This window comes from Mastigoproctus giganteus, chromosome 14, assembly GCF_048544385.1.
Source record: "Mastigoproctus giganteus isolate SK-2022 chromosome 14, ASM4854438v1, whole genome shotgun sequence".
NCBI lineage: Eukaryota > Metazoa > Arthropoda > Arachnida > Uropygi > Thelyphonidae > Mastigoproctus > Mastigoproctus giganteus.
Genome location: NC_143588.1, coordinates 92626804 through 92770982, shown reverse-complemented (window position 1 = coordinate 92770982; position 144179 = coordinate 92626804). Strand labels below are relative to the sequence as shown.

General features: G+C 36.0%; 4 protein-coding genes across 4 annotated transcripts in view; 2 read left to right on the top strand and 2 right to left on the bottom strand.

The window, feature by feature from the left end:
* Window positions 1-32052: 32052 nt before the first annotated feature.
* Window positions 32053-104447, bottom strand: Arp5 (Actin-related protein 5). The gene is made up of 19 exons (XM_090388266.1): window positions 104321-104447; window positions 94676-94789; window positions 94175-94263; window positions 91304-91408; window positions 90692-90803; window positions 88157-88258; window positions 85993-86183; window positions 81325-81441; window positions 71356-71460; window positions 69189-69269; window positions 63509-63637; window positions 60209-60304; window positions 57735-57822; window positions 57010-57047; window positions 53125-53219; window positions 46905-46988; window positions 43365-43482; window positions 40488-40599; window positions 32053-32285 (listed from the first exon to the last, which is right to left on the bottom strand). Exons 1-19 carry the CDS (start codon window positions 104337-104339, stop codon window positions 32119-32121), a joined length of 1962 nt encoding a protein of 653 aa, XP_090244392.1. The 5' UTR covers window positions 104340-104447; the 3' UTR covers window positions 32053-32118.
* Window positions 104448-127925: 23478 nt separating this feature from the next.
* LOC150075367 (uncharacterized) lies at window positions 127926-128429 on the top strand. The gene has a single exon (XM_090388463.1). It carries the CDS (start codon window positions 127926-127928, stop codon window positions 128427-128429), a length of 504 nt encoding a protein of 167 aa, XP_090244589.1.
* A 5354-nt stretch (window positions 128430-133783) lies between these two features.
* On the top strand, window positions 133784-138715 carry LOC150075366 (heme-binding protein 1-like). The gene is made up of 5 exons (XM_090388462.1): window positions 133784-133798; window positions 137554-137628; window positions 137850-137979; window positions 138154-138334; window positions 138496-138715. The coding sequence occupies exons 1-5, from the start codon at window positions 133784-133786 to the stop codon at window positions 138713-138715; spliced, it is 621 nt and encodes a 206-aa protein (XP_090244588.1).
* Window positions 138716-138970: 255 nt separating this feature from the next.
* LOC150075365 (uncharacterized) overlaps window positions 138971-144179 on the bottom strand; it is a 9280-nt gene continuing 4071 nt past the window's right edge. Inside the window, exons 3-5 of the mRNA XM_090388286.1 lie at window positions 143019-143203; window positions 139523-139553; window positions 138971-139181 (exon numbers count right to left, since the gene is read on the bottom strand). Coding sequence (XP_090244412.1) covers window positions 139524-139553; window positions 143019-143203 — 215 coding nt within the window. The 3' untranslated portion in view covers window positions 138971-139181; window position 139523. The remainder of the gene's footprint in view (window positions 139182-139522; window positions 139554-143018; window positions 143204-144179) is intronic.

The following is a 144179-nucleotide window of genomic DNA, read 5'->3' as shown; positions in this document are numbered from 1 at the left end:
TCGCCTGGTGAGATCGGCAAAAGGGCGTCCTTATGAAGAAAGACTTCGAATATGTGGGTTGCAGAGATTGGAAACTAGTCACCTTAGAGGAGATTTGATTGAGGTGTTTAAGGCTCTGAGAGGCATCAGTAAAATGAATGAGGAGGAAATTTTCAAGATTATAAATGATGCTAGAACTACGAGACATAAATTCAAGTTACGGGGGGAAATGTTTAGATTGGACTGCAGGAAGTTTTATTTTAGCCAGCGAGTTATAAATTACTGGAATAAGTTGCCTTCATGGGTGGTGGAGGCCGACAGTTTGGGGAAATTCAAAGGTCATCTGGATAGTACGTTCGGGTAAGGGAAGCGCATAGGATGATAGGATTAATTTCCTTTTTATTTCATTTTATTATTTATTTTTTATTTCATTTTATTATTATTATTTTTTATTTATTAATTATTATTATTTAGTTATTTATTTTATTTATTTTTTGTTTTTATCATTGTTTTGTTCGGATTTTTTGTTTTTTTTTTTTTTTTTTGGCTGGTGCAGCATAAGCCATAGGCTTTCTTGCACCATACGGCCGTTACTAATACTAAATACTAATACTAAACACTAAATACTAAATACTAGAATGACCACCGCATATCCCCGGGGCAATAATTAAAGAAGTACAAACTGCAATTCTACGATCCGAAGGAGAAATGGCAGACCACGATCAGGTCGACTGCACGTAACAAAGGAAGCGCAAGAAAAGAGCAGAACACTGATTTATGTGAGATGATCAAGTGGATAAAACTTTTTTCCCAAATTATTTAGTGCCTACAGTCAAACCCGGTAGTGGTGGTTCCATCATGATTTGGGGTTACTTCTGTTTTTCTGTATTGGGTGACATTAGAATTGTAGGATGTTTAAGAAAAGGATATAAATATATTCTTGAACATAATGCAATATCCTCTTGACTTCCACTTTCTGGAAGAAACTTTACATTACAAAAAGGCAGTGATCCACCAGGTGTGTTGGACCGTGTCAGCCAATCCATGGTGTGTCGGTGTCACGCATCCATCTCGTCTCATGGTGGAATCTTCGAGCATCTGTTGTAACATCATTCGAGCATCCATCTCGTACTCAATTGTTAATATTATGTGAAATAAATGTTTGCCACTAATTACTGTCTCGTGTCATTTCTGCTTCTTGTGCCTCTGCTACTACTTTCCCGTAACGTTCCCAGTTATGGGTTCACATTCCTTTATATGTTACCTGCCTCCTCTAAACGTTTCAACCAATATTTTTTTTTTTTTTTTTTGCCGACCGGGCTAGCCGGGTGGGTAAAGTGCCTGCCTGGCAACCCAAAGGTCGCGGTTTGGAATCCTGCCTCAGGGTTGGATCAAAGTATTGCAAAAACCTTGAGAGGTTCATTATGGCCACAGAAGCCGATGCGCCACCAACTGACAAAAAAAAAAAATATATATAAAATAAATAAATAAATAAAAATAAATAAATAAATAAATAATATTTTTGAGACACACTGTATATCTTTGTATATGTAAAATGGAAATTAATAATTTAATAAACTTTTAAAATTAGTTTTAGAAACATTCGGCAGATATATAACATTTTAAAGAGTATTATTTACTTCCATTATCCAGTACCGCTAAAACTCATTTAAAATTTTACACATTTGTATCGTGTTTATTATACAATCCTTTATGCTCATAACAGGACAACTTTTTCTGCACAACGAGTTGCATAGGTATTGAACTACTTCCAAAAGAATGGTCTCGCAATCAGTCTTTGCAAAACAGTCAAAAGCGGACATTTTCAACATTTATTATATTTTTTTTCTAATTGATGATTATCATTACAATTTTCTGGAATTTTTTTTGGAATCTCCTGCCTCATCTTTAAGATCACCAAAGTAGGGGTGCTTAAGGACAACTGATCTTTCTTTACAAGCAGTATGTTAAATTTAAAATAAATCAGACAAAGAGATCGTACAGTGTTATTCGGGGAGATTAATTCAACCACTGAAAAAACATCACAGAGACAGGGGATGGGTGAAGAATAAGATGGGGTTGGATTTGCATCAATTCATCCCTAACAAAGAGCCAAACTTCGTCATCTCTCCCTGCGCCAAAGGTCAAAAACGCCACTAACATAACGAAGAAAACTTTAGCGAATAAAGCCAAGAAGGTAGTTAAGAAAAAGGTTATAAAGAAGAAGGTAACCACAGGAAAAAAAGCTAAGAAAACTAAAGCGGGAAAGAAAAATATAAAAAAGAACTCAGTTAAGAAAGGAAGAAAACCCGCAAAGAAACGCAGAAAATAGATAATTACTTTGTAAGGAAAGAGTCCGGAATTCTGTTCGTTATATATGCGCTGTTTTCTCTAATTTCTTAGACTTTTGGCCAAGCTTGAAATCCGTACTTCAGAATCAAGAATAATCAAGAGTAAATTAAAATAATGTTTTCGTTTCAAAATTTTTTTTCACATATGTGTATTTTCATATGTTATTTTTCATATGTGTGTTTTCATATGTGCATATGAAATATGCACATATGAAAATATTTGTAATATTTGTAATATTTATTATTTGTAAAATTATTTGTAATATTTGTAAAATAATAAGAGGAGTTTAGCTCGCTGTAGTACGTAGAACACTTTCGTATGATACACTCCAAAAAATCGACAACTTACCGTTATATTAGAGTAAAATATAAATAATTAAATAATTAAAAACCAATTTAACGCAATATAAATCAATTTAAAACAATTAAAAATAAATTTAACGCCATTAAAAAGAATCTAACCAAAATTTTCGTTCCTGTGAACACGACATACGGTCGAAAAGCATTGTCAGCTTCAGGAAGGAAAATCGTTTTGAATATTTTCGTTAGATTCTTTTTAATTGCGTTAAATTGATACTCGCATCATTATTTATTATTTTTTTCATTTAATATTTAGAGAACAGTTTTCAAATATTTTAAAAATATTCTTTAGACATTGTACAATGGGAGTCATTTTGTTTTACCTAAATCGTGTGTATCAACGGCGGAGGCGCTTTAACTGAAATGAAATCATATCCGTTAGCTTCGAATGAAGTCGGTTAACGAACTTTAAATAAACATTATAATATACAGAACTACGTATTGGGTGCATTATAATCTTTATTTTTTTTTATAAAAGTTAAAAGAAAATCAAAAGACCCTTGCCAAATTTTTCAGGATTCGCTATCGAACACAGAGGTGGGTAGCCAATTCTGAAAAATCTAGTTGATAAGCTAACTTTCACAGCTACAGTTATTAATATATAATGTTGTTGAGGTTGTCGGATCAAATACAAATAAATAAAACAAACACACACTTAAAAAAAAAAAAAATCAGTGACAGTCTTTTATAATTGAAGCAAAAAGAGATGATATTCACTACGCTTGCAAAATAGTGTGTAGGCCGAGATACGGAGAACTGAATTTATGGGAATCTCTCAGTCAATATGCAATACTTCCATTAATAGAAAAGATTAAGCTGCCCAGGTCATGTATTTTTCTAACTCGATTGATGATCGAAACCCTCAGAGATAGAGTTGAAAATAAGAAATTCAGGAAATTGCCATTCTAAAAGACCACTCTTATCTTCAGAACGTTCTCCATGGAATAAACTACCTACATGAGAATGAATTCTGTCATTGTGATGTGAAGATGGACAATATTCTGCTAGATTTGATGATAATGCCGTATTAGCACATCCTTGGATAAAGACCGTTGGATAAAGATCATTTTTTACAAGTAGGTAAGGTAAACGAAAAATACTGTATATAAAGAATCTTTAAATTTAAATTTATTTATTATAAATGTGTTAATTTTTAAAATTATTTAATTAAATTATTAAGTTTTTAGATAACATATAATTCTTCAAATATAAAAATAATAATATATTTTTCAATTATTAAAATATGAAATTTAAATATACATTAACTAATTGTAAACAGTTCTTCTTCAGCCTTTGTTAGCCCTCATGGAGTACAGTTAGTAGAATCGCGTCCACCTCTCAACGGGAGAAAAAGAACTGAATTCGGGATCCGTCGAGGATGTGAAGAATTCTTATGAGCCTTTTTCAAAACGTGGCTCAGTTAGTCGGTCTCAGGAGTTGGCAGCATGGTTTTTTCTCCCGAAAACTCGGATTTTTCATTGAGAAAATTGGCCTCAGAACACATAATTTACAGACAATATACAATCTTCCTTGATCAATGATGCTCCTAAAATCCTACTACAAAAACAACACCAAAGCCTTTGTTGTTATGCTCATTTCTGGTGTTTTACTTTAAATAAACAGTAAAACTCGAATCTTCTCTAAATATACTATTCTGACCATTTAATTCGCGGAATGGCAGCCTCACCGTACAACTATTCGAGTTTCAGTGAAGTGCCGTTAAGGGGCAGGACAGTGCATATCCAAGAATTAGCTTACGCTGACACTGCAGTTTATAGCATGTCGTCTGCTAGTGCAATATCGACCTCAAAATGTTTTTTGTGTTCTTGGAATTTGAAATCTATTTTTGAATGTGAGACTGCCTAAAAGTGGGGCATTCTTAGTTAACACGGAACAATTTTCAAAAAATAAAATCAAACGAAACTTGCAAAGAATCTGAGAAAGCTTCTGTCTTGAATTGAGGACAATTGAGAACAGTGCAGATTTAATTTCTCGGACTTAAATGAAAGAGGCCATTGGATATAGCTAGGCTCATAATGTGACTCTTCTTATATACTTTTTATATATATAAATTTATGTTTACACGTTCCCTATGTTTCTGGCTATGATCCTGTTTGTGACATATAACTTCATTAAAGTAATACAACATCATTTTGCCTCTAAGCTTTCAAATAGAAAAATTAAATTGCACTAATACATCCTACTACCATTTTTCTCATCTCTCTCTTATTCATTCGCATAATAATATCCATTTAACCATATTACTACTTTATTTCTCCATTCTTCATTATTTCCATTAAATGAAATACAAACTTACTCTGTTTTTGCCACATGCAGTGTTGACGTCACAACAATAGCGTTCCATATGCCACTATGACAGTGTGCTGCTGCAACAGGTTCTAGGAAAGTTAGGCAAATGGGCTGAGAACTGGCAACTGAAGTTTAACATTGACAAATTCAAAGCACTTCATGTGGGTAGAAGTAACCCCAGAGAAACGTACCAACTGGGTTCTACTACACCTAGAGTGGTAGAAAATGAAAAAGACCTTCGAGTAATTGTGCAGTGAGATATGAAAGTTTTCTCAGCAGTGCAGACAGGCTGCCAGAGCAGCTCAAGGGATCTTGTTAATGATAGCGGGGAAAAGGAGTGATTATCCCTTTGTATAAGGCAATGGTCAGGCCACATCTTCAGTACTGCGTACAGGTCTGGAGGGCTCATTTTAGGAAGCATGTAAATTGGTTGAGTGTGTACAGAGAAGGGCAACAAGATTGGTGAGGGGAATGAAGGGATCCTCTTACCAAGAGAGGCTTGAGTTCTGCAAATTGCAGTGGCTGGAGACTAGGCACCTGCGCGGTGATCTGATTGAGGTGTATAAGGCCTTGAATGGGTTGAGCACGCTGAATTCAAATTACGAAAGGACAGATGTAGAATAGATGTGCGGAAATTTGCCTTTAGCCAGCGGGTGGTTAATTGCTGGAACAAACTTCCATCTGTCGTTGTGGAAGTTGATAGGTTGAATAAATTTAAGGAGGAACTGGACAGGCATTTGGAGGGAATGGTGTGATTTTTTTTTTTGTTTTTTTGGTTGATGTTGCATAAGCTCATACATTTGCTTTCTTGCATCACGTGACACTACTACTACAATTCGATAAATACTGGAGTAAAATAGCGCACGCCCGTGCAATAGAAAGTGAATAACGTGCCTCACTCTCACTTCATTGTATTTAAATCAGTTTAAAAAAAGACAGTTTCAGTGTAATTGCAGTTTTATTAATTAAAGAACTAGAGGCGTAGTCCGCCTTATTGTTAATGATTTTTTGAGATGGAGTCGTCCGATTCCTCAGAAGTGAATTATGGGAAAAAGATGTCATTACGTATACTGCGCCTGTAAAATAGTCTGTAGAGCTAGATACTGAGAAATGAATCTCTCAGTCGTTATGGAATACCTGGAAAGAAGCTATCGGAGATCATTTTTTCAAAGTAGGTAAGGTAAACGACAAATACTGTATATAAACAATCTCTAAATTTAAATTTATTTATTATAAATGTGTTACTTTGTAAAATTATTTAATTAAATTATTAAGTTTTTAAATTTATTTATTATAAACGTGTTAATTTTTAAAATTATTTAATTAAATTATTAAGTTTTTAGATAACACGTAATTTTTCAAATATAAAAATAATAATAAATTTTTCAATTATTAAATTTAAATATACATTAACTAATTGTGAAGAGTTCTTCTTCAGCCTCATGGAGTACACTTAGTAGAATCAGGTCCACCTCTCAACGGGTTTGAAAACGACCTGAATTCGAATCCCGACGGGGATGTGAAGAATTTTTATGACCCTTTTTCAAAACGTGGCTGAGTTAGTCGGTCTCAGGAGTTGGCAGCATAGTTTTTTTTCTCCAGAAACTCGGATTTTTCATTCAGAAAATCGGCCTCAGAACACGTAATTTACAGACAATATACAATCTCCCTTACTCACGATGTCCTAAAATCCTACTACAAGAACAACACCAAAGCCTTTGTTGTTATACTCATGGGAGTAATTCTGCAGTGAGATATGAAGTTTTCTGAGCAGTGCAGACAGGCTGCCAGAGCAGCTCAATGGATCTTGTTAATGATAGCAGGGAAAAGGAGTGATAATCCCTTTCTATAACGCAATGGTCAGGCCACATCTTCGGTACTGCGTACAGGTCTGGAGGCCTCATTTTAGGAAGGATGTAAATTGGTTGAGCGTGTACAGAGAAGGGCAACAAGATTGGTGAGGGGGAACGAAGGGATCCTCTTACCAAGAGAGGCTAAAGTTGTGCAAATTGCAGTGGCAGGACACTAGGCACCTGCGCGGTGATCTGATTGAGGTGTATAAGGCCTTGAATGGGTTCAACACGCTGAATTCTGATGGGATCCTTTCACTTGTTCAGATTACGAACCTAAGGGGGCTTAAATTCAAATTAAGAAAAGACAGATGTAGAACAGATATGCGGGAATTCTCCTTTAGCCAGCGGATGGTTAATTGCTGGAACAAACTTAAATCTGTCGTTGTGGAAGTTGATAGGTTAAATAAATTTAAGGAGGAAGTGGGCAAACTTTTAGAGGGAATGGATGTCTGAAAATTTTTTTTTTTTTGGTTGATGCTGCTTAAGCTTGCTTTCTTGCATCAAATGCCTCTACTAATACTAATGTTAAGTTGTTCAATACCAGTGCAACTCGTTGTGTGGGCAAAGTTGTCCTATTATAAGAATAATAAACAAAATACAAATATGCTAAATTTTAAATGAGCTTTAGGGGTACTGGATAATGTAAGTAAATAATACTACCTTAAATGTTATATATCCGTTGAGTGTTTCTAAAACAAATTGTAAACATTTATAAAGTTATTAATTTCCATTGTACATATACGAAGATTTATAGGGTGTCTCAAAAATATTGGTACAAACGTTTAGGGGAGGTAGGTAACATCTAAAGGAATGTGAATAGCATAGGAACCCATAACCGGAAACGTCACGGGAAAGTAGTAGCAGAGGCACAAGAAGCAGAAATGACACAAGACAGTAATTAGTGGTAAACATTTATTTGACAAAATATTAACAATAGAGTACGAGATGGATGCTCGAATGATGTTACAACAGATGCTCGAAGGTTCCACCATGAGACGCGATGCACGTGTGACACCGACGCAGCATGGATTGGCGGACACGATCGAACACACCTGGAGTTTTTTCACAGTAGCAGCAGCGCAGACGAGTCTCCCACGAGATCCATTTCCGCCTGCACAGACGATTCATACACGATAAACTGAGGGCTCCCCACAGAAAGAAATCAAGCCTCGATAAATCAGGTGACCGTGGGGCCAGGCAACGGGTCCACCACAACCAATCCATTGATGCCCAACACGCCTGTTCAAATGGTCACGAACACACCTTCCATAATGGGCAGGCGCCCCGTCATGTCGAAACCAAATGTTGCGTCTCACATTTGCTGGAACATCGTCAAGCAACCCTGGTAGAACTTGTTCAAGAAAGATCCGATATTTAGCGGAGTTCATGCGTGATGGTAACAGGTATGGGCCGACTAAGCAGTCACCGACCATACCTGCCCACACATTTATTGCCAAGCGAAGTTCTGCCGCTTGGGGGCCCACACTGTGTGGGTCCTATGCTAATCCATACACTAGATGCATGTCTGCCCAGCTCACAGTTTGTATATCGATGCATGCTCTTCGTGCGGCGATTACTGCTTGAATGAGTAAACCAGAAATTTTCCGTCTCCCGAACTGATGAACAGCGCCGTGTACCGACATACGGTGACGTTTCCGGTTATGGGTTCACATTTCTTTAGATGTTGCTTACCTCCCCTACACGTCTGTACCAATATTTTTGAGACACCCTGTTGTGTCAGTCTCCGAACTTTTTTATCACACTCCGTATTTTGAAAACAGTTAAACCGTAGTTTATCACGAAAATAAAGAAATTTTAACAAACTAACTTAAAATATTAAGAGATTTTACTTCGTGACGTTGCTAAACAAAAGCAAGTTCAGCCTTAGTGGTTTTAAGTTAAATTTCTTTTATTCAAATATTTAAACTTTTATAAAAGAAACTTATTTGTGTGTAGTTGACGTATTGTGGTTTCTTCAGTAACTCGGATAATCGATATTTCGGATAAGTGAAGTCCCGCTATAATTTTTTTCTTATGATCATCGGTATATTGAAGTGTTGGTGTGATCGCCGTCCTCCACACTCCGGGTGGAAAAGACGTGGGTTCGAATCCCGTCGATGATTTTTATGGGCCTTTTTCACAACACGGCTGAGTTAGTTGGTCTCGGGCGAGGGTGGAATGGGTTTTTCTCCTTGAAACTCTGGGTTATCCGTCTACAGGAATGTGGCCTTACTTGCCGATGCTCATAAAACGAATAACAAGAGAATTGTCCAACACAACTACGTGCGAACGACCTACGATACGTAATATTGTTAAAAGGAAGCAGTTATGTAGATCAGTTGGTACGGGTTCGTGATCCTAGTTGCTTTGACATGTTCATGGAACTTATGAAACCTTGTACGTTAAAATAGTCTTTCATAGCCTATTTAAAAAAATAAATAAATAAAATAATTCGGTATTACTGTATCCTGCAGGTAACATATTGAATATGTTGTACATTTAAGAGTCATCGGCAGGTGTTAAAAACGTTTCAATTTTCAGATGTTAATAAAATAAAATAATTTATTTTATTAATAATAATTACATATAGCTTACTGAAAGTATTGGTCTTTGATGACTAAAGTGGGATACGTAGGAAGACCGTGCGATGCACAGATTAGTAGCCGGCTGTGCGAACAAATCTAATTCTGACATTGTCATCTGCATCATTGAAGATGTCCTGATATTTTTGGCGTTTGTCTCCGTTCTGACTGCGTACTTTAAGCTCTGAATTAGCATTAAGACTACACTTATGGTCAATAAATTTACCGAATTTTCGTAAACCTCTGTGTTCCTGGGTGAAAGTTCTTTTAGCAAAGTTGCAAACTCAGCCCAGCCTTCGGAAATATTGTTCCAGGAATTAGGAACGTGGATTTCTGCCAACGCAACCTCCCCCTTACCACTCAGAGCTGTAGAATCGGGCAAGACAACAGTAAAATTAGAGTGTGTATTGTGGGGATGGAAATCCACGCTCGCGTTACTTTGTAGGGTGAAGAAGAACATCTTTAGCTGGAACCCAACAGTTGTAGGACGCTGGATATCCTAACCACTTAACACGTAATTGACGCTCTCCTCCTACACGTCACGCCTTGAGTTCTTTTTCAATTAAACAGACGTGGGCAGGCAACGTGTCATGGACATTAACACGTTGTAGCTGTTTGTAATCCAGTGAAACTTCCCACGACACGAGGATCATTGTAATATTCTAACATTTTTTTTTTTTTTGTTCTTTTCCAGACGAAGATGCTTTACTTACAGGACGCTCAGGAATACTGGTGGCGTTTATAATGATTTTTCTCTGCGCCCTCTGTGAGCTGCTGGTGCTCCAGTTAGAAGAAGAGGGGTTGACAATCGACGTTGAAGGCTTTGTTGTTGGGGTAAATAACAGAATAACCCCCACATTATAATTTTGTGTGTGTGTATATAAATATACATTTTTTTTGTCAAGAAAAATATATTTATTTGTAAATATTGTCTCTCTTTTTTTTCTTTGATACTAGAAAAAATAAATTTTAATTTTCCCATTGATCAATAATCTTAAACTTTGGGAAGTTACTTTTAGAAATGTAAAAGGCGTTAAATTTCAAATATAGAGTAAAATTGAAGTTGCACATTTGACCAATAGATGGAGCCATCATTCACAGTGGACGCCAGCAATTTTTTATGTTTTTTTTTTGCTTTTTTTTTTCAAACCGTACCTGAGTTATTTGGTGTCAGCCGTGTTTGTTTTTCCTCGCGGAAAGTCAGGTAGTTCTTCGATTGAAGTTGGTGATGCCTCTAATTTCTAAAAGTTCAGTATCGAGGAAGTTTGAACTACAACACGTTGACCAGTTTTCACGGAGCGCATCCTACCGACACCGGTTGAAAAAGACCTCAGTTCGAGTCTCATCGATGAAGGGATGAATTTTTATGGGCCTTTTTTCCAACGTGGCCGAGTTAGTCGTTCGCAGGCGATGGTCACGTGGTTTTTTCTCCCGGAAATTCTCGTTTTTCGTCCAGCAAAACAGAAAATCGACTTCAGAACACGCCCAATTTACAGACAATATACACAGAGCAATACACACCACATAGCCTTGGTCGCTATTGCTCCTAAGCTCCAACAACATTAAAATTAAATCAGTGTGAAATTTCTAGCAGCTCCCAAAATTTTGATTTAAGGATATTTCGAGCATTTTGTTTGGGGAAGGCATTTATTTACAAGTTATTGATAAGGTGCTGGTCACCTAACAGGTTTCTATTATAGATTTTTTGATGGCTGCTAATAAAATATTTTTAACAAATAATATTGCATTGTCGGTGTATTTGATACACGTGAAAATTTTAGAAAAAGCTCAAATTGATCCAGATTCAAAAACTGGTGACTTGACTGAACAAATATCGGGCCAAACACATCTACCATCTGTATATTAAAAACATAAGATAATAGGTTATTAATAACAAAAAAAAAAAATAAATAAAAATAAACAAAAAACCCTTGTATTATGACGTTTATGGTCTAAAACCTTCAGATAACATACCGGCTGATAATATTGCATAGAGGACACATCAAGAACAAAACAACCCAGGTGTGCAAATTAAGGTCCATCACTATTTCTAAAGGTTACAACCACAAAAATTTTACTTCAGGTATTCTTTAATGATGAGAGTAGATTCATTCTCAGCAGCGATTCTGGACTTCAGCTAATCTGGCGAGAGGTTGGCACACGGTATCACCCCGCAAACATCACAGAAAGGGATCGATATAGCGGTCGAGGTGTTCTCGTCTGGGGAAGCGTTATCTTGGATGGACGTACACAACTGCAGATACTGGTTTTATATGTTAGCTGAGGTAATCTTTAACCGTGTGCGTGTATTCCGAGGTGCCTTTGGCCCCGAGTTCGTGTTTATGGACGATAACGCCACACCCCATCGCACTGCAGCTGTGAATATGCTTTCTGAATGTGAGGACATTGTTCGTATGAATTGGCCCGCCCGTTCCACCGGTCTAAACCCTATCGAACACATATGGAACGCTCTGGGGAGACACCTAGGGGCACGTTCACACCCACCAGAAAATATACCGTTTTGTTTCCGTTGTTGTGTCGGTGTTGATTCCTTCATCATTTCTGTACCTCAGGAGGTTCCTTTGGTATGCTTTTCCCATGTCCAGGCCATTCCTATGAGAAGCTAGAAGTAAAAACCTGACTGGTTCTTAAATTTTTGCGCACCAGTGTAGAAATAATACAGTATTCAGGCAGTCTGGGGACCTGGAGCACATATTTTACTGATTAACGTTAACTTCGATATTGGGGACCTCCATAATTTTGGAGCCCCGGGCCAACTGACCAACCGCGTCTTGGTAAATCCGGCCTTGGTTAGAAAATGACACAGAGAGAGAGAGAGACGTTATAAACGTTTTTACTTTCTTTATTGCAAAAAAAATTGTAACGAAAAAGCATCGTTCGAACAGCGTTACGAAAATTTCTTTCAGTTTAATTTTTCTTTCAGTGGGCTAAATTGAATGAAATAATGCACGCAGCTTCATCTTAGTTCTATACTAGAGGAAAAAGTTTCAAATCTCTAAAAATTGCAGTAGCTTTTCCAGGATAGTGGAAAATATGAACGTGTGATCGAGGAAATTTTCTCACCTAATAAACGGGATAACGTGGACGTATCGTTGGAAAGCTAACGAATTTAGAAAGAGAAATATTAAGATAGGAAAAACACTTTCGGAAACAGAAATGTGTTCATTTGAAAATTCGCATCTGGTTTCAAGTTATTAGCCGTATGGTGCAAAGAAGCATGAGCTTAAGCTGCACCAGCCAAAAATAAAAAAGATAATTGAGTACCTTAAGACAGAAATAAAACGGGATTCACTAAAAAAAGGGAATGATGATTATGTCCAGCTGAGGAACATGGGCGCACCAAGTCCATAGTCACAGATGTGAGCCCCTGGGGTTGTTGTATTAAAAATTATATATCCTACTTTAGTCATCAAAGACCAATACTTTCAATAACCGATATATAATTATTATTAATAAAATAAAATAAAAATATCGTTATATTATTATCCATGAATTTTATTAATATCTGAAAATTGAAACGTTTTTAACACCTGCCGATGACTCTTAAATGTACAACAGGTTAAATACGTTACCTGCAGGATACATTAATACAGAATTATTTTAATTTTTTTTATTTTTTTGAAATAGGCTATGAAAGACTATTTTAACGTACAAGGATTCATAAGTTCCATGAACATGTTAAAGCAACTAGGATCACGAACCCGTACCAATTGATCCACATAACTGCTTCCTTTTACGAGAATATTACGTATCGTAGGTCGTTCGCACGTAGTTGTGTTGGACAATTCTCTTGTTATTGGTGTTATGAGCATCGGCAAGTAAGGCCACATTCCTGTAGACGGTTAACTCCGAGTTTCAGGGAGAAAAAACCATTCCACCCTCGCCCGAGACCAACTAACTCAGCCGTGTTGGGAAAAAGGCCCATAAAAATCATCGACGGGATTCGAACCCACGTCTTTTCCACCAGGAGTGTGGAGTACGGCATTCTTACCAACACTTCAATATACGATGATCATAATAAAAAAACATAGCGGGAATTCACTTATCCGAAACGTCGATTATCCGAGTTAGTGAAGAAACCACAATACATCAGCTACACGCTCACACAAATAAGTTTGTTTTATGAAAGTTTAAATATTTTAATAAAAGCAATTTAACTTAAAACTACTAAGGCTGAACTTGCTTTTGTTTAGCAACGTCACGAGATAAAATCTCTTTATATTTTAAGTTAAAATTTCTTTATTTTCGTGATAAACTACGGTTTAACTGTTTTCAAAATACGGAGTGTGATAAAAATGTTCGGAGACTGACACAACAGAGTGTCTTAAAAATATTGGTACAAACGTGTAGGGGAGGTAAGCAACATCTAAAGGAATATGAATAGCATCGTGACCCATAACCGGAAACGTCACCGTATGTCGGTACACGGCGCTGTTCATCAGTTCGCGAGACGGAAAATTTCTGATTTACTCATTCAAGCAGTAGTCGCCGCACGAAGAGCATGCATCGATGTACAAACTGTGAGCTGGGCAGACATGCACCTAGTGTATGGATTAGCAGAGGACCCACACGGTGTGCGCCTCCGAGCGGCAGAACATCGCTTGGCAATAAATGTGTGGGCAGGTATGGTCGGTGACTGCTTAGTCGGCCCATACCTGTTACCATCACTCATGAACTCCGCTAAATATCAGATCTTTCTTGAACAAGTTCTACTAGGGTTGCTTGACATTGTTCCAGCAAATGTGAAACGCAACATTTGGTTTCGTCATGACGGGGCGCCTGCCCATTATGGAAGGTGTGTTCGTGACCATTTGAACAGGCGTTTTGGGCTTTGAGGGATTGGTCGTCTTGGACCCGTTGCCTGGCCGCCACGGTCACCTCATTTATCCACCCTTGATTTCTTTCTGTGGGGGGCCCTCAGTCTATCGTGTATGAATCGTCTGTGCAGGCGGAAAACAATGTCGTGGCGAGACTCGTCTGCGCTGCTGCCATTGTCAAAAAACTCCAGGTATGTTCGACCGTGTCCGCCAATTCATCCTGCCTCGATATCATCGCGTCTCATGGTGGGACCTTCGAGCATCTGTTGTAACATCATTCGAGCATCCATCTCGTACTCCATTGTTAATATTATGTCAAATAAATGTTTGGAACTAATTACTGTCTTGTGTCATTTCTGCTTCTTGTGCCTCTGCTACTACTTTCCCGTGACGTTACCGGTTATATGTTCCTATGCGATTCACATTCCTTTAGATGTTACCTACCTCCCCTAAACGTTTGTACCAATATTTTTGAGACACCCTGTAAATCTTCGTATATGTACAATGGAAATTAATAACTTTATAAATGTTTACAATTAGTTTTAGAAACACTCAACGGATATATAACATTTAAGGTAGTATTATTTACTTACGTTATCCAGTACCCCTAAAACTCATTTAAAACCAAAATTTGTATTTTGTTTATTATTCAATCCTTTATTCTCATAACAGGACAACTTTGCCCACACAACGAGTTGCACTGGTATTGAACAACTTAACATTAGCATTAGTAGACGCATTTGATGCAAGAAAGCAAGCTTATGGAGCATCAACCAAAACAAAATTTAAAAAAAATGTTCACACATCCATTCTCTCTAAAAGTTTGTCCACTTCCTCCTTGAATTTGTTTAACCTATCAACTTCCACAACGACAGATGGAAGTTTGTTCCAGCAATTAACCACCCGTTGGCTAAAGGCAAATTTCCGCACATCTATTCTACATCTGTCCTTACTCAATTTCAATTTATCCCCCCCCCTTTAGGTTCGTAATCTGAACAAGTGCAGAGCAGTTTGCAGAGCAATCGGGTACGGGACATGATACTGCCAAGGGGGATGGATGTCTTTGTGTGTGTGCGCGATGCAAGGAGTGTATCGATATCAGGCAACAACTCGGCGTTCTTGTGGGCCTATATGAGAGCTTGAATGACATTGTGGATGCCCTTGAAGAAACTAAATTGAGGGGCTCATCAAGCACTCAGCTGCCCACATCAACGCCAGAGCTTGCACTTGGGCATCGCGTAACACAGAGACAACCCCCAAAACAGAATGCGCTGGTCCCGAAGGAACTAGTAGTTGTTGGTGACTCTATTGTCAGGGAAACGGGGAACATGCTTTGTAAAAAGGATAGGTGGAACAGGACCAGGGTATGGCTGCCAGGGACAAAGGTTGATGACGTTGTAGAGCGGATATCATCTTTTAAGGGCACAAAAGGTGATATAGTTGTACACGTTGGCACTAATAATATTATCAGTCGGAGACCGGCAGAATTACTTAACAAGTACAGGTCACTGTTGAACAAAAGCCGAGAATTAGGGTTGAATTTGAAAGTGTCTGCAATTCTGCCCAGACACGATAGGAGGGAGTATATGATGAGAGCCTTGTCGATCAATTCGGCCCTGGAAAGATTGTGCAAGGCTCAAGGGGTAGAATTTTTTTCAGCCTGGACTGTACTTGTTAACAGGAGAGATTGCTTCTACAGGGATGGGATACACTTAAATAGAAAGGGTGCAAGAATTTTTGCTGATGCTGTCGAGGCAGTGTTAGGTGGGTCGGAAAACTGCTAGCTTGGGGGGAGACAAAGACCAATGGATTGACAGTAACCACTGGCAGAGGTGAAAGAGATTCTTGCACTGCTTCTATTAGAATGAGCAGAAGCCTGAAAAACAAGAGGCATGGTATTTCAGAGACTGCTGGGAGCCATTGCGGTACAAGTAAACACATGGGTTGTGTTAGGGTAGCTAAGAATAGAAATAGGTGCATGTATACTTGCGTGTACACTAATGCTAGGAGTTTAGTAAATAAATTTGATGAATTTGAGGTATTGCTCAAAACATCAAAGGCAGATATTGTGTGGATTTCAGAGACGTGGTGTCACACAGAAATAAGCAATGCAGAACTGGAATTTGGGGAGTACAACGTCTACAGAAAGGATAGACAGGATAGGAAGGGAGGAGGGGTTATGCTATTAGTTAAGAAATACATAAAAACCAAGGAAGTGAAGCCAGTCGACATCGCTGGACAGTGCAGTGTCGAGTCAGATTGGTGTGACATAAGCATTGGGAGATCAAAATTGAGAGTAGGAGTGTGCTATAGGCCTAATGACTCTGATGAGTATAATAAGAAACTGTACGGAGAAATAGAGTGGGCCAGTAAATCAGAGAGTCTTATAATGGGGTATTTTAATTTCCCAGATATTGACTGGAATTTGGGGGCTGGTTACTCACACACTAGCAGGGCTTTTGTGGATTTATTGGATGATTGTTTTCTACATCAGCATGTTCGGGAGGCAACTAGAGGGAGTAATACTCTTGATTTGATTATCAGCAGTGATTCTTCATGCATTAAGAATCTGCAGATAAATGAACCACTAGGTGGCAGTGATCACAGTGTACTGAAGTGGGATTTACTCAAAGAGGTAACTACCATTAGGGGTAAAGGGAAGGGTTATTGCTTCCGTAAAGGCGACTACGATGGACTGAGACAGTATTTAAATTCTATACAGTGGGACCAACTGATGATGTTATCAACAGCAAATTCAAAATGGGAAGCATTCAAAGAACTTATCTTGGAATGCTACCAGGCTTTACATACCAACTAAGAAATATTGTTCAAGGTTTAGGCCAAAATGGATGTCAGATGAACTAATGAGGCATATGGCAGAGAAGAAAAATGCATGGGATACATACAAATCAACACGTGACACAGAAGCCTATGATAGATACAAGTTGATCTGTAAGCAAGTTACAAAGGAGGTTAGGCAGGCAAAGGCAGATTAAGAGATATCTTTGGCAAGGGATGTAAAGAAAAACAGCAAAGAGTTCTTTACTTATGTAAACTCTAGAAGGAAGGGGATGAATCAGATTGTTCCACTTGATATCGATGGGTGAACTGTTGATGATCCTGCACAGGCAGCTAACAAACTAAATGAATATTTTGCATCGACATTCACACATGAGGAGTTATTCAGCGAGGGGAATGCCAGAGGTGTATTCAACTCTAGCAGTAAGCTACAGAATCTTGAAATAACTTGGAGTAAATTGGAGGAGAAACTGTTGAAGATAAACATAAGAAAGGCACCCGGGGTGGATGGGATCTATCCAGTTATATTAAAGGAGGCAGCAAAGGAAGTAAGCAAACCCTTAGCCATAATTATGAGAGCTTCCTTGGACTCGGGGGAGTTACCCATAGACTGGAAATGTGCAAATGTCACCCCAATTCACAAAGGAGGATCAAAGGCTGACACAAGTAATTATAGACTTGTGAGCTTAACTTCTGTTCCAGGAAAATTAATGGAGGCACTGGTTAAAGAAGCACTGCAGGATCATTTAGACAAGACTTCAGTTATAGTCTGGACACAGCATGGTTTTGTTAAGGGGAAGTCTTGCCTGACCAATTTGATTGGATACTATGATGCAGTCACAAAAGAACTGGATGCTGGGAATAGCTTTGATATTATATACTTGGATCTTAGAAAGGCTTTTGATACTGTTGCACATGGAAGACTGCTACACAAATTGGAGCAGTGTGGCATTGGAAGCAAATTGCTGCTATGGATAAAGGGGTGGTTGAGGGGGAGAAGACAGAGAGTGGTAATCAATGGACACTGCTCATCGTGGACTAATGTTATTAGTGGAGTCCCTTAGGGCTCAGTGTTGGGTCCATTACTGTTTTCTGTATTTATAAATGATATTGATGATGGTATATCAAGCTTAATGTCCAAGTTTGCAGACGATACAAAGGTTGGCAGGGTTGTCAAGGACACTACTGACACTATGCTACTGCAACAGGATCTGGAAAGGTTGAGCAGATGGGCTGAGAGGTGGCAAATGAAGTTTAACATTTACAAATGTAAAGTACTACACATGGGAAACAGCAATCCCAGAGCAACGTATCAACTCTGTGGTACTACACTGACAGTGGTAGAGAATGAAAGGGACTTGGGGGTGATTGTGCAGGCAGATATGAAGTTCTGTGAGCAGTGCAGACGGGCTGCAAGAGTAGCTCATGGTGTATTGTCAATGATATACAGGAATTTTTACAGCAGGGATAAGGAAGTGATTATTCCCTTGTATAAGGGAATGGTCAAGCCACACCTAGAGTACTGTATGCAGATCTGGAGGCCTCATTTCAAGAAGGATGTAGAGCTGCTGGAACGAGTACAGAGAAGGGCAACAAGATTAGTGAATGGAACAAAGGGGTGCTCTTACGAAGAAAGGCTTAAGTTTTGCAAATTACAGTGTCTGGAGACTAGGCACCAGCGAGGTGATCTGATAGAGGTGTAAGCCTTGAATGGTTTGAGCATGTTCAATGCTGATGGGATTCTTCCTCTAGCTCAGAAAAATCACCTGAGAGGGCATAAATTCAAATTGAAGAAAGACAGATGTAGGATAGACGTGCGGAAGTTTGCCTTTAGCCAGCGGGTGGTTGGTTGGTGGAACAGACTTCCAACCCTTGTAGTGGAGGTTGATAGCCTAAATAAGTTTAAGGCTCAGCTGGACAGGTATTTTGAACGAACAGTGGGGTGAAGTGCAAGTGGAGTTTTTTTTTTTTTTTGGCTGATGCTGCATAAGCTTGCTTTCTTGCATCAAATGCCTCTACTAATGCTAATGCTAACTTAACTATATTACATTATGCCACCTTGTACCCAACTGACCTTAAATACATGATGCACTAACTCCCAGAAATTCGTTCAGGGTCCTAACTATTGGAACGGGTTTGCAACCCCGAAGCACCCTAGACCAACTACATATTTCTACCATAATCATCTTTCTACTTTACTAGCCTCTACATCTTATATCCTGTGAGCCATTAGTTTACCGAATGCAAAATCAGGGCTCTATTTTTCTAACTTTACCCAATCTATTTTTCACCTTAACAAAGTTTAGCTGCCTTCTATTGTTACTTTGTCAGCTATTATATTTCTTAACTATCCTGGGCAGTTTGAGCATCATGTACTTAACCTAGCGTAGCTTCACCGCCCACGTTATTTCAAAAAACACACACCTGATTTGTCTAATGCTAGGCGCCGCTAGCATACCCATGCATAAATACACTGGTAACCTACTGACACAGTCTTTTCTGTCAGTCCGGCCTGTAGCGGTAAGTTCTTGTCATTCGGATTTTCCTTGCCTTTGTCTTTGCTTTTTCTACTCTCATAGCATTCTGCTTACTTCTGTAAGGTCATCCATGTTCTGTATGCAATACCTTTTTAACACATTATGTAATTGTAAACTTGGTATAATGTTATTCATATTTTATTCAAAATTTAAAATTGATATTACCACGTGGACTTTCGCACGTGTACTTTGACATACAGAACATGTCGGAAACAGAAGTAAGAGCATTGCTGTCTTTTTCATGATTTTGGTGGATGACCTCTGATGATGACACAAAAATTATGAAAGACTCTGCAATGCTATCTCCACCTAGGTCGTCTCTTCAAAAAATTAATTTGGTTTACTTTTCTATAGTTACAATTATTTTTCCGGTTCCTTTCTTCCCCCTTTATTCACAACGTATATCGCTCCCAGGGTACACTGTATTTTCATTAGTTCATTTCTGTGCATAAACATCTACTTAGTGCATTTTATACTAATAATATTTTATATATACATTATGGCTGTAGGGTACTTTTGCGATAGCAGTGACCCTGATCCATAATTCATGTTATTGTAATTCAGTCTTATCTAATCTAATTCTTAATTTTCTTCTCCCCTATAGCATATAACTTCTCTATTGTATTATTCTTGATGATTATATATATATATATATAAATTAGTATATACACCACTCCTCTTCATAAAATGTGAAAGTTGCAGTGCACCTTTTATTAAACTCGGTGAGGAAACTGCAGACTACTGTATAATTGCCTGCCAGTGTTTAGGTAATTCCATTATGTTTGTTCATATGTTGAAAACTCATTACTTTTTATTCTTAATCCATTTTAATAAACCAAAATAGATAATACACTGTAAAATCTTAAAATTTGTCATAGTATGTGTTCAAAGGTGATTTTGTTTTAAATTTTAATAAAAAATCTGCATATTAGCTAAAATGTATATACAGTAATTTTAAATACTCAGTATGTAACATCAATTCTGAAATAGCTTAAAAATGAATTTTTTTAAAAATTGTATTTTCATTTTGTTTCATGTTTAAATACATTTTGTGTTTAGTGTTTTAAATACTCATCTTTAAGAAAGTGTTCAAAGCATTGTTTTTTGACTTTTTTTATACATCATTTGTATATTTTAGATTTTGTGCAGTTTTTATTTTTCGAAGTCAAAGTGCTTTATTGTTAAAAATAAACAATGCCTAGTCAGAAATGGCAGAATTAATCATATAAATTTTAGAAACTGACTTACAGAGAATAATTTTGTTATCATTTTAATAAAAATAAAATACAGAATAGAGCTTTGAAAAGTATTTTTTTCCTCTCTTTTATCAGATTGTCAAGTTGATTCGCTTAAAACCAACAAAACCTTTAGCATTTCCTTTATTTATTTAGTGTAGTCAGAGTTCTAGTTTAGGATTAACTGAAATATATCTGGATTGAGAGGTGAAGATTTAAAAATTTTTCCATTTTAGTGAGGTATACCTAGTGGTTGAGCAGTTTTAGAAGAGCACAAACAAGTAACTTATTTGCATCTCTAAACATTTATAAAGATTATCTTGTCATTCATCTATTTGTGGGCAAGCAGGATTTAATTCCCATAGTGGAACAAACTTGCCTTTGTGAAGAGTTGTCCTAATAATGCAACAGACAGCTGTAGCTATATTACAACTTTGAAAACTAATTTTGTATACTGCATGGCAGTATACAATGCCAGTATAAAATGTATACATGGCAGTATACAAAATGTATACAAAATGTTGTAATGTTGTTCACATTGAACAACATTACAACCATTTTTGTCTAGTATTGTCACTGGACCCCCTTACTATCTAATGAGATACCAGTTAGACATGAAACAGGCTGTCATACCAGTCTCATCTTTTAAACAAATGCCCAGTTAACCTATTGGCAATGCCATCTGTTTGAAAGTAGTGCTATACCAGGGAAACTTGTTGCAAAAAGGAAAATTTTTTTTTTTTTTTTTTGTTTTTTTTGTAAGAATTAAGACCATAGCATTATGGTCTAAATGTGCAATTTAAATCTACCATCTGAAAAAATAAACTAAACGACAAGATTAATCACACAAGTACCTTATAAAGACATATGTCACATTTTTTTTTTTTTAGATGGAATCTTAAAAAAAAAAAAGTAAAATGCTGGATTTTACAGAGTTTACTGTCTTTTTAAATTATCACTAACATAGAACAAGGCTTATTTTTTTTGGGGGGGGGGGGGGGGGTGAATAACCATCAGCAATTACAAACCTGTTAGCTTAACATTGTTCCAGTGAAAATAATGGAATCACTTGCTAAAGAAGTAATGCAGGCCATTTGGACGGGCATGTAGTTATACTGCAATCCAGAATGGATTTTTCAAGGGGTGGTCTTGTCTAACCGATCTGATAGGTTACTACGATGCAGTGATCAAGGAACTGGATGCAAAAAATAATTTTGACAACATATATTTGAATATCAGTAAGGCTTTTGATATTGTTGCAAATAAAAGACTGCTGTACAAACAGGAGCAATGTGGCATTAAGGGCAAGTTACTGCTTTGAATAAAGGGAAGGTTAAGTGGAAGAATAGTGGTTATCAATGGGGACTGTTTCTATGTGGACTAATGTTATTAGTGGAGTTCCCCAGGTTTCAGTGCTGGGCCAATTGTTGTTTTCAATATTTATCAATGATACTAATGAAGGTATATCAGGCTTAATATCTAGGTTGGCTAGATATTAAGCCAACCTAGATATTAAGATATCGTAGGTTGGCTTAATATATTATATTAAGCCAACCTACGATATAATATATATAGGTTGGCTAAGATATCACGATATCTAGGTTATATCGTTAATCACGATATAACCTAGATATCGTGATTAACGACAATCATCAGGGTGAGTTACTGCAACCAGATCTAGGAAAATTTGGTCGATGGGCTGAGAAACGGCAGTTGAAGTTTAACATTGACAAATGCAATTTACTGCCCATTTTCTTCCACAGGAGTGCCATTGGGATTCCTGTGGAAGAAAATCACTTGTTGATGAGATGTCAGAGGAGGATGGCTAGAATTGTTCAAGCAAACAGAGGGACCACAGTGTTGCACATCACATCAGAATATAACCTTGATGTGCAGAACAAAATATCGTAATGGACTAGTCGCACTTTGTCACGAATGGGCTACAACAGCAGCAGATGGCCACGTTGCGCACCTTTGTTATCAATGAAGAACAAGAGAGCATGCTTCCTGTGGGCACAGCAATACCAGCACTGGATTATCGAGGATTGGAAAATAGTTTCTCGGTCTGACGAATTGAAATTCCTGGTGGATCGTGGTGATGGAAAGCTCAGGATTTGGCGAAAACAACCCATCATGTCTGACGACTACTGTTCAAGGTGGTGGGGCAGTGTTATGGTGTGGGTAATGTTTTCTTGGCACATGTTGGGTCCATTGATACCCATAGTTTCACGTTTGAATGCCACATCGTACCTAAACAGCGTTGCTGACCAAGTGCATCTGTTCATGTTGATAGTATATCCTCAGTCAGATGGTTATTTCCAGCAGGATAATGCACCGGTGCACAAAGCCCGAATCACTATGGAATGGTTCCAGGAACATGACAATGACTTTTCTTGGCGGCAGTGGCCAGCTGAATTAACAAATTTACAAAAAAAAGGGGAGAGGGGAATTTAACTGATTTCTAGATAAATGCCAAGAACTGGTATTATTCCTGCTGAAAAAGGGAATTATTATAAAGCTTAGAATTTGTGCATACGAAAAGAGTGTACCTGTCATACACAACTTGTTTGTAAAATTAATCTTTATTATCAATGGCAATAATGTATAAACCCCTGGCTGAAACCTTTAAATTAAACATGTTGAAATTATATTTGTGTCTATGTCAGTTATTTCACTTTACTCTAGTTTAACTTAAGATCCCTGGACATCTATACCCAGTCAGTGGCCCAAAGTAACATAAAGTTAACCTATGTAAATTACAGTAATATATATACTATATATTTCATATATATATTTTTAAAATATATTTAAAAATAAATAATAATATATTATTTATAATATAAATAACAGGGTTGCATACCTGTATACTGCACCAGTGTACTAACTTAAAATTCCATTTAAACCATACCATTTAAACTTCATTCGCATGGGATGTCTTATTAGATATTTTTAAAAATAATTTTTATAAAATGTGGTTGCATTCTTAATATTCTTGATTATTTATTGTATATTTCTTTTGCTAATTATGTTTTTATTCAATAAATACATATATTTTAAGCTACCATTCTATTTCCAATAAAAGAAGCTGACGAAGAAATGAGGAATATGTCAGTATATTCCCATCATGAATTCTTATCAGTGGGAATCATACAATTTAAACTCGGAAAAGTTCATTCGCAGTTTATAAGTTAATGGGATGTCTTATTAGAAATTTTTAACAATAATTTTTATAAAATATCATTGCATTCTTAATATTCTTGATTAATAAATTCTTTTGTTAATTTTGTATTTATTCAAGAAATAGGTATATTTTAAGATACCATTTCATTTTCAATAAAAGAAGATAATAAAAATAAAGATTAAGAAGTTATGAGTATCCAAATGTCATTTCCATTTGACATACTTTTCGATTCTGAATTTTGGACAAAACTTAGTGAATTAAGAGAAATCCTTACAAGAATGTATAAGTTGATGAAGTGGATGAAAAGAAGAATTAGGGAACGGAGATTAGAAGACTTGTGGAATTATTCAATAAATACTAGCTGAATTTGTTTCTGGAATGATTTGTTATTTTATGAAATAAAAATGTTATTTTGTGTATAAACATAAAAGAAAATATATAAAAAAATCTGAAAAAAAAAAAAAAAGAAGTATTTATGGAATTTTGTAATTTTTGACAACCTTATCAATTGCTAGTTATTATTATTATTATGGTGCAAAGAAGCCTGGGGCTTATGCAGGTGTTGGAGGCACCTAACGATGGAATGAAACGAAAATGCGAGACGAAAAATGAAATTGTTGCAATCATACTTTTTCCAGTAGTAACTTCAAGAAGCATGATTGTGACGTCATACTATTCACAAATTCTAAAAAGTTACAACTCCGAACACAGTTGTATCCAGTTATCATCGTAAGGTGAGGAATGATGACCAGGTTTTTAAGTTTTTTTTTTTTTAGATAGACCTAGGAACATTTTACAGATTCACTTATACACATGGTTAAGGGGACAATAAGCATACGCCCCTGACTTGAGATTCAAAGTATTTTACTATTTTCTGCTGGGTCCAGCATTTCCCCTATCCACCACTGAAGAGTAACTGTACATTATTTACAATTTGTGGTTTTGCAAAACATCTTGATCCACCAACTTCGCAGGAATGATTACAACCAATAAGTCTCTTGCTCTTCAGTTATTACAATGTGTTGAAGGCACAATTTTCTACATTAACCTTCACAACTTATACTGACAGTTAAAACCTACCGGTTCGGTTACAATGAGGTCATCTTACAATTTATGCACCTTATTAGAGGCCAAAGTCCCAGGACACCGCCCACCCAACAGTGAACCTGGCACATCGACTTATATATACTAAACACTAATATTGTCATCTGGCAATAAACACAAATAAATTTCATCAGAGGTCCTGTAACAATGCGATTAATACCAAGGCAGTATACAAGGAAAGGACTTGCTGACTGAGAATAATTATTACTTAATTATTCTCGGTCAGCAAGTCCTTTCCTTCTGCTGAAAGCCTTGTCTGCGAAGTTAGCCAGTGCCTGATAATTTTCTTTACATTCTAAAAACTTGGTAAAGTTATTTACATCATAAACTTCCATCAATGTTTGAAGTTTAAATTGACATTCTAAGATTACATATTGGACTGTCTCCTCTGAGCCATATTTACATAGAGGAGACACAACCAAAACCACAGTTAGTAACTTTGAGTTTAGGTGAAGACATGGGTTAAACCAGGGCCAATGTTTTTTGTCAAATTTGGCAACCTGAGGTATAAAAAGGGTAGTCATTCTTCCAGTGTTGGCATTAGTCCATTCATTTTGCCATTCCTGGATTCTTAATCTAGTGTTGTGTTCTTTCACTGGCACGCCAGGTTAATAGAAAATTGGTTGAACTGCTGCAATAACCTTCCTTCTACAATACTGAAAGTAATTGTACAGTACTGGTTATTTATTTGGCAGTTTGCCGTTGATTACCTGTAGTGCTGATGTTGAAATCGTGCAATACGCTCTTGAAGTTGCAATCGGGAAGAAGCCCTTAGCTTGAGTTAAGATTTTTTCCACCATGACTCTGCGTATACTAGGGCCCCAAGCACCCGCAGCATAGCAGACAATGGGAATAAATATGCATTTGTAGTACAGCTTGAGAAGGATTTATGTTTGGGAACAGTAATAGTTAATTTATGTGTACTACACCACTCATCTAGGTCTGATAGGACCTCATTAGCACAGATTTCAAGTTGTAGTCTGGAGTTTCCAGAAACAAGGATAATTAAATCGTCTGTGTAAGCGACCTTAGTAGTGCAACTATGTTCAGTTGCCAGCCACCGATCAAGGACCATGTTCCAGTATACTGGTCCGAGAACTGATCTCTGAGGGCAATCGCGAGTCACAGGTCTCGCAACATAGCAGGATCCACCGGAGACCTCAAGTGAACCATTCTGGAAATAATCCGTAATGAAACGATAAATAGGCACGGAGAGGCCGATCTCTCGGAACCTCTCCAGGCCACTTGGCCACCAAACAATGTCAAAGGCCCCTTTGAAGTCCACAAGGAATCCGAGAACACATACTTTTCATTGGAGGCTGAAACATTAATAACTAGGTTAATGGCATCCACTGTCGACATCCCAGCAGTGAAGCCAAACTGATATCTGTAATTTAGGTTTCTTTCTTTATAGTGCTTTTGGAATCTCGCTACAATCAGCTTCTCTAGTATTTTTCCGAAGAAGACTGGAAGTAAAGTGATTGGGCGGTATGAATTGCCTGATTTGCTGTTTTGTTGGGATTCTTAATGAGTAATTTAAGATTTGCTTTTTTCCAAGGAGAGGGGAAGGATCCATATTGTAAGCAGGCATTAAAGAGGTTCATCATCAGTTGGGGGCAGGTGCTCCAGATTCTTTTAACAATAGTAACTTCTAATAGGTCCAGTCCATTTGCCATCACACAAAGTTGCAACAGCAAGACCTACCTCGTCCCTGTCAAAATCACCTTCATGGCTTTGGCCTACGTAGGAAAGATGTTCTAAACGAATGCCTGTTTGTACTGGACTTTCTGGTACAGTTTCATCCTGCATAATCAATTCATCCAAAATTGTTTCCATAGTCATGGCCCATGTCAGAATTTCGGGGTTATCCAGTCTGAATACACAGGAGAATATTTCCCCCGTGTGAATTTTGTCTAGAGTCTATCACTAATATATTTAGTGATTAAAGTGATAATATATACTTAAGGCCTACAATCAAAATTCTGATGTTATCCCTGCCATTTGATCCCTCCAGATGCTTAACCTGCTTAAAATAAACATGTGCCTTAATGCCAAAGTGTGAATTGTTCCTAAATAATGCCAAAGTGTCAGTTGTTTCTATTAATGCTGTGGTGCTGATTTCTGCCTCATCAATCATTTGCTTTTTTATATATATATATATATATATGTATATATAAATCAGTATATACACCACTCCTCTTCATAAAATGTGAAAGTTGCAGTGCACCTTTTATTAAACTCGGTGAGGAATCTGCAGACTACTGTATAATTGCCTACCAGTGTTTAGGTAATTCCATTATGTTTGTTCATATGTTGAAAACTCATTACTTTTTATTCTTAATCCATTTTAATAAACCAAAATAGATAAGACACTGTAAAATCTTAAAATTTGTCATAGTATGTGTTCAAAAGGTGATTTTGTTTTAAATTTTAATAATAAAAAATCTGCATATTAACTAAAATGTATATACAGTTTAAATACTCAGTATGTAACATCAATTCTGAAATAGCCTAAAAATGAATTTTTTTTAAAAATTGTATTTTCATTTTTTTTCATATTTAAATACATTTTGTGGTTTAAATAATCAAGAAAGTGTTCAAAGCATTGTTTTTTGACTTTTTTTATGCATCATTTGTGTATTTTAGATTTTGTGCAGTTTTTATTTTTTGAAGTCAAAGTGCGTTATTGTTAAAAATAAACAATGCATAGTCTGAAATGACAGAATTAAACATATAAATTTTAGCAACTGATTTACAGAGAATAATTTTGTTATCATTTTAATAAAAATAAAATACAGAATTGAGCTTTGAAAAGTAGTTTTTCCTCTCTTTTATCATATTGTCAAGTTGATTCGCTTAAAACCAACAAAACTTCAGCATTTCCTTTATTTATTTAGTGCAGTCAGAGTTCTAGCTTAGGATTAACTGAAATATATCTGGATTGAGAGGTGCCAGATTTTAAAATTTTTCCATTTTAGTGAGGTATACCTTGTGGTTGAGCAGTTTTAGAAGAGCACAAAAAAGTAACTTATTTGCATCTCTAAACATTTATAAAGATTATCTTGTCATTCATCTATTTGTGGGCAAGCAGGATTTAATTCCCATAGTGGAACAAACTTGCCTTTGTGAAGAGTTGCCCTAATAATGCAACAGACAGCTGTAGCTATATTACAACTTTGAAAACTAATTTTGTATCCATTTTTGTCTAGTATTGTCACTAGAGCCCCTTACTATCTAATGAGATACCAGTTAGACTTGAAACAGGCTGTCATACCAGTCTCATCTTTTAAACAAATGCCCAGTTAACCTATTGGCAGGCCATCTGTTTGAAAGTAGTGCTATACCAGGGAAACTTGTTGCAAAAAGGCAATTTTTTTTTTTTGTAAGAATTAAGACCATTCCATTACCATCTGAAAAAAACAAACAAACAAACTAAACGGAAAGATTAATCACACAAGCACCTTATAAAGACATATTTTGCACCTTTTTTTTTTAGATGGAATCTTAAAGTCAAATGCAATCATTTATACGAATGCTGGGTTTCTTTCCTAATATTTCTGGATTGTAAAATGCTGGATTTTACAGAGTTTACTGTCTTTTTAAATTATCACTAATATAGACAAAACTGTATATACAAATATACAGGTTTGTATATACAGTTTATATATATAATGGATTCACTTGCTAAAGAAGTAATGCAGGCCATTTTGGAGAAGCATGTAGTTATACTGCAATCCCAGAATGGATTTGTCAAGGGGTGGTCTTGTCTAACCGATCTGATAGGTTACTATGATGCAGTGATCAAGGAACTGGATGAAAAAATAATTTTGACATCATATATTTGAATTTCAGTAAGGCTTTTGATATTGTTGCACATAAAAGACTGCTGTACAAACAGGAGCAATGTGGCATTAAGGGCAAGTTACTGCTTTGAATAAAGGGAAGGTTAAGTGGAAGAAGACAGAGTGGTTATCAATGGGGACTGTTTCTATGTGGACTAATGTTATTAGTGGAGTTCCCCAGGTTTCAGTGCTGGGCCAATTGTTCTTTTCAATATTTATCAATGATCCTAATGAAGGTATAACAGGCTTAATATCTAGGTTGGCAGGGTGATTAACGGCAATCATCAGGGTGAGTTACTACAACCAGATCTAGGAAAATTTGGTCGATGGGCTGAGAAATGGCAGTTGAAGTTTAACATTGACAAATGCAAGGTACTGCCCATGGGTAGTACGTGCAGAGTAACTTATCAACTTTGTGATACTACACTCAGGGTATTGGAAAATGAAAAAGATCTGTGGGTAACTGTGCAGTCAGACATGCTGCCAGGGCAACTCATGGGGTTTTGTCAATGATATATGGAAACTTTGCTAGCAGGGATAAAGAGATGATTATCCGTTTGTATAAGGCTATGGTTAGGCTACATCTTCAGTACTGTATACAGGTCTGGAGGCCTCACTTTAGGAAGAATGTAGATCTGCTGGGATGGGTGCAGAGAAAGGCAACCACATTGATGAAGGGAGCAAAAGGGTGCTCTTACTAGAAAGGCTTCAGTTCTGCAAGTTGTAGCATTTGGAGACTACACACCTGTGGGTTTTTAAAGCCTTGAAAGAATTGAGTAAGCTGAATATTAATATGTTGTTCTTCCACTTGCTAAGACTACGCACAGGAGGGGGCATAAATCCATGTTGAGGAAGGCTGGTTGCAGGATTGATATGTCAAAGTTTACCTTCAGCCAGCAGGTGGTTGATTGTTGGAACAGGCTTCCACCTGTTGTGGAAGTGGATGGGTTGAATAAATTCAAGGGAGAACTAGACAAATTCTTGGTGGGTATGGATGGGCAAATTTTTTTTTGGCCGATGCTATATAAGCTTGTTTTCTTGCATCATTTGCCACTGCTACTACTATTTGTTAATATGAATCATTTCAACAAAATTTCCCCCACCCTCAATGTGCATACAGGGAAACAAAATTATGCAGATGGTTTGATAACTTCTGTAGGTAGATCTTGTCAGACATGTGGAGCATGATTTGGAAATCACTGATGGTACATAATATTTCAAAGCCTTTTCATTAAAAAATGCAAGACAATTTTAAAAGAGTAATTTTACTAGATGCAGACTTCAGAGGTTTTATTGTATTTTTGTCTAGTTATATGGTAAAGTTGACTAATGCCAACTTTACAACCATTCTGTAGAAAAAGTCCATTTTGAAGGAAGAGACAAGACAATGCTCATGTTAATCATGAACATGGAAAGAATTCTGTAGAAGAGGTTCTTAATATTTGAAGCAATAAATATACATCCTAATTACAGTATAACATGTTTAGAATGAAATGAACTTGCTCTACAATGTTTGTACTGTGCAATTAGGCATGCAAGGAAATGTGGAACACTTGTGCCACATGTAAGTTTTTGTTTATGTTACTATAAAACCATCTGAGAATTGTCTGAGAATTCCTACAAAAACTGCATATCAATCATCCATTTCCAACAGTTAGGGCAAATTTTTATAGTACAGAAAGTGATGGCAAACCTTTTCTCTCCTTCATGTCAAAAAATAAATTGAAACAAAAAGAGTGGTGCTCAAAAAAATTGCAGATAATCTTTTAGAAATAGCTGAAAGAAACAACAATAAAAATATGAAACTATTAACTGCAGAAAAATTTACTTTTATGCCTTATGGGTAAATATACAATGAAGTACTTTTCTCCAAAATAACAGCATATTACTTATATGGTTTATATAATAAAAAAAATTCTATGAAAGCAGTGATTTTTTAAAAAAAAATTACTTTGCATATTATGATGACATGCAGCTATATAACCAAAAAACACAAAATGCACACTAATATTTCGTTGGTCTACCCCTTGCGTTGATGAGTGCTGCACATTGTCATGGCATTGACTGAAGGTTCTGAATGTATTCCTGGGAAATCTCACGGTACCAAACACACATTAATGTCTACCAGCTCTCTCTGTGTTTTTGGTTTCAATTGGATTCAGGTCTGGACTGATCCACTTTTCCTACATAATGATGAGAATTATCAAAAAATCATTTGTTTTGGCCAAACAGATGAACCAGAAATCTGTCCTGCACTGCAGAAAATATTCGTGGACTTCTGTTTAGACTGCCAGTTTCTGATAATTTTCTTAATAAACGTGCCCAGTTCACTGTAACCAGTCAGTAATAAAATTGCTGACTGGTTACAGTGAATCCTGTGTTATTTCCTACATAATGTTAATTGTGAAAACTTAGCCACTGTAATAGCACAGAATACTGAGCTCGTGGCATATGCACTGTATTTATATTGTTGCTAGGGTGATGCAAGCATGCATGGCATGCGACATCATCTAAGACAGCTTGCTACAGATGGATGATGCAGTAGGGTAATGCTATTACAAAACTCATGATATGTTGCCGATTTTTACAGAAATTCAGTGAATTTTACAAGTTATGCAACTTTTTTTGAGCACCAATGTATAGCAATTTTTGTGTGCTACAGAATGCAAAAATGACTAAAATTAGTAAATATTCTTTATTAATATAAAGAAAAGATAACAATACTTGAAAGTTTCTAATAAGGACTTTGTTGCTGTATAATTCTCTATACAAGTACACTTAACTGTTTTTACTGCCTGGTGTGGCTCATAGATAATAAAACAAATTTTTTTTTTTTCAAATAAAAAAAATATACTTTTTTTATAATATAAACACAATGGGTGACCATGTGCCCATATTTTCCTATGCGTGTCATTGGTTCACCATCCTATAGAAGTTCTCATTTTTTAAATTTTGGTTTTAAATAGGTATTATAGACTATTTCACTCTTGATACCTTTGTTTAAGTTTCATCTTAAATGTTCCCATGTTAGATATTTTAGTAATGTAGGTTTGAAGACAATATGGAAATACACGGACAGAATTAAACTGTTTATTAATTTTAAACAATTTAATAAATAACTTAAAAGTTTTCATTAAAAAAAAAAAACTATCTTACTCCACTTTGAAAACTACACCAATTTGAAGCGACATGCTCTTTAAAATAATGGCTTCCTTTTTCTTCATAATCTGTTTTAGAAATCCCATAAGTTGCCAGATTTTCTTCTTGTAATATCCACTGTCTTGCACCATGCCATGCATCAAGCACTGGGTTCTCTACAACATATTACATATTCATAAACACTTATATTTCTGTTATAATGAAAATAACTTTTTAAAAAAATTATTAATTTATCTGTATTTTAAGAAGATTTAATATGTGCCCTTTACTTTCATCTTAAAAAATGTTGCAGTAGAGAGAAAGACAATCTTAAAATTCAATTCTAAGTATGGATATGAAACCTAAGTAAAGAATCAAGAACTAGTGTTATGCCTACATGGCTGTTTAGCAATAAATCAGTTAAAGAAACTTCTGTCTCGGTCTTTGGTCACTATGCATCAGTTATTTATTGATAAGACCATGCAAGATTAGAAGAAACTGTCTGTCTGACATTTATTTCATGAGTAATTCTATATCTAATGTGTATTATGAAAGAGTACAATTTATGAAGATAATTTATTAAAGAACTAGATCTCTCCTGATAACAGAAGATTGAAACCAGGTGCATTTAATTAGTTGTTTTCTAGAACATTTATGAAACACAAGTTTAGCAAGAGCCAAAGAACTGTTGCTAATATTTTATTACATGGTGCACTGTGCATCAGGAGCATCTTTATTTCCAACACATGTAAAGCCAAAATTCAAATAACTGTCATTATACTTTCATTTTGGTCTTTTATTAGTTGGTTCCTGTTTTTTCACTTATGAAATGAAAAAACAGGGATTTCTGGGGAACAAAAGGGTGCGATTGTTCATCCTCACTTTGAAGTGTGACAATATTGTATTCATTTTCATCGAGCAAGTTGCCCTACTAGAAGTACTCTGCTTCTCATTTTAAAGTTCCTTTTTTCAACCACAAATCTATGGTCACATATTTTAGTAATAATATTTCGAAATACTAATAATTATCAAAAAAAATGCATTAGATAGTATGAATCAGAGCTGTAATACTCAATACGTTCTATGTTGATATTAATATTTGTAAAATAATAAGAGGAGTTTATCTCAATATAGTACGTAGAACACTTCTGTATGATACTCTCCAGAAATTAAAACGAAAAAAATCGAAAATTTACATTAGAGTAAAAAATAAATAATTAAAAACCAATTTAAATCAATTTAACACAATTAAAAATCAATTTAATGCAATTAAAAATTAAAAAGAATTTAACGAAAATATTCAAAATGATTTTCCTTTCTGAAGCTGACAACGCTTTTCGACCGTATGTCGTGATCACAGGAATGAAAATTACCAAATAGGGTTGAACCTGAAACTTAAATAGTGATTATTTGTCTTCGCACATTCGTGTAAAGGTCCATACATCGGAGATCAAATACAGCCACCAAACATTAACAGAATTCTCGTGTAATTTAATTTCTACTGTTTCTGCAATTAATAGTCACGTATAATTATGTTGAACATTAAGTATTTTGGCCTCGTTAAATAAAAAAGTATGTTTTTCGTTAATGGCATGAAAGGCTAATTCTGACGCTGCTGAGCGAGAAGCACGAACTGAGGCTTCATGTTGATTTACACAAATATTCAGAGAAAATCGCATCGAACCTTGGTAAGATGAGTCGCAATCACCACAAGAAATGTTGTATACCAGATCATTAATTTGCGTTGCGAACGCGGAAAGAACCAAGCGATTGTTCAGTATAGTATGTAATTTCTATATTGGCCTGGCCACAATTTTAAATTCGGTATCTTTAAAGAATCTATTAAGCTGTTTGTGCCACTGTTCAACATATGGGACAAAAATAAAGTATTTTTTGATATTACTATTGTTGGTTGGTGTAGTATTTTGTATCCTATCCTTAGCCTGTACCCTAATTCGGTTTATTGTGGCAAGGGGATAACCCTTGTTTAAGAACCTGCTAGTTAATATTTGTATTTCTGAGCCCAAAGCAGATTCCGTCGTTGAATATTTATAGGCATTTAGAAATTGATTAAAGATAATCGATCTTTTGTAGGTGAACGGGTGATAGCTATTATAACGTAGAAGCATACCGGTGTTTGTAGGTTTTCGATAGATGCTAAATTGGATTTTATTCGAGTCCCGAGTAAGCGTGAAATTTAGAAAGTTTAATGACTTTGTATCCGTATCCTCCCTTTCCAATGTAAATTTGAGTCTAGAATGAATTTTATTACACGAATGTAAAATGTCTTGGATAGTACTACTATCAGTAATAACTAGAACATCATCTAAATACCTCCCATAGTATGTGATACGGGGTCGAAAAGGTGTCAAATGTATATGCTCAATCATTGAGAGATAGATCTCTGACATTAAGCCGCTCAGGCTCAAACCCATTGGCAATCCAAAAATTTGTTTGTACACCTTGTCTCGAAAGGTGATATAGTTGGCCTCAACTAACAGTTTAATCAAGTGAAAAATTTTCTTAATAAGTAGCTTCGTATAGTTAATCGGTATCGAGTTTTTATTTAACATATTCCAAATAATATCTAATGTGTATTCAATGTTTACATTCATATATAACGAGGTAACATCTAGTAAGAATAAATTGTCATTGTCGCCAAGTCTACAGTCTTTAAGATTATTAAATAATGTATCGTAGTTCTTAATTCCAAATTGTATTACCTATCTAAAGGGTTTTATAATGCTATATACATGTGTGGCTAAGGATGAAAATGCCAAGTTCCTGTAGGAAACAATAGGTCGAATAGGAAATCCAATCTTGTGTAATTTTACCTGACCGAAAAGTGCAGGAATATTGTATGTTCTGGCCTTCAATTCCTTTAATTGGGCCATAGTAATGTAGTCATTTTTTCGATACGTGGTTAACGTTTTATTGCATTGATTGACCAAATTGGTAAACAGTGGTGGGTCTACTAAGTGGAGGTATCTGAAACGACTAAATCTAACTTATTAATATAATCAGGTTTATCTAGTATTACCACTGTATCTCCTTTATCCGCCCTATGTATAATAATGTCCTTATTTCGCCGAAGTTCTCATAAAGCTGAACTGTCATGTGTATTCAATTTAGGAAGCCGCGTTTCTTTTATGTTATTCACTACTTGGTTAACTTGTCGAATAAATAAATCTTTTTGTGGAACATTATGAAGTCCAAATTCAATATCAATTATGCATTGTTTTTTAGATTTGATACTAGAGAGCTATTACGTGCTCGATAATTCCTATATTCTATTATATTATGAAACAACAGAGCTTACCTTTATTTTTTGATATAGGAAGCTTCTTTTCCAACTCTCCTTGTCCAACTCGCTAATAATTCATGGGGAAGGCGATATCAATTTTGCAAAACATTGTCATAAAGTTAGATTTTGGGGGTCTAAACAGGCTAATAATTAAGGATCGATTTTTCTTTTTGATCCTGTGGCTGGAATTTTGAGTTAAATTTAGGGGTCTAATAATTGGGTAAGGGGTGGGGGTTGGGGTTGGGGTTATTCTCTACATTCCTTAAGTTGGACTAGAACTTTTCGGGGTATCATGTTCACAGGAAGAGAGTTACTCACAATTAATCCGAAATTCTTTTTCTTTCCTTATGTTGTAGTATTTGTTCTTCACGCATGCGTATAAGTGACCAATCGTCGGACAATAGGAATGGCCTACGGATATTGATTGAAGTTTCATGTAGTTTCATCTCTAAAGTTTCTGCAATGAGTAGTTTGTAGTAGTTGTGTTGATTATTTATAATTTTTGTTTCAGTAAAGCCGAATGTATGTCGTTCATTTATTGCATGGAACGAAAGTTCCGATGCATTTGAACGACCCGCCCGCACCGAAGCTTCGTGTTGTTTTGCTCGAAGCTGTGCCACTCCCATGGTGGATCCTACGTAGACAGCGTCACAATTTTTGCATGGTATACTGTATACGAGGTCATGCTGTGATTGGAATGTGGTGTTTGAAGGCCGATTTCTGAAGAATGTGTATAGTTTGTTCATGGGTTTTGCTATGATTTTCATGTCGGTTCCCTTGCATATTTGGTTAAGTTTATTGTACCAGTGCTCGATATATGGGATGGTGATGAAATATATTTTTTTGGTCTTGTCGGATTTTTTTGCTATGTTTGTTGCGAGGTTGTTGTTATTTATTTTATCACGGGCTATTGTTTTGACTTTGTTTATATAGGTTAGAGGGTAACCCCTATTTGAGAATCTTCTTGTTAGTTCATTTATTTCAGTGGTTAGAGAAATCTGGGTGGAAGAATATTTATAGGCATTTTGAAATTGGTTCAGCATGACCGATTTTTTGTATGGTTGGGGGTGGTAACTGTGGAAGTGCAGAAGCATCCCTTTATTAGTGGGTTTTCTATATATGCTGAAATTTAGTTTTTAGTCTAATCTGTGTATGGTAAAATTAAGGAAATTTATGGAGTGGGATTCTGCTTCAGTTTCTAATTCAAATTTTAGTCTCTGATGGATGTTATTAAAAACCTGTAGAATATTGTTTATGGTCAAATGGTCTGTGATGATTAGGATGTCGTCCAGGTATCTTCCGTAATATGTGATCTGTGGTATAAATGGATCAAGATGGATCTTTTCTAATTTGTCTAAGTATAGTTCGGCAATGAGTCCACTAATGTTTAGGCCCATTGGGAGGCCAAAAATCTGTCTGTATATTTTTTCTTGGAATAGAATGTAATTTGCATTTACTAATAGTTTTGTTAGTTCGAATATTCTGTCTTTGGGGAGTCTGGTGTTATTAATTTTTGTTTTATCATCGTTTAAGTAGGCCCAGACTATGTCTAATGCGTAGGGTACATTTACGTTAGTGTATAGTGAAGTCACATCGAGTGAATATAACTTCATATCCTCCTTGATATGGAGATCTTTGAGGTTCATGAATAAAGCATCGTAGTTTTTAATATTATATGTTAGGAGTTCTCGGAGTGGTTTTAGAATAGGGTAGATGAACTTGGCTAGGGGGGCAAAAGCTGAATTCTTATATGACACGATAGCCCGTGATAAAATAAATAACAACAACCTCGCAACAAACATAGCAAAAAAATCCGACAAGACCAAAAAAATATATTTCATCACCATCCCATATATCGAGCACTGGTACAATAAACTTAACCAAATATGCAAGGGAACCGACATGAAAATCATAGCAAAACCCATGAACAAACTATACACATTCTTCAGAAATCGGCCTTCAAACACCACATTCCAATCACAGCATGACCTCGTATACAGTATACCATGCAAAAATTGTGACGCTGTCTACGTAGGATCCACCATGGGAGTGGCACAGCTTCGAGCAAAACAACACGAAGCTTCGGTGCGGGCGGGTTGTTCAAATGCATCGGAACTTTCGTTCCATGCAATAAATGAACGACATACATTCGGCTTTACTGAAACAAAAATTATAAATATTCAACACAACTACTACAAACTACTCATTGCAGAAACTTTAGAGATGAAACTACATGAAACTTCAATCAATATCCGTAGGCCATTCCTATTGTCCGACGATTGGTCACTTATACGCATGCGTGAAGAACAAATACTACAACATAAGGAAAGAAAAAGAATTTCGGATTAATTGTGAGTAACTCTCTTCCTGTGAACATGATACCCCGAAAAGTTCTAGTCCAACTTAAGGAATGTAGAGAATAACCCCAACCCCAACCCCCACCCCTTACCCAATTATTAGACCCCTAAATTTAACTCAAAATTCCAGCCACAGGATCAAAAAGAAAAATCGATCCTTAATTATTAGCCTGTTTAGACCCCCAAAATCTAACTTTATGACAATGTTTTGCAAAATTGATATCGCCTTCCCCATGAATTATTAGCGAGTTGGACAAGGAGAGTTGGAAAAGAAGCTTCCTATATCAAAAAATAAAGGTAAGCCCTGTTGTTTCATAATAAAATTGTTTTTTAGGTAGTTTTCGAGGTGGTAAATTATAATTTAGTCCTTTGGATAAAAGTGAAATCTGGAATCTGGTCCTGCGATAGCATACACGAGGAAAGATTTGTAACCTGTTGATATGTCGGTTTGTTGAATACTGGGTGATGGGGTGTTCGTGATCTAGCTGACGTATTCTGTGGTAGTACGTTGTGTGTCTGTGGGGGGGGGGGGTTTGTCACCTAACTCGTATGTACTTTGTCGCAAGCCCACGACAATGTGTTAGAATTCGCATGAACGTGTCTTGACCTATCCGATAATGTTTGCAATTTATTAACGTGTCTGTTTTTTTATTTCTGAGGCCTGTGCTTCCCGTCGCAAATCTATGGAGGTCTTCAACACAGACCAATCATTCGGATGTAGATAATTTTTTAATTTATCGCGAAGCTTCCTAACCTGGAAAAGATATTTTTGTTTATTCGAATATCGAGATTTTAAGGCAAGCTTAACAATATTACGTGATGTAATATTTTGAGGTAAACTCCTCTTATTATTTTACAAAAAAATGTATACAAGGAAGCGAGTTTAGTTATGATATCAGTTTTCTTCCTCCTCTCCTTCAACCCATGTATTCCATGCTAAATTGCATACAAATGGCATATTAGATCACTACAACATTGCTATTTTTTCGTAGGTGTCATTACCTCTATGCAAAGCCTGCCAAAATAAAGTGTTCCGCAGTCTTCTTTTTTTTTTTTTTTTTGATTATGTCTATGCCAGTATATTAACCGAAAAAAAATTATGTTAAATATTATTTTGTTATTTGGTTTTTAGGAGCATTAGCAACTAAGGCCATATTGCTCCGGGGATATGCGGTGGTCATTCCCTGACCTTTCCGCATCCTCCGTATTTGGTGGCTCACGGGCTTGAACCCCGGTCTAATCAAGAAGCGTGTGCTACGCACTGCTGCTCCTGCCCACCTGGCTACGGAGGCGCCATTAAATATTATAATGATACAAAGTGGTGTACACTACAAATATGCAAAATTTATTTATTTTTTTTTTTTTAAATTATTAATTACGATTTTTTTGCAGAACACTTGTTCACATCTCACGGAACACTAGTGTTCCACAGAACACAGTTTGAGAAACTGCTGAACTAAAGGATAGGAAATCTAGCTCATATACTGCACTAATATCATAATACACACATTTTGTCCCTTGTGAATTGTTTCAAGTTTTAGATTTGGAGAAGCAGGAAGAAAATGACTAATGTGCACCACCACCTTGTTTGTAGCCACACTTGCTTCTGTTTTACAACTGTCTGTGAAAAATACAGACAACTGTAAAAATGCCAAAATTTGCGCAATACAGTACATATAATGGGCTATTCCAAATAAGAAATGCTTCTACAGTTATTCTTACTGGGTAAATATGAGTATTTAATGGACAGTTTTTGTAGTTGGTTTGTTGTTGTTATTTGGTTTTTAGGAGCATTAGCAACTAAGGCCATATTGCTCCGGGGATATGCGGTGGTCATTCCCTGACCTTTCCGCATCCTCTGTATTTGGTGGGCACGGGCTCGAACCCCGGTCTAATCAAGACGCATGTGCTACACACTGCTGCTCCTGCCCACCTGGCTACGGAGGTGCCTAGTTGGTTTATACGAAAAAAGATAGTGTTCTGATTAAAAGTTGTTTTCCTAAATTATGGCAATGTGTTTGAAAATAGAGGAAAACTTGTACTTGTTAGCAGCAGTTGTCCAATTTGGGAACAAAAAAAAAAGCCAAAATTAAACAAATTTTGGAATTCTGATCTATAAAAGTTGGTGAAACTGAATCATGTGATACGTAAATAGATGTAGAAGCCATTACTGCTTCAAAAAAATAAAGACACAAAGTGCCACAGAGTCCACAGCCAATGGAAACTCAAAGCTCACTTCTCCATCTGCATTCAGAAAATTTACTGCCGCAGCTCAATGCACATTTTAGAAACCCACCATGAAAGAGTTTATTACTTTAGTACTTAGTAATTCATTTTCTTTGTTGTGCTCCTCCCAAGCTGTAAAGAAGTAAGACAATACCTATGAACAGTACCACTGAAAGATAGTGGGGTTTGGTAGGAGTGCATTTTCACAAACGGTCAATTCTAATAAAGTGGTGTATACTTGGTTTATATTTTGCTAATACAGTTAATAATTTACTATTTTTTTTTTTTTTGCTGTAATTCCATTAAATTTTACCAATCCATGCAGTTTTTTCTTTCTAAATTGCAAAAGATCACAGTATGAAAGGAGTTGCACTGAATGAATCGATGGTACCCGTTTAAAAAACACTGGGTGCCACTGCATAAACAATGTTTTGCAATCATGGAAACTCTCTCACTCCCACATATTTAAGTTAGTATATTATAGAACTCACCTGCCATATAAACATTAAAAACTGATTGGAATGGTCTCATGGCTAATAATTCTGCTTCAATCCTCTCTTTAATTCCAGGAATCTTCATACAGCCTCCAGTTAAGAACACATTCTGAAAGATATTAAATTATAAAGATTCAACAGAAACTAATTATGAAATGGAATGTTATTTGAAACATGTTGTATGGGTTAACATAAGTGCCAAGGGTAGACAATGCAAATTACTAAAAAATGAAAAATACAAGGTGATCTATTAACATACAAGGATAAACCAAAATACAATCATGTGAACACCACATTGAGGACCCCAGAACAGTTTGTGATCATTAAAAGTCAGTACCACATGAGGTGACATGCATCCCTTTGGGTTTTCTTTTGCAGTTTGTAGATTTGGTAGTGATCATGCCAGTACCTTTGTCTTAGTGGAGCTGTTATGGTATTGGGATATATATCTGCTTGTATAGCCTAGGTCTACTTTTCCTTCTCAATAATATGTTTAGTAAATAGTAATAATTTGGGGTATGCTGCTCATACCTAAATTTATCACTACTTTGCTACATGTTCGAAACGGAACACTGCCAGTTTTATGAAGGGTGACCTTTATTTTTTCCCATAATATCCCTTGCTATAATGTGAATGTTGTGAAAAATCATTGTTCTAGAAAAGAATGATTTTTAGTTTGGAGCCACAGCTTCATCCTCAATAAATTGCTCTGAGATGTAATATCAGCTTTGTGCTCGATGACAATAATCACAAAACATTTTAGGTAGAACAATTTTATCATATCTGAACTTTCATGGATCCCAACCCAAAATTATGCTCAGTATAATCAGATATACACCTGATATATAGCAATACAGTAATAAGTGTTTCTGCAAGTTTTGAAATTTCTCTGCAAAACTATTTGCCATCCACTTAGCCACCCTGACAACTTAAATTATCAAACTAGTACACACATCATCTGTTCTGATTGTTTAAGTACTATTGATGCAGTGCACAACAAAACACGTCCTATCTCCTACCTAAATAAATCAGACACCAGTTGGTTTGATTACAAGAAAACAAAATATGATGATATTCCATTAAATTCCAATTTATTCTGGAATACTAGGAAATTAATGAGTCCAGCAAAACAACCAATAAATTGAGTGTAATTGAAATGAATGTTCTTGTTGTCTACCAATGTCATCAAGAAAAGCTTACTATTCTCATTGGAAAAAAAAATTGGCAAAATCATACTAACAAAAAACTTATGGAAATTAAGATTTGACCATCCTTCTGACCTCTCATTACTAGGAGACAAAAAGTGTAGTCCTTGAGGGCACTGGACACACCCATACTACTTATCTTTTCCTTCTGACTTGCAAAGCTCTTCCACAAGTGTACTCACTGCCAGACTTCTTATAATACAACAAATTTTACTTTAAGGAAATAATGCTACACTGTTACATTTTTTTTTTTCATTACTGCCTATGTCATAGTGTCCCTCTCATGACAGTAACAGAGCTTAGATATTGAGTTTTTAATGAATAACCGATTCACCCACTGGGTGATGTAAATTAGATCAAAAACAATATTAGTTACTTTAATTTTACTCATGGACAATCACAAAATAGTCCATGGGCAGTAATGACAGAAAACTGTAACATGGTTTAGCATTATATTTTCAAACTATTTCAGGGCCTGAATTGAAATGGTACCCACATCTTTACTAAATTTCACAAAGATTAGGTAGGTTTTATCCCTCAGAAACCTACAGGAACTTATAACACTGGACCCTTCACCTCTCTAAAGAAGATGCATATATCCTCTCTTTTTTAATTAGAAAGTCCAAGTTTAAAACTGTTTTATGAACAATACCATATAACATTGCCATTATGGCCACTGTAGTCCTCATATTAAAACTTCCTATATTAGCAATAATAACTCCAAGTGTATAATATGTACAGGATTGTAGGGATATTTCAATGTAGTTGAAATCAAATTGAAATTTGTATGCTTTACCCAAGCATGGGGGGGGGGAGGTTTGCCCTAGACAGTACAATTCTATAGTACTATTCTGCGTAGGACAAACATGGCCCAATTTCAAGAATTAAAGGAAACATAATAGTTATGTTTTAAATGGAAGTTTTACTTACATATATTGCTCAGCTGTTCACTTAGACAAAATATATTATTCACAGTTTGGTATATGTTTGCTAATGGAGACCAGCTAGTGAAAAGATAGTATCTTTCGAAACAGCTGTCTGTCAGCATCTCAAATTTTTAGATGCATGGTGAATTCACCTATTCTGGTGATGCTATACGATTTAAAAAGTTATTAGCAACTTAGACAGGACTGCAGATAATGGTATTTGTCTCTAAGCTGAATGTAAGCCTTAGCTCTGGAGACTCTGTGCTCAGTCTTCATGAAAGTAGAAAGTTTCTCACTGAAGATTTTGATATGATCAAAACTGTTTCACTTGAATTATCTTTATATTTATGAAGGTCAAATCAGTGGTGATGGTATTTATGAATCTGTCTAATGTAATAAGAATTCCACACAAAGTTTGTTTGCTCTGTTAATAAAATAACTACAATTTAATTGTATATCCCTGTTTAGAAATGAATAGTTGATGGTTAAATTTCACAAAAGAAAAGGGAGGAATGAAAAGAAATGAAAACCAAGTAAATATAAAGAGGACACATATAAAGTAGAGATATGAGATTAATGTGATTTGACTGAAAACAAAAGCAAAGTATCTTGAATTAAAAAACTCAAGATAATCAAGGTAAAAATCAAAATGGACAATAACATTTTCTGAGTTCACTAGAAATGAATCCAAAAGTAGCTCACAAGTTGATCAACAGATATCAAGGATATTAAAACATACTCACCTTGGCAAGACTGGCCTGTTGATCAACAGGATACCTTGCAAATACTGATTCCAGAGTTTCTGCAAGACCAGCTTGATCTACACCTATCATAGGCGGCTGAAATATTATTTCTGGTACTCTACAAAGTAAAAAAAACACAAAATAAGTAAGACGAAGCTCACAAGCAAAAACAGTTTTTTTTTTTTTGTTGCACAACATATAAGTCCCAACTACCATATATTTTGTATAAATATATAAATTTTAACATCAATAAATAATGTATGGGTGGCACCAGAAAATTCCCACACACAGATATTATGAGTAACATTAAAAAATAGTTGGTCTTTCAAAGTACCACATTATATAACCTTATATGCTTCCATTTCATTTCAGTATGGTATTAAACACATCTTCTTTATTGTAAACTAAAATATAATGTTATGTGTATTTTAGTTTGCAATAAAGAATTGTATTTTAGTACAAAATTGTACTAAAATACAATTCTGTTTAAACTCTTTGATAGGAATTAATGTTTCTAATAGGCATAAAATTAAAATTAACCATAAAATGTAGAGTTTGCATAAAAATTATAAGAAAAATCCATATTATTTTGTACCCAGTAAATTTTACATTATTACTAATAACATAAAATACTTTTTAAAATATGAAAAATAAACAGTTTCTCTTTTAGTTCATTTAAGCATTTTGGCAGTCATGTAAAAATCACACATACAAGGTATCACCATTTTGAGGGTCATTTTAATCCAATTTAATAGAAATTTTTTTAAGTTTTCATCCTTGCGAAGCACTGTGTGAATTAAACCTGAGTGAACAGAATGGTTTCAAGAAAAAAAAAAGGCGGGGGGAGCTCAAAATGATCTTCATATACATAAAAATAACAAACAATTGGTTATACAAGTTTTTAAAGACAATATTATAGCATATTTCAACCAATAGTATTTTTCAAAACTTAATTGAGAAATATTCTGTTGCCATTATACACTTCTAAAGGCTGGGGTTACTATCAAATCCAATACAGTCAATCACTAGTATTATAAAGTAGTCCATGCTGCTGATGAACATATGCTAGACAGAAAACAAGTATCAAAAGTATTTGATTAAAAAAAGTGGCTAATCCTAAAAAAAATCAACCATGATAGTAAAAAAAATATGGTAACAAAATATTTAAAAAAGACAGAACATCAGGGAATAAGTATGACTGTTTTAATGCAAACTTGCTTGTGAGTTATTTGTTGTGAGTGATTTGAAATAAGCAGACAAATACACTTTTATCACATATCATATGAAAAAAAAAAAAAAAAAAATTTATATTTTGTGTATAGTTTATGTCTTACTCTATTGTAATTTTCTCCATGGAACCCTAGAATTCTTGCAGATCACAGTTTAAGAAATATATGAAAACAGAATTAGACATAAAAAAATTTCTCATGCTATAAATAAATTATACTTTAAACAGCAAACATTACTTTATATAATACAGCATTATAAAAACAAATGTTGGTTCAAAATTAGCAATGCAAATCATACTTACTCTACATGAACAGAACATATTTATTACAGGAAATTGCTCACTAATTAAAAAAACAATTATAAAGTACTTAAAAGTCATCCTATAAACTGATATTTTAGAATCTGTGCTATTATCTTTATCTACAGATAAGAAAATGGATGAGTTAAATGAAGTTACATCAACTTAATAGTAACAGGCACGTGCAAACATGAACATTTTTTTTTTTTAATTTGAAACCAAAAGTAGTGAGACTGCTGTGTAAGGAAGTCTTGCAGCTATTTAACTTGCTCTCCAGATTTTTGCTGAACTAGCTAGAACTTTACTCACATACTCTTTAAAAGACTCTTAATGGCTCTTATTCTGGAACAACTTGTATGATTTATAAAAGGATTTACAGCAATCAATGGTTGCTCTGGAATGTGCATTTTATTTGAGATAACTTTATTTAATGCAGCAACAGACACACTGCATGTTCATCACCTAGGTCTCTAATACTGATATTATTTGGGCAGCAGAAAGTCAAACTCTCAGCTACCCAACTCAATGACAGAGCTCACTCCTGGGCATCAGGCAACACAGCGGCAATCTCCAAGGCAGAATGTGCTGGTCCCAAAGGAACTAGTTATTGTTGGTGACTCTATTGTCAGGGAGACAGGGAATATATTGTGTAAAAAGGACAGATGAAATAGGACTAGGGTATGTCTGCCAGGGTCAAAATTGGTTATGAGTTGTGAAGCATATATCATCTTTTAAGGGCACAAAGGGTGATACTGTTGTACATGTTGGCACCAATGACATTAAGAGTAGGAGATTTGCAGATTTACTTAATGAATACAGGCCAATGTTGCAAAAAAGTCATGAGTTAGGGTTAAATTTGAAGTGTCTGCAATTCTGCACAGACACGATAGGAGGGAGAACATGATGAGAACCTTATCAATCAATTCGGCCTTGGAGGGAATGTGCAAGGCTCAAGGGGTAGAATTTTTCTCAGCGTGGCCTGTGCTTGTTAACAGGAGAAACTGCTTCTACAGGGATGGGATACACTTAAATAGAAAGGGTGCAGGAATATTTGCTGATGCTATCGAGGCAGTGTTAGGTGGGTCGGAAAACTGCTAGGTTGGGCGGGATTCACAGACTAAAAGGTTAAAAGTAGCCACAGGCAGAAGTGCAGGTGATTCTTGCACTACTTCTATTAGAATAAGCAGCGGCTTATATAGCGAGGGGTGCTGGGGGTTTCAGGGACTGATGGCAGTCATCGTGAAACAGGTGGGTATATGGGATGTGTTAGGGTAACTAAGAATAAGAATAGGTGCATGTTCACCAATGCTAGAAGCATAGTAAATAAATTTGATGAATTTGAAGTGTTGGTCAAGACATCAAAGGCGGTACTATTGGGATAGCAGAGATGTGGTGTCACACAGATATTATAAATGCAGAATTGGAATTTGGGGAGTACAATGTGTACAGAAAGGATAGACAGGATAGAAAGGGAGGAAGTGCCATCTGTCGTGGAAGTTGATAGGTTAAATAAATTTAAGGAGGAACTGGACAAACATTTAGAGGGAATTGTTTTGTAATTTTTTTTTTTTTGGCTGATGCTGCATAAGCATCAGCCAAATGTCAGTATTAAAGAGCAATCATCTAAATTTTAAGTCAAAGAGTTGATTTTATTGAGCAACATTTGCACAAAAGTCTATTATAATTATAACGAATCTATATATCATTTGCAATGCAGTTATAAAACATAAGGACCAGCTGTGGTCAACTGCACACCCACAAGTAAGGTAGTTGCAAGTTCAAGCCCACATATTACCACAAAAAATGCAGGTCATTTATCACCGTGGTGCTGAAAATCTGGCTGCCATTAATAATTCAGTACATATATGGTCACGTTTCTTTTGTCAAGTCTAGCCTTGGCCATCTAGAGAGTAAATAGAAATTTATTTTTATATATAATATTAGTAAATAAATATATATATATATATTTTTTTTTTTTTTTTTTTCACTAATAAAGTGCAAATAAATTTTACCTAATTCTTTCTACTCCCAAATAGAGCTGATAGTAATCTGCTAAGTTGAAAGTAAAACTGTGTTCTCTGCCCCCGCTAGGTTTCCTGTAGTATTAAAAAATATATATATTGTATATATTTCTGTTTCAAATACAATTATGTGTTGAGTACCAAAGGAAACATATTCAAAACATACTTATAAAACCTATATTAAATAATTTTTCTCTCTTTATTCTGCAAGTTATTTTTAATAACTGGATTACCAAATAATTGGATCACCATATTTATTTGATATCTGCCACAAGTGAATGACAATTCCTCTAAATTTAATATCTACTAAAGAAATTTAAATCCTTAAATGCCTTCTGCACACCTTTTCACGACTACTTTCAGTATCATCACTGGAAATACATTGATCATCATTTGAATTGCAATCCTTCCCCATCTTCTAAATTATGAGCGTTGCTACTATCCACTACATGGGACATGAAACACTTTTTAAAATCTTCACAATATAATGCTTTTCATAAGAGACCACGTAGCATTCCACTGCATAACCTGTGAGTGCCATTTATACATTAAATATTTTATCAGTAACAAAAACTACAATTTGTATTTAAAAGATTGCTATATAAAGCTGTTTTTTTTTTTGTCTACTTTATTTTTCTTTTGTTAACACAGGATACTATTCACATTCTTCATTTGAGCAAATATACATAAATAACTTCTTCATAGGGCTACTGAATAATTTATTTACAAAGGCTGTTTTCTCTTAAAGTGTTTGATAGAATTAGATATTTAAAAGAATTAATTAAATATTAACAATAAAATAATTACATAAAGAACTGTTCCCTTTAATTTAGTATTACACAGGTGCCAATCCAACTGACCTTTCAATTTACCCAAGCTATCAGCCACAATTTGTTAGGCTCATAGAAGCAACCCTGGCTGACTCTAGGGCAGTGGTGAGAATTGACAAGTTGAAGACTCCCTTTGAAATTAATGCTGGTGTCAGACAGGGCGATGCACTCTCTACTGTGCTATTTAAGTTGGTTTTAGAGACGGCTCTCAGAAAATTAGAAGTGACTGGACACAAGCAAAAAACTGTTCAGGTCTGTGCATATGCTGGTGATGTCGCTATTATCAGTAGGACTAAAGGAGCACTGGAGGAAACAGTGGCGAAGCTGGATATGAAGCACAAAGAAGAAGAAGAAGATGGTCCTTGAGGTTGTCACAGACATTCTCTCAGATATGCCAGACAAGCTGTACTTGCTACCTGGGAGTCTAAAACGCTGATGGAACTGATATTCGGGTGACACTCAAGTCAAGTGGACCCAATTTCGGCAAAGTCCGGATGGTCTGTGACAGCCAAATCCTCTGCTTGCACCTTCACGATGGTGGGACTGTTAGTAATCCTGGGTTCAACCTCCATGCACAAGTACATGGTGGGTGACCACCCAGGTGTGAACCAACGTAAGCAGGGGTCGAGGTGTGGCGCCCACACCACATGGAGGAACGCCGCCCCTCTATGTTACCAGGCAGTACTAGGTGGTAGATGACTCTCATCAACCGGTGAAATACCACCACTTTGCTTATTGGAGGCTTGAAGTGGTGGAACCCATGTTTAGTCTCTAGAGCTAAGTTCCGGCCAACCCTTCCCTATCTCTTCCATCATGCAGTATGATTGATGACTTTTGAGGTTATGATGAACGTCGTGGCGAGATCCAATATTCCTTACATTTCGAGGGTACAGCTCTAAAACGGTGTTCGCAGGCTGGCCGCTATTAGTACACCGGACTGAACCTATTGGTAACTCTCTAGGAAGCTTCCGGATCAGCTAGTGTATAATCTTGCTACCTCTGCTCTGCCAGATAGTGACTGGAGGGAGTCCGAGTAGTGTGTATGCGGGGAGCATTGTCGAGGCCACGTTATGTCAAGGATCTGGGTATATTCTTACCACATGTACGCCATATCCAAAAATTTCTGTACTTCATACAGCATGTCCCACCTACTTTTTCTTACTATTGAATACACCATGAATTGTCAAACTAATAGAGCAAGCTTATCTGCGAAAAGATCTAAACCTCCCAAGGACTTCCTAATTCATTTCACAAATATACGTGGTCTCAATTCTAATCTCAAAGATGTCCATTTCCACTTGCAGTCTGCCAAACCCCATGTACTTTTTCTGACAGAATCTCAGTTATCGGTTGATTCATCTACTGCTCATCTCAGATGCCCAAATTATTCTCTGTATGATTCCTTTTGCCTCAAAGGTGGTACTTGTGCATATGTCCGTTCTGATATTCCCTGTCAGAGACTTGGCAATTTGGAATCTCCTCTCTTTGATCTTCTCTGGCTTAAAATCTCTCTACCTCATTGTGTCAAATTCATCTGTTGTCTCTACCATTCTCCCAACTCCACTAATCACTTGGAGCTCTTTGACTTCCTCTCTTTGCAACTTGACTTTCTCCAGTCCAACTTTCCTAACAGTTAAGTAATTTTCCTTGGTGATTTTAATGTTCACAACTCCAGCTGGCTTCCGTTTTCTAGTCACATCGACCCAGCAGGTCGAGATGCTGAGGCTTTTGCAATTACTAATGACCTAGCACAGATTGTTCATTTACCTACAAGAATACCGGACAATCCTAATCATAGAGCCAATACGCTTGATCTTTTTCTCACAAACAACCCTTCTAAGTACACGGTCGAAGTGAGAGGTCCTTTAGGCACTTCTGATCACAACTTGGTGATTGTCTCTTCTCCAATGGAACTTTTATCTCATGGTTATTCCCAACCACGTGTTGTTTGGCATTACAAGAATGCAAAATGGGATGACCTACGAGACTTCTTTTCTTCTTTTCCTTGGTCGGATTACTGTTTCAAAACTTCTGATGTCAACGTTTGCTCAGATCATGTCAGTGAAATTATTCTTGCAGGAATGGAATCCCTTATCTCACACTCCACTTTAAAATCTCGTCCTTTATCTAAACCTTGGTTTTCCAATAAATGTGCTAAGGCTGTTCAAGAGAAGAATGTTGCATATCGTAATTGGCTTGTTTCTAATTCTTCAGTTTCATTTTCTGCCTACACCAAAGCTCGCAACAGTTGTAAAGCAGTTATTAATCAGTCCAAACTAGAGTTTGAACAGACTAAGAGTAGAAAACTTGCTTCTTGCCCTAATGGTAGCAGAGCATTCTGGTCTCTTGCCAAAACTATTGGCCGCAACTTTTGCCCATCTTTGCTCCCACCTCTGTCCAAACCAGATGGTTCTGTTGCCACTTCAGCCAAGGATAAAGCTGACTTGCTAGCATCCCATTTTTCTTCCAGCTCATGTATTAATGATCTTGGTAAAACACCTCCCACCATTCCCAACACACTCCATTCAATGCCTCATGTGGTCTTCCGTCAAAAGGATATCAGAAGGATTTTGATGAATCTTGATGCTAAGAAAGCTCCAGGTCCTGATGGTATTTCTCCACACCTGTGCTCCTGAACTTACTCCTATTCTTTGCCGTCTTTTTTCACTTTCTTATTCCAAAGGTGTTTTTCCTTCTGCTTGGAAATTTGCTCATATCCAGCCAGTTCCTAAAAAGCGTGACAAATCCCTCCCATCCAATTATCGTCCCATTGCAATTACTTCTACTCTTTCTAAAGTAATGGAGAAATCAATTAACCGCCAACTCTTAAACTAACTAGAAACCTTCCGTCTGATCAACGATCACCAGTATGGATTCCGTCAGTGTCGATCCACTGGTGATATTCTGGCTTATGTTACCCATTTATGGAAAGGTTCGGTGAAACACAAGTAGTTGCTCTTGACATCTCAAAGGCTTTTGATCGTGTTTGGCATAAAGGTCTTCTAAACAAGCTTCCATCTTATGGTTTGCCAACTGTTTTTAGTAATTGGTTATCCAGTTTTCTCTCTGATCGCTCACTGAGGGTGATGGTAGATGGCTCTCTGTCTTCTAACTTCTTCACTAATGCCGGTGTCCCCCAAGGTTCAGTTCTTTCCCCCACTCTTTTCCTCTTGTATATCAATGACCTTCTTCCATTGACTGGAAATCCTATCCATAGTTTTGCCGATGATAGCACATTGCATTCAACTTTCCATTTTGAGAAACCTTGTCCTGCTCAATCAGCTTCAACTTCTCGAAAATCTGCTACCAATTCCTTAAATGCCGATCTTCAGGTAATTCTCCAGTGGGGCAAAGACAACTTAGTTGATTTCAACCCTTCTAAAACTCAGTCTTGTCTTATATCTAGCAAAAAGGATTCTTCTGCTCCTATGCTTATCTTTAGTGACACTCCGATTTCTAGGCAAAATGATATATCTCTTTTGGGGATTACCCTGACTTCTAATCTCTCTTGGCACAAGCACATTACAAATATTGCTTCCTCTGCATCTAAAAAACTTGGTTTTCTCTTTCGCTCTCGGCGTTACTTTTCTTCCAAACAGCTGCTCACTCTGTATAAATCGCAAATCCACCCTGCCATGGAATATTGTTCCCACATCTGGGGTGGTGCCCCCAAAACCTCTCTCAGGCTTCTTGATTCCATTCAGAAGAGGGCAGTTAGGTTAATTAATGATTCATCTCTAACAGAGTCTCTTCACTCGCTTTCTCATAGACGCAATGTTTCTGCTGCATGCCTCTTCTACAGATACTTCCATGGGCACTGTTCTTCTGAATTGGCTTCTATAATTCCTGCTCTCTCTTTCAAAACATTCCGAACACATGCCACCACTAGCCAACATCCATTTACTGTCCAACTTCAAACCCACAGAACCAACTTTTCATCTTCCTCATTTATTCATTCAACTGCTGTTTTCTGGAACAACCTTCCTTCATACGTATTTCCTGAAAATTACAATCTACAGAAGTTCAAGTCCAATGTCAACAAATATCTTCTTTCGTCTTCTTAACCTCAAACCCAAGCACGGTACTAAGTACTATAGGTTCTAATACCTCTCGTGTTTGGGGTTCACATATAAAAAAAAAAAAAAAGAAGAGGACTTAGGATAAATGAAGTGAAGACAAAATATATGGAAGTCTGAAGAATGACAGATAACATGGAAAATTTAAGAACCAGCGGCTTCTCACTTAAGTACGTTCAAAATTTCACTTATCTAGGTTCACAGATAAATCAGTCCAACTCTATTACTAATGAATTAAGTCCTGTATCCTGAGTGGAAACAGATGTTTCTATGCACATAAAAGACTAATGAAGTCCAAAGTATTTAACACACATTTAAAATTAAGAATATACAAAAGCCTCATTAGACCAGTTGTTGAGAGTGTTCGAGCGTAGAATTTTACAAAAAGTTTTTGAGCCCCATACAAGACGATGGATTCTGGAGGATCAGAATGAACAGTGAACATCTTATTCAGGGTGTGGACATTTTTGTCAGATTTGTGAAGACTTGCCTGGTTGGGACATGTTATGAAAATGGATGACAGCAGAACAACTAAAAGTATAATAAAATGGACACCTATTGGTAGGAGGGCAAGAAGAAGAAGACTGTGGAAAAGATGGAGAGATGACATAGAAGAGGACTTAAAGATCAAAAGAATAAGAAATTGGAGAAGTTTGACTTCTGGGAGGGCTTATTGGTGGAACATCGTTGAGAAGACTAAGACACAGCCTGGGTTATAATGCCAGAAGAAGAAGTCAGCCACAACTACCAATGGAAGTAACTTATTCCAGTAATTAACATATGCTGGCTAAAAGAAAACTTTCTACAATCCAGACTAAATTTGAATTTATGGCAGAGGTCTCAACTTAAATTAGAATGAAAATCATAAATGATTAAACTTCAAAATGTAAAAACAGATTCCACATATATTTACAAATTAAATTATTTGTCAATTGTTATCCAGATCTGGAAAAGTGGATTTCTTCCTACACAAAGACATATTTGAGTAACTAAACAAAATTGCACCAGATGTCAATATTTTGGATCCATTTTGGGATTCCCTTCTTAAGACAAGATGATAAAAACAGAAAAAGGGAACGTATCTTGAGATTTTAAACAGGTTTCTATAATTCCTTTCAAGTTTTAAATTAATAATACGCTATTTTTAAAAATATTACGAAATTAACAATTAATTCTGGTTGCCAATTATCTACATTATCTTGCATAAGTTTAAATTTGATAAAAAAACAATGTATAAAGAGTAAGTAAAGATTAAGAAATATATTGAAATGCAAACTGTTTTATAAAAACAAATAATTCACAAACCTATTAATTTCCCTTTCATATTCTCTTATAATTTCATGAAGAATATCCATATATTCTTGTATATCTCTTGTCTCTTCTATTATTTCCATTAAATCCTAGAAAACGTTAGTTAAGCCAAGCAAGAAATATATAAATGATATATTTTATCATTTAGTTCTACATCATAGCATTTTCTGAATCTAATTTAACAGTTATACTAAAATACACTGAATATCATTAAAATTGCCCCACCCAGAAGTTTTATATTTAGCTCAACTCCTACACAACAAGCATCCATACAAGGAAGAAATTATTACATTAGCACGACAAAATGAATTCATATACTTTCTCATACTAACATCAATATTGCATACAGCTCACTATACGCTGTGGTAGTAATTCATAATTGCTGTACTTATACCATGAGCTGGCTAAGGTAAAGAGAAGTATATACTTTATCAAGTCCCGGGCACGCTCGAGCAGAGGAAGACAGAGAGAAAGAAACTGGAGTACTTTGTTGACCAAGGAGGCATGTAAATATCACTCAGACTGTCAGGATATCAGTGCGATATGTGGGCAGGCACTGTGTTGTTGGAATATGTGCACCAGAACAGTGCACCAGATCATATGGTATGTTATTTATATGTCTTTTTCTTATATTATGTCTGCCCAGGTGTGTGTTCATGAATGAACCAATTTGAGACAGATGCCTCAGATACAACAGCTTCATCACTGTGTCATGCACAGTGAAATTCGTTCTGAAATCTGAAAAACATTTATACAAGACAGGTACATGTTTGTCAGGTTACAACACAAGTTGACTACCCAGCTTCAGCCAAATCAATAATCCAGTCCTGCTTAACCTGTTGGCAGCCACGTGTGGATTATTTTGATCTTGCTCCCCTCCCCACCTTTTCTTTTATTATTGTGCTGTGACTTGACTGGGAAACCATTCTGTTCTCAGGAGCGATCAGTGTTAGGTAATTTTTTGACATTTTTAATGGTTTCTCTATTAAAAATTCTAAGTCTCTGTTAGATAGGGTGAAAATGTGTGAGAAAGCCGAACAAATCTTGTAAATGATCTCTTGCAACCGCTAGTAGAACCGTTCAGGTGTATAATATCTCCAAATAAATGAAAAAAAAAAGCATTACACTCTCTTAAAAAGACAAGCACTTCATCCTTTCTACACATCACTGCTCAAACATATTTAAAAAATAATAAACATGTCAACCACACAAACAAGATTACTGGCCAAATGGCTCAAGTGTCATTGCATCGACATCTTGAAAAACTACACAAATTTTTAACAGATTCATCTACTGCTTTTATATGAGTTAATTTTAATAATTAGAAGCACATATATTCACTGAAATGACTCATGAATTTCAAGATGCTTTATCAATCAGCCTAGAAAAATTTACTTTAAAACCAATAAAATTTTTGATAAACATACAGCTCTGTCATAGTTACAAAGTAACAGATTTTTCATTTTTTCCCGAGTTATCACTTTAATATTTAAAACCCATTCAACCTGTGACACAAAAGTTGACTTAAAGTAAATACAATATATTTACTTGCAGGGCTTTCTGCTTTACATAATTTTCCTATAATAAATCTGTCACTCTTTTGATATTTAAGATCCTGTGTTACCCAACCTTCATTCTCTCTGGACACACTCAACCCCACCATTGCTTTCACCACCTTTGAAATTCTGCACAGTAAATAACATTTATAGTCTGTGCTGTTCTACTGTAATTTATTTATGTAATGGGAGGGTGTTTCTTGAAATTTGGCATTCTCTTTGCTTAAAACTCATGCTATAATGAGAAATCCTGTTCTTTTGGAACTTCTTTTTGAATAATGTATTCTGCATCATGAACAGCTTAGTTTATATCCTTGTTCAGTTTGTTTTCAATGTCTTTACAAATATATTTTAAGTGTGGTTCCCCCCTACAGTAGTGTGTTATTTATACTTCTAGTTCACTTTATTTGGTCATATTATTTACTGTGCCACAAAAATAACTACAAAATGTAAATGAATAATACTAATCACCAATGAAAAAATTACAAAAAGATGCTAATATTACAAGTCTGGTGAATGCATATGGGGAAATGAACAAACAATTATGGGCATTAAAAAAGAGGAACTAATTTTAAAAGTGGCTTCTGAACAAATAAGTTATCTGAAACGGTCACAATACACAATTCTTTTGAAATTTTAAACAATATCTTTCTTGGTTCCATTTCAATAATGGCCACCAATTTTTATCAAAAAGTTTTCAGTGATCAGTAGATTTTTTTTAATGGTAAATGACATATAACAAAATTACAGATAGATGGTGAGGTCAGATGTTTACTTCCACACTCATAATAAAAAAATTCTACTTACACTGAAAGAATGATACAACAAAAAAAGTGTTAACACTTCATTGTTATAACAGTCTCGTGTGGCTCTCGGTTAACAACGGCTCATATAATTTTTGTGATGTGTGGATTTAAATATGTAAAGTGTACCGTAAAATTATGGTATATATTACCAAATACAGTAAACCCCCGCTATTCGCGGGGGTTACGTTCCTGAGAAATGTCGCGAATACCGAAAACACGAATACTGAGTTATGGCTCCCATAGTAATAAAGGGGTTCCGTTCCAAAGTATGAAATATATAAGAAAAACTAGTCTAAAATTTTGTCTATGTATCTATTATATGTACCTTCATAATATGACTATGTACATAGACAGTACATAGTGAAATGCAAGCATATGGCATCGAAATGAAAATAAGAAACAATTTAATATTAAATGTAATATGCCTTTGCTAGCAAAAAAACTTATCTCGCCAGTGCTATCACCAGTTTCACTAAAGTGTTGATAAAGGAGTTTTGCCTTTTCACAAATGATGAGTGAACTTAACGGAATTTTATTTTGAGTTCGGTCATCTATCCACAGATTTAAAGATTTTTCCATTTTTTCTAATTTAACATCACGAGTTACAGAGCAAATTTTTGAAGCAATTAGCGCGTTTTCACGGACACTACGGCGGATTTTTTCTTCCGATTTTTTGATTGATCGTACCGTTGACTCATTGATTTTATAATGTTTTGCCACTGAGGAGACACTTTCACCATTAGAAATTTTATCTAATAACTCAATTTTATTCGCTAATGTCATCACCTTCTTTGATATTTTCACATTTCTCTTGTTATTCGTAGCCATATTTTTGTAGGGGTTAGAAAGAACTTGTCCACAATAAAGTCACTTTCTTCCGTTAACACACTCGAAAAAGTCTGTTTTACACTGCAAAATGGTAGATTTATCATTTTTGTAAGCATATCAATTTATAAATTGATAAATTTATTCAATTTATAAGCATACAAATTAAAAGCAAACGACGAAACCTTCCATGACAACCGCATAACACATACTGAACAAGGATTAGTGAGAAACATCCACGCTCGTGATTTTGTCACCCCCCACCCACTGAGCGCTGTTTTGACCGGGAAAGATAATTTTAGCCACGCCCATGTTTTTTTATGGCGGAAAATATTCACGGCACTTTAAAATTCACATTTTTTTAGGTTTCATTTTATATTAAATCAGCGATTGCGAATACAGATACCGCGAATAGCAGGGGTTTACTGTACTGATGATGCAAATACAAGATCCAGCAAAAAACCTCAGACTTAATTAACAATACAATAAAACTGTTCACTTAAATAAAGCAAGGATTTTATCACTTGTTTTCTACTACTACTACTATTACCACTTCCTATAATGCATATCAAAACAGTAGCATTATGGTCTAATGCTGAAAAACCGAAGTAAAAACATTTATATGGGTCTAATTAAACTAGAATTTTTTCATTAATGTGGCATGTACAATTAAAAATCAGAACTTTACTTACATAAGCAGTTAGTCGTTGATCAGTTTTCTTCGTATTACCTAGAAATTAAAAAAAAAAAGAAAAAAAAAAGTGATTCAATTACCTAATCAAGCCACATAATCATCATGGTTTATTGACAGCTTTTCCAATTTTTTTAAAAAAATGTGCTGTGACAGATAAAAATACAATATAAAGACAACAAAATCAGGTATTTATTTATTATATATATAACCTTCCAAAACTTTACCACCTTGTCACTAACCAAGAACAGTTGTGGATCATTAACTTTAAAATTCAGTGAGTTATTTTCTTCAATTATCATTAGCATATAAGCAGACATTGCACAGTTAAGTAAATATTTTTTCATCTCTTTTATTCTTCTTCTAGCCTAACTGAAAGGTTAGATAATAACTGAAATGTTTTGCCTTTTTAGGTTTATTCCTCTAACTATCTTTTTTTTTCCAAAAGGAATAAATCTTTCTTCAAAAACATAACTAGATAAGTGCATACAGAGTCATAATTTCAATTATGATGCTTTAGTGTGACAGTTCTCATAGTATTACTGCTAGGAAGAAAAAATAATATGAGAAATATTTATAAATGCACAATAAGCTACAGCAATTCGTAGCAAACAGATCATCTATAACACTACAAAGTATAAAAATTTAATGACTACTAACAGGTTAACAGGCCACAATATTTACTTCATAACTAGAAGATGAAAAACATTCATATTTTACACTCACTTCTAGACAGATCAAGAGCCCCTGAAAACCCCCTTTCTCTATCTCCAGCAGCAACTGCTTGATTTTCTTCTTTCTTCTGACTTAGCTCCTAAATCAGTAAAATCTTGAATAAGTTTTAATAATGGCATGCAATGGAAAACATCTATATTTACAGAACTACAGTCAGCAGTCAGTTCTGCTATAACGTGGTATGTGTTCCTAAAAAAAATCTCTGGTTATGGCATTTTGTGCATTAAAAACAACAGGGCTTATGGGAAAAATAGGGGCAGAGCAGTCAAAAAAGTTAGAAACCAAATAAAATTTCTAACACAGGCTAAAACATCTTAAATTTCTAATAAATAAATAAATATTGCAGGTAAATATAGCACTGTAATATATGCATACTAATTGATATTTCTGTTCACTGACATTTTTTTTGGATTGTAAAATTTAAAACAGTAAAAAAGATAAGCAATCAATAACGACGAACATGGCATGCACAAATTGCACGAGTGAGATACGCAGTAACAGTTTCGCACATTAAAAATAGGAATGAATAGAAGATTCTGAAAATTTATATTTTTTATGATTGAAGATTTCATGGAAGGGGAAATACATTTCACCATAATAACGTAAAAATCTACAGAATTCCAGCTATCGGTATTATTGCAAATGCAAGAAGATCAAGTTCACCACCCATTTATAATTAAGACTGCACTAACAGAAAAGCCAAATAAACCGGGACCTGCAAATTGTTTTTAGTTTTATGGTGGTGACCTCCAGAAATGTGCTCCTCTCCTCACACCATCACGCCTCATGAAATTTTTGTTTGAACTAAAAAATGTGAGTTCCTGAACACGAGTTGGCCTACGATATTACCTGTTGTCATTCGCATATGAATACAGCGAATGACAACAGTGTGTCACCGACCGATACAACTACAGTAAATAAGAAATATAGCTCCCACACGTTTGACATTTTATAAGCTTCGTAAATTTGTATGTATTGCTACGCAGCTTTGTGCCAGGTTTTGTGTTCACCTGGTGTTACTCGCACACGAAATTGTGCATGAGGCAACGCGAAAATAGTGTTATACTCGCATTGTTCCCTAATATATCAGTCACGCTGGGGTAAATTTGTGTTGCCAAAATGTGCGTTATAGCAGAACTGACTTTGTAATCAGAATATTAACACCTATAGCTATTGTTCTCATTTCAATTACACATATATTGTAATTAAAATGACTAAACTTAATTTTTTTTTTTTTTTTTTAATTTTATATAAAAAAATACTTTTCTGTAAGATCAGTTATCTGATTCAATTTTAAAATAAAAGGGAGAATGAAGATAATCCACATGTCTCTTTTTCAAAACTCTTAATTTTAAATTGATAAAATTCTTTGGGTTATTGAATTGATTTAAAAAAGTACCAAAATAGCTAAGGGCAGGAGCCATCAGTATATAAATCATCAGTATCATAAAAGTTTTGTTCAGTGATGTACCCAAATTTTCTGGTGGGAAAGCACCACGAAAAACCCTTATCTGATGCTGACAGACTTGACCATTGGTTGAAAAAAATTCAAAAGTTTTTTTCCATCTGTATGGGAATTGAACCAAAGCCTTTTCCACAGCAAACATAGCTATTGGTCTAGCTTCAATTCAAGCCTTTCATGCTAAATATGTGAAAAATCAATTTGAGGAAGACTTCAAGCATCTGTACTGGCTAGTACAATCCCAGTATTTCAATTCCTTTGGGCATCTGTGGGATGAACTGGAAAGGCACATTCATCAGCCAGTCTTCTGCACACATTACTCTAGGAAATGAGGAGTTTTTAGAATTAAATGAAAATAGAGGATGCTGTTACACCACATAAGAATTTGTTATAAGATGTTTATCGAAGTGTTACAACATCAATATATGCTTAATACAAGTTGGCTACATTTCAAGGTTCGTCAGGCTTATGGAGTGGGGAAGACACAAATAGAAACAATTACAAAACAATTCAAGGTAATATCTTTTGAAATAAAAAAAAAATAAAAAGTAAAGCTCTATGTAAGCATACAATTGATATGTGATTTAATAACAGCAATATAAAAATGGATAGGATGATCAGTTTTGTTAACAAACAGTTTAACATTCCTTGTGTCACTTTGAACACCTTGTTGATTCCATGCCAGACAGTGTCCAAGCAATGATTTGAGCCGAAGATGGCTGGTTCAACAAGCTGTTACCTCGTGGTCCTAATAAAGTGACTAGGCACTGTGTCTATTTTCATGGGATAAAGTTGCTACCTAAGCATACAACTGATATATGATTTAATAATAGCAATATAAAAATGGATAGTAAGAAAAGTTTTGTTAAATGAATGGTCCAACATCCTTGTATCACTTTCAATACCTTCATAGCACCATTATGTGGTGCTCTGAAGCAAGACAAACAAATATCAGGCTATATTTCTTTCTTCATTTTTAGTATTTATTTATTTCCTCACTTACCTTGCACTTTTTTTTAACAGCAGTAATCCAGCTTTCACAGTCAGGAAATTTTTCCACTTCGAGTTCATCAAATATCTGCTTTAATTCATAGCCTGCCTATGAAATATAAAAAAAAAAAATGGATAGTCATTTAGCCAAAGATTCAATAGATTAAATCAGAGCTTTCCAAAGTGGATATCACATCACGTAACAAAAGATGTTTCCAAATTTTGCCATCGTATCATCATTGTTTTCACTGTGATTTCTTTTCACTCCATATAGTGATGTAACCGATTAAAATACAATTGAGTAACCACACTAAAAATTTATGACATTATTTCTTCATTCTCAGTGGTCAGTGACTGAACCCTCTCTTCCCCACCAAAAGGTAATAATTGGTGTAGTTAATTTCAGATGGCCGTGGTTAAGCCTGTACTTAGTATTGCACAGCTTTCCTCTCTCATTCTTCCTTATACATTTTGGCCTGAAACAAAGGAAGTTGCATTTATCAACAAATTAAAGATAAGGAACAAAATGGGTGAGGTGTAGAATAATTACAAAATTCTGTATGGTGTATAGAATTATTTTTGGCACATACATAGTGTCACCTTCAGAAAAGTTTGAAAAGTACTGGATTAATTATTTAAAATATTTACTCTCCAAAGGCAGCTGTATAATCCATTTGTACATTCAAAGTTAATGTTAGTTTATATTTTATTTTTTATAATTGCACAATATACAAAAGAAATCAAAATTGTTAAGCAGATGAAATGTAATGTATGTTGAAACACACATACTTCAGTAATGCTTATCATGAAAATATCTGTACTTTTTTCATACTTTTAAAAAAAGTACAGATGAAAGAATTTTAAAACTTACAAATACAAAACAATTATGAGATGTAAGCTTGTTAAAAAAAAACTCAACCTTATCCAAACTGAAATGCATTCCAGTCAAAGCATGCTTGATTTTTAAATAAAGTCAGTTTTTAAAACAAACTTGAATTTTAAAATTCTTTCATCATATTTTTTTATGATAATTTAACCCAAAATACAGTGAGATGAGTTACTTAAAAAAGAAGACCTTGCTGTTTTTTAATAGTAGATTAGTAAGCTACAGTAACTAGCAGCCATCAGGCTATAATTAGTCATGATATTCATTAACTTCAGTTTTGTAATATGTGAATGCACACTCATGCATGGGTATATGCAGGGCTTTTTTTGTGACGGTACGCAACGGTACGGCGTACCGGCACCTTTTTTACAGCATGCCAACACAGGTGACACGCCTGGCACGCAGTCAGTGTCAGCTGCTTCCAACTATTAAGGAGATCACGTGACAATGGGCGGAGTCAGCACCCGTCAATCATGGCCGTATCGCTAGTAGTACGGAAGGGGTACCCGTTTCTGAATCTCGACCGAAACTTCATTATGAAATTATTTTTACTTATTTTTTTACTTGGTACTTACCGTATTTTTACATTTTACTTATTATTTTTTATTTATTAAATAAGACTCACCTTTGACTTATTTTTAATATACTTGTATAATAAATTTATGCTTAATAAAATGTGTGTTAATAAAATTAATGGTCAAGATTCAGTATCGGATATAGCGTACCAACTGCTAGCGATACGGCCGTGATTGACGGGTGCTGACTCCGCCCAGTGTCACGTGATCCTTGACAGACGGAAGCAGCTGGCATGGTTGACACCCACTGCGTGCCAGCCATGTCACCCGTGCCTGCACGGAATTTTTCTTGATAGCAAAGAATGAGTACCGGCACCTATTTTTTTACAAAAAAAGCACTGGGTATATGTATATCCTTTGTCCAAAGTACACTGCAAGGACAGAATTCATGGGATACCTGGTTCCTGGGCAATACAACGCTGTCACCCCATTCGCTAGTGGACAAACCCAATGTTTGGTAGTTATATAGGTTCACTGCATTCACATAGACAGTAATTCGATGTCAGCATGGATAAACGTTGTGAGTTAACCAATTTTGAAAGAGGGATGATAGTGGGTGCCCGACGCATGGGTTATCACGGAGGTGGTACAGAAATTGCACTATCCCTGTTCAATTGTATTGAGAGTGTATCAGGAATATGCCATTTGCGGAATAACATCTAATCATGGACAGCGTTGTGGGCAGAGAAAGGTGGTGGATGAACGTGGCCATCGACGTCTGTCTCGCATTGTTTCAGCCAACCGGAGAGTGACAGTGGTACAAATCACTGCTGACTTCAACGAGGGAGGTGTGCCAGAAACATCTCCACCAAGGCCACCAGGTGATCATTAGCCGCAATAGGTTATGGGAGCTGCAGACCCATAAGAGTTCCATTGCTAACACCATGACACAGGACTTACACTTCAACTGGGCGAAAGAACATCGGCACTGGACCTTGGATGATTGGAGACGGGTCTCCTGGTCCAATGAGTCCTGTTTCCAGTTATTTCGAGCGGACGGGAGGGTGTGGTCCAGGTTACAGACCAGACCATCTGCATCCCTTCATAGTCGTCATCCACCCACAGGGCAATGGACACTTCCAGCAGGACAATGTGCCTCCCCTACAGAGCTGTGGTGACTAGAACATGGTTCGAAGAGCATTCCACAGATTTTACAACCATGGAATGCCTCCTCGTTCACCGGACATGAACCCTCTGGAGCATCTTTGGGATAGGAAGGCAAAAAGTATACAAACGAAGATTATAATGTATATATTTGGGATATCCAGGGGCATAACTTCCTATCTACGCTATTGACAGTCCTGGATTTTTACTTATGCTGACAAGGAAAATAGTTATATGTGTTTTGGAAGTTTAGTACTGGAAAAGAGGGCTTTTAGCAGGGCTTACACACACACACACACACACACACACACACACACACACACACACACACACACACACACACACACACACACACACACACACACACACACATGGAATTAATCCATGGTTATGGTGGACCACAGACCAGTGATGGATTGCCTTGTAAGAAATTCTTGATGGAGAGGAGAGGCATTGTGTTAATACTACTGACAATTCTCTGAAGCCCAATTTTCTGAGTATTTTCTCTAAACAGCATCATACAATCACCTTGTAACACAATCATACAATCATCATAATATCACAAGAAACATGACAAACACATACCAGATGATCCAACAGAACTGGAAATATTTGGTACCATAAATTACAAAACAACTGATATCCTATAAAAACCACACCAGTCATAATCATTCAACCTTAAAAACCAAAACATAATTATCTAGTGAACTTCATCTCATGCTCTAAATAAGCATTAACAAAAACCTACCTGGTTATCTGTGTCAACACCCTGAAGACAAGCAATAGCATTCCTAGTTTTCTGAATTGTCCAATTCAAGTTAGTGACTGAAGTCTGCAAGTTTTCAGAGGAACTGAACCCCACTTCTCTTAGTGTTTTCTATAGAATTAAGCAAGAGAATTGATAGGTATGCTCCCAATGAATTTCAAGAAAAAAAAAAAAAAGTAAAAATACTTAATAACAGGCAATTTCATTTGTGGAAACCATATAACAACATGAAAGACTTAATTTGTTTATTTAATAAACAAATTTAAACAATTTTAATTTAAACAAAACTTGTTTGGTTTAATAAACATGAATTTGTTTATTAAAACATATCAACTAAAAATGCCCCGACAACTAACGAGTTTGTTGGGGCATTTCACCCATATTGCCCATTCATTCCTCCACTGTAACAAACATAATTGTATAGCACCTCAGTTATATTATACATTACATGGATATCAAACCTTCCTAATGAAGCCATATATAAAATTTCATTAAACTCTTCCATTGGGAGTTGGACTGCTTCATGCAGACAGGTGTGGTGAAGAAAATAGGTGCTTTATAGATTTGCAAACAGGCCTAAAATACTAATTACAAACCTAAAGCAAAAAAGTTGGAATTACACTAAGATTTAAATAATATTCAGTCTTTCTACAGAAAACTATTGTCAAGATTTTATATTGCATGAATAAGTAATCTACTGAGATTTGTTGTTGTTATTTGGTTTTTAGGAGCATTAGCAACTAAGGCCATATTGCTCCGGGATATGCGGTGGTCATTCCCTGACCTTTCCGCATCCTCCGTATTTGGTGGTGACGGGCTCGAACCCCGGTCTAATCAAGAAGCGTATCTACTGAGAAATCAATAAGTTATTTATTACTGATTTTTTTTTTTTTTTTTTTGTTAGTTGTTGGCGCATCGGCTTCTGTGGCCATAATGCACCTCCCAAGGTTTTTGCACTACTCTGATCCAAGCCCGAGGCAGGATTCGAACCCGCGACCTTTGGGTTGCTAGGCAGGCACTTTACCCACCTGGCTAGCTCAGTCGGCATTTATTACTGATTATGTCCCCTCTTCAGCAGTGAGACAATTTGGCAGTTCTTGTTTTACTGTTGTTTTTTGGTTGTTTCTGGCACAATGCATGCTGGTCATAATGTATTAGTTCCTATAGTATTTTTATTGTGCATTATACAGTACAAGTGTTTGTGTTCACAAGCTGATCTGCAAGTTGTGGAAACCAAAAATATTACTTTCTCTGCCTGAGGACGTTAAGAATCCTCCAGTCTCTAACAGAATTCACACCCATACCTCTCTAAACAAGTTACAAGTGGCAAAACTATTATGCTGCCGTGGAACACAGTTCTTGTTTTGGCAATGACCACCCCAGTGGTAGTTTAGCAATTCCCATTGCAGCAACAACTACAGAGCATGCTAAATGTGCCCTGTGTAATTAGTTACATTTGTCTTTATATATGTAAATTGTGGTTTATGTTTTCACCAAAAAGTATTTCAATAACCATTCAATGAGCTGTAGTCAGAATCATTATAAATCAGGTTACAAATAAATCTTTTACAGATAAATGAATTTATAGGACTAAAGGCAAAACTAATGATACTTTTAATTTAGGAATCAAAATCAAAGAATCAAAGTCAACTGTCACTGCTGGAGCAGGGTTAATGACACTGGGTTGACAAAGGTTGCATGGTTATATTTCAGCACTGGCATTGAAATAATTAAAAAACTGTATACAATTCTGCACTGGAGATAATATTATTCCCTCTACTGATGAAGACTTTTGGTCATGAAGGCTGTTATTATTATTCATGAATTAACCTAAATTGCTAATATTATTTTATAGAAATAGGATTATCAAAAAGGTGAATCCACTATTTGCCTAAACTGTGATGCATATGATTTATTCAAGACTTACTGGTCTCTCATTAGAGCCTCTATTAACAAATGAACAGCCCAGCAGTATATGGAAGAAAACTTTCAAAAACATACCTTTACTCCTAATACTGAGCCATGGTTTGTCTAGTGAGAAAAGTAAGTTGCAGGGTTGCAAATCAATGCAGGCATTGAAATAATTTAAAAATTGTATGCATTACATACATGGTGAATGCATTTCATTTCTTTACTCAATATTAAGCATAGCTCCAGTCTTAATGGCCAAAATTTAGTCTCTGTTGCTGGAGGGACCAAAGTATCCCCAAGGCAGAAATTGAATGAAAATATGTAAACAATACTTAAATTAAAAAAAAATCTGGTCACTGATGACATAAGATACCAAATCAGGTCATCAATAAAAAAGGAATCACTTAATTTGGGACTACCTTTATCATTTATAAATTAATTTTTAAATGACCACAAATGTGGCCATAAATTCAAGTTATGGGCGGGGGGGAATGTTTAGCCTGGATTATAGGAAGTTTTATTTAAACCAGCGAGTTATAAATTACTGGAATAAGTTATCCACATGGTTTGTTTGTTTGTTTGTTTGTTATTTGGTTTTTAGGAGCATTAGCAACTAAGGCCATATTGCTCTGGAGATATGTGGTGGTCATTCCCTGACCTTTTTGCATCCCCCATATTTGGTGGTCACAGGCTCGAACCCCGGCCTAATCAAGAAGCGTGTGCTACCCACTGTTGCTCCTTTCCACCTGGCTACGGAGGCGCCCTTACCCACATGGGTGATTGAGGCTGACCATTTGGGTAAATTCAAAGGTCAGCTGGATGGTTACCTACGGGAGGAGAGAAATGCATAGATTGTCTATTTCCATTTCTTTTATTATTTATTTTATTTTATTTTATTATTATTTTACTCTTTTTTTTTTTTTTTTTTTTTTGCTAGTGCAGCATAAGCCTTCGGCTTCCTTGCATCATATAGCCATTACTAATATTAATACTATTTATTTATCTGACACTGATCAAATAGGAGCTACCAAATCAGGTCATCACTGAAATGGGATGTGAAACTGAAAAGTTTCACTTAATTTGAAACTACCTTTATCATTTATTTAACTCATTTATAACCTTACACATTATTTGGACACCATGCATTAATTAATATAAAAGAGATATAGTCGAACTCACCAGTCACTTGTTAACTCATCAAAAGCTGCTACTTTTACTCGAACTTCATTAGCTGTAGCAGTGCTTGGATAAGTTAAGTGGTAAGTTGTCTCCGGTACACTTAGCAGGAGTGGTTAGTGTAGTAACAGCTAAAGCAAAACGAATTTCGGACAGTTATAGACGGAGGCAAATGGGGAAGTTTGACAAGCTTAAAGAACGAACCAAGCCTAGGGGCAGTAGTGATAGCACCACCAAGAATTTTGTGGTGAATATGAGCAATAAACAGTTAACTAAGGAGCAGTTGGAGGTTCTAAATTTAGGACCGGAATTTGCCATGGTGCCGCCCAGATTACCCGTTGCAGAAGTAGCTATGGGCGTGGAAAGGGCTATAAGCAAACTTCCCGAAACTACAGCTAATGAAGTTCGAGTAAAAGTAGCAGCGATCCTGAGTCAAGCTAAAGATGCCCCCTCCAATCTTAATGTGAAGCAAAGAATTGCGCTAAGAAGCCTTAAACAGGATGATAGCATCGTAGTCCTACCCGCGGACAAGGGTAGAGCAACTGTGGTTCTTGATAAGGAAGCATATAGAAGTAAAGCGTTGTGTTTATTGGAAGATCAGATGACTTATAAAGTTATTCAGAAAAGTCCTCTTCTTAGGTTGGAACGCCAAGTGAACGGTATGGTACAGGGCTGGCTTAAGTCTAACAAAATTTCTAAGGAACAGTATTGGATGTTGCGCGCTACAGGTAGCCAAATGCCAAGATTTTATGGCTTGCCTAAAATTCACAAAGTGGATGTGCCACTTAGACCCATAGTCTCATTTATAGGCAGTCCAACCTATGCACTGTCTGGTTTCTTAGCCAAATTATTATCCCCACTAGTGGGGCTTTCAGAATACAGTATTAAAGATAGTAAAGACTTTGTTCAGTTTATTAGAAGCCAACCCATAGAAGAAGATGAGATCATGATTTCTTTCGACGTGAAATCGCTATTTACATGTATTCCGATTGATCATGGGGTGTGGTGTGCACGCTTGGCATTACAGAGGGACACCACCCTAAGTACTAGAACACAGCTAAAGCTAGAGGATATTGAGAAAGGAATAGAGTTATGCCTCTCAAGTACCACTATGGTGTTTGGTAATACTATGTATAAGCAGGTTAATGGTGCAGCCATGGGCTCCCCCATCAGCGCAATTATAGCTAATTTAGCTATGGAGGAGCTCGAGGCCAGAATATTTAATGCTAGTGTTCTCCCTATGCGCCCCTGGAAAAGGTATGTGGATGATACGTTTTCAATCATTCGAAAGGGGAGTGAGGATCAAGTGTTGAACAGCTTAAATGGCTTCTCCCCATTCATACAATTTACATCGGAGGTGGAAGAAGGAGGAGTCTTGCCGTTCCTGGATGTGTTGGTCTGTAGAGAAGGTCGACAGCTGAGGACTAGGGTGTATAGGAAGTCCATGTGTAAAGGGCAGTATTCGCATTACAGCTCAGCCCAAACCAACCATCATAGGAACAGTGTGGTAAGAGCTTTAGTTGAAAGAGCAAAGTCACATTGCAGTGCCTCCGATGATAGAAAATTAGAGTATGAACGGGTCGCAACGGATCTTGCAAAATGTGGTTACCCCCGGAGGATCATAGAGAAATATGTTAAAGGAAATCAGAGGAGAGGCGAGCCATTTACACCGATAGCCACTGCATACATTCCCTACTATCCGGGTTTAACTGATCATATAGCTAGAATACTAAGAAAGTACCAGACGCGTTGTGTGCAGCTTCCGGGACGGAGGCTGCGCACTATCGTGTCTCAGGTTAAAGACCCCATTAAAAAAGAGAACACTAGTGGGGTCGTATATAGCATTAGATGCCCGGATTGTGGGGAGTGTTATGTAGGGGAAACAAAACGCCGTCTTAAAGATCGTCTGGGGGAACACACTAAGGCAATAAGAAATGCGGAATATGGCAAGTCCGCCGTGGCCGAGCATTTTTGGGAGAAACAACACCAGATCTCCCCGGACGATGCTATCATCACCGATCGGGCGCATAAGTTTTGGGACCGTAAGTGGCTCGAGAGTTTGCGGATTTGTTCTACAATTAACATAAATAGGGATAGAGGTACGCGGATTCATCCCATCTTTGAGACCATTATCCTCAGAAGAGATGAACGATTCCGTGTGGCTTCCACTCGGGCCACTTCCAGTTCCACAACGCGAGAGAACGAGGCACACGAGAATGGAAACACGTGAGGAGTACCGTTAGCCTGCTGATATTTAAAGTTGTACTGCATAGCAAGAGTTACCGCTGAAGAAGAAGGCTGAGCCTTTGAAAGCTACGGTTTTTATCGTTTTAATCTGTATATTTATGCATTTTATTGATTGTAATGTAGCAGATTTTAATATTTTACATGTAGAGTTTATTGTAAAGTTAAATTTATTGTAGATGCGGGTTATTTTGACTTATTATAATATAGTTATCAAAAGTTTAGTTTCCCTGGTGTTTTTATTTCTACTTCTACGCAAGGTTGGTGCAAAACACTAAAGTCACAGCTCATTTTTATAATTTATGAAAAAATAGCAGAATTCAATACTCACAGCAGCAGTTTCTTCATCTTCATCCTCTACTATTTCCTGTAGACTAATAAGCTGCTGAAGTCGATCATCATCCTCTTCAAGCTACAGATTAAAATTAAATTGAAAAAAAAAAAAAAAAATTAATTAACATTAATGAATTAAAATCATACAATATTTCAAATGTCACAATAAAATATAGGTACTAAAGCTATGTTCACTGCTTTCCTACGGAGATATTCTGATATAAAGATAAAAAATATTTTTATTTTAAAATATTTATTTAAATAAATTTAAATAATAAATATTTAATAAATATTAATAATATAAATAATTATAAATAAATTAATAAACATTTAAATAATATTAAAAATATAATAAAAAGATATTCTGATATAAAATAAGTCATCACCTCAGTGAAAAAAATAAATAAATAAAATGTGTGTGTGTGTGATGGCAATTTTAATCTAAAACCCTAAGAAACAGTGCAAAAATGATCTCTTAAAGAATAAATTCAATATTACTACAATACCCACTTCCAGAAAAATGTCAAAAATCAGTTAAATCTTAAAATTAAAAAGATCAAGCAATTTTTTTACCTGAATGTCTAAAATCCTTGTGGAGGAGTCATTAAAATGAGAACACCTTGACTCCTGCCTCCTACTTTAACAGTACTCAAAAAATAAATAAAAACAAATCCCAAATATTTTCCCACATGCCGAAAATCTGGTATAAATCTAATTTTTCGTTATCAAATAATGTCCAAGCAACATACAATTCCATTTACATAGAGAAATAACTTTCATAAAGTTGATGATAAAAATAGAGTTGCTAAATTTCTATTGGTTTAACCTTTTAAAAAGTTTAAAAAAGGATTTAAAATATTGTAAAAATTTGAACTTTTTAAGGAAGAAATCCTTTTAAATAGAAACTTCTTAAAATGAAAAAAAAAAAAAAAAAACCCCACAATACTGAAAGAGAAAACTATACAATTACAGTACTGGATGCAATAGAAAAGGTTATATTATTTATATCGCAAAAGTGAAAATCTCAGAAGCCCATCTGTAAAGCTTTCCGTCATGCAGAATTTCACATACAGAAACTCCCAGTACCAATTTTGTTGAAACTGATTCTAACCAGAAAAACTTTATTTTAATCAGAATGGATTTGCAAAACAAATCACAGAGATTTAAATTAATGATTTAGGCACCTTTACTGAGGTTTATGATGACATAATCACACTGCAAATTTTAAAAGATAACAAAAGCACTGATGAAGCAAAGAATCAAATGAGTGAGCAGGACGAAGATGAAGAACTTACAACTATTTCAAGCAACTAAGCTTTTCGATTGCTTTTATAAAAGCACAGAAGCTGAGCATAACACTGTTTCACAAATTGCAAAAATTGAATATAATAATACAGTACATTATTAAATGTTAATATACTGTTCAAATAATACTATATATATAAATTTGTGTTTTAATGCATGTAAATAGTGCATGGAATGCTTATGAAAGTTAAACAATATTAGCGTTAACTGGAGTCATAACTATGTGATAATGTAAGCATTTTATACTTGTTAATTAAATTTTATTATTAAATTTCTACTAATTCAAATTAAATTTAAAACATCAGCCTCATTTATAATGTCAAGAATATTGCAGTACCGTCAATGATGCTGTAACTGAGTTTGAAAGTAATGAATTATGATAAAGCAAATTTATCAATGATGTGTCCTCTTTACTTTTTGTTTTTAAAATTTTACAATATGATGTCACATAACAAAAATGAAAAAGAAGGGGTAAAGATCTGGCATCATTACTGGAGATTAACAAAAACAAAAAATCTGAATATTATTCCTAAATTATTTGGAAATAGTTGGGAAAGTTTATACACATAGTACATATATTTTTATTAAATGTTACTAACTGAAAACATTTCTCAATCCTTAAGCAATTTTTGTTTATGGTAAGGTCAGTAATTTACTGGTTTTAAAATAATTCCATTAAATAATCCGCTATTTCAACAATTTTATTTTTTTTATTTGGAAATGTTTTTCAAGTTCAACTATATCCATATGACAACCAATTTAATGCTCCTTCAATCTACAGTTTCTAGAAAACAGGACATCTTCCTTTATACTAAAAAGATACCTTTTTTTTTTTTGGAAATGATAGATAAATCCCATACCTTTTCTGCTTTTCTCTTTGCTCTTATTTCTTTTATCCTCTTCAACATGGCACAACACTGTTCACGTTTTGCTGCTTCTGTATTGTCAGCAGGTGATCCTGGCAACTAACATTTATTTTGAAAATGAAAAATCAAGAAAGTTGCCTCATTTAGGCCAGTTTAAAAGAAAAAGATTTTAAGTAAGAAAAAAGAACTCAGTACTTTGGTAACTATGAGTAAGAAATGCATTATACTGAATAAAGCTGAAATTTAAAAGCTTGACAGTAAACTCTTCTATTAAAGGATATTAAAAATAAACTTATGACATAATTTGCCAATCTACCAATTTAATCATACTTTGAGCCTAAAAAGGACAGCTTTCCACAATACCTCTACTGTTAATGCAATTAATATATGCAAAATTTCTCCATAAAAAAAAAAAAAGTTAAATGTATGATTTAAATATTATCTCAATAGCAATCCATATCATATGGCAATTTTTATAACTTATTTCCAACTCAGTGTTAAATAAAAATATACAGTACAGTCAGTCCTCGTATAGCACGATACTTGTGTTCCTAGAAACCCTCGTGCAATGCAAAATCGTGCAATAAATTCAATTATAAATTCAAGTTATGGGGGGAAATGTTTAGATTGGACTGCAGGAAGTTTTATTTTAGCCAGCGAGTTATAAATTATTGGAATAAGTTGCCTTCATGGGTGGTAGAGGCCGACAGTTTGGGGAAATTCAAAGGTCATCTGGATAGTACTTTCGGGTAAGGGAAGCGCATAGGATGATAGGATTAATTTCCTTTTTATTTATTTTTTATTTCATTTTATTATTTTTATTTATTTATTAATTATTATTATTTATTTAATTTTTGTTTATATCATTGTTTTGTTCGGATTTTTTTTTTTTTTTTTTTTTTTTTTTGGCTGGTGCAGCATAAGCCAAATGTAGACAATAAAATATATGTAGAGTCTCATATGTAGACAATAAAAATATTTTATATCAACATAGTTCCGGAAATGCTTGGTTCCCGAGTTATTAACCGGAATGTCTTATCTCCCGCAGGTGATTTCCTTCATCACAAGGTACTGACAGAATCTGGTGGTTTTCCATTCCGACCATGTACTCAAATCAGGAGCAAGCGGATAAGCACTTTATGTACGGATTGGCGGATGGCAATGCTCTGGAGGCTCATCGTTTGTACCACGAAAGGTTCCCAGAACAAAGATGTCCAGACAGGAAAGCGTTTGAAGGGATCCATCTCCGCCTTTGTGAACAAGGGACCTTTCGGCAGCACACCTCATGCTGCCGACAGAGGATGATCAAGATCTACTACTCCTGAAGTAGAAGAGGAGATTTTGGATGTTGTGCATGCCACTCCTGGAATCAGCACATGCAGAATAGCAATGCAACTGGCTGTTCAACGTTCGACTATTTGGAGAGTGTTGTGAGAACACCAACTGTATCCTTACCATCTGCAATGGGTACAGGCCTTGTCACCAGCAGATTACCTTGCGCAAGTAATGTTCTGCCAGTGGTTCAACTCCTCACTTTCCTGCCTTAGTGATATTCACAGATTCTTGTGGGCCATTTAAAGTCATTGGTGTATTTGACTCCGGTAGCTGATGTGGACACTCTCCGCAATCGAATTGAGGCAGGTTGTGAGACAATACGAAACATGCCAGGAATTTGGCATCGTCTTCATGAGTCCATGAGATGTCGATGTGAGGCCTGAATGAGGACATTTTGAACAATTACTATAAGGTGATGTGAACAGTTAAGTGTCATAGACAGACCTTCAAAACTCAGAAACCAAGCATTTCCGGAACTATGTTGATATAAAATATTTTTATTGTCTACATATGAGGAACTCATTCCTGAAGTTATGCTGTGTATTTTTGAGACACCCTGTATATATACAGGTTGGCGCAAAATAAACTGAACAGTTTCTTTTTCTCTGTAATTTCAGAACGAAATGTAATAAATGAACTATCTAAACGTGAATGAAAGCTTTATTCTTGGAATTTTTTACATCATATGTGAAAAATAATATCGGCCAAATGACCACCCCTTTCTTGCTTGCAAATATGTGCTCTTTTCACGGTGTTCTCCAGGGCATTTCTCAGAGTTTGGAGATATTGCGGCTATCTCATGCCAGATGTTCTCTTTTAGGGCCTCTATGGTTTGAGAGTTATCGGCATACACTTTATCCTTGAGATAGTCCCAAAGAAAAAAGGCCTGGGGCAGCCAAATCCGGTGAGCGTAGTGGCCATCTCACATCACTATTTTTCGAAATGTGATTGGGAAAATGCTGCCTTAGGAGGTCCATTGTGGCTCGAGCGGTGTGAGCAGTGGCACCATCTTGTTGGAACCACATATTGTGGTCTTCTGGTAGCTGTGGCATCAAAAAAATTTTCAACCATTGTCCTATAGTGCTCTCCATTGACCATCTGAACACCATCATCATCCTCTTCAAAGAAATAAGGTCCAATGATGTGTTCAGCTGTTATGGCACACCAAACTGTTACCTTAGCTGGATGCAGTGGTCTCTGGTGAGTTATTCTTGGGTTCGCACTGCCCCAAAATCAACAGTTTTGTTTATTAACAAAGCCAATTAACTGAAAATGTGCTTCGTCACTCATCATCAAATTTGAAATGAAATTCTCATAATTTTTTGCGAGGTTTATGAAGGCATGGGTGTATTCCAGACACGCTTGCCTGTCTTCAGGATGAAGGGCTTGGACTAATTGAATCTTGTACGGAAAGTGATGCAAGTCCTCACGAAAAATTCGCTGCAGCGAGCGACGAGAGATCGTCAATTGAGCAGAGCGTCTTCTGGTCGATATTTGGGGTTGATCTGCGTGTTGCATACACATGCAATGTTTTCTATTGATTGACCACTACAAGGTCTTCCAGTGTGTCTGGCAGCAACAGTTCCCCTTTCTTCAAAATTTTGAACAGCAGCATAAATTGTGTTCCTACTAGTGCCTCATGAAAGTTATAAAATTGTTTATATGCTCATTGAGTTAGAACTCCTGACCGATTGTTTTCCAAGAACATTGCGACTATTTTGGTCCACTGAGCAATTGTGTACCTCTCCATAATTAAATTCTCCAAGAGTTACCTGTAAGATAAACACAAAAAATTACAAACCTAAAAAGAAATAAAAAAGTTGTGATTTTTTTAAAATGGTCAGCTTATTTTGTGCCACCCTGTATATATAACAAAAATTATTAACTGAATTTCCTTTCTTCACTAAGAAAGAATATTTTATGTTGTGCGTGTACACACACACACATGTCGATATACATGTGAGGTGTGGCAATAAGTTCCCTGGACTGTTGCAATAAAAAGAACACAAAGTAAAGGAGCTCAGAAATGGTTTTATTTTTATTCAAAATAATTATCATCTGATTGAATGCACACTTATTACCATTCTAAAAGTTTCTGAAAAGAGTCAATGGAGGCATCCAAAGAGAGATGATATTCGGTTCAGCGATCATGTTTTTCTTTAGGCCCCCAACATTCTGAAATCTCTTTCCTTTGAAAGCAATTTATCACCTTGGGAAAGAGGAAGAAATCCACTGTTACTAGATTGTGAGAGTGGGTGGATGGTTGATCTGTATATGCCATGTTTCATCAGAAATGTCTTCACAACAAGTGCAGAATGGGCAGGAGCATTGTCATGCAACAAGAACCAGCTGTCTTTCACTCAAAATTGCAGCCTCACCCAGGAAATGCACTTCAATAATCTTTGAGGCACCTGTACATAGAATGCAGCATTGATTCTCTCCCCTTCAGATATAAATTCCTTGTAAATCACACTGTTTATCAAAAAAACATGATCAGCATTGTCTTGATCCTGGACATCTATAAATGAAACTTTTGGTCTTTGGTGATAATTTTGAAGTCCACTGCAAGTTCTGACGCTTCATCTCTGGGTTGTACTGAAACACCCAACGTTCATTGCGACACTACAGTTGACGAAATTACAACTGTCTTGACAAGTCTGGATGAAGTTTTTGGATGATGGCACTCCTCACTGTTTCTGTCATCCATGAGACTGTAAGATACAAATTTTGCATGACCTTCCTTTTCTCTAAATCTTTTTAGCATTAGCATTATTAGTGGCAAAAGAAGAAAGCAAGTTTATACAGTATCAGACAGAAAAAAAACAAAACACTTCTCATTTTACCTGTCCATTCCCTCAAATTGTTTGTCCGGTTCTTCCTTGAATTTATTTAAGCTAACAACTTCGAAAACAGATGGAAGTTTGTTTCAGCAATCAACCACCTGCTGGCTAAAGGCAAACTTCCATACATCTATTCTGCAACCAACCTTCCTCAATATGTGGCCTGACCATTGCCTAATCCAATGGGATAATCCTCATGTGCATAGTGTGAGAAAGAGGAAGAATCCCATCAATATTGAGTTTGCTCGATCCATTCAAAGCCTTAAACACTTCAATCAGGTCACTTCACAGGTGCCTAGTCTACACTCATGGCAATTTGCAGAACTGAAGCCTTAGTTGGTAAGAGTACCCCTTTGTTTCACTCACCAATCTCGCTGCCCTTTTTTGTTCTCATTCCAGCAGCTCTACATTGTCCCTAAAATGAAACCTCCAGATCTGTATGCAGTACTCAAGATGTGGCCTGACCATTGCCTAATCCAATGGGATAATCCTCATGCAGAATGTGACAAATTGTCTCCTTATTCATATATCAGCCATCACTGGGTGGGACAAATGATGATCTCTTGCCACAATTTTCAAACTTAAGCAACTCCACCCTCCAGTTCCTCCTTAATAAATTTAAGGAGGAACTGGACAGGCATTTGGAGGGAATGGTGTGATTTTTTTTTTTTTTGGCTGATGCTGCATAAGGTCACTTGCTTTCTTGCATCACATGCCACTACTACTACTACTAATAATTTCAAGATGCTGATACACTCCCGCTTCTTGGGTCATTGCAACTGTCTTCACATCCATCTTTGAACTGCTTATACCAGGAATGGCCAACTTAATTTGTGATGCAATCTACTTTTTTCCTTCAAAATGTGTTGCAATCTACCATCTCAAAAATTTCATTGCAAAAGGTTAAAAAAGTTAATCGACACATATTGAAAAATGTTGTTTATAAATTTTAATATTCAATACAATTCAGAATTCTTATTTTAAATTCATACGTATTTAAAATTTTAATTTATGCGAAATTTGTGTCTTCATGTCATCTGCCAAGCTTTCAAAATTGGAGATATACTGTAATAAGGCCAACCGTAAAGAATCTTCTGTATGCATGTCCGCAAGAGCACAGCGATTCTTCGTCTTTGTTTGTTTCAAATATGATTCACATAGATATGTGGCACCAAAACAGGAATTTAAAAGTTCACTGCATTTTTTTACATCTGGGTACTTTTCTCAGCAAACATATTACCAAAACTCTTTTTTTGATGATCTGGCTTTTAGAAAGATATCGTTTCGAAATGTAATAATTTCATTTTCAAGTAATATTTTCTCCGTGTGAAAAATTGCAGCGATTTTTTTCTGCAATTTGTTTTGTATCTAAATCGACATTAAATGGATAAGAAATATATTGAACAATATCTTCAATTGTTTTAAAATCTGGTTTCAAAATTGTCCACAACATTCTCAATTTCAGAAACATATTTCTCACTATTAAATTCAAAAACAGGATATTTTTGCAAATGATCTTGCATATTTGCAAAATGGTCGAATTTTTTTTCTTTGAGATCCTTAACCATTGCCAAAAATTGATATTTATATGCAGAAATACTACTAATCATGTCACCCACATTTTTATTTTTTTCTTGTAATTCCAAATTCAGATCACTTAATTTACTGGTAAAATCTGTCAAAAAAGCTGCCAGATCACATAACCACTCCATACCTTGTAGCTGCTGACAATCATCTCCCCTTTGATCAATAAATTTTTTAAATTGATTCAGCAAATTTCGAAATCTTTGTAGAAACTTACTCCGAATCAGCCGCCTCACATCTGTGTGTAATATCAGATCTGGTTCATTTATATCAAGTTGCATTTTGAAAAGTCTCCTTTGAAGAGATTGTCCTCTGATGGAACTCACGATTTTGAAAGCGATGTCCATAACATTTTTAGTATTTAATCTTTTGCTGGCTAATGCTTGTTGGTGGATGATACAGTGCTCAAAAAATCTGGGAATTTATCATCCTTTTGGCACAATGTGATGAATCCGTTAAGATGCCCATCATTGCTTTAACTCCATCTGTTGTTACTGATTACAAGATTAAATAGTGGTAATTTAATTTTTTCAATAAAATGTTTGAATGAGTTAAAGATATCAAGATCTCTAGTTCTTTCTTTTATTGAAACCATACCCAGCAGTTCTCTAGGGGCAGAATCATCGAAAACCATACGAATAAAAATGAGCGTGTAGATTCATCCAGTTGTAAAGAAAAGGACACACAATTAGCAATATCAGCACACAATTGTTCGCTCACATTTTTACTCATTTTTTCGATGCATCGCATCACAGTATTTCGAGATAATTGCAGATCTTGAAGGGCACTTTTAATTTCATTTTTGTTCTTAAAATTTTCAAAAAGAGACTGTTATTTCTAAAAATGCATCTTTGATGAACTGACCATCAGAAAATGATTTGCATTTTTTTTGCAAGACGTTGACTCACTTTAAATGCTGCTACAGTTACTGCTTTAGATTGTAAATTAGGTGTCATGAAGAAATTTTGTTGCACGAATAAGCTGGATTTAAGTTCTTCTAATTTATTTTTTCTAAGGTCACTATTCGGCGGAAAATCCAATTGGCATTTATCATGGAGTGCATTGAAGTGTCTTTCTAAATTTCCTTTTCTGGGTATAGCCAAGGAAGCATTGCAAATCAAACAGCAACATTTTTCTTTCACCATTACAAAAAAGTATTCTAGTTCCCACTCTTGATGAAAATGATATGTTCTACTCTTTTTCGTAGCCTTCATTTTAAATCAAAAGGTATTAAATTAACATATAAGTATTGTCCAGTTATTAAATCATCAAAAGCAATGCTTACCGATTAAAACACTTTTAAGTTGTGCGAACAGGAAAAATATTGTCTGAACAGCTAATGTAGGATAATTGATGAAGAGGATTCCCAAATGAGGAAGTTGTTTCCAAAATAACCGGACAAACACACCACCGTTTATTGCTCTGTTTGGTTATATCCGTATAAGAATCAGTTTTGAACAGCTTTGTGATATTTCTCTAAAGCTATTTCTGGAGGTCACGACCATAAAACAATAAAAACAATTTGCACTTTCCGGTTTATTGGGCTTTTCTGTTAATGCAATCTAATTATAAACGGGTAGTAAACTCAATCTTATTGCATTTGCAATAATACCAACAGCTGGAATTCTGTGGGATTTTACATTATTATGGTGAAATGTGTTTCTCCTTCAATGAAATCTTCAATCATGCAAAAAATAAATAAATAAATAAATAAATTTTCAAAATCTGCTCTTCGTTCCTATTTTTGAAGCTTCGTAAAAAATAAAAAAAATAACGCGCAGGTATCGAAACCCGCTGCGCAATATAAAATTTTGGTAGCATACCTGACCGCGCAAATTGAGGGATGACTGTATATTTAAAATTTGTCGTGATTGACCGAAATTAAAGCCACGATTGACTGGTAGATCGCGATCGACTTGTTGGCCGCCCCTGGCTTATAACAACAGTTCCCAAACTACTGAGATCTATGGATCCCTTAAAAAAATTTTAAAAAGTTTACGGACCCCTACATACATACATAGAGGAATATAAACATATATAGGAACATATATATAGGAAAATAAACACATATTAATTGATACCTGACCCTCTGGAACTGGTCTACGGACCCCAGTTTGGGAAACGCTGGCTTATACCATTCAGACACACTGGTATGACTTAATGTTATATCACCATAAACAAAATTTAACATTTCATGTTTCTGTTTTAGATTTTCCTCTTTGAAGGCAATATTTGATATTCATTCATTACTCCATTTCAAAATTGTGACACAGAACATTAATTCTACTAACAAAACTGGTTGCTTTTGCAACCTGTCAACCTACTTTTTTTTTCTTTTTTTTTTTTTTTTTGTTAGTTGTTGGCGCATTGGCTTCTGTGGCCATAATGCACCTCCGAAAGTTTTTGCATTTTACTCTGATCCAAGCCCGAGGCAGGATTCGAACCCGTGACCTTTGGGTTGCCAGGCAGGCAACCCACCTGGCTATCCTGGCTGGCGTCAACCTACTGAAAATCTCTACATCACCATCTGTTGGAGCAAGTTTGAACTACAACAAGCCACTTTTGTTTATTTTCACACTAATCAAACATGACCACAACAACAACACCACTCCAGGAAGTTTATTTCCATACCTTGTAATACATGCAAACAAGCACAAATTACCTCAAAATTTATGCTTAGACGAGAAGTCTTACACCAGATTAAAAAAAAAAAATCTAATTTTGAGTCACCACTATCTTTTTTCTTGATTTAATAAAGAAGAAGGGTACTGTTTTAATGCAGGTAATTGAAATTAGTCTTTAGTATTAATAAGGCTAAATGATGATAGGAAGCAAACTTTTCCTGCATCAGCCACAAATAAATAATAATAATAATCAAAATTAAACAGAATATCCTACTATTTCCATTCCCACTAGTTAATTACCCATTCTGCTTCAAATTTAGCTAGACCCACTGCCTTCACTGCATCTGGAGGTAACTTATTCCAATGTTCAACAATCCACTGCCTATAGGTGAAACTTCATGAAGTCAAGTCAATTCTGTTATTTCCTAAGATTTTATATTTGTGTCTCACCTACGAGGGAAAACAGACTTTCTCATTCATTTTAATCTTAATCCATTCAGTGCCTTATAAGGCACTGAATGGATTAAGAAGGAATTCAGAATTTTGCCTTAATCAGATCTCTCCTTACATGTCTGGTTGTCGACCTCTGCAATCCACACCTTTTAAGCTGTTCCTCATATATGCATCACTTTGCACTCATCACTAATCTTGTCATTCTTCTCTGAGCCCTCTCCAGAAGTTCTATCTTTTTTTAGGTGGTCTCCAGACCTGAATACAATATTCCAAATGTAATCATCACCTTATAAAGAGGGATAATGACATCCTTCTCTGTATTAGCAAAGGCCCTATAAATCGTAGACAGAACACCATGTGCCTTTCTGGCCACCTGTTTACACTGCATGGAAAATTTCATGACAGACTGAACACAAGTCTTTTTCATCTTAAACCACTTTTAGCTCCTCTCCTACTAGCTTATACATCACTCCAGGTTTTCTGGTTTTAGAAAATGACACTACTCTGCATTATATTTTTCTGTTGTAACTGTCTCGGGATACTGTTGTCCCTCCAGTGACAAGACAGTGCTTTGGCTCTGGCACTTTAAAAATGACTATGTTTATCAACAAGTCAACCTAAAGTAACTAATATTATATTTCATCAAGTAACACCAACTTGTATTAGCCAAAAATAAATACTGAAGTGATGTCACTGTCAATGGAGGGACTACAGCATTCCTAGTTACAACAAAAGAAACATAACACGGAGTAGCATTATTTCTAAAACTACTTTTTTTTTCTTGTTTTATTAAAGAGTTTCAAACTGTGAAGGTCTAATATATGCTGTACATTTATTCCTAGAGCTCTAGCGTAACAGAAGAGAAAATATCAGACCACACACCAGGAGAATAAAATGAACTCTGACTTTTCTAATTAAGTTTACAATAAATTACAATATTTAAATTGATTAATACATTAATTAATAAACAATAAATTACAATGTTTACAATAACTGGCTTACTAAATAAAGTATCGTAATTGATGCATATAAAAAGTGTATCTGTGCCCTTATTGTGCACATCACATCAGTTATCCAATTTACTTTATCCATTAAAGTAAGTCGAAAGCAATTACTGAAATACTTACAGGTGTGAAAGGCAGTTGTATCCTGTGAACATTCTTGTCATAAAAATCTTCATCGGCCCATTTTACAAGTTCTTCTAAGTAATTAGATGCAAAATAGGAATGACTATGAAGCAAACTCTGAAAAAAATTTCGACAAAATTAAACTTCAGATATTTTAATTTTGAATTATAACATTCATAATGTTCTAGTTAAAAAATTTGGCTTGTTTTTCTCTATTCATCTTGAACAGAGAAAAACAAGTCAAAATTTAGCACACTTTCATGGAAAAACTGCCAGGGTAGGCATGGGGTCTTGTCAATGATATACAGGAATTTTGAGAGCAGGGATAAGAACACCACTTTGATCTTGTAAAGGGCCTTTAGAATTCACTTTCAGCAATTTTTCATACTCAGTTTTGCAAGTCGTGCCACATTAGTGGGTCAATTACACATTTGCTTATAGTTATCATATTAAGCAGTGCCCTGCAGCAGTCTGTAACTATCTCATGCTTTTTTTAATTGACTTGATTAAATCTTTTAGCTCACTTGCTCTCTCTCTCTCTCTCTCTCTCTCTATTATGTTATCCATTTTGGCATCCTTCTTTTATTCAAGTTGTGAGTTCATTTATAATTTCAATGAGAAGATTGTTTTCCCATGTGAGAATAACCAGCTGAGAGCTTGTTACTCCACCATTTTATTAAATATGCATTTTCCTATATTTCAATAGAAATATAATATGCCCTACATTACAATGAAGTTCCAATTCCAAAAAGCAGATGTACTTTTAAGGAGTTCTTCAGAACAACTTGATCCAAAACCTACAGTAATGCTATTTTACATATTTATATAAAATGCATTTTATGGTATGGTTGGCTATATAATCAAGAATACTTTTGATTTTTGGTTGGTTGGTTGGTGTCGTGTCCATTTGAAGTCAAATTGAACCATGCGCTGATATCACTGCTTTAGCTAAGTCCACGATCTTTTCGTTATAAAGTTCTCCCTGAAAGGGAGATTCGTCCATGCTTTGCAAAGTCGCCTGAATTGCAGGACAGCTGAAGATGTGTTCCGGAGTAAGCTGTTCTTTCGGACAGTTTCTGCAAAGTTTATAAGTTCTGGTACCATCCGCACTAATTTTCATACCTGCCATGTGTCGAGTTCTCAGTCTGGCAATGGTCTTAGTGATGTTCCTATTTGCATTAATCTCGCAGATTTGGTGATCAGTTTCTATATGTTTCTGTTTGAGTCTGTGTCTGGCGATGGCATTAGCATCATCTAGAGTTATGGTTTTTGAGGTGTTGTGATTTAAGTTTCTTGCCTCTTTTGCCAGTTTATCGGCTGCCTCATTTCCTTCTATACCCACATGCGCAGGCATCCACTGTAGTGTGCAGCTCTTTCCCAATTGATGAACTGTCTCCAAGTGTCGGTGAATGTCCTGTGAGTCCTGTGCGTCCATGTTTTATTGCCAGCAGGGCCGCTCTTGAGTCGCAGAAGATTACAAGCCCTCTGGCTCTGTCTATGTCTCTTAGTGAAATATAACTATTTAGGGCCTCAAGGATTGCCCTTAGCTCACATGTAAAGTTAGAGGCGATGCTGCCTGCACCTATGCTTTGTTGCATTTTTGTAGTATTTGTCAGGGTGGTGTGTATGCCTGCTCCGCCCTTGAGGATAGTCTCGTCAGAGGATCCATCGGTATACATCTGTACTAAGTCACGCCTCGAATAAGTCTCAATTGTTTTGATTCCTATAGCTTTGACAATGGTCTCGATTTCTTTTTTTGTACAGTGTTCCACGAGATCCAAATTTATTGTGGTATTTTGGGGGATGCAAGATGGTAAGGTAGGCTCTTGAAGTATGTCATATTTTGTGAGTTCAAGATCAAGACTTTCTCTGATTTCCTTATCGTATTTCATGGTAGATGACCTTTTGAGTCTTGACCTGCAGTTCCAATTTATAAAGGTCCTACGGGAGATATGATCAATGTCTCTGCTGTTAGCCTTATTAGTGAATTTAATTGTGTGATATCTTCTTCTTTGATTGAGTGTCTGAAGGCCGCATTCCTGCTCTGCTTTGGTGTTGTTTGTAGACGAAACAGCCCCGATGATTATTTTGGCTGCTCTTGCTTGGATCCTGTCCAGTTTTCCAAGTGCAGACTCAGAAGCATGTGCCCATATTGGTGCTGCATATTCCAAATTAGCCCTGATAAGTGAGGTATAAGTTGTTTTAAGTGTTTTCGGATTTGCTCCCCAGTTCGTACCACATAAGCTTTTTAGGATGTTTAACTTCTTCAGTGCTCTGTTGGAGCTGTTTTCAATGTGTTTGGTGAAACGTAGTTCTGTGTCGAGGGTTATACCCAGATATTTTGGGTTATCCATTTTTGAAGTGGGCACGCCGTCTATAGCGATAGCTGGGTTAAAGTTCTTTCTGCGGCTTCTGTCCGTGGTAAAAACTGTGTGGTTAGTTTTATGGGGATTTATCTGTAATTTCAGTTCTCTTGCCCAGTCCACAATTCCTTTTAGTGATCTGTTTATGGATATTTCTGATTTTGCCATGTCTCTGCTGGTATGCCATATTGCTATGTCATCTGCATAGCATGCAATCTTGGTGTCTTCGTCTATATGTTGATGGACGTTATTAGTGTATAGCAGGAAGAGCAGGGGACTGAGGACAGAGCCTTGCGGGACTCCCTGCCATGTTCTTCTGTCCCTGGAGTAGGCCCCATTATATCTTACTCTGATCTTTCTGTCTCTTAGAAAGTCTGCAATCCATATTAGGGCGTTACCCTTTATACCATGTTTGTATGCTATTTCAATTAATTTCTTTCTCCAGACTGTGTCAAAGGCCGATGTCATGTCGAGGAAGACAGCAATAGTCTTTTTTGAAGGGTTTTCTTGCAAGCCGTCTATGATTGACTGACATAGATAAAAGAGTTGATCTTCTGTGGCATGTTGTTTCTTGTAAGCTGTTTGGTAGAAATTTAATATTTTCGTTTTTGTGAGTTCATTCATGATTCTAGAATGTATTATACGTTCCGTGATTTTGCAGAGAATACTAGTGAGTGCAATGGGTCTGTAATGTTTACACTCGGTGGGCGATTTCCCCGGCTTAAGTAAGGGGACAATGATTGAGGTTTTCCATGCCTTGGGGAGTTTTCCCTTTTGCCAAGTTATGTTTATTATTTCCAGTAAGCATTTTGTAGCGGTTTCTCCAAAGCGCTTGACCATCTCCCCAAAAATTAGATCACTGCCTGGACATTTTCTTGCATCAATATTCCTGATCGCTGCCTTAAGCTCTTGGCAAGTTATAGCCTGAGTAAAGATATCATCATTTTTGTATCCTCTTGCCTCTGTCAGAAGTCTTCTAACTCTTCTATTCAATTTCTTGTCTTCCCTATTGAAGGATAATTTACTGATGTTGGAGTAGTGTGTTGCTAGCATATTTGCTGCCGCTTTGTTTGTATCTGCATCAGAACCAGAAGAGTTAATGATGTTTGAATTCTGATCTGTTGTACTAGAAGAGCATTTATTTAGGGCTCCGACGACTTTCCAATACTTTGCATCTTTCCTTGGGTCTAAGCTGTTGCAAAATTCTGCCCATTTTTTACTCTTACCCTTTGCTATCTCTTCCTCTACCTTTCTTGTAGCTTCGGCAAGCCTGTTTCTGTTTAGGCTTGTGTTGTTGGTCTTTAGCTTTTGATTTTTGAAATAGCTAATACAATGTAAGTCCACTGGCACAGCCAATAATAATAATAATATAATATAACAATATTAAATATAGGGAAATTCTCTGATTATAATGAGATATTTACATATATTATAATATATGCAAATATATTTTCACTCAAATATATTCTACTTTTCACTACAAAAGTGCTTTAAACTGCAGCAGTAATGTGTTTTTCCACTTAAATTTTTTTTTTTTTTTTTATAATCTGTAATGTATTTTTTTTAATTTTTGCAGATATTTCTGGAAACATGCATCTCTTGTTAATTTTAAACATAGCTGATGCAAATTGGCATGTATTAAGCTTATGTAACCAGAGCAGATGTTTGAAGAGTGGAAAATCAATGATACACATAAATTAACTTGTCATTTTGTTCTCTCTTTTGCAGATCAATAACCATGCTAGTTTTAAGTGTAGGTGCATTTACTGAAGAGTAGAACTATGCACATGGAAAACCACAATACTCAATATAATTCTGTTGAAGTTACTTTTCATGGGGAAATACATAAGTTACATCTTAAGATAAAGGTAACTGGAATGGAAAAGAAACAGTATAAAGTAGACTTACAATGTGTATCTGTATGCAAAATGTCACATCATCTGCATTTATTTGATTATTCTATCTCTTGATGGTAACAAAGGTTATTATTATTATTACTCTTATATTATTTCTTCCTGATTGGGGGGTTCCATCCTGTGATGGGTACTGCTACCAAGTACAAAGGGTGATTGTTATTATTATAATGGATGGTGATTAAAAAATAAGCATATAACAGATTTTCTCAATTTTTTTGTTTCCTTTAAGCAGTGAAATACTTTTTAAACTGTAATTTGGTTATAATGAGGATCTGTTATAACAAGCATTTTTTCTCATTTTCTTAGCCCTTACTATAGTAGACTTTTATTGTATGTGTATTAAAGATAAAAATTACAGGAATTATGATTAAATCTCTTCATGAGCATACCTCAGCTCTGCTAAGAGTAATTGCGGAAAAATGAACAGGATATTTCAACTGGAGTAGCCGCTGCAAGAATACCACCATATGGCTGCCTCCAATACTGATACGACGACTATTGTGCAAGTCAAGGCTGTTGTTTACAACAGGCAGTATGTGAACTGTATTGTATCCACATGATATCACAATTCCATCTTCTTCTGTTTAAAAGAAAAATGTGTAAAATTAAAAATTAGAGCATGTTACCAAGACAATGAAAAGTAATAAGACGAAATTCTTTGCTTATATATCAAATCAATGTAAGGTGAAATTGAACTTAAAGAAAAGTTCTAATTTATAATCCTTCTCAAATAAAAATCATATGCTTTACTGTAAAAATATGACCATATAAAAGTTTGACTGTCTATAAATTTTTTTCCTTAATGTCCACAAAAAGCATTTCAGAGGGTAGCAATTCTGACGTTGTATCACCTAGTCTATCTTTAAGTAATATAATATTACACTTTGTTTTTATTGTAATATACATATTGCTCTATGCAGTATATATAAAATAAAGGGTAATTTTTTTAGTAAAAATAAATGGAAAGGAGTTCAGCACTTTTTCCCTTATTTAAGGGAAAAAGTGCTGAACAATAAGTTAGATTACAGCAACAAAGGCAGTCAAAAAAGTTCTAGGTGCTTTTCAACTGTTATTTATTTTTAATGTAGAACTCACATAAGACCATTCCATTATTTGCCCCTGAAAAATGTCCTATATATTTTCTGCTCAAAAAATCATTTTGGTCATTATATAATTGAATTTTTATCCATGTAATCTTTAACACACTGTACATAAATTGCCCATACTGCTAATTCATTACGTATGTCCTATCTATTTATGAATATTACCTATACATATGTTAATGTAACATTTAATAACAAATATTTCATGGGAAGTTTTACTTCCACAGAGCAACTGGTAACTCATTTGGATTCAATACATTTATTCACCCTTCAGCACTAGGTTGCTAACTGAGGCCACTTACAGTCTGACGAGAAGCTAGCAGCTTTGAAACAACTATAATGGTAGTAGTGCCTCGGAGTTTTAATTAACAAGTAGTTTGCCTCAGGTGATGCTATTAAATTGAAAACAGTATTATTAACTTAAGTCAACTTGTGGATAATGATTCCATTTCTAAAACAAGAATAAGTCCAAACTCTGTCAATGCAAGGATAATAGCATACTCAAACGGTAAAGAGAGAGAGAAAAAAAAACAATGCAGAATAGTGTTCCCTTCTAAAATTATTTCAATGCTTGCATCGAAATAACACCCTACCTCTTTACTAATTTGATTAACTGGATCCAATAAGGATTATATTTAAATCCAACAAAAAATATGTACTTTATTTTTACATACCACCTTGCTGCTCATTTAGATTTAATACATTTATTTACCATTCAGCACAAGGCCACTAGCCATCTGATGAATTTAGCTGTTATGAGACTGCTGTCTCATAACAGCTAAAATGGCGGAGTTGCTAATAGTAGATTTGTTGCCAATAATGCCACTAAATTAAAAACATCATTAGTAACTTTAGGTTGACTCACAGATGATGATATCATTATTTCTAAGTGAGCATAAGCCCAAGCTCTGTTGTTGTTGTTGTTATTTGGTTTTTAGGAGCATTAGCAACTAAGGCCATATTGCTCCGGGATATGTGGCGGTCATTCCCTGACCTTTCCGTGTCCTCCGTATTTGGTGGTAATGGGCTCGAACCCCGGTCTAATCAAGAAGCGTGTGCTACGCACTGCTGCTCCTGCCCACCTGGCTACGGAGGCGCCCCAAGCTCTGTTGCTGTCATTAGAAGAAAAACGGTTTCCAGATAGTAAACATGGAAAGACATAACAAAGTAGCATGTTTTTCTCAAAAAATTTCTGCATTATAAATCATATCATATAATTTAAAATCAAAAATTCACAAAATCTGTTAAGTTTTTTACAAAATAATATTGTTAATAGATAAGCAAATACATTTTATACATTCTGAGTGAGCATTTTTCCATTATACTTTTGGCCCCTGCAACAAATAAGTCAAAAACATGAAAATAAAAAGGATATCAACAAAAAAATTTTAATTTATTTCTTACTTCTAAAATAATTTTAAGCAAGTATAAATATAAATTTCAATTGTACCTCGCATGTGATTGGATTTATTATAAAAAAAACTGTACAGGGCATCAATACCGTATACCACCTTCGGAACTTGATAACATTCAAAGAGTAATTCAGACATTGCTAGAAAAAACAAACAAGGAATCAGGCAATAGTAAAAATCCTTTGTGACTCTTTTCAATGAAAATTAGTTTCACAATTCAAAATTTTCTACTTGGCATCAACATTAATTAATAACAATCACAAAACTAAATAAAGCAATATAACTGCATAAAATATAATTGAGAATTTATCAGTTTAATTAATGTTCTTAAAATAAGTAAAAATCGATTTTTAACTTATATTCAATTAGATACAGGTAAATCAAACCAAAGGCTGGTACAGAATAGTGGCAAAGAAACCCTTTTGTCTTTAATGTGATACAAGTTTACATGCACTTCATTATTCTTCTTTCATTGCGACCAATGGGTCTGCAATGCAGAAACAAATGTTTCAAATAGGTTTAATGCTTATGTCCAGCTGCACTATCATATTAAGATTCCTTTTTTTTACTATCTATAAGACTGTTCCAATACCTTCATCTTTAAAATTTCATCAATGAAAAAGCCTATTCAAAAAAAAAAAGCACATACTACCAATTAAACTTCCACAAGTAGCAGCTTTCTGGCATGGATTGGGTTAACTGTCTTTGCAAAGCCATTTATAAAAGTTCAACCAAATCCATCACCATCTTCAGTGCCTCACTATTCAAACAGTCATTAATCTTCAGTGCCTCACTATTCAAACAGTCAATGAATTTGAGTTTTAAATTTAAATCCAACAAAAGAGGCATTCAACGGGTCACAAAATGTTTTGTCTTTTTCAAATCTCAAAAATTTCTCTTGCTATGGCTGCTGAATATCGAAAGTATACTGTTGTTCTTGTATTATTAAAATATCTTCTGATAACTGGAAAAGCAGTTATTTACAAGATATGACTGAAATTACAATAATTTGACTTGGTAACTTCACAGGTTACCACGTCAGTTTGTGAAAGGCAGAAATGTCTATTAAAAGGTCTCTGTTCCAATTCCTGTCTCTATTAAGCCAACAAACTTTAAAGTAGTACACAATATGGCATAATTTAACTGTCAGAGATGTCCAACACTTCGTGAAACCATACTGAGAAGGTAACAGTTGACAAATAACACATAACCATTCCATGGGCTGAACTCTAGGCTAATTACGATTGCAGTCTGTAACCCTCACTACTGTAAAGCATTCAACATCTGAAATGCACATTTCTATGGCACATGTTATTAGTAGTAGTACAACCTTGAAACCCCATTATATGAATCTGGCAGTCTACTTTTACTCATATTTCAACAGTATTATAATGATGTACATTTTATTTAAAACTCATATAACCTTCACATATTTAAAGTAGCCACAAGCTGCACATTAAAAGCAGTCACAAGATAGCCACAAGTCACCAACCAAACCAAGCTCCATCCATTGACATTCAATTCCATCACGTACAAAGATCACTGTATATTCAAAACAGAGAGACCACAGACAGTCCAATTCTATGAAATAGTAACTGTTAAGTGTATACAGCTCTCACATGTATCCAGCACAAGTACAGACCAATCACAATGTTCTTCCTACTTGTATATTTGTTGCTGCTATAATCAAGCTGCTCCATGAAGATTACATCCCATACAGTTTTTTTCTAGACAAAACCTTCAAAACTGACTTTTTAAGGCCATAACACTGGCTATAATGTATGGTAATTTTTCCCCTCCCTACTTACTTTATTACTTTTTATTCTATTTTTAATTACTCTATTACAGTCTTTTGTTGTTAAGTATATAGTTTGTACTATTATTCGGCCTGTCAAAGAGCAGCAACTACTGTTCAATAAATTTTGTTTCTTAAAATTTCAAGAAGTAAAGTGTTCTTTTATACTTCCCACATAACTTAAATAAAAAATCAATAATAAAAAAATTACAGAACCTTTGAATCCCTTTCGGAACTCCAGGGTTCTACAATACACAAATTGAAAGCCACCACCCTAATTATTATGATAATAACGTTTATTAGTAAATGAGAGATTTAACCTTTAGTAGCAAAAATTTTCATTGCATTTTCAAAGAAATTATAATAAACAAATTTTTATTTCATACTCAAAAATTTTTCATTATTTAATATAGCCTTAGTTTGATCAAACAATGAGGTGCTACTGATTTCAGTAGCTGTTTCACTGTATGAGTATGCATAAGCTATTTTGAATAATGCTTTCAAAGATTATTTATATATATATATATAAAAAAAAGTGTTGTGCAACAACAGTTTTCTTTCCCAAAGAATTCCTACTACTACACATTGTCTTCAACTAAAAATGAATTACATAAAATAAAGTGTAGTGGAGGAGCAAAACACAGTCCATTGTTCATAAATAATCATTAACTTCTTTTACTATAAACTTAGTGTTGCTAAAATCAGGATTTATAACCGAGCGTCTGAATATCTTCCAAATTAACTTAGTACATTATAACAAATGCATAAACAAACTTACACTGTCTTAAATAACTTGGATTGCATACTGCTTCAGTAAGCACTATTGGATGAGTTACATGACCTTCAGTGTTTATGCCAAGATGACTGAAAATGTGATCAAATATCACTTCCTATACAGGGAAAAAAAAAAAAAAAAAAAAGCCAACAATCAGAATATCACAAAATCCAAATAAATTTATTTTATTTTCTGAATTTTTTTTGTAAAAGTTTAAGATATCTCGACTTAAACTATTTCTTTTTTTTTTGATTAATGATTAAATAAGTTTGAAGGTCCACAAGTCACACATAACTGTGCAGAAAATGCATTCACATGTACTTTGAGGCAACATTCAGAGCAACTGCTATTATAATTTTTCCACTTCCAAAAAAAGAAGTGAAAAAATTATTAATGGCAACTTATAAAATATATAAATAAGCCAAACATTTTTTTATTGTGGCACAGAGATTCAAATGTATGGCACTCACATATATCACTCGTGCAGTTTCTCACATTTCAACATATATTAAATATGCTTGAATTATCTTTAGTTATTTAATTTGTATCTGAGAATTAGTTGACATCAAATTTTTTATATTAAAATAATATTAGAGTGATAAATGAATTTCTCACCTGAACATCAAACTGGGTAACAACATTCCTGTCAAACTGAGTCTTCATAAGCCACCTCACAACTTCAGGATTAGAGATATCATTTCCTACTTGGGTTTCATTGTCCTTTTGGAAGACAATGAGAAAATATAAATATAAAATTCTTGGTGTGATAGACTGTATAATGGTAAAATAAATCCCCAATTTTCCACAAGTGGCTGACACTAACATCATATTATCAAATCAGTTCTAATAACTAACTGCTTTGATGCATCCACAGAATACTATGATGCATCATAACTGCTTTGATGCATCTATAGAATACTATGATGCATCATAACTGCTTTTATGCATCCATATAACACTATAATATTACTCTTGATATTCATAAAAACTGAAACATTCATGTATTACAATTTAATTTTTATATTAAAGGATAACACAGTTGAAAGCTGATTGTAATATATAAAATATATGATACTAAAATGCATTTAAGTCCAGAAGAAATAAAACGCTACATAACATAAATGGTTCGATGGTTTGACTGTTGATGATCCTGCTCAGATAGCTGAAAAACTGAACGAGTATTCTACATCTACATTCATACATGAGGAATTCTGTAGGGAAGTGGAGAACAGAAGCTTATTAAACTCTAACAGGGAGGTAAATGATTTTATAACAACTGAGAGCAAAGTGGAGGAGAAATTGTTGAAATTAAACATAAGAAAGGCAACTGGGGTGGATGGGATCTATCCTATTATATTAAAGAAGACAACAAAGGAAGTAAGCAAACCCTTAGCCATAATTATGAAAGGACTGTTGGACTCAGGAAAGGTCCCCATGGACAGGATATGTGCAAATGTATCTCCAATTCACAAAGGGGGATCAAAGGATGACACAAATAATTACAGACCTGTTAGTTTAAGTTCTGTTCTGGGGAAAATAATGAAGTCACTGGTTAAAAAACTGCAGGATCATCTAGACAAGACTGCAGAAATAATTCAGACAACATGGGTTTGTTAAGGGGAAGTCTTGTCTGACCAATTAGATTGGATACTATGATGTGGTCACAAAGGAACTGGATGCAAAAAATAATTTTGATATCATATACTTGGATTTCAGGAAAGCTTTTGATATTACTGTTGCACATGAAAGATTACTGTACAAATCAGATCAGTATGGCATTAAGGGCAAGTTGCTACAATGGATAAAAGGATGGATGAGTGGAGAAGACAGAGAGTAGTAATCAATGGACACTGCTCTTTGTGGACTAATGTTATTAGTAGATTCCCCCAGGGTTTGACACTGGGCCAATTGTTGTTTTGTATATTTATCAATGATACTGATGAAGATATATTAGTCTTAATGTCGAAATTTGCAGATGATACAAAGGTTGGCAGGGTTGTTAATGACAGTATGCTACTGCAACAGGATCTAGAAAAGTTGGGCAGATGGGCTGAGAAGTAAGTGGAAACTGAAGTTTAACACTTACAAATACAAAGTACTGTATATGGGTAGCAGTAAAATGTACCAACTGTTTGGTACTACACTTAGTGTAGTGGAGAATGAAAAAAGACCTGGGAGTAATTGTACAGTCAGATATGAAGTTTTCTGAGCAGTGCAGCCAGGCTACCAGAGCAGGTCATGGGGTCGTGACCTGCTCTTGACCTTATCCCTGCTAGCAAGAATTTTTCTAGCAGGTAGAAGGAGGTGATTATCCCTTTGTATAAGGCAAGCAATGGTCAGGCCACACCTTGAGTATTGTGTACAGGTCGGGAGGCCTCATTTTAGGAAGGATGTAGAGTTGCTAGAACGAGTACAGAGAAGGGCAACAACATTGGTGAGGGGGAACAAAGGGATGCTCTTACCAAGAAAGACTTACGTTCTGCTAATTGCAGAGTCTGGAGACTAGGCACCAGCGAGGTGATCTGATTGATGTGTATAAGGCCATAAATGGTTCGAGCAGGCTTAATGCTGAAGGGATTCTTCCTCTTGCTCAGATTATGAATATGAGGGGGCATAAACTCAAATTGAGGAAAGACAGTTGTAGAATAGATATGCGGAAATTTGCCTTTAGCCAGCAGGTAGTTGATTGCTGGAAATAACTTCCATCTGTCGTTGTGGAAGTCGACAGCTTAAATAAATTCAAGGAAGAACTGGACAAACGTTTGGAGTGAATGGATGGGTGGAATGGGAAGGTTTTTTTTTCTTTTCTTTTGGCTGATGCTGCATATGATGGTTTCTTGCATCATATGCCTCTACTAATGCTAATGCTAAAAATAATAATTTATATAGAGAGAAAAAGGAAGAAATTTCCCATTTCATATTTTATATTTTTAAGATTGTTGAAGAATATGTACCAAATTCATTATGAAGATTAATATGGACTAATAATATAGCTCCTTGCATCCGATTACATGAAATTGGGAGAACTGCTTTGTCCTTTCACTGAACGGATAAGAGTTTTCTCAACTTTATATAACTGGATGAAGGTTCCTGCATTAATACTGTTTACAAACATGACAGTGTATTACGAGCGCTATAAAAGTTTTATATTTTTTAAAAATATATTATTTTATTATGAAATAAGGTATATGCTTCATAAAATACGAATTAAAGTGCATTAATAAATAATAAATATTTTTTCAATTCCTAAAATTATTTCTTTTCTTTAAATTGAATTATTTCCATATGTTGCAAGACAATCATATATTTTCCTTGTGCCAGCAAAAAAATAAAAAATAATAAAAATGTTGAACCTACTTCCCTATTTTATATAATGCACACAACTATTTTTATCATGCACAGAGAGGTCCAGGGGACTTATGTGGGTGAGTTATAATAATGACATTTAGTCACACATGGATATTTTAGTAATAGAAATTTATTTACCTTTTTCCCTCTATGTTTTGCAACTACACTCTTGAAGATTAGAGATGGTTTTCTATTGCATGCCCAACCTGCTTTACATTGATAAGAACCTAATAAAATATAAAGAATATAAATTAATGAGTCTAGTCACCATAAAATGCAACTAAAATATTGAAGCAGGCTTCCAAAATATCTGAATTTTGTGTGTTCGAAAAAAGAAAAAAAAATTTCAGAGTTTATTATGTTTGACTAACTGGCAAACTATTCCATAGAATACTGCAAAAACCTAATGAAAACAACCAATACATTAAATTATAAGGTCAAATTATACTTGCATAATGCTATAGCAAAGGCAACTAGGTTACAAAAGAAGTTTTATCACTTAAGTCATGGAGTGATTCTAAGTACTTTCATTTCTATTATTTATTCTATAAAGAGACTGGTTACATAAAGCCCTAGGAAAACTACATGTTAGTCTCTTATGCTATTTCATTTTAAAAAATAAATATCATTATACTTTACCGTTATCAATTACTAATGGAATCTTTGACTGACGCAAAGTTTCTGTGTACTGAAAATATTTATCTGGTGTTATCTTAATCTGTGGAAGTGGAAAAATATTTTCATTTTGCTGGTCTGAAAAAAAAAATAATAATAATAAATAATAATAAAGAGCTAAACAAATTTTAACATTGTAACTTTTGTTATTCCAATAGCTCACAGAAAAGAATATAAATCAAATTATTTCTATTTAATTATAAAATTAAATTTGCTTCCATTTTGATTTTGCATTAAAAAAAAAATACAATATTGCCAAAAATATTGGGAAAACAAGCACGGTAATAATAATAATAACAGCCATTCATAGTTGAGAATAATAAATTCCATCAATGAGCAAAAGATGTTAAACACCAATGACTTGTTCTGTTTAAGTAGTTTGAATGTTTTGAATTTAGAACAGTAGAGTAAAAAAAATAAATAAATCATGGCTAAAATCAAGTTTAACCTTAAAGCATACTTTTGTTCATAGTGGGGAATGAGAGGAGTCCTCGCTGTTCTATCTCGCCCCAGGTCCATCCATTCCTGTGACATTACTGTACTTATTTATAATCGAATATATCAATATTAGTATTAATAGTGGAAAATGATGCAGGAAAGAAAACAGCCAAAGAAAGCAGTACTTCCCATTTCACCTGTCCATCACCTCCAATAATTTGTTCTATTTCTTCCTTGAATTTATTCAACCTAAACACTTCCAAAATGACAGATAGACGTTTGTTCCAATAATCACTCACCTGCCAGCTGAAGGCAAACTTCTGCACATCTATTCTGCAACCATTTTTCCTCAATTTGAATTTATTTATATTAATTCATATGCACAGTCTAAGCAAGAAGAATTCCCATCATCATTTGAGCTTGCTCAATCCATTCAAAGTCTTAACACCTCAATCACATCACCTTGCAGGTGCCTAGCCTTCAGACACTGCAATTTGCAGAAATGAAGCATTTATTGGTAAGGGCACACTTTTGTACCCTCACCAATCTTGTTACCCTTCTATTCATACATTGTGGCAGATCCACATCCTTCCTAAAATATTACTTCCAGACACGATGCAATACTCGTGATGTGGCCTTATATATAAGGCCATATATATATGGGATAATCATCTCCTTATCCCTGCTTGAAAAATACCTGTATATCACTGACAAAACCCCATGCGCTGTCCTGGCAGCCTTTCTGCACTGCACTGCTCAGAGAACTTCACATCTGACTGTACAATTACCCCCAGGTCTTTTTCATTTTCCAGTACCCTGAGCATATCAGCTGTGTGAGTGTATCACACAGCTGATATGCTAATCTTGGATTACTGCTACCCATATGCAATATTTTGGATTTATTGATGTTAAAATGTTACCAAGTCACAAAGGAGATTAGGCAGGCAAAGGCAGACTACGAAAAATCCTTGGCAAAGGATGCAAAGAAAAACAGAAAAGAGTTCTTTACATATTTGAACTCGAGAAGGAAAGGGATGAATCAGATTGGTCCACTGGATATTGATGGTTCAACAGTTGAGGATCCTGCTCAGGTGGCTAACAATCTAAACGAGTATTTTGCATCTACATTCACGCATGAGGGGTTATTCAGGAAGGAGAATGATGTAGGTAAAGTAAACATTGGCAGTGAGCTGGATGATTTTGTAATAACTGAGAGGAAAGTGGAGGAGAGATTGTTGAGGATAAACATAAAAAAGGCACCTGGGGTGGATGGGATCTATCCAGTTATATTAAAGGAGGCAGCAAAGGAAGTATGCAAACCCCTAGCCATAATTATGAGAGCTTCTTTGGACTCAGGGGAGGTACCCATAGACTGGAGATGTGCAAATGTAACCCCAATTCACAAAGGAGGATCAAAGGCTGACACAAGTAATTATAGACCTGTTAGTTTAACTTCTGTTCCAGGTAAATTAATGGAGGCACTGGTTAAAGAAGCACTGCAGGAACATCTAGACAAGAATTCAGTTATAGCTCAGACGCAGCATGGTTTTGTTAAGGGCAGGTCTTGCCTGACCAATTTGATTGGATACTATGATGTAGTCACAAAAGAACTGGATGCAGGGAATAACTTTGATATTATATATTTGGATCTTAGAAAGGCTTTTGATACTGTTGCACATGGAAGACTGCTGCACAAATTGGAGCAGTGTGGCATTGGAGGCAAATTGCTGCTATGGATAAGGGGATGGTTGAGTGGCAGAAGACAGAGAGTGGTAATCAATGGACACTGCTCAACGTGGACTAATGTTATTAGTGGAGTTCCTCAAGGTTCAGTGTTGGGTCCGTTGTTGTTTTCGGTGTTTATGAATGATATTGATGATGGGATATCAAGTTTATGTCCAAGTTTGCAGATGATACAAAGGTTGGCAGGGTCGTTAAGGACACTACTGACGCTATGCTGCTGCAACAGGATCTGGAAAGGTTGAACAGATGGGCTGAGAGGTGGCAAATGAAGTTTAACATTGACAAATGTAAAGTACTACATATGGGAAACAGTAACCCCAGAGCAACGTATCAACTCTGCGGTACTACACTGACAGTGGTGGAGAATGAAAAGGACCTGGGGGTAATTGTGCAGGCAGATATGAAGTTCTCTGAGCAGTGCAGACGAGCTGCAAGAGTAGCTCATGGTGTCTTGTCAATGATATACAGGAATTTTTCTAGCAGGGATAAGGAGGTGATTATTCCCTTGTATAAGGCAATGGTTAGGCCACATCTTGAGTACTGTATACAGGTCTGGAGGCCTCATTTCAAGAAGGATGTAGAGCTGCTGGAACGGGTACAGAGAAGGGCAACAAGATTAGTGAATGGAACAAAGGGTTGCTCTTACGAAGAAAGGCTTAAGTTTTGCAAATTACAGAGTCTGGAGACTAGGCACCGGCGAGGTGATCTGATAGAGGTGTATAAGGCTTTGAATGGTTTGAGCATGCTCAATGCCAATGGGATTCTTCATCTTGCTCAGAATAATCACCTGAGAGGGCATAAATTCAAATTGAGGTAGGACGGATGTCGGATAGATGTGCGGAAATTTGCCTTTGGCCAGCGGGTGGTTGGTTGGTGGAACCGACTTCCATCACTTGTTGTTGAAGTTGATAGCCTAAACAAATTTAAAGCTCAACTGGACAGGTATTTCGAACGAACGGAGGGGTGAAATGGGAGTGGAGTTTTTTTTTTTTTTTCTTGGCTGATGCTGAATAAGCTTGCTTTCTTGCATCATATGCCTCTACTAATGCTAATGCTAATGCTAAAACTCTTGAACTGCCATTCCTAAGCACATAGGCCTAAATTTCCCAGCTCTTATTGCTTCATCCTGGCATTCCTTTCGCTTCCAACTTTTGTAAACTTAGACATTAAGTCTGATATACCTTCATCGATATCATTAATAAATATTGAAAAGAACAATGGGTACAGCACCAAACCCTGGGGGACTCCACTAATACCATTAGTCCATGAAAAGCAGAGCCCACTCAACCATCCACTTATCTATAGCTGTAACTTGCCCTTAATGCCATATTGCTCTAGTTTGTACAGCAGTCTTTTATGTGCAACAGTATCAAAAGCCTTGCTGAAATCTAAGTATATGATAACAAAATTATTTTTTTCATCCAGTTCCTTTCTTACTGCATCACAGTATCCAATCAAATAGGTCAGACAAAATAGCCTCTTAAGATATCCATGCTGTGGCTGAAATATAACTGCACTTCTATGTAGATGGTCCTGTGAAGCAACTCCATTTTTTCTAGTAGACGATTCTGGAACAGAAGTTAAGCTGACAAGTCTGTAATTATTCATGTCACCTTTGATCCCCTTTGTGAATTGGGGATACATTCATACATCTCCAGTCCACATGAACCTCCCTTGAATCCAAAGATGCTCTCACAATTATGGCTAAGGGTTTGTTTACATCCTGTTGCCTCCTTTAATATAACTGGAGAGATCTCATTTGCCCTAGGTGCCTTTTTTATGTTTAACTTTGACAATTTCTCTTCCATTTTCTTCTTAGTTGTCACAAAATCATTATGCTCCCTGTTAGAGTTTGACAAATTCTGGCATCCCTTTCCCTAAAGAATATTTCATATGTGAATGCAGATGCAAAATATGTATTGTTCGTCAGCAAGCTGAATATGATCATTAATAGTTAAACCATCAAAAATGGATCAATGTGATTCAATCCCTTCCTTCTAGTGTTTACATAAGTAAAGAAGTCTCTGCTGGGTTTTTTTTTTTTTTTTTGCATCCTTTTACAAAGCCTTTTCAGAATCTGCCTTAGCATGCCTAACCTCCTTGAAATAATTTTTTCAAAAGTTCCAAGGAATTTTAAAGATAGAATTAAGATTTTTTAAAATTTTTAACAGAGAAATCATAGCAAAAATTGCTCTTGAAAGGTCACAATAAGCATTTAATGGTTTAAATGCTGAAGGTGATCTTTGCTTACATGCTTTTATCTGTGTGAATGATCTTTTCACAAATTAACTCAAATTAAGTCACAAATTAATCCACTATTATCCATACGGCAGTCATTTTGTACTTTATCTGTGTGGCACTGGATTAATCTTTCTAACTAAAAAATGATAAAAAATTACCTATAATGAATTAAGTTTCAACAAAGAATACCATACCCAAATAATGCCTGGTATTCTTTGGTTTTCCGCATAAATTATCTGGTTCTAATTAAGTTGCCATATGGACAATTTTCTCCTATATTATCTATGTTAGAAGAATTAGACCACTTTGAACTTCATCTTTTTGTCTTTCATAGCAAGACTGTTAAGGAAATTAATTAGCATTAGTAGAGGCATTTGATGCAAGAAAGCAAGCTTATACAGCATCAACCAAAAAAAAAAAAAAAAAACCTTCCCAATTCACCCATCCATTTGCTCCAAAAGTTTGTCCAGTTCTTCCTTGAATTTATTTAAGCTATCAACTTCCACAATGACAGATGGAAGTTTGTTCCAGCAGTCAAATCATCCACTGGCTAAAGGCAAAATCATAAGATTAGATAATTCGTAAAATAAGGTTAATTCATAAGATAAGAGCTGTGATTTGTATTATATTCTGTGGGATTTTTTTTTGGCTGATGCTTTATAAGCTAACTTTCTTGCATCAGTTGTCACTACTAATACTATTTTAATTATATAATTATTCATATAATTTATAAATTTTATGATTTTTCTTTAATGGTTTTTTGCTTAGATACAGGATGCACTGTTAATGAATATCTTCTGTTATGTAGGTTTGTTGTGAATAAAAAGATTAGTACTCCATTTATACTGCATTAATAAAGCATTTTCTCTACTGAAAAAGAATTATTTCCCTCCTTTCATAAGTGATGTATCTATGTGAATCAATGTAACTAAGTATATTCTATTGGTGAAAAGGCTGGAGACCAGCTAAAAAACTTGAATATGTAATATGGTAATTACTTGTATACAACAAACTGAGTTTGAAGAGCATAATTTGTCTCAAAAGCACACAGACATGTACCTTGAATTACCTTGGTAACAAAAAATTTCCTAATTACTGTACTAAAAATTCATCACATACTAGAGTATACAATGAATTTTTAACCTTCTGAAATTTTTTCTGCAACACCATTTGAAAGACTTATAGCTAGAGCCAGATATTGTAAAATTTTTGAAATGGCTGTTGAACCATTAACAAATTTAGAAAGGTGATTAATTTACTCTGCACCATACAATGGAATCTACTATGAAAGAATATTTACATTAATGAAAAAAATGGAAAGAAATAGACTAAATGTGGCAGCTGTAAAAGCAAATTTGCAGCTCTGTATAATGATTAAGAGTAAGAGTAACTAAGAATAAGAACATGTGCACATATGCTTACATGTACACTAATGCTAAGAGCATTTAAATAAATTTGATGAATTTGAAGTACTGATTAAGTCATCAAATGCAGACATTATAGGAATAGCAGAAACATGGTGTCACTTGGATGTAAGTTATGCTGAATTTGAATATGGGGTACAAAGTACAATGATACAGGAAGGACAGGAGAGGGGTTATGCTCTTAGCTAAGAAGCATATTAAATCTAAGGAAGTGCATCCCATTGACATAAGCGATGAGTGTAATGTTAATGAGTACACTGTGATCGCTACTAGGTGGCAGCGATCACAGTGTACTAATGTGGAATTCAATTAAAGACATAACTATTGTCAAGTGTAAAGGAAAAGTTTTGCTTTCATAAGGTTTACTACAGTGGTCTCAGACAGTTTTTAAATTCTGTGCAATGGGACCAACTAATAATGTTACCAACAGCAAATTCTAAATGGGAAGTAACCACAGAAGCTACTAAGATTTTCATAAAAACAAAGAAATTAAATCTAAGAAGTTCAAGTCTTAGGCCTAAATGGATGTCAGATGAACTATTGAAACACATGGCAGAGAATCAAAGTGCACGGCTTGCATATACATTATCAAGTGATAGAAAAGCCTATGGTATATATAAATTAGTCTGTAATCAAGTCACAAAGTAGTTTAGGCAAGCTAAGGAAGATCATGAGAAGTCTCTGGCAAAGAATGCAAAGAAAAACAGGAAAGACTTCTATGTATATATTAACAGTAGAAGGAAGGGGGTGAATCACATTGGGCCACTTGATGTCTATGGGTTAACTGTTGATGACCCTGCTCAGGTTCAAGCAAGGTGCTAGGGGTGCATAAGTGAGGTACTTGCCACAGGTGCCGTGGTATTAATAGAATATATTTGTGTTAAGATACGATATGAATTAGGCACCGTTACAAGGTTTTGTCTCAGGCATCACAAACGTTAGCACCATTTCTGCTCGGGTTGCAGACAAATTGAATAGGTATTTTGCATCTACATTCACACATGAGGAATTTTTTTGGGAAGGGGATGCTAGAAGTTTATCAATCTCTAATGAGAAGCTAAATGACTTTGTGATAACTGAAAGGAAAATGGATGAGAAATTCTTGAAGATGGACATAAAAAAGGTGCCTGGAGTGAATGAGTGAATGGAATCTATCCAATTATATTAAGAGAGGCAGCAAAGGAGGTAAGAAAACCCTTAGTCTTAATTATGAGAGTATCCTTGGATTTAGGGGAGGTCCCTATGGCCTGGAGATGTGCAAATGTTTCTCCAATTCATAAAGGAGGATCAAAAGGCAATATGATTAATTATAAACCAGTTAGCTTAAAGTCTGTTACTGGGAAAATAATGGAATCACTGGTAAAAGAAGTAATGCAGGACCACCTGGACAGGCATGCAATCATACTGCAATCACTGCATGGTTTTGTTAAGGGGCAGTCTTGTGTAACCAATCTGATAGGTTACTATGATGCAGTGACCAAGGATCCGGATGCAAAAAATAATTTTGAAATCATATACTTCGATTTCAGGAAGGCTTTCCATGCTGTTACACATAAAAGACTGCTATAGAAACTGCAATATTTTGGGAAGCATTAAATGTAGCATTAACAGCAAATTATTGCTATGGATAGAGGAATGGTTAAATGGAAAAAGACAAAGAGAAGTTTTCAATGGGCACTGCTCCTCTTGGATTAATGTTATTAGTGGAGCTCCCCAGGGTTCAGTGCTGTGCCCATTGTTGTTTTCAATATTTATCAATGATATTAATGAAGGTATATTGGGCTTAATGTCTAAGTTTGTAGATGACACAAAGGTTGACAGGGCAATTAATGACAGTCATCAGGGTGAGCTACTGCAACAAGATCTAGGAAAATTGGGTCATTGGGCTGAGAAATGGCAGTTGAAGTTCAACATTGGCGTATGCAAGGAACTGCGCATGAGCAGCAGTAACCCCAGAGTAACTCATCAACTGTGTGATACTATACTCACAGTAGTGGAAAATGAAAAAGATCCGGGGGGGGGGTAATTGTGCAGTCAGACATGAAATTGTCTGAGCAATGCAGACAGGCTGCAAGGCCAGCTCATGGGATTTTGTCAATGATATACAGAAACGTTTCTAGCAGAAATAAGGAGGTGATTATCCCTTTGTATAAGGCCATAGTTAGGCTACACCTTGAATACCGTATACAGGACTGGAGGCCTCACTTTAGGAAGGATGTAGATCTGCTGGAATGGGTGCAGAGAAGGCAACCAGACTGGCAAAGGGAACAAAAGGGTGCTCTACCTAGAAAGGCTTCAATTCTGCAAATTGCAGCTTCTTGAAACCAGGAACCTGGGGAAGATCTGATTGAGGTCTTATAAAGTGTTGAATGAATTGAGTAAGTTAATGTTGATAGCATTCTTCCACTTGCTGAGACTACACACACAAGGGGGCATAAATTCAAGTTGCAAAGGATGGTTGCAGGACAGATGTGTGGAAGTTTGCCTTCTGCCAGCGGGTGGTTGATTGTTGGAAATCAATAGCACACAAAGTGTTACATAATCATTTGAAGTTACATGCCTACAAGGTACAATTATTCAAGGACTGAAGCCCAATGACCATCCAAAATGTGAAAAATTTGCTAATGATATTTTGAACCTCACTGATAAGAATAATGACTTCTTGCAACATGTCAGCTTTTCAGGTGAGGCTAATGTTCCATGTTAGTGGTACAGTCAATGGACATGGTCTCCACATTTGAGGATCTATAAGTCCAAGTGTTCTAAGGGTGCATATTTGAGAGTCTGAAGATTAATGTCTGGTGTGGGCTGATTCATGACAAGATAACTAGTCCTGTCTTCTCTGTTGAAAACACTGTTTCTGCAAATGAATACCTGGGCATGCTCACTAATTATGCCATCCTCAGCTGCATGATAGGCAACCAAATATCATCTTCTGATAACATGGGGAACCCCCCTTCCTCACTGAGCAATGGACCCTAGACCTGTTTCCTAAAGTTTTCTACCTGCGTCTCTCCCTTAAAATATTTCATAAAATTCACGCTCCTATCTTGCAGAAACAAATTCACATAAACAGATTTTACATGAAATTTAGCTATGAGTATGCATACTTTTATAAATTTTATAAATTAGTATATACTTCAATGCATTTAATCCCAAAGATTGAAATAAAATACTGCATACCTGAATTAATACGACGGTTTGGCTGTTTGTTTGTTAAAAAAAAAGCTTTATAAAAACAATATGCCTCTCAAAAGCCAAGTGTGCCAAGAAAAATCATGCATGCATGGGCCCTAGACAAAATTTTATACATGAGCCCAATAGAGGAAATAATGATTTTTTCCAGTTGGGAATTGTCAAAGTTCTTGCAAAATGATGAGCTTCAGGTAATTGTCTTCTTTGTTGGGATTTAAATTTAGTCCTGATTTGTTGTTATACAGGGTGGCCATAAATGATTATCCTAATTACAGTATGCAATAATTTTTTTAATGAATACTGGTAGTTTTAAACAGAAGTAGATAAATACACAAAGTTTTGTTACTTTATTAATAAACTTCTACATGTGCACCCTTAGTGGCTCTTGAAATGGCTAAATGATATTCACATTCACATCACACATTTTTCACCATTTGTGAGGAATGATTTGTCTAAAGTGTGAAAAAAATTAATTGCGTCCCTGGCTCAAATAGCAGAACGGTGAATATAAAATAAATCTGAAAAACCATAAATACTAAATAATTTACAGAAGACACAAACAGCATACCTTCTGAACATGCCCTCATCGTTTACAGATTAGAGTTCAAACACAATTTGATTTCGAAACTGAAGAAAAACATGTAGACGCAATGATATCGTTGGAGTATATACACATTGCGCTTTCCTAATTTTATCCCATTATATAACTATAACTCGAAAATACTAAATATAAAATGATATTACACATTTTAACAACCATAGTACATTCCATAGAACACATATTTACTACACGAAACACGTGAACCGGAAAGTTGATGTTGATGAAACCAACGCCCTCTAGTCATATTCATTCATTTTATTTCAGAATTTTTTTTTTCAAACTGCGAATTCAGTTTCGTAAGGCATTCATACTTCACAAAATTCAATACAGTAATTATTAATTAAATATCAAAATTTACCGAAATTAGCAGAGTGAGCTGAAAGTTTTGTTTCTATTTACATGAACTTCGACATATAAACAGATTTTTTTTTTTTTCGTTTAACCCCAGGGACTCACATCTGGTGTGACCCTGCTCTCTCTCTCTCTCTCTCTCTCTCAGGGTAACTTGGGAATTTTTTTTTGGCTGGTCCAGCATAAATCTCAGGCTTCCCTGCACCATATGGCTAATAATAATAATAATAATAATAATAATAATAATAATAATAATAATAATAAACACCTATGCAGTCCCAGTGCTAACATACTCCTTCCGGGTCATAGATTAGACTAACACCGAGCTGGAGGATATCATGAGGAAGACAAGGACAATGATGACCAACACCCCACGAAATTTGCCTAGGAGAGACTGACAATTGCCCGGGAAGAAGGAGGAAGGGGCCTGATAGACCTCATTGAGCAACAGAAGACAGTGATAGTTAACCTGAAGGATGACTTCCAGAAACACACAGCAGCACTCCACCAGGCCATAAGGAAGATTGACAAGCGGTATACCCCACTCAACCTAAGCGAGGAGTCCCCCCCCCCCAAACAGGAGGTACAAACGAAGCTAGAAAGATGGGCAGAGAAGACACTCCATGGCAGACACTACAATGATCTCCATCAAGATCACATAGATAAAATTGCTTCCAATGCATGGCTCACGAGTGGGACGCTCTTCCCCGAGACTGGAGGATTCATGCTCGCCATCCAAGGCCAGGTAATCAACACCAGGAACTATAGAAAATACATCGCCAAGGAGCCCGGAGTGTTCGATGACACATGTCGACGATGCCACCTGTCCTCAGAAACGATCCAAAACATCACCGCGGGATGCAAGGTGAGCACCCACACTGAGTACACTCATAGACACGACCAGGTAGCCAGGATAATACATCAGAAGCCAGCAAGGAAATACCAGTTGATCGAAGAAAGTGTACCGTACTACAAGTACGAACCCCAGGCAGTACTAGAGACTCGAACCCACAAGCTGTACTGGGACCGCGCCATAATAACGAATAGGACAATCCCGCAAAACAGACCGGACATAACCCTTGTGGACAATAAGGAAAAGGCTACCTATCTGATTGACATAGCGGTACCCAACACTGGCAACCTGCAGAAAACCCATGGGGAAAAAATCAGGAAGTACACGAACATAAGACAGGAGATCAAAGAGATGTGGCATATGCAAGAAGTAACGACCATTCCGATCGTCGTGTGAACCACAGGTATAGTGCCAAAGACCGTACATAACAGCCTAGCAGCAATAGGTCTGCCAGCGAACACCTACAAGGAACTCAAGGAAGTCGCAATCCTGAACACCTGTAGGATAGTCAGAGAGTTCCTCGACCAACAGTAACACCAGACATAACAACAACCACCCTGTGTATTTGGTAGCAATACTCGTCACGAGGTGGAACCCCCAATCAGGGAGAAATAATATAAGAGCAATAATAATAATAATAATTAAGTAAATAGATTATAATTAACGAATTTAATAAGGTTTAAGCTCACCTTCGAAAGTCCGACAGTCATTTTATAAATTTCAAATTAGAGTTACCAGAGAAAACAAACTCCTCCACCCATATATACGCTGCCTTATAATTAATTCCTCAATTTGAATTTACGCTCTCTCAGGCAATTATTCTCTGAGAAAGAGGAAGAATCCCATCAGCATTGAGCATGCTCAAAATATTCAACGCTTCATACACCTCAGTTATAGGATAGAAGTGCGGAAGTTTGCCTTTAGCCAGCGGGTGGTTGATTGCTGAAACAAACTTCCATGTGTCGTCGTAGAAGTTGATAGCTTAAATAGATTCAAGGCAGAACTAGACAATCGTTTGGAACGAGTGGATGGGTGAAATGAGAAGGGTTTTTTTTTGGCTGATGCTATATAAGCTTGCTTTCTTGCATCATGTGCCTTTACTAATGCTAAAATGCTAAATGCTAATAACGGGACACCCCTCCATAGATGGGTAAACAGGTCCTATGCATGCAACACGTCAAAGAATACAAAAATGCACAGTGCTTTTTTTTTTGGGACAGTACGCAACGGTTACGGCGTACCGGCACCTTTATTAACAGTGACGTGTGACATTTGGATGCAGTGCACTTCGAAATTTGTAATATTCCGTAAATTTTTTTCACATGTTTACCTACTATTCAAATAAGCTTAAAATGATTTAACTAAATTTGCATTTTTCACTGTCTATTGTTAAGATATTTTCTACATAAAACTGTATAACCATTTTTTTAATTCTAAATTATTCAGTCGGACCTCTGTTTAATGATGTCCTTTTATTGCGAATTATTTTGAATTCCCCTTGGAAGTTACATTTAAAATACTTTCCGTTGAGCAAAGAAAATTTTCATATAGTGAATGGACAATTAACTCGGTACGCACTGTTCGCATTTCTGGCCTTCAGGCAATTTAGGCAATTAGTGTTGCTGTGCGAATTAAGAGAGCTAAAGGGCTTACCATTCTACAATTTAGTGGCACCTGGTAAAACCTATCCGACCACCTGTCCCACATATGGAGAAGTCGCGCTTGTCAACAGTGAACAGATCAAGGGGTATTCCCAATAGGCTCTGGTCTTTGGGTTTAAATACTGAGACAGTATTTAAATTCTGTACAGTGGGACCAACTGATGATGTTACCAACAGCAAATTCAAAATGGGAAGCATTCAAGGAACTACTCTTGGAAGCTACCAGGCTTTACATACCAACCAAGAAATATTGTTCAAGGTTCAGGCCTAAATGGTTGTCAGATGAACTAATGAGACATATGGCAGAGAAGAAAAATGCATGGGATACATACAAATTAATGGGTGACATGGAAGCCTATGATAGATATAAGTTGGTCTGTAACCAAGTCACAAAGGAGATTAGGCAGGCAAAGGCAGATTATGAGAAATCCTTGGCAAAGGATGCAAAGAAAAAAACAGAAAAGAGTTCTTTATCTATTTAAACTCAAGAAGGAAAGGGGTGAATCAGATTGGTCCACTGGATATTGATGGTTCAACAGTTGAGGATCCTGCTCAGGTGGCTAACAATCTAAACGAGTATTTTGCATCTACACGTGAGGAGTTATTCAGGAAGGGGAATGTCGTAGGAGAAGTAAACATTGGCAGTGAGCTAGATGATTTTGTAATAACTGAGAGGAGAAATTGTTGAGGATAAATATAAAAAAGGCACCCGGGGTGGATGGGATCTATCCAGTTATATTAAAGGAGGCAGCAAAGGAAGTAAGCAAACCCTTAGGCATAATTATGAGAGCTTCTTTGGACTCAGGGGAGGTACCCATAGACTGGAGATGTGCAAATGTAACCCCAATTCACAAAGGAGGATCAAAGGCTGACACAAGTAATTATAGACCTGTTAGTTTAACTTCTGTTCCAGAAAAATTAATGGAGGCACTGGTTAAAGAAGCACTGCAGGATCATCTAGACAAGAATTCAGTTATAGCTCAGACACAGCATGGTTTTGTTAAGGGCAGGTCTTGTCTGACCAATTTGATTGGATACTATGATGTAGTCACAAAAGAACTGGATGCAGGGAATAACTTTGATATATATTTGGATCTTAGAAAGGCTTTTGATACTGTTGCACATGGAAGACTGCTGCACAAATTGGAGCCGTGTGGCATTGGAGGCAAATTGCTGCTATGGATAAAGGGATGGTTGAGTGGTAGAAGACAGAGAGTGGTAATCAATGGACACTGCTCATCGTGGACTAATGTTATTAGTGGAGTTCCTCAGGGTTCAGTGTTGGGTCCGTTGTTGTTTTCTGTATTTATAAATGACATTGATGATGGTATATTAAGCTTAATGTCCAAGTTTGCAGACGATACAAAGGTTGATAGGGTTGTTAAGGACACTACTGATGCTATGCTGCTGCAACAGGATCTGGAAAGGTTGAGCAGATGGGCTGAGAGGTGGCAAATGAAGTTAACATTGACAAATGTAAAGTACTACATATGGAAAACAGTAACACCAGAGCAACGTATCAACTCTGCGGTACTACACTGACAGTGGTAGAGAATGAAAAGGACCTAGGGGTAATTGTGCAGGCAGATATGAAGTTCTCTGAGCAGTGCACACGAGCTGCAAAAGTAGCTCATGGTGTCTTGTCAATTATATACAGGAATTTTTCTAGCAGGGATAGGGAAGTGATTATTCCCTTGTATATGGCAATGGTCAGGCCATACCTTGAGTACTGTATACAGGTCTGGAGGCCTCATTTCAAGAAGGATGTAGAGCTGCTGGAACAAGTACAGAGAAGGGCAACAAGATTAGTGAATGGAACAAAGGGTTGCTCTTACGAAGAAAGGCTTAAGTTTTGCAAATTACAGTGTCTGGAGACTAGGCACCGGCGAGGTGATCTTCTAGAGGTGTATAAGGCCTTGAATGGTTTGAGCATGCTCAAAGCCGATGGGATTCTTCCTCTCGCTCAGAATAATCACCTGAGGGGGCATAAATTCAAATTGATGAAAGACAGATATAGGATAGATGTGCGGAAATTTGCCTTTAGCCAGCGGGTAGTTGGTTGGTGGAACAGACTTCCATCACTTGTTGTTGAAGTTGATAGCCTAAACAAATTTAAGGCTCAGCTGGACAGGTATTTCGAACGAACGGAGGGGTGAAATGGGAGTGATGGTTTTTTTTTTTTTTGTTGGCTAATGCTGAATAAGCTTGCTTTTTTGCATCATATGCCTCTACTAATGCTAATGCTAATGCTAATGCTAATGGTCCACCTTCTACTGGCGCCTCCGTAGCCAGGTGGGCAGGAGCAACAGTGCGTAACACACGCTTTTTGATTAGACCGGGTTTCGAGCCCGTGACCACCAAATACGGAGAATGCGGAAAGGTCAGGGAATGACCACCGCATATCCTCGGAGCAATATGGCCTTAGTTGCTAATGCTCCTAAAAACCCAAATAACAACACCTACTGTAGTGGCGCCCAAACGTTTCCCGTACAGGGACCATTTTCAAAAAAAAATGCAAAGTTAGATTTCTTTATGCTGTTTTAGTTGTCTGTCAACTAAAACAGCATTCACAGTGGTGTCCGTAAGTTGGACACCGCTGTGAATCCCGAAAAATAATCGTCTGTTCTTTCGCGGAAGTGCGTTATCGACATTTCTCTGTTTACATGGTCACAGTACCTAAATATCCGAATGACACTGACATTTTGGACAGTTTCAAAAAATCAAAAAAAGAAAGAAAAGAAAAAAATTCAAATTTAAGAACTAATGACAACATCGATGACGAGAGAAAAAAGAAAACCAGGACAACGAAGGTATTAAACCTTCTAAATATGAATTGTTGCCATTTGGGGAAAATGAAATTAGAAAATTGTCAATTACGGTTAAATGAAAGAGATGTAATTCGGGGATTTCGGGAATACCTAATTGAAAAGACGGTTTCGGAAGAATTGAAGCATTTTTTGATGGACGTTTTGAGTACGATACCAATTTCATCGAGTCAATGTGAACGAGGATTTTCACAAATGAATCTGATCGCCAGCCCAACAAGAGCTTCGTTGATGACAAAAACAGTTTCTTCACTACTGTTTCTTAAAATTGTAGGCCGCCGCTGACCCCCTTCGATCCAGCAAATATGTCGATTCGTGGCTGCTTCGGACAACAACCGACACACAAAGAGGAAGAAAAGAAGTCGGCATAGGGTGTCGGATGAGAACTTAATAAAAATTTGAATATTCTACAAAAAAACTTTATTATGGAATTATTTTTACTTATTATTTTTAGAGTCCGTAGTCTAACGAAGGACCCTTATAATGTCACTCGGTTGTCTGTCTGTCTGTCCGTCCATCTGTCAGAGCATTGTATCTCTGGAACCACTTAGTCTATTGACTCGAAATTTTGCATGGGTTTGTACATCATGTGGGCCAACATAACGCTATATTGATGGTTGTTGGTCAAGCCGGGGTACTAGAAACTTTTTTCAGTTACCATAAAGCTCTCTAATTGAGATATTACGCTAACGACCTTTAGTGACTACGACCCTTCATCCTGAGTGCCCGGAACTCGGTAGTTGACCGATTTATTTACTTATTTTACTCACATTTTACTAATTTTTTTATATACTTGAAAAATAAATTTATGTTTAATAAACTATGTTAATTTACTAAATTTGTTGTTCTTAATCCAAATTACCACTAAAGTAACAATATCAAGAAAAAAAAAAATTTAGAGTACTTTTCATATCCTTTTAATTTTCAATTTTTCCTGATAGCAAAGAATGAGTACCGGCACCTATTCTTTCACAAAAAAAAGCCCTGTACATGCATATATGCAATTATGCACACTGGGCTTCGAACAGACAATTGCAAAAGTGGGCATGTAAGATTACACATTCAACAGAATTGATCACCTCAACAAATGCTAGACGCCTATTAACATGGTGTAAGGAGTGCGAATCCTGGATTGTAGAGCAGTGGAAAACAGCCCTATGGACTGACGAGTCGAGTTTCGCACTCTACCAATCTGATGGCCGTTCCTGGGTGTGGCGAATGCCAGGAGAACAGTTCCTTCCTGATTGCATCCTCCCAACAATGAAGTTTGGTGGAAGCAGTGTCATGGTATGGGGCTTCTTTCATGGTTTGGCTTGGGCCCATTAGTCATTATCGACAAAACCATGAATGCTGTGCAATACCAGGACAACCTGGACAATTATGAACTTCCAACATTATGGCAATACTTCGGGGGAGGCCCATACCTGAAACAGCAAGACAACGCACCATGCCATACTGCTCGGGTCATAACAGACTGCTTTGAGGATATGGGTGTGGAAAAGTTGGATTGGCCAAGCCAGAGTCTGATCTGAACCCTTTAGAGCATATTTGGGATGTATTGGATCGTCGGGTACGTGTACATCGAGATCGCCCAAAGAACAAGGCCGAACTGGTGGCTGCGTTAAAGGCCGAGTGGATGGACGTATCACCTGACTTTTATAAAAAGCTGGTTGAGAGTATGCCGCGAAGATTGAAGGCTGTCGTAAAAGCAAAAGGTTTCAGCACAAAATATTAAATGACACAACAAAAGCTCTGTTTTTGTCTAAAGCTCCAAATATTAAAGTGTATAGTGTAAAGTGTATTGATGTCTAGCGGCACCAGGGTTTTCCCCCATCTCTGCATTGCTTTCATTGGTGGATTTTCCAGTTCACTGAGAAGGCCAGAGATTTAAGAGTGTATGGACGTTGTATACATGTAGTGTTATGTACCATTGTTCTTCTGGCCATTTAGCCGCTGGACCCCGCGGAGACAGACCAGGAACCCAGTAATTTTAGATTTACTCTGGCAGGCCCTGCTACCTAATTTCCTGAAATTTCAGTGGCTACGGCCTATAAAAAAAAAAAAAAAAAAAACGCCCGCGCTCTTTTATATGCACGTACATACAGACAGAGCCATATATGTATATGCGCATGCATATATCCATCATCGTCAGTTTTGATGATCGTTAGGTGACGGGTGGGGATACCTCTTGCATAATAAAGGCCAAAAATAGGGGCGAACGGTAATTTGAACATAATTAAGTTTTTGTGTGTGGGGCATTCTCTAGCGTACAGTAGAGAATGCTCCACACACAAAAACTTAATAATGGGGGGGAGACTGAAGGCTGGGGGGTTAAGGTAGAAATATGGGGATGATAGTGTAGGCAACCCCAGAAGTCAGTGAGGCAGGCCCATGCATCACCAGGAGAAAGTACGGGGTGCCGGATGGGGAACCGTCCCCCTACCGGAGCAGGGAAAGGGGGATGTGGAAAGGCACCAGGCAAGGGCGCCCGGTGCGATGGCCAACAGACATCTGCAGGAAAACTATACATGGACCCTGCTGGTTTGTTCAATACATGAAACATACGTGGAGATGGGAGAAATTAGTATTAGTAATGGCCGCATGGTGCAAGAAAACCTATGGCTTATGCTGCACCAGCCAAAAAAAAAAAAAAAAAACCGAACAAAACAATGATAAAAAAAATAATAAATAAATAATAATACTGTAATTAATAAAAAAAAAATGAAATTAAACCTATCATCCAATGCGCTTTCCTGACCCGAATGTACTATCCAGATGACCTTTGAATTTCCTTAAACTGTCAGCCTCTACCACCCATGAAGGCAACTTATTCCAGTAATTTATAACTCGCTGGCTAAAATAAAACTTCCTGCAGTCTAATTTAAACATTTCCCCCCATAACTTGAATTTATGTCCCCTAGTTCTAGCATCATTTATAATCTTGAAAATTTTGTCCTCATTCATTTTACTGACGCCTCTCAGAGCCTTAAACACCTCAATCAAATCTCCTCTAAGGTGTCTAGTTTCCAAACTCTGCAACCCACATATTCGAAGTCTTCCTTCATAAGGACGCCCTTTTGCCGATCTCACCAGGCGAGTTACCCGTCTTTGCACCCTTTCAAGAAGCTCGATGTCTTTCTTTAGGTGCGGTCTCCATACTTGAACACAGTATTCTAAGTGTGGTCTAACAAAAGTCTTATATAATGGGATTATCACATCTCTATCTCTACTTGCAAAAGTTCGATAGATCATCGATAGGACACCATGGGCCTTCCTTGCAACCTGTTTACAATGCTCAGAGAATTTCATGTCTGACCGTATCGTAACACCCAAGTCCCTTTCCTCCAGTACTGGGTTTAGTTGAACTCCACCATGTGAATAAGTTATTTTGGGATTACTGTTTCCCAGGTGTAATACCTTACACTTTGTTAGATTAAAGCATAGCTGCCATTTTTCTGACCATTCCTGAAGTCTATCTAGGTCACTCTGAAAAAGCTCAGCTTGACAGTGATCATTAACCACTCTACCAATTTTAACATCATCTGCAAATTTAGACATCACGCCCTTCATCAATGTCGTTTATGAAAATTAAAAACAACAGTGGTCCTAATACTGATCCTTGGGGAACCCCACTTCTGACATCAACCCAATCTGATGAATAGCCGTTTATCACAACCCTCTGCCTCCTGCCCTGAAGCCATCCTGCTATCCATCTAAGGATTTTCCCAGTGATTCAACCTGTTTCAGCTTATAAAGCAACCGCTCATATGGGACTGAGTCAAAAGCTTTGCTGAAATCTAAATAAACAATGTCGAAATTATTCCCTAAATCCAGCTCGTGAGTGACCCTTTCGAAATAGCGAACCAGATTTGTTAAACATGATTTTCCCTTTACAAAACCATGCTGAATATCCTTGAGAATTTCAATTCGATCCAAATGATCCTGAATTCCGCCCTTGATCATTGCCTCCATGATTTTCCCTACCACTGAAGTCAGACTGACAGGTCGATAATTTCCCACTTCACTCTTAGAGCCACCCTTATGTATGGGAGATACATTGGGACTTTTCCAATCCAAGGGAATCTCCCCAGAGTCTAGTGATGCTCGCATAATTAGCCTCAATGGTTCAATGCACTCACTTGCCGCCTCGCTTAGGATTATAGGGTATATTCCATCAACTCCAGGAGCCTTACTGGCTGTAGGCTCGAAATTTTTTTCATTAAATAATCTTTAAAATAATCATTAAATCCCAGGACTCATCAGATTTCAACATACCTAATACCCTGCTGGTGGTGGTGTCCAATCTGCTGTCATGTCCGAGTTGTCATCCATGGGATCGGGGTCCCGTCCGTGTTAGTCCTTTAACCTAGTGTGGTTTATTTCCTAAGCCTTTCAGTTCTCAGTAGTAGTCCGGATATTAATGGTAGGGCAGTGTATTTATGTTGGTTGATTGGTGTAGAGTTTTAAGCACATCAGCAACTTACGCCATATTGCGCTGTATGTAATACGTCTGCAAATTCGTGTGTTATGTGATCGATTTGCTGTTTGCTAGACGAAGAACCCGAGTTTTCGGGAGAAAGAACATGCTATCCTTGCCTGAGACCGACTAACTCCACCACTTTGTGAAAAAGACTCATAGAAATTTCTTTCGTTACTGACCGCATTCGAACTCAAGTGTTTTCCACCCGGTGTGGGAAGAACTGTGATTATATCAACTGTGCTACCCATAAGGGTATATGTATAATGTCTGTAAAATCCCCAGTATAATGGAGATGGACAGATCGCCAGATAGTGATCATGTAAACTGGTGTAAACCCGGCCCCAGGACATGGCGCGGTGGGCTCCCTACTCCAACTGAGAGAGAAAAAAAAAATAATATAAATATATATGTGCAGTTTGCCAGGCAGAAATCGGACGTCAAATTGCCCACAAAACAAAACAAGTTGTGAATGTTACGTATGCAGAGTGTATACTGTGCTTATTAATCGAATTCCAGAGGGTATACACGGCATATTTACTTACTTATATATATATATATATACGGAATAATACACATTAAAATAATAAAACTATAAGTATTGCCTAAGAATCAAATTCTAATAAATTTATTTTTAACTTTCAGTAAAAATTTTTAATTTTTTTGTTTTTTTCAAATCTTTCAAAAACCTATTCACCTAAAAAAATCCAGAGGGTGTACGATGTATACCCGCGTACACCTTCTACTACAGCCCTGCGAGTAGGTGACTTTGCCTTTAGCATAGGGTTGTAATCCTCTTCCGTATTTTCCGGCCCATATACATGAATGCATCATGTCTGTAAAGACATAATACCTATATGGGTATAGGTAAGAAATTACGGGTAATATAATAGTTTGAATTTTTTTTTGGGGGGGAGGGGATTATGGTAAGAGCTCGTCTGCGCGGATAGCACAGTGATAATGTCACCGTCCTCCCCACACCGGGTGAAAAGGCTTCGGTTCAAATCCCGTCGATGACGCGAAGAGATTTTATGGGCTTTTCTTTAACTCCATGGCTGAGTTAGTCGGTCTCAGGCGTAGATAGCAAGGTTTCTCCCAGAAACTGGGATTGATTTTTCGTCCATAAAAACAGACAAACTGACCAGAGAACACACGCAATTTATAGACACAATACACAATACACATGGGTATTATATTAGGGTCACCCGGTAATAACTTACCGGATGACCCTAATATAATAGTTTGGTTTGGTTTTTTTTTTTGGTTTTTTTTTTTTGTGTGATTAGAGCCCATTCCATAACAACAAGGTTTCCAGGTTTCCTTTCATAAACTCAAGTTTTTCGTCCAACAAAGCACACATGAGTGGATGAGGTTGTTCTCGGATAACCCTAATATGATGGTTTTTAAAAAGAATTTGCGAGTAGGTCGAGAAACATCAAGTATAGTTAACTTTCAGAAAGGGCATGATGATTGAACGTCATTTGGATAAACAGTGGGTGCTAATTCGTAGAAATTAACATGCTGTCAAATCACGATTTGTGGACCAGTGGTCTGCTCACGATAACAGCAGGACAATGCTGGCTGTCAACGATTTCAATCCAACAGAGTACCTGCAAGATGAAGTCGAACTCCGGATTTTGACACATACATAAGGATAGCCTTTGTATTGCTGGAACGTACCGCTACATCAACAATGGAACACCATACTCCAGTTTTGATTTGTTTTTTTTCGCCAGAAATTATTAGAAAGTCTTCCACAACGTATTTGTGCTGTCATTAAGGACCGTGTTGCCTCCAACTCAACTCAAAGTAATAGTAATAGTAATAGTAATAGAGGCATGTGATACAAGAAAGCAAGCGTAAGTTATGTAGCATCAGTCAAAAAAAAAAAAATTCACACAACCATTCCCTCTAAATGTTTGTTCACTTCAGTTCCTTCTTGAATTTATTTAAGTTATCAACTTCCACAACGACAGATGGAAGTTTGTTCCAGCAATTAACCACCCGCTGGCTAAAGGAAAATTTCCGCACATCTATTCTACAACTCTTTCCTCAGTTTGAATTTATGTCCCCTCGTGTTCGCAATCTGAGCAAGCAGAAGAATCCCATCAGAATTCAGCGTGCTCAACCCATTCAAAGTCTTATACACCTCAATCAGATCACCTCGCTGGTGCCTAGTCTCCAGCCGCTGCAATTTGCAGAACTTAAGCCTATCTTGGTAAGAGGATCCCTTCATTCCCCTCATAAATCTTGTTGCCCTTCTCTGTACATTGACCTGTGATCCCCATGAGCTGCTCATGCAGCCTGTCTGCATTACTCAGAAAACTTCATATCTGACTACACAATTACTCCCAAGCCTTTTTCATTTTCTACCACCCTAAGTGTAGTACCACACAGTTGGTACGTTCCTCTGGGGTTACTTCTACCCATATGCAGTACTTTGCATTTTTCAATGTTAAACTTCAGTTGCCACTTCTCAGCCCATCTGCCCAAATTTTCTAGATCCTGTTGCAGTAGCACGCTGCCATTATTGTCATTAACAACCCTGCCAACATTTGTATCATCTGCAAACGTCGACAATAAGCCTGATATACCTTCATCAATATCATTGATAAATATACAAAACAACAGTGGGCCCAACACCGAACCCTGTGGAACTCCACTAATAACGTTAGTCCACGAAGAATAGCGTCCTTTGATTACCACCCTCAGACTTCTCTCACTCAACCACCCTTTTATCCATTGTAGCAACTTACCCTTAATACCATTCTGCTCCAATTTGTACAGTAGTCTTCCATGCGCAAGAGTGTCAAAAGCTTTCTTGAAATCCAAGTATATGATATCGAAATTATTTTTTGCATCCAGTTCCTTTGTAACCGCATCATAGTATTCAATCAAATTTGTCAGACAAGACTTTCCCTGCACACATGCTGTGTCTGAATTATTGTTGCAGTCTTTTCTAGATGATCCTGCAATGCATCTTTAACCAGTGACTCCATTATTTTACCCGGAACAGAAGTTAACTAACTGGTCTGTAATTACTTGTGTCACCCTTCGATCGCCCTTTGTGAATTGGGGATACATTTGCACATCTCCAGTCCGTGGAAACCTCCCCTGAGTCCAAGGATGCTCTCATAATTATGGCTAAGGGTTTGCTTAGTTGCTTTGCCGCCTCATTTAATATAACTGGATAGATCCCATCCACCCCAGGTGCCTTTCTTATGTTTTTCTTCAATAATTTCTCCTCAACTTTGCTCTCAGTTATTACAAAATCATTAAGTACCCTGCTACAATTTGATAACCTTCTGGCATTTTCCTTACTTAATAACTCCTCATGTGTGAATGTATTTAAGGCATTGGATGGAATGAGTAAATTAAATGCTGATGGCATCCTTTCTCTTTCTCAGACAACACACGAATGGGGGGGGGGATTTTAAATTGAGAAAGGCTAGTTGCAGGCTACACGTGCGAAATTTATTTTAAGCAGAGTAATGGATTGTAAGAATAAAGTTACATATGCGGGCTGTGGGGGGAGGTACCTTGAATAAAAAGGATTGAACAACCTATCAGAAGGGATGGACAAGTGAAATGGGCAGTGCATTTTTTTGGCTGATGCTGTATAAGTTTGCTACCTTACATACATTTGTTGATGCTAATACTAATTGCGAAAGAGACCTGGTAGAAAAACAAAAGAAAAACCCGAATTTTGAAAATGTATTCTCCTACAGCATTAAACCTGTAACTTTCAATGTTTAAAAAGTTGTAAATAAACTCTCTATTAAGTGAGTTTATATACTTATTAAAATATGTATTAATCATTAGCAAACCTAAAAGATTTTTTTCTTCTCCTCTTTCAAGAATTGCGTTATTTGACAACTATAATAATAAAGTAGCCTCCCTTTCAGCAATATGCATTATTGTCATTGTAGACCGGCTTAGCCACTTATTTGAACTGTGAAAACGCAGACACCTTCAAGTTCAATAACTGATTCTTTGGTACAGCGACCTACATCCCGACTAGTGAGAGTCAATGTGAGAGACGAATGAACTCCTAAAGCTAATTTTTCTGTCAACTCTGAACAGATCAAGCCTTAGAACACCCTTCAATAATACCGAGTTGGGTTTCATAGTTGAATGGTAAAAAGCTCGACTTTAGATGAGAAGTAGATATGTTTTCTTTTAAATCTATTTAAAAAAAAAAATCAAATTCGAAATAAGTAACGCACTACAAAGCAGCATTAACTGCACAAAAAGAGTTTTTTTGTAATATTGTTTAGAAAGACATACTATCGCTATACCAGTAGATTTGTTGACGAAACTAGCGCCCTCTAGCCATATTCATTAATTTCATTTTGAATAGTTTTTTTAACCAAATTCAATTTCGATATTTTAATTGAAGATTATTAATTAAATTATAAATTATATATGAGATTTTCGCTTCCAATTGTTCTCTAAAAACTCCTTTATTCGTAATGTTCAAATGCATCAAAACAAAGAAATTTCTAATATGAAACTATTGAAGGAAGGCATTAAAGAAACTCTTTTGAACAATTGTAATCGTTAAACTGTAAATATTTTCCTTATGTGTGAACCATGGAATGTTTCAATATTTTTATGGTAGAAACGTCTCTGCTTTTCCTCTACCTTTAATATTTTTTCGTGTTGGTGAAGAATTAGAAGATTTGTAGAAAATTGTTGACTACAAAATAAGCAATTATTTCGATTTATAAAGGTTTAGCCCTTTATTAGCGTTTAGCCCAGAATTTTTTCAAAGTTAAGTATACGTTAAGCGCCAAAGGAAATACAAGATTATAATCATCAGTGTATTGTGTCTGTAACTGCGTGTTTACTCAGATGGATTTGCTGTTCGCTGGATGAAAAATCCGATTTTCTGGAAGAAAAAATCGTGCAACCCTCGCTTGAGACTAATTAACTCAACCACACTGAAAAATCAAAAAATTTCTCTCGTCATTAACGAGATTCAAACTTTTGCCTTTTCCATCTGGTATGAAGAGGACAATGATTATATCCACGATGCTACCCACGAGGGCCCTCTCAGGTAGCACCGTAGATATAATCATTGTGTCAAAAAAGCAAGGATTTTGAACGCGTGGGTCAAAAAGAATAGCATCAGAACATTGCAGCGACCGGCACAGAGCGCGTGATCTCAACCCATATATATCTGTCCTTGCACTATTAGGGCAAGGCCAAAACAGGTTCATATCATTAGTGGAGCTCTCAACTGTTTTATAGGAACAGTGGCGTACAATACCACCAGTTTCTACTATAAATTAGTAACCTTTCACGACGTACTAATGCAATCGTTACCGCCACAGGTGAGCTAACACACAATAGATAAATGAACATTAAACGGGTTAAGTACAGGGATAACTTATGATCCACGCCAGAGCATTTAGAGGAGCTTGCCTTGATAGAGTCACAAATATACAGTCACTGTTAATCAACCAATGAGTTTTCATAATAAAAATTCGAAAATTTTTAAAGCAGAAGTTGACCTTTAAAGAAGACCTTCTCAAATACAAATTAAAAAGAAAAGCTGTAATAGTGTCGTTTTAAAATACTTGTCAGGTAAAATAACCGAACCAAAACCCGTTTTAACAAGGCTCCGATTGTCAGTAGTAACATACTCGTATCCCTCATACGGTCATTTCCATCTTCACAGCGACTTATCTCGGTAATAAACTACTGTATTTTAAACAGCACTTCCTATTTCAACAAGAAATATTGTTTGAAGTATAGTACCAGTAAAACCTACGACGGTAGAGCTCTGCATTCAAATGGACACTGTGTGTCCATTTGAATGTCCATTCTTACTTTTATGTCAAAAGGAAACTGTTGATATTGCACTACTTCAAATATATCCACTTTTAAAGGAGTGCAATACCAAGTAGATTCATAATGATAAAATGGACTTATGAACGATATCCATTCTGATCATTATGGGGGACATTTTTCGAGTAAGGCACTTTATACCTTTGCACATCTCGTGTCGGACTATTGTTGTTGTTGTTGTCGTAGTGTGGTTTTAGGAGCATCAGTGACTAAGGCTATATTGTTCCGTGTATACTGTTTGTGAATTGCGTGTGTTCTGTGGGCGATTTTCTGTTTTCTGGACGAAAAACCTGAGTTTCCGGGAGAAAACACCATGCTACCATCGCCTGAGACCGTCGTGTCGGACCTCCGTCCTTACAAAAAAGCCAAGGCCATTCAGAACATGAACATTAGCGACCCTTCGAGCACCGACGCACTAAAGACTCTTAATTAAAATGCAAGAAGCATACGAAACAAATTGTAAACTCTAGACCAGATTTTACTGTCTAGCTTTACAAATGTCTTGTGCGTGTTTGAAACGTGGCTTGATCCTGCTGAAGAATCAGTTGCAGTCGCTCATGCTACTGGGTTCAATACCCTCTTCATCTCACGTGACTCTAGTAGGCGAGATGGTGTGACCATCTTCTTCAATGACAATATCCTTTACCTAAAAATCATTCATCGAGCCAATCTCAGCATTTTGAGACTCTGAACACCTTGGTTCAATTTCGTCATATTTTAAATGACATAAGTACTCTGTGCATTCCACCAGTTCAGGCCATTATCCAGGAAGTTGCAGATTGGATAATTAATAACATGCACATCTCTGCTGAGCATGTTATAGTTGGAGATTTCAATCCACCACCTCATCTTTCACACTTACAGAAAATGCTGATCCGGGCGCTTCACCCATTAAAGGTGAGACCAAGCTATGAGAGGCAGCACCACCTCGACTTTATTCTGTCTTCGCAGCCTACGCTATTGGATTGTGAGCCAGAAATATGCTTCAATTCCGATCATAGGCCAGTCTCACTAGTCAAGAAATTCCCTGATCATAACGTCTCAAATGCTGTCTACAGAGCAAAAATTACTTCTAACTTATTACATACAAGTGCCTCTTCGCTGCATCTGTCTTTCCTTGGGACAGTTTAGCCAACATGTCATCAAGGGAACTTTGCAGTTCCCTTAATGACATGCTGGCTAAACTCATTCACCATCTGATTCCCTAACAGATGTCACAATCTCCGGGCAGCAGTTGATTAAAATCATTAATATGCTACCTCCGACCGACAATTATGAAGCTGGCGGGGTGCCACAATTTATAATCAGATGCCTAAGTCCTTCCATCTTTAGAACCTCTACTGAACACCTTGAATACAGTTCTTCATCAGAACTTTTTTTCTCAACAGTGGTAGATGTACAGCGTGAAACCCATATCTAAAATTCCATCTCTTTCAAAAGTCAATTACTACTGACTCATTTCACGTGCTTCAAGTCTATTCAAGGTTCTTGAAAAAATCCTGCTACCTATTCTTACTAAACAGCTTCTGGCAGACAGACAGACAGACCTTAGCAAATCCACTTCGCAATACAAAATCGTTCTACTACGACCAACGTCCTCTCTATAGCGACTACAATTTTCAATGCATTCCAAGATAATGGCGAAATTGCAGTCACCTACCTCGACCTGAAATTTGCTTTCAACTCCGTTGGTGTATCAGTACATCTCCTACTAAGTCAGAGGCACTTCCACATTTCTGGAAACATGCTCTCATTTTTGAACACCCTACTTAACAAACGGAAGCTCCTTCTGAACTGGAGAAACCAAACCTTCACCAGCCAGGTAACCACAAGTGTCCCACAGAGTGGTGTGTTGTCAGGCCTATTATTTACTGCTGTGCTTATTCCTCTAGTACAGTGGTTTTCAACCTTTTTTTAATAACGGCACCCCTAAGTAATTTATTTTATTTAACGGCACCCCTACCATACCGTACACCGTTTTATAATGAAATAAACATATAAATTTTAAAAAATAATAAGTTTAAGTAACTTAAACCCAAATTACGTGGCACCCCTGGAATGTTGTTGCTGCACCCTAAGGTGCCGCGTCACCCCCCGGTTGAAAACCACTGATCTAGTACATGGGAGACTAACATATAATTTGCTATGCAAATGACATCAAGCTAATTACACATGACATAAATCTACTAATGACATATACCTTATCGCTGCAAGCCTGTCTGACAAATTAAATGATGTTGCAGCATATTTACGCCAATTTGGGCTATGTCTGAACCTTGCCAAATCAGCCCAAATTACCTTTTCTCTTAAGCCAGCACCATCCGTGATTCCATTGCTGCACAGTTCAACTCAGATCCTTAATGTCCGCAGTCACACTGATCTTGGAGTCGTTTTTGATCCTAAGTTGAATTTTTATAATCATCTAGCTGCAATTCAGCTGAAAATGGCTAAACTTAGATGGCAGGCGAAGCAACATCTCCTCTACATTAAGGATATTAGCATCACGAGGAAGTACAGTGGCAGACAAAAAAACTGCATCACTTTAAAAAAGTAACATTTGTAGTGAAACGTATAAGATATTGTTTTATTGCAGTCATATTTATTTGTTGCAAAGCAAACGTATTGCATCAGATAACGCTTCTATTGCATCTGACAATAATTGCAAGGTATTGCATCAGCCGTTTCTATAAATACGGCGTTGGAAGGGTATACACGCTCATTAGTATCCTATTTTGCGGAGGTGTAAGCATGGTTCAGTTCATATGTTCAGTTGACACCAAGAAAAAAGTGTAGCTGTTGCTGTGTCCCAGGAAGGGCTTTCTATCCATGCTATCGCTAATAAAATAGGCTGCCACCAGTCAACAGTATCCCAGGTGATGAAATTAAAGCGTGAAGCAGGTGATGTGAAGAGAAGTACACTGTGATGATTACAGATCACTGTAACAGGCCAGAAATGTGTGTAATATTATGTTTGTGCAGTGTGTGCGTGTTGTTGTGTTGTTTCTGGCCGTTTTGTCACAAGGCAGGCGATCACCTGGAAAGCCTGCCCAGTGTCCGTCTACAACATGGGGAGGTATGCCACAACTACGCATGAACCATGGCCAACCTCAACAGTTACACACTGAATGTCCAAAGAGACATCCAGTGCTTATTAAATGGTATAACATAGCTATAACAAAAAGGTGGCCTCCAAAACCAACCATTAATCAGGATCTGCAGATACCATCATGGTCCTAGCGATGTTTGTATTTTGCAATCAGCTAATTTTAACTCTAATTCTAATCAGTACAGTTCAGTGCATTTGTTGAAACCTATACATAGAAACTGGCCAATTCAAAAGAACCAAGACTCATCCTACTAAAAAGATACACAGTATTAAGAACACCCCTTAACTGATCTCTGTTGAGATTACAGACCAAAACTCAACAGGGAGGGGGCTGAATGATGTGAACGAAAGACTTTTGCACCAAGGTGTGAAAAATAATATAAATTACTGTTGGGAAACATTCTCAATGTTTTATAACGGTTCGTGTATAGACTCAAAATAAGGGAAAATGTTCCAGGGATTAAAAACTATTGTCAGAAGCAAAACGATCCCTTGCATCGTTTAGTTTAGTTTTGTAAGGTGACATACAGAAGCAGACCAAATAATGAATCCTCCATGTCTTCTTCCCACAAACCAACCAATTCCAAGCCAATATACTACGATATTATGGAGTCTGTAGTGAATTTTGAATCACGCTGTTCCCTACTATAGGGAACAGTGTCAAACGCATTGACTGTTTCGAAAGACTGTACTGTTGACCGTTGTTGACACAGCGGTCCCAGTATAAAGTTGTAGCAACCATTTGACATCAGAGAATTATAACCATCCCTTGAATAGACCATTTTGCCGGAGACGATGCAAACTGTAAACAAACAGCTGACGTGCTCCCTTATCGCGTTATCTGAAGGATGTTAACTTACTGGAATTTTAACTTGGGTTAGCTACACGTTTACAACTGGATCAGGGTCTCTTCCGTATATGCAAAATGTTTAATCCGCCTTCTTCCACCAGTGAGAGGTCTCAGAGGTGACATTCTCTATAAAATATTACACGGAAGTGCCTATTCAGATAACATAATTTGTTTATCAGAGGAATCCCACTTAAATAAAGAGCACGCGGAGCGTATAGATATATTTAAATGAAACTAGCCTTGGTTTATGATCATTCTTCCACTGTACAAGAAGCTATAGCACTACGTTTTTGTCTAGGAATTCGTATCAAGTAAAAATGGGGCGAAAATCACTGATCTGTTACTTGTCACTGTTCACACTGTCACAGTTAGCGATAGCTGTGAAAAGTATCTGTTACTAAATTGACATTATCCTGTAAATACTAGATTTTTTTTATTCTTAAACTAAAATAATAGCCAGTTTTCGTTACTCCTTAATACAGGACCTCTTAACCTGTGACGCAAGTACCCCTGTGGTGGGGGTCCTCCACCCTGGCGCAAAAAAAAAAAAAAAAAAATTATTCGCTCGCAGCAGAACACTCGTTGCCTTTACAATGAGTTGCGCTGGTATTGAACTGCTTTCAAACAAATGGCCTCGCTAATGGTTAAGAGAATGATTAAGAGAATGGCTTAGATTACTCTCTTAATTCTATATTTTTAATGTACCATATTCGATTTAATGTACCAATTATAAGGATATATTAACGAGGGAATATTTCCTTAATTCATTTTATTGTTTTAAATTTTATGGTTATAGAAGTTCTTTCAAAACATTTTATGACTCTATGGCGATTCACAGCTTAATTTTTGATTTTATTTCAACATTTCGAAGGTAATTCTGTTTTATTGTATAGCATACATTCGTGTTTGTAAAATAATAAAAATTGTAGTTGGCAATCTTAGTTGAAAAACCAAGTATATTATTTTTCCTAAGGATTGTAGCACATCAGTTTAGCATCTGTGGAGAACAGCGGTAAGTTGCTTTTTTATTTCATGTGATCTCATGGCAGTCGTGTTCTTCATTCTTTAAACGTTTTATTAATTCAGATTCATTACGATGGGATATTCCTAAAGTCACATTCAGTCTATTGTTTCAAACCGACTGAATTATTTATCTGGGAATATTCCACATGCCTCTGGAAATTGTGATGAATTGCAGCCACAAAATGCCAAACATCATTAAAATTCGATCAATAGAAATCTGGCAATTATCATTTCTTATTTTCTTACATACCATATAGCCTATATTGTAGCTTTAGTACCGGTTAGCACATAAAAGTCGCTACACTTTGCTCTTTTTTGTTATTTCATTTCACTAAATACAGAAATCATGAATTATTGCTATTTGCTTATTATATTAATAACAGCAGAAATGTTAAATTCGTGTGTCGATTATTGTTAAAATACAGGGCGAAATAAGTAAACTGCGTTACGAAAGCGTTGACAGCATACTACAATTGCTTAATTCATTAACTTGAGCCTTAAATAAGTATTACAAAACGTGGAGTGAATATTACATAGGGAGGTATGTGCAGTGAAGTGAAAACAATTACTGTTATGTATTATTAGTTAATCAATTAGTAACAACATAATTAATTATTTACTTTCACTTCTATTAATCACAGAATAATACTGCTCCAACGCTGACCTGATATGTAGCGTGAGTATAGTGCATTTGTAAGATTTAATAATTAGCATTATTAGCATTAGATGCAAGAATTTCACACATCCATTCCCTCTAAACGTTTGTCCAGTTCCTCCTTGAATTTATTTAAGCTATCAACTTCCACAAAGACAGATGAAAGTTTGTTCCAGCAATTAACCACCCGTTGGCTAAAGGCAAATTTGCGCATATCTATTCTACAACTGTCTTTCCTCGATTTGAATTTATGCCCTCCTCAGGTTTGTAATCTGAGCAAGTGGAAGAATCCCATCAGAATTGAGCCTGCTGAACCCATTATACAACTCTCAGATCACCTCGCAGGTGTCTAGTCTCTAGAAGCTACAATTTGAAAAACTTAAGCCTTTCTTGGTAAGGCTATCCCTTCGTTCCCCTCACCAATCTTGTTGCCCTTCTCTACTCGGGTTCTAAGGGTTCGTAGTCACGAATGGTCGTTAGTGTAGTATCTCAAGTAGAGAGCTTTATGGTAACTAAAAAGTTTCTAGTACCCCGGCTTAGCCTAAAACTGAGGAACTAACGAAAACATCGTCTATATGAGTCTTTCCAGTTGTTGTGGATGACAACAGTGGGAGACTTCGACTTCTTCCTGGAGAAGCGATTAAAGCCTTGTGGGAGAAGGGACTTGCAGGTGAGGCCGTGCACACGCCTCCCCACCACCGCCGCCTCAACACTGGCTCTCTGAGTACCTCCTTGCCGGGACAACTCCAGCTTTGAAAATTGTTAAAAAATACTTATCGTCGCAAAATTTATAAATGAACTTTATAGAATTATTAACTAACTATTTAGCAACCTTTTTGTCACCAAAAGGAGAGTTGCTTAATACAAAGAAGCGCGCTATCGAAGTGCAATAAAAATTTGTTTTTTTTAATTTTAAAAACAAAAAGTAAATGATAGATTTCAATTGGAATAGTTTTTCCTTGATAAGCATCGAATGTGATTTTTAAATTTTTAGCTCCATTAGCGACGAAAAGAGAGGAGGGGACACGAAAACTACTCACATTTTCCTGTCTGGCACCGCCATTTTTAATTTTAAAAATGTTTTAAAATTATATTTTAAACCTACTCGTTTTGCTCTTTCCAATGGTGTATAATAAGCTATAGGTTGTCGATATCTTTTGTCCCCCTTATATTTTATTCCTCCCATTTCTCAGACAAATTTTTGTCAACAACGATCAATATGGCGTTATGTTGGCTCACATGATGTACAAACCCATGCAAAATTTCAAGTCAATAGGCCCAGTGGTTCCAGAGATACAACGCTGTGACAGATGGACGGACAGATAGATATACAATCGAGTGACATTAAGAGTCCTTCGTTAGGCTACGGACCTTAAAACAACAGTGGACCCAACAACTAACCCTGGGAGACGCCACTAATAACATTAGTCCACGAAGAGCAGCTCTTTGTGAATCTTATTTTCATATCCTTAGTTTGAAAGAGAAATAAGTTCATGCATGATGACTGGATTCAATACATTGAACTATAGCCGAAAACCATTTGCAGGAGAAATTACAGCAATCTCGACAGAGCTTGGTGTAATTTCTCTCAATAATTTCCTCAAATTGTTGGTATATTGCCATTCCTGAAAGCCTTGTTGATAAAAAAATAGACCAGATAGATTATCTCCATGAACTTCACAAGAAAGATTAAAAGGAAAAGGTATGTTGATAATTGGTACTTAGAGTGGTATGCAAGCTTTCTTTGGTATGAGTGTTTCGAGATTTACGGATTCTATTTGTTGTTAAACATGATTCATCAGCAACCAGAATATAGCTGAGAATCTGATGATCATGTATGCATTACAAAATGAACCACAAAGTTTCTGCGTTTATTCAGCCATTGTGGAAATAATTCTTTGTACAAACGTTCCCTGAAATGGATACAATTGCGTTCTCTATTCGCATGCAGCTGAAACATTTAGGCGACCTAGATATTTTAAATCTGTATCTTGAATCACAGAATTTAATACCAGAATTATTGATTATGTATTTCGCTCTAGAAATGATTCAGATAGTTTCTCAGATGCATTCTTTTTATATCATTCATGGTGATATCAAACCCGATAATTTTTTGCTTCTTGGTTTGCCAGAAAAGGACTTCGTGAATCATTTCAAAAACCGAACGAATTGTTTGCGATTGATTGATTTTGGCCGTGCAATTGATATGAAATTATTTCCTGCTGGGGCAGCTTTTGCCTCAACCTCAGCAACGAAAGGTTTCCAGTGTAATGAAATGAAAGACAAGAGGCCTTGGACGTATCAGGTTGATTTGTTTGGAGTTTTAGGATCTATACATCTATTATTGTTTGCTGACTATATGAAAGTTGAAAAGAATCAAGGTTTAAGAGTTACCAAGAGCTGGATTTATGGGTACCCATGATTTAACAGTTACCTGGTTATTCCAAGCTGCAATCAGATTCCAGATTTGACAACTTTCGTGCATCGGCTGACTCAGAAAGGGAAATTTTCTGAACTTTATAAACTACGACAATTTCTACGACAGGAGAAGAGAACCTTAGAGTGCTAAGCTTCCTTGAAGCTTCATTACAATATGTAAATATATATATTGTAATGAAATTTTTGAAAGGTTTCGTAGAACTTTTTTCACTATTGTTTAATGATGTCAGCGTGACGTAAAATTAAATATATTTTTTGAAAATATATTTTATTGGAATAAATGTGACAGGTGAAAGTTATTTATGGGTGCTGGTATTCTTCATTAAGATCCATCCATTACCGATGAATACATTAATAGAATATTTTTACCGATCACAATCACTATTGTGAAGATTGCTAGTTTCAAAGCAATGAAATACGTTTTATATGAATTATTTTTAACGAACTATAACTTAGTGTTAATATTGATAACATGATGCAAGGAAGCAAAACTTATACAGCACTCAGCCAAAAAAAAAATTTAATAAAATATAGAGAATTTTCTTGATAAAGAAAGTATTGATAAAAACGTCGAAATAGTGACTATGTCCTTATTTTGATACATAGATGCTTGGCTAAAATGATATATAGTTATATTATTGCTGTGTGCTGTTTGTTATATACCCCAGATCACTTATTTTGATATTAATAGAATTATGTGTATAATTTTTGGTCAAAGAATTTAAAACTTCTGTATGGTTTGGTAAATGCTTTTTAGGGAATTATTTTCTGCTAGAGAGGAAATGTGGGCAGTTGTTCGTTCCAGGTTCTTGGTGTGGAACGGATCACTGCTTTCTTATGTCGGTTTGAATCATTCATTAGTACTGCTGGTGAATTCAACCGAGTTATTCGTGTACAAATCTTCCACTCCTAAATTTTGTTTAGTAAACGTTTTATATAATAACACATTTTTCACTGCTAATAAATTTAAACAAATTAGTTAATGTACTGTGGGGGGTGGAAAAAAAAATGATGATTATTTACATTTATGTTTATTTTCTTTATTTTGTTTGTTCCCTTATATGTGTTTGTCCACTTTATCCTAATTCCCCCACTTACGCATCTGACTTTACTTTACAGGAGAATTCCAGTTTCAAGGGAACTTCTCAATTATTTATAATTCCCTTCGGAAAGGCTGAGTGTTCAGGAATAACAAACTCACAAATTAATAAGCAACAAAGTTTATTTACATATATATATATATATATATATATATATATATATATATATATATATATATATATATATATATATACAGCATCATATACAATTGAATAAAAAAACATGTAATATGCATACAAGGTTAAATCAAGGATACCTTGCATAAATTATTCTTATTCCTGTTTCCCTTCACTAGCTAATCTAAGTTGAGCATTATATGAAAACACTGATTCATCCTTCTTGCCCTAACTAACTAACTCCTAAGACTTATACACTTTCACCATACCTATTTCATTTACTTCTTGATACAATTGTGTTCCTTATATTAACAATCAATATGCTATTTTCATCATTATACTCTGTATTCTCACCATTCTGTTACAATACACTGAAGACTAATCTTAACTTTCCTAAAGTCTCTATATGTATTTAGTCTTTCAGATGAACTAACAATTCTTCATCAATACAAACACTATATTCAGTTATCTATCCTAAAAACATTCAAAGATTCTCACGATATTCAATTATCTATCCTTAAAACATAATCAAAACTTCTCATATAAACCTCACTATCCTTCTAACACATTATAATCATTTGAACAACAATTTGATCTATTACTCATCCTACGTTTCTCTTGCATTTTACAATAACCTTTCTAATTAATTAAACTCTATTAGTATATATATAATTTACTTCAGAGATAATTTATCTATCAATTTACTTCTAGTGCTACCCCCTTTTTTTTTAATTAATCACTATACTGTTTCACTAACAGTCCTTGTTAACTTACAGTGCTTACTATTATCTTTTTTCTTTCCTTTCCGGGGAGGTTTTCAACTTCCATTTTTGGCTCACTGAGGATCTCCTTCATCTGCTTTCACCTGAATCTGCTACAGATAGTTATCAGGAACTCTTTGCTGCATGGATCTGGCGTCCTTTCTCCACCTTATTCAGACTTGTTCACAAAAAAAAAAAACTCACAGGGCATCTCTCACTACCTCCTTCTCCACTCCACTTTTTACTGGTCATCCACAAGGAGAGAGCTCACAGGGTATCACCCTCGCTCTTCCACTCCACCTAATAAGAACTTCTTATTAAAATAAGAAATATTTCGCAGCGCTCGTTAGCATGCGGGTCACTACCTTTGCCTTCCTCCATGACGGTTAGACTCGCAAAAACGGCCACTGCTCTTGCCTTCCAATGACGGACAGGCTTATTCTCCTTACACTCCATAATTTCTAACACGACAAACCACTCAACTGTCCATGTTACTAGCTCATTTTCTTACTTACACCAACGAATAAACTCAACTGTCCCTCCTAACTCATTTTTACAAACACCCACATAAAGCTCAACTCGTGGTTCACTCTCTAACTCATTTCCATAACCACCCACATAAAGCTCAACTGAGGGATCTGTCCCTCTAACCCATTTCCATAACCATCCACATAAAGCTCAACTGAGGGATCTGTGTGTGTCTCCCCCTGTTCACTCACTTTTTGTTACTCTAAATTCAGCAACGCCCCTCATAATTCCGGCTCGTCTTTTTTCTCAGTTTAACCAATCTTTCTCATTTATCAACTTTCTCTCTGTTCTTATTCGCTTATTTTAATCTTTCTCACGCTGTTTATTTAGTGCTCTATCCAACTTCTTATTTTAAGAACTTTGTACAATTTCTCAGGCTGTCTGTACCTTTTGAAGTCAGCCGCTTATAGTTATACTGTAGCAGACTAATTTCCCACGATCTATAAACCTTGCCATCACGACAGCCAGCTGCCAGTCTTAAATCTAATTCCCAGCATTTCGTTCCGTATTTACTACCTTCTCTTCTCCAGGTGTCACCGATTAAAGAAATGTCCTGACAGTAGCATGTCCCGTTCCAGAGTTAACACCTTCTACTAATAGCAGTAGCTACTCGTTTCTATTGTTTTGATTTGTCTGTGTGAGTGGGAGTCGAAGTGTACCCAGGTTGTTAATAGCTTTTCGGCCTTTCGCTCCCCTTGTATGTCTAATTTAATCCCTTGCCAGTGATCTTAGTAATATTCTTGACTTGTAAGGGTTTCGCTCCCCCATATTGCTTTATTATAAGTTTTAATTTAAACTAATCTCATTTTTCTATAAAATAATATTTTGTAAGATTTTACATCTTACAGTACGCAGTGCATTTCAGGCTTGTTAGCAAATAGTAAATAATTCATGGTTTATACAGCTGGATAGCCGAAGACATCATTTGTAGGAGAAATTACACCAATCTCGACAGAGCTTGGTGTAATTTCTCTCAATAATTTCCTCAATTTGTTGGTATATTGCCATTCCTGAAAGCCTTGTTGATAAAAAATAGACCAGATAGATTATCTCCAAGAACCTCACAAGAAAGAGTAAAAGGAAAAGGCATGTTGATAATTGGTACTGATGAGAGTGGTATGCAAGCTTTCTTTGGTATGAGTGTTTTCTCTGGTATTTCGAGATTTAAGGATTCTATTTGTTGTTAAACATGATTCATCAGTAACCAGAATATAGCTGAGAATTTGATGATCATGTATGCATTACAAAATGAACCACAAAGTTTCTGCGTTTATTCAGCCATTGTGGAAATAATTCTTTGTACAAGCGTTCCCTGAAATGGATACAATTGCTTTTCGTGTAATGTTCTCTATACGCATGCAGCTGAAACATTTAGGCGACCTACAACCTTCTGTACTTGTGCTAGGAGATACTTGAACGGCACAAAGTACTTACTCTTAGAGTTCGTCGAAATGGTCCTCTACCAGCGATTATTCGTAATTCGTCTCTCCACAACTGCAAATGTTTTACGATTGGTACTTGTCGAGTTTTTTTTTTAGCATATCTGCGAACAGCAGCTACAGATTTCTTATGAATCTTACCAATAAATTAAAAACATATTAGCTAATTCGGAAAAGTTAAATAGATTCGTAGTGTTTCCCATCATACCAATTTTACAAATGCTGTACTGTAACAACCAGGCAGCCATAGTGAAATCCGAAACTCAATAAAAAACAAGTTGACACTCTGTACTCTGCCACACTGGTTACTCAAAACTGTAAATTATATGATTCATGTACTAGAGAATATTATTCGTGTCGTGTTTATACGTATGTTTTGTACCGTTTAAAACCCGTTTTACACAGTCATATTTTTATTACATAAATTTCAAAATAGAAATGTTTTGTCGGTTTTGTAATTCATAATTAATGTTGAGGCTCTGCGTTGCCCGCCACCACCATTAGAAGGTGAGCCAGGCTGACCATCATACTCTGGATGGTCTCCAGCAGGGGTGGCCTGGGCTTCCTGGACGGAGACCATATAAAAAAAAAAAAAGAAAAAAAAAAGAGAATTAAGAGCCGGAGTGATAGCAAGAGTGTGAGAATTAAAGTGGGGAAAAGAGGAGAGGACTGAGAAGGAAGGCGTCGTTGAGTGAGTAGGGAGGAAATCGAATAGTTGGATAACACTGAGTTAGGGAACCCACCCAGCCCCAGGAAAGGTTGCAGGGGCTAGGGCGCTCTTCAAAGATTGGAGCTGTTTCGGCTAGTCACATCCGAGGATATCATTCTCACCGACCCACAGCATGGTATACAGATGAGGACAAGCCTTGTAAAGGTTTGCAGCGAATGCCGAACACTTGGGGGGGGGGAGGTGCCAGGAAGATAAAAATCCTACATTCATGTGGGATATCAGCGATACGCCAGCATCACAGTACTGGGATAGAGCAGAGCTGAGAGTAATCCCGCATCCAACGTTGGATGCCAGCAGTCATGTCCTTGAGTATTGGTGAAGGTTCCAAAGTTTGGTAGTGGTAGGTAGAGGGTCTCATGAAGAAGTGAGCGATCGTAAGATTGGTTGTTAGATGTTGGTGTTATCTGTTGTGGCAGATTGGACTTTATGATGGCAAATACTGCTTGGACGAAAGTTGAGAATTCTTTGTAATGCAGGTTATCTGTGAGAAAGAGGTGTCCTTCACCACGAGAAAGGGTGAGAAGGTGGGTCAACGTAATGCTTCTGAGAGGATGGTAAAGATGGCAGTCATACAGGACGTGCTCCCAGTCCTCGGAAGCGCCGCGTACACAATGTGGGTTTTCGGTCAGCCCAAGTTCAGCCATCTTGGCATTTAGTGACCCATGACCTGTAAGGAGGTAAGTCGTATGTAGCCCTGGTGAAAACCATGGTGGTGCACGAGGATGAGTGAAGGAGATGTTGGGGATGAACCTTTTAGTTACGCTTCCTTTTGTAATTCAGTTCCATTCAGTTTGTCAAAGCTGTTTGAAGTGGTTGGTGATGTTTTTCCACTCATGTTTTTGACTGTTATCCAGATTAAGGATAAGGATGTAATCTAGAATAGTTGCTGGGAATGACTTCTTATGATAATATTGGAGTCTTCTGGTGATTACCTCAATGTGGAGGGTAATGCTCCAGCATGGACTTACAGTGCTGGTGTGCTAATGGTGCAGCATGCTCGGGTAACAGTGAACAGCATCTGCCTTTGGATAGATGCGAGCTTCTTTCGAACAATTGGCTAAAAAAAAAAAAAAAAAACGAACCTTTATTGAGTGTTGATTCGAGCCTTCTTTGTTTCAAATAACAGCAAGTGTGCGGCGCGGCATGGATTCCATGAAGTGTTTTAGTGCGTTTTGATCTAATTGTAACCATTCTTTCCTTTCAGAAAATATGCATTATAGTGAAATGCAAATATATTAATAACATTTTTTCTTAGCTGCAACAAAGGTGAAGGAAGAGGACTTCTTTGACGAATAAGTCTCTCCAGAATATACCACATATTCTCAATACGATTGAGGTCAGGTGAATGTGGGTGAAAGATGGTGGAAATACAGTACGTATCATGTTTTCCAAGCCATCCTTGCACGATTCAGTCACAATACGCTATTTCATTGTCATCCATAAAGTCGCTACTACCTTCGGGATAAAAATGTAACATTGCAGGGTGAAGTACAGTATATGTATATCTGATACAAAATTCAGGTACTCCCTGGATGACATTCGACCTTTCACCGGTATCAACGGACCCATTCCGTGCCATCATAACCTTCCCATACTACAATACTATCTCCATATTCTTGGATTGTCTTAACAAGGCAAGCACGTCCCATCGTTTCATGAGGTTCTCACCACTCTCTCTCTCTCCTACCATCAGTGCAAAATAAGTGTATCATGATTCGTCTGACCACATGACTTTCTTCCATTGTTCCACTGTCCAATCACGACTCCCCATACACTTTTAAATCTCTGGCCTTCGTAGATTTCTGTTCACACGTACATAGAATACAACGCGGAAATGGGGGAAGCCCCCGGTGGCTTCATATAACTAACACACTTTACTTGTCCGACCACGACGTTCTTGGCACCACTGCAAGAGGATTTTTCTGTTTTTCTCTGAACCAAGTGGCTTCCGAGTAGGCAGGACTGCTATGCCCAATTTCTTCAATTCCCTGCATGTAGTATGCATTGAAAAAGGGCAGTTCTAGACTTGATGGAATTCAGACGTTATTTCCTACACATTGGATGTCCTATTTTTTCGGCACAGCCCTCCTTAGAGTACCAATGGTTTCGCTCTTGAAGTATTGTTTTTCTTCCACATTACGCCTTTGGGATGTGGAAGAACCGCTTGCTTTCCACTCATTAGAAATCTCTGAGATGGATGCTTTTGAGAAACCAGTTATGTCTTTCGTTTCTTGAATCGTGGACTTTTTTCAAAGTCTGAAAGATCAGGCGTTTTCCGTGTTCTGACTTCAAATTATTGCAATCGAACAGCCTGTGCAGTCTTTATGTTAAACGAGGCACACGTTATCACCCCACATCACAGTTTATTAGCATTTCTTTTGTCTCTGTCAGTATTAATACAAAGTTCTTTTTTTTTTGTTTTTTTTTGGCAGCGTGTGTATTACAATTGAAAATTTTCATTGATAACATAAATGATTCACTCCTTTCATATACTATTTGATTCATACAATATAATTTTTAGCAAAAAACATAAAAACTTATTGTCAACAAATATTTGCCTCGCATTTATGGTTAACATCAAGGAACTTCACGCACTAGGAATGCCTTAAACTTCTTCAAGCAGTTAATTCTGAAGTTAGCTAAATGGTGTTGATTGTGAGAGTCACATTTTTGACGGGGGAGGATTTAAAATCGCACTTTCGATTAATATAAGATTATGTACAGCTCTAGTACTGTATCCTTGCCTTTTATCTTTTGTGTGTGAGCACGCGCGTACCTTGTTTACTAATGTACACATACACGTGGATTAAAAAAAAGAAAATAAGCTGTCAGTGAAGCTTCAGAGAACCTGTTCGGTGTAGAAGTTTTTCACCTTGACATTCGATTTTCTTGTTTCTTGTCTGCTGATTGTTTTCTTTCCCTTCCAACTTCTAAGAAGTTGACAGAGCTCCGAGACGAAAACAGCCCGTGGCAGATCCGAATTCTTGTAACATGACTTGCCCTGTTTGAGTTCAACAACCTGCTGTCAACTTGGACATCTTCAAATCCCATAACGTAACTCGTTTGGCTTTGAAATAACGTCTCCTAATTACACGTGATCGAGGAAGAGGAGAGGTTGGCCATGTCTCCACCCCAATTTCTTCTCCAACCGCGAACTTCACTTTCTCTAACCTTCACTTACAGAGAGAGAGAAGGATTTGCTCGTGACAAGTATGTATGCAGAAATCCCCCCAAGGAAAGGGGAAGTAATAATCCAAGATGTGACCCCATAAGGATATCGTCTTTCCGTGCATATAAATAGAGAATGGCTCTGGTAGAGTTTAATGCCACTTCATCATTGCAGTGAAAAGGTAGGTTGCTATCTTGTAGTAGCTATTTTGCCAATACTAATGCATACACTACTATAAACTATAGAGAAATATATTAAGGGAAAATTTATACAAATGAATATTTTATTCAATCATTTACAATTTTATGTCGTTTTTAGGATCTTTCGAGTCATCAATAAGAATGTTGAAGATAATCATACTTGTGCTTTGCATTCATGTAAGTATTTGACTTTAGCAGTTATTTCTAAATTCATTTCATAAATTTTTATATAAAAATGTTATAAAATTGTAATTGTTATAAAACCCTTTGACAAACTGGTCTAAAATTTTTTAATTAATAAATAGATCTCGTTTATTAAAAAAGGTCTCCTCTCATTTGATGTTTACAACGCTCCTGCCACGTTTTAGTGTTTCACCATAGATTTATGTATACAATCGAAGCTCTATATAACAACTCCCAGGGATTGAGAAAAAATGGTCGTTATATCGGAATGGCGTTATATCGATTATTCATAAAATAGCATTAGGTTAATGAAAAATTGGCCGGGACCAACCACATAGAACGTTATAACGTGTGGGACTGTATAAATCCAATTTTTTACATTTATCTTTTATTTTATTAATATTTGTTTTAATTTTATTTATCCAATTTTAATAAATAAATACAGGAACTTATTTATTAATTTTTTTAAATAAAATCCAAAATGCAAAAAAAAAAAAAAACGCAAGAAATGCATGATTTAAGCAACAGCTATAAAGTAGGGAGTGAGTACTGATTTGGGAACAGCTAGTGTTGTAGGCCACAGAACATTAGGCTTTATTTTAATCCTATAACAACCAGCATTTTTACTGTATTACTCAGTAAAAGTACTTTATTCTTTTTTTAGTATTTCCTGTAGCACTCAACTTCCTCAATTCTTCAAGGTTGGATTTGCGTAAGTCTGTAATAAATTAGAGAGCGTTCAACCATGTTTATGCTACTAACTACAGATAATAGGTGGCGCTGTGTTTCGTTGTGAGATTCTTGACAGTTTCCGTTTCTTGTAAAATTTATTATAAAAAATGCACTTTACAAATTTTAATTATCAATTATTTCCTTCCAGGTGGGGATTTGTTTCTCTTCATGTATAAGAAGGGGTGTGGAATGTATAGATTACCAAGTCATCTCCACTAATGAGGTAAATCGAAAATTATACTGTGAAATGAATAAAATAGACAACACGTTCTTATGATTAATATTAATTAATCGAATTTATTTTATTAATTAAAAATATTTTATAATTATTTTATTAATTATAATAAGATATATTTTATATCATTATATATATATATATTATTTTTATTGCAGTGTATCAAGACTAGTAAATTTTCATATTAAAAAAAAGTAATTTTTTTTTAGGACTATGAAGAGAGGCAATATCCTTCAACGATGTGGGTTACCACCTCCATGGAGGGTCCATCACTGTCTGTAAGCATGAGGCGAATGTATCCCAAACTCTTCCGGTACATACAAGGGGCCAACGTAGAAGGTAAATAAAGTTCGATCAAAATTCAATCGATTTTTAGCGATAAATTATTGTATTGTATTTATATAGTAATTATCCTCCTATAGCATATTTTTATCCAACCGAGAATTACTGCTAGTTAATTCAATATAATGGATACAGATTTTAATCGATTATCATGTTATCTTTTATTTTCAGGATTGTTTATAAACTCCACAACGCCTGTTCGTACAGAGGTTGTAACATGCCCCGATAATACCTGTCGTCCAATTTACACCATGTCTTTTGTAATCCCACACGCCATGTATGATGATGTTCCACAACCTACAGATGCAAGTTTGACTTTGAAAAGGGAGCCACCTAAACGTTACATTGTCAGGTAAGAAACTTCAATACGAACGTATTGAATTAATCACGAAAGAATCGTGATTAATAATAGTCGTGTCATTTTAATAATGAACAATATTTATCTTTGGAAATAGAAATTAATGAGAGAGCATCTATTTATATTTATCTTTGCTCTGATATTTCTCTTTACAGAGGCTTCGGAGGTATAGCATCCGAAAATGATTGGATAACCGAAGCTCAAAAGTTTTCCGATATTGTGAAAAAGGACAAATCAGTCGAAAAAAATCGTTACACGTTAGGCTGGTATGACCCTCCTCTACAGTTCTTCAATCGTCTCAACGAAATCTGGATAGAAAAGAAATCCAAAAAATATGTAAATTTGAATAAGAATGAAGCAAATGATATATGTTAGTTCATGATTTTATAAATTGGGTTCTGTCTTAAATCTATTGTTCATAAGATTTCAATTTACCTTTTAATGTTTTTCCTTATTTTTCACATGATTTTTGTTGAAATTCCTCTTTTTTCTTTTATGTACATTACGTGGAAATGACAATTATTTTTAATAAAAATAATTAAAATTTTTGTGTTTCATTCTTCACACATTTAAGTTTTTTTTTTGGTTATGGCATGAAAAGTGGTTCTGATTAAGTTCATGAATTCAGCATATCTCACAACTGTTCTGTTTTATTTTTATTTATACTTAGGTTCACATATGACATTATAGCTAACTGAACTTTGTACTGCGATGTGATAATTGGCATTCGAATAGCATGCAGTCATTTCGTACTCCAATGTTTTATGGATGATTCTGTTTCGGACACTACTTTCCTCGTTCTTTACGTTAAGCTGAGACATCAGATGGCAATCAAAAGTTCCTGGAAAACAGCAGCAACATTAAGAATCAAGAAAGAACATAATTGGAGGATAACTGTAGAAATTATTATCGTACGGTTAGAAACGGGGAAATTAGATAGAAATACTCGAAGCGGAAAGAAAAGCAAGGTTTCTTTAAAAAAAAAAAAAAGAAATCTTGGAGTAATACTCTATATATGGTGTATATTTTAGTTTTTCTACCCACATGATAAGACATATTTTTTAATTATAATTCTATAAGTCATATGTTACAAAATTATATTACGTATTTACAGAGATAATTATTGATTGACGACCGAAGGTAATCATTGAAAATTTAAAAAAAACCGAAGAATTCTTTTACCTCATTTTGCTGTTTTGGCCATCAAAGCTCTCTGTAAAATAAAAAATAAAAAAAAATTAATCTACATTTAGAAAAAGGTTTTATGCTAGAAAACAAAGCTTCATACTGGTGAATTGCAAATCTCATAATCAGTTTAATTTTAAATCTTATAATCGAAATTATTAATTGTGCTGAATGGTGAAATTCACTGTGTAGATAAAGGGATTTTCAAGGGAAGGTGGAAAAACTGAGATATGTCGAACGTTGTAGCCTAAATCTCCACATTTACCATAGTTGCTAATTTACTGCATTTTTTGCCTGTATGTGTGGGTTTAAGATCGTAGAGAGTTAATCGATTTCGGACGAGAATGCAGTGATTTTTTCCTGAAACGTCACCTTAAATGCATAATGGTTTGGGCTTAATGGTATAAGCTTAATAAACTATATTATTATCTCAAGTGGTAAAAGCGTAGTTATTATTAGAATTAATTTTCATGGAAAACACTCACGTAACGTCCTTCCCTAACTACATTAGAGATAAAATATTCAAAAGAATTCAATAATTTTACACAAAGCTATATAAGAACCAAGACAGAGATTTAGACAAAGACCAATTGGATGAAGAAGGTGAAGTTCCAGAAGTATTTCCTGAAAAAGTAAAATTGGCTCCAAGAAGAAATGGAATCTTGATTGAACTTTTGAAATTGGAAGGACATGTAATTGTCGCTCAGCTTGTTAATCTTTATACAACACGTTTTAAATACAGAAAAAAAGTCCAAAAAATTGATAATGCTATGCTGGTGCTCATTTTTAAGAAAGGAAAGAAAGAAGAAATAAAGAATTACAAAAAAGTATCATATTAATGTTTCTCGAGTACAACCTTATCCACCCATATATATTAAGTCCATAATTGAGTGTATTTTTTTCTGGTTGGTCTGCCTGTTTTTACTGGACGAAAAACTCAAGTTTCCGAGAGAAAAAAATCTCGCCATTCTAGACTGCGAACGACTAACCCGGCCAGGAATTTAAAAAAAAAAAAAAAACTCTATAAAAGTTCTTCATACTATTGACGGGATTCGAACCCCAGCATTTTTCAACACGTAGGCGAAAAATAGCGATTATAACTACCGTGCTCCCTCGAAGACAAATAGAGAACTCTGGACTAATAAGCTTATTATCATCTGTTTATAAATTAAAGTGGGTTTCAAAAGTATTTAGAGTACAATACATCATATCCGTGTTATTAAAAGACAGTTATTAAAAAAAACACATGAATATTAATTATATTCATGTGTTTATATTTAACATATGTAGATTATAAACAAGAATTTTACATAGTAAAAACATGGAATTTTGGAAGCAAGAAAGCAAGGCACTGAGAAGACATATATACACATTTTAAAATATATATAAAATAATACAATATCAACTATTAAACTTCATAAAAATAGCGAAATATTTCCAGTAGAGAAGAAATTCTCCGAGGAGACATTTTTTTCCATAAACTATTTATTGCAGCATTGGAAGAGATAATTAGGGGCCTGGTGTATCCGTAGACAGGTGGAATTTAAAAAAGTGGGGAAAAGCTGATGTATCTAAGATTTGCTGAATTAAGGAAGGTAGAATTCAACACGACTTGTTAGCATATGGAAAAACTGAGAAATATACGTATTTGGAGAGAAGAAAATTACAAACAAGTCTGAAACAAAGAATATTTGAACAGTGAATTTTGCTTGTAATAGCAAATGAAAGTTAAAAGTGGTGTTTAACTGAAATACTGAGCCAAAGGTTGAAATTAACACAATGGAGGATGGGAAGAAATATGTTGAGGCTCTCGTGCATAGCACAGTTGGCAACCACTGTGCTCCGTCTTCGCCACACCGGGTGGAAAAGACCTGAGGTAGAATCCCATCAATAACGCGAGGAATTTTTAGGGCCTTTTCATAAAGTGGCTGAATTAGTCGGTCTCAGGCGAAGGTAGCATGGTTTTATCTCCCGGACAATCAGACTTTTCGTCCCGTAAACATCAAATCGACCAGAACACACGCAATTTACAATCGACATAATAGATACGGTGCAATAAGTTGCTGATGCGTCTAAAACCAACAAGTATGCTGGGAATTACCCTAAAGGACAGAAGGACAAATGAATGGGTCAGAGCAAACAGAGGGACTACCGAAGCGTGCCTTAAGTGGGAAAGGGCATATTACAGGACATAGTGATGAAAGATGGACCATCAGTTCACTCCTGGACTGATGCCCTCCATGACAGTATACTAGTTCTGCCACTTGTCACTACTTTGGAGAGGTCTGGATTCCACTCATCAGAATTTAGAGACCGCTGGTTTAAAACCATAATCAGATATCAGTTTAAAAGGTAAGGAACAAGGAGAATGCCTGCAGAAAAACAAGTACTTTCTTAAGGTAATGTGGAATAAAAATAAATAAAAAAGAGTAGTGTCAGCAAAGTGAAATTTTCGGTTCCAGGGAAGTGGATACAGGTTAAAAGCTGTTTCTAAACATGAATTAAATTAATGGATTTTTATCGATATCTTTATTACAGAAAAATATAATTATTAAATTATAATTTACTCCCTTTCTGAGTTCACTGTATAAATTGCTATTAAAATTCCGCAGTGACTATTTTAATGAAATTACATTTTTGAGCTAATTGCACCGTTTTTTTCATGGCCGGGCATCTCTGCTGCCCGGCCATGAAAAAAAAAAAAAAAAAAAAAAATGCAATATACGTCTGTGACTCTATTACTTAGAAGTGCATATCAAGCTGCTCGATCTCTCTTTGCCATGTTTTCAATTATTGTTTCTTGGAATACTGTGATTTCCTGGGGTGTGGAGAGAGAGAGAGAGAGATGCTTTGTTAATCTGTGCTGGTACAGTAATTATTGGCTTTGTCTTCTACTACAATGGCTCTTGCCATTTTCCTTCGCCATCGTGTGAAACAAATTTCAGTTGAAATTAATCTAAGCTGCTGCAGGAAACTGGAGATACCACAAATGATTAATGCTTTTCACTTTCATCTGAGCTTGAAATCCATTGAGTAACCAGTTAAATACATTGATGAAAAACTGCTGGGATATTTCTGTGACCTTAAAGATATGTGATATAATGGTATGGCACCTAAAGGATGGATAAGGTATTATTATTGCATTACCTGGAAGAGGTAATTTCTTCATTTGCGATAACTGATGAAAAATAACTCTTAAAGCACAGCTAGCAACAAACCATTGTCTTTCCATCATTATTGGATTGAAAATGTTGCTTCCGTTAAGAATTATTAAAGTCTCAACAAATAAAAGTAACAGGGAGCAAGGTGAGAAGAAAAACCTATCCAGTCTTTCCAACTGCTTCTAATATTTTATTACGTACTGTATACAACCTAGCCGTGTTGTAGAAAGATATCTGACGTACAAAAATTAAGTAAAAATTCATAATTTTTAAATTTATTACGTATTTAGTGATAATATGAAACAGAAATTTGCAAAATAGGAAATGATTACCTTTTTTCTGTCAATAGGAGTCAATTTAGCGATCTTGAAATAGAAATTAGATGAATCATCCTCTTGGCTTATAATCGTGGTATTCAATCGATATTTTTTGCCATGAATTTCTATGATCTCTGACTGGGTAGTGCTGTTATTATCTGAGAGCTGAATAGTGTGATTCATGAACCTGTTCATTTCATCTGTGACAAAAAGAGAATGACAGAAAGTTTTAAGACTCATCGTAAATGAACAATTATTAATTAATAAAAAAATTAAAAAATATTATAATATTATACTGAGTTTGCGATAGCTGCCGGCAGGTGGTGTTAGCATCGTTTCTCCATCACTTAGTTCAGAATAAAATAATTATCATATTTGTTTATGTTACAATTAGTTTGCAATAGCTTCCGGCAGGAGGAGCTAGTATCGTTTCTCCATCACATAATTCACAAAAAATTAATTACATGAACAAATGTGGTGTATCAAGTGTTTCTGTTATACAATTTTTATTTAGTTTTAACAATCCATATTTTTCCTTTCACATAAGTTTAGATATTATTAGCAATCAAATAATATATAATAAGATAATGTTTATTATAATTGTTATTAATAAATGAAATATCCAAATTTATATTTTCATATAAATAATTTAATAAAAATTTTAATGAAATGACCAATGATTATCAATCTTACATTAACGATTATATAGAATAATATTATATATTAATATATAACCCTTAATATATTAATGATTTATATATTAATATTTAAAAGATTAAATAGTTTATTAAATATTGAAAAAAATTATCTACGTGTAGCTAAAAATTTAAAATTTGTCAAGGTTTTTTAATGTATACTGCTTAGTCAAAATATTAGGAACTCTATTCCACTTCCAAAAAAAAAAAAAAAGTACAAAAAAATCAAATTAGGAAATCATGTCAACATTCATGCCTTAAATACCTTTAATCTACAATCAAAACTGGAAGTACAGATGGGCAAAACGCATATTGATGCATATTAAATACATTTCAACATGCGGAGCACACTTGGCTAGATGGAATTTATTCTTTCGAAATGAAATTATAATCCACTCCTTTCTGCTGCACTAGTTGGTACCTGGTACCGCCTAAACCGGAAGTGAATCACTATTTCATCTTCATATATTATTCATTGCAT

Bases quoted from the DNA above. Each gene is read 5' to 3' on its own strand.
- Arp5 (XM_090388266.1), bottom strand. The intron at 71,461-81,324 runs GTAAGTATTTCA...AATAAATGTTAG, and splicing joins TACAACTGCCTTTCACACCT to TTGCCAGGATCACCTGCTGA. The intron at 60,305-63,508 runs GTAGGTTTTTGT...TATATTTCATAG, and splicing joins GTGTTGACACAGATAACCAG to GCAGGCTATGAATTAAAGCA.
- LOC150075367 (XM_090388463.1), top strand. From the start codon at position 127,926: ATGGATACAATTGCGTTCTCTATTCGCATGCAGCTGAAACATTTAGGC.
- LOC150075366 (XM_090388462.1), top strand. The intron at 137,980-138,153 runs GTAAATAAAGTT...TTTTATTTTCAG, and splicing joins ACAAGGGGCCAACGTAGAAG to GATTGTTTATAAACTCCACA. The intron at 138,335-138,495 runs GTAAGAAACTTC...TTCTCTTTACAG, and splicing joins CCTAAACGTTACATTGTCAG to AGGCTTCGGAGGTATAGCAT.